The sequence below is a fragment of the Patagioenas fasciata genome, chromosome Z (assembly GCF_037038585.1).
Source record: "Patagioenas fasciata isolate bPatFas1 chromosome Z, bPatFas1.hap1, whole genome shotgun sequence".
In the NCBI taxonomy this organism is placed as follows: domain Eukaryota; kingdom Metazoa; phylum Chordata; class Aves; order Columbiformes; family Columbidae; genus Patagioenas; species Patagioenas fasciata.
In genome coordinates, this window is record NC_092560.1 from 40846756 (window position 1) to 40989449 (window position 142694).

Sequence of the window (142694 nt, forward strand, 5' to 3'; positions counted from 1 at the left end):
TATTGTAACTGTAGACATCAAAAATCCCACTTCTCTAGGACTGGTAGTATTGGTCTGAATATCCTGGCCAAAGGTCAGGCTCCTTCAACTAAGGGTTAGTGTTGTGTAATCACTTGCGATACAAGTCCTAAGTTCACATATCTTCACCCCAGTACTTCAGTTTGAGAGAAGGAGGCAGGTGGTGAACACTCAGTCAATGCACTGACCTTGCACTTGGCCCAGCACAAAAGGTTGATATTTTTTTCAACACTCAATAGTCTCTATCTGTGTAGCTTTTGTTTGCATTGCCTGCTGCTGCTACTCTTCTGTTTCTGGTCTTAGCTTTAGGTGGTAGTTCACCATCTTGTTCCATGTCAGGGTAGCTTTACCTGGACCAGAAGAGCAAGGAACACTTTTATTTGATGCTGTTCGAGAGCCGTAGGAGTCCTACCTGGAGATCCAGGGAAATACAAGCTTGAGAGGCTTCCCTGCATCCCTGGGGGCATGCCTCTGGCCTTGGAGAAGAGTCTTTAGTTATTGGTTTTTATGCTCCTTCGAACAGATGCAGTAGATTATAATTGGATACTGTGCAAGAATCTTTCAGAAGCTGTTTTGTAGAGTAATGCTCTGAAGGTCTTTGCTCAGTATCAACCTTGTACCACATACCTTTTGAAAGCCTCAGGAGTGGGGGCTGTTTAGCATGGCCTTGCCTCTATGCTTTGTAATCATGACCTGTGCTGACAAACCACAGGGTTCAGCAAGGTGCTGAAGGTGTTCTGGACTGGTAGTTTTATTCACAGGAAATGTTCAAAGTGAGTGTGATTTTACCAAGAGCAGTGGGAAACTTATGTCAAAAATATTGACTCAGATTACCCTTTTCCTACACACAGTTGTCTAGATAATATTCTTTTGGTTCCCTCTATCTATAAAATTATTGGCCATAAAACCTGTCAGTTCTAGATCTTTCAGTTCTATACCTTTCAGATACTGGAGGTTGGATTATGAAGGCCATGGTGAGTAAATTATTGCTTATTTAATTAGAAACACAAGTAACTGCTCATTCAAAGCAATGTCCCAGTGTTATTGAAAGGAACATCTAGTTTATTGCATTTGTGATTCAGAAATACTCTATGCAGACTTTTGAGTATTTAGATGTACCAGGACTAACCGTAAGATATTACCAGGCAGCAAGGATCACACTATCAACTTGATCTCAGAGTTGTTGTTCAAGAGGATTTCTTAGCTTTGGAATTTATATAGCAGCATTGATGGGAGAGGTATGTTGTGAATGCCAGGACGCTGCAGGCACCCACAAAGCTTTGTTGCTTTGTGCAGCCTCACCTGGGACCTGCACTCCCATTCTAGCCCTTGCCTATGGTCCACAAACCTTCCTGAGCTCAGCCCAGGCCCCTACCCCTTTGAGAGCCTTTCTGCAGGTAGGTCTGCCTCTGACCCACCCTCCAGTCCTGTTTCTCGTAAGAGCTTCCTCGCAGTCATGCCTGTGCCCTGCCTTGCACCTTCCTGCCCTCACTCACTGACTGGACCTCCCAGGTGAACTCCCTAGACCCACCCTGTCACTGTGCATTTGTCTGATGATCAGCACTGTCAGGTGACCCGTCCCTGTCAGACCCCCTGCTCTGCTCCCCCTACTTGCTGCCAGGGAGGGACACTGCCACGCCTGTGCTGGGGCCACCCTTGGCTGCCATCTCACCTCCTCTTGGTGAGCAGCTGCACTCTTCCTGCTCCCTAACAGGATAGCAGATAATGAAAAGCAATTCCAGAGGTGTTTTTTTTTTAAAAAAAACATTTATTGACAAATGCCACTTTACGTATTGCCTTGAAAAGTCAAATATCAATACTGTATTGCACATAGTTTACAAAATCCCCGATATTTTCTTGTGTTTTTCAGGAAAATAGCACTAGTCCACACTATTATTTTTTTATTAGCTGAGTAGCAACTTCAAGACCAAGAGGTCTGGCTTCTTTGTTTAAGGATAGGATCAGAAGTGTACTTTTAGCAGGCCCCTGGAAAGAAAGAAAAGTAAACTTTAGTCCTTGTGAGAAAATTTGCAAAGAAGTGCTGTAACAGCCTTTTAGCCTTCAGTGAAGCTGTAGCTACAATGTGCCTAGGATACTTCTGAATCACAGTAAAACATTAGAATGGGGGGGTTGCAAAAGTTGCTGTTTGGATTGCTCTGTTTGTTGGCATAGCACTTGTGCAGGCTTTGCTAGTTCCAGCTGACCATAAGTTTCCAGCTTACATGAGCACCTGGACGTGAGCCCACAAACCAGCTCCCCTCCCTCTGCTACAGTAAGCAATATGGAGGGGCAAGGTGCAGGGGTGCCCATACCAATCTCATAATCTTGGATGATGCCAGTACCTGCTCTGTAGTGGAGGACTGACTCACACAACAAGATCAGCTCCCATGCCTCCAGAAAAAAAAGTTCTCACAAAATGAGCTTTAGACATGCGTGTGTGTAACACAACTGATGACTTTAACTGATAGCAGATAGTCAGAACCACTGCTCAGAACCCCTCATCTCTGCTACTCAGACTGCCCAGAAGATAAACCATGGTGGAGCTAAGAAGAATGAGGTCACTCCTTTCTGGAGGCAGCTTCTCCTCCTTTCCTGGAGGACAGTGCACAGAGCTAAGGTAAGGTGCTTTAATCCAGGTGGCCTAAACAAGCATTTTGAAGTGCAGAAACACCAGGTTGTTACACCTGTCTCTACCTATTAGAGTAACAAAGCTGATCTTCCTTTGGTAGTGTGCCAGTTTCAGCTTACGGGATTCCTGTAAGGGCAAACATAAGGCTGCGGAACCAGCCTGTAACAGGCTTTCTGCTTTACATGGACTTCCTTTTGAAGCCATTGTCTTATCAGATATAACATGGAAAAAAAAAAAAAAAAGTTGCTAAAAGAGTGGACTTTGATTTGCTACAGTTCTGTTGCATTTACAGCAAATGCAACTACCTACTCTACAGACTGGCAGTGCAGCCATTTAAGTGGGTTTGCTCATCAGCCCGAAGTACCTGACTGAAGCACGGGCTGGAACTGGCCAGACATACAGATTTCTTCCTGCTTCTGACGCACAATGCGCTGAATGGCTGGAGGGAGGCCACGGGGGTTACGTGAGAAGATCAGAGAGTAGCCATCATCACAAGACCCATCCTCCTTTAGACTGCGGCAAGCATAGGTAATGGCGTAGTTGTCATAGTCAGTGTCAATCACCCAGTAGTTGTCACCTGAAACATCAGAACACTCGTGTTCATCGTGGTGGGCAAAACAGAACAGAGGTGGACCTAGTCATCCCACAGGGAGACACCTCACTTCCGCAAATGACAGGAATAGCTTCCCAAAGGATCTGAAGTTACCTCCCACATCCAGCTTATCTCCACGCCTTGAATTGGAGAACTGGGACAAGCACAGCGCGTCTTGACTACATGTTGGTCTCCATGATGCTCAGTGCTTTTCATTTTTGATTTCTTAGGCTAGAAGTATTAAGAACTAGGACTTTCCATGTTTTCTATTACAAAAAAATGGCTTTATGTTTCTCACACGGGGGGCAGGGCATACAGGTTAAGTTTTGGGCATCCAGATTACATTTCCTATCTGAGAAGCCTCAGCAAAGCTTGTCTCCTGTCTTCCAGCCTTGCTCAACTTGCATTTTGTTGCGGTTAATCTGCCAGTACTCAGTCAATGTATTCCTTTCTTATGCTTTAGCAGGCCAGGTCCTGCCCAACGTCCACAGCTGGAGCCCTGCAGCTATGGGAGACTCAGGCACAAAGTATGGAATTTGCAGGGACCGTAACTGAGGTTCAGCATGAGCAATTTCTGCAAGGGGAACTTGAGTTAACAGCTCCATTTTGTTGAATCCAGCTGTGTCTGCTTGAGAAGAACTGTGCCTGGCTACTGGAGTGCAGATGTGAGTCTGCATGTCACCTCCCTCTAACTATGAGGAGTACAAGAATGACTGATCCTCTGCACCTTTATAATGCCCACTGTGGGGCCAGAAAGTATTGCTTCCCTAGGCTCATCACCCTGCTTGGCTGTGCAAAACCCGTGTATGTGTCCCATTGCCTCTAAGCTGCATCTTCCTTGTTAATATATATGGATATATTTGTTGGGTCTGTGAGGAGTCTCTGGATACTGACCCTTCTATGGAGATAAACGGTACTGCTTCAATAAAGAATCCCCCCAAAAAAGCATGCTTTATCTCCACTGAGAGCAGTCTGAGCTCAACTGTTTTTTCTGGTCATATACCGAAACACACAAATCTGGGCAGCTGTAAGCTACTCTCCAGCACCGCAAGGCTGAAGCTGTTCACTCACCACCACTGGAGAGGTAGCTGGCCAGGCCCTGATAGGTCATGTACATTTTTGCTGGAGTGGTTGGGTCAGGTACTGTATATTGAGCAGCCATGTCAGCACAGATCACCCAGAACCTGCAACAAGATCCATAAGACTGAAGGTAAAACCCTGTGGCATGTGGGCTTCAAATGAATGTCCCTCATTCGGGACTTGGGCGAGAACCAACCTATAGTTCAGCACAACTGCCTCAGGCATGGCCGTGGCCTTTCTTCATACAAAGTCACTGTTTGTCATTAAGTAATGCAAAACTGTGACAGTGGCCCCATCACTGACAGTGCATTGTTGCTGTCTGGTCCCCTCCTCTGCTGTGCAACCATGCTGTGACTGGGGCAGTACCCCGATGCTCCTTCAGGTCAGCAGGCTTTTTACCACCCATTTCTGCGCAAGCAGACAGCCACCGAGCAAAACGATGGACGTAATTTTTTGATTCCCTGCTAGCAGTTTGCGGAGTGAGCTGACCTGCATTTGGGCTCATTTACTGTGTCCCTAGGCAGAGTCAGGGAGTTGTCTCTTCTCTCTCTCACCCTTCCTAGCTCTATTGGCACAGGGACATCTGTTACAACACAGAAATAATTACAGGCATTCTGCTGTCCAAGCTAGTTCAAGGCCTTCACATAGACTGTGGGAACCCTGTGGGTGCCCAGACAGTCTGCCTTTGTTGTCAATTTCTTCTAATGCCCTTCTTTGATTGGTATCTGTTTGCCTTGAATACCAACTACATCTTACCATAGTTTGTCAAGCATTATCTGGATTTATGAAACGCTGGAAGGTTCTTCATTCTCTTGCTTGTACAGGCTGCACTTCTCCTTTACCTTGCCATTACAGAAATAAATTCGTGGCAGCCCTGACACCCTACTTGGTTTTTGAAGAAACCTTTCAGAAATCTTCCCACCCACACTATGTGGCATGCCTGCAAAGCTTCATTTGCTCCATGCCAAAATATCCTGGAGTGCTGTGCTGTTATGACTTACAAGGTTCATAGCCATGTCCTCTATGCTATTATTCATGCAGTTAGATAGTTTTGGTAGCTAATGCACAACAAAACTAGTGCTAGCTTACTGAAAGCCCCAGATTTTCTTTTCTACACCCAGAAAGCTATTTAATTCCTTTAGATGCTTTAATTCCTTATAGTAACGATGACCAACAGGCAAAACTCTTAAGTTTCTTCCATCTATCTGTTCAGACATTGCAAGGGCATCCAAGAGTTAACCACATGTTTTCCTCAGAAGTCTGTCCAACACTGCGTTGAAAGATCTGTGAAAGTAATGCTCATTACACTCCTCCTTCTGAATCTCTCAGTGAAGTGAGAGCTGTCCTGCGCTAGCAGTCCCACAGGCTTCGCTAGTTCCTCTCACATGGTTGCAAGTCATGTACCTAACTGCTCCATCATTCAAGTTTCACTTTATAACTGACATCATGCTGTAGTTTTATGGTGCACCCAGACAAGAGCTAGGGTGAGAAGTAACCCAGGACTTGGAAGTCTCTAACCTCTGCCTCTAATGTATTCCCTTGATTGAGCTTCCGTTTTTGATGAAGAAAACCCAGTCATGTTGTGTACTCAGGACAGATCACCTTCCATATTCCCCTTCTCTAACACCTCATGGCAGCAGCTAGAGCTGAAAGTCAAAAGAGCTCACCCAAAAAGCTTCACTCGGCCTTTGGAAGATGCTGTCATAGTGCCATCTTCCTCCACGGTGTATTCAGCAGAGATGTTGTCCTGAAGGAAAAGGCCTTCTGGATCCTTCTTGGCCAGGGCGTACCATTTCCCTGCATACTAACATGAAAGAATATTAATATCTGGATTAATCACTGTAGCAAGATTAGCACAAAAGCAATTTTGTAAACATAGAGCCCTTCTCACTACCCATTGCCTGGCCTATGAAGGAAGTCTGAGTTTGAGTGTCTACGTAGCACACAAGTCCTGCTACACCATCTGGTGAACCCTTGCCTCTGTGCCAGAAGGAGTGGGTGTAGCAGCTCTGCACTTCTGTGTGCACATACTCTCATCACATGAGACATTCCTATCACAGTGACCTTAACACTGAAAGCTTCTCTCATCCTGAGATGCTGGCTGAAGTCAGGCCAGTTCTTCCCTGTTCCCATTCAGGCCCCTGCTTTTCTGTGGAAGATGCCATCAACAATACTAAATTGTAGCCACAAAGACCTTTTAGCAAGCTGTCTGGAGGCAGCCTTGTGGCTGTGGGGGGGCCACAATGGATCTCTGACAGTGAAAAGGATCTGCCCAGCAAAGCAGAAAGTGATGGCTTTGTACACTGTGAAGAAGAAAGGATGTGTTGGGGAGACTAGCAGCAAGCAGAAGAAGAAAATTCATAGGAAAAAATGGATCCCTGAAAATCCCTGAAAAGCTCTATCTAGTAAAATGAAAAAAATATTTAAATGGGTGAATGACAGACAGGAAGGCCCTCCAAAGTTAACATTGCTAGTAGAAATAATGAGGAAAGCAGAACTTAGCTGTGTTAAATTTAGTTCTTCAGGGAAGCAATGAGATCTCTTTGTCAAGTTCCATGCATAAGCCTGAAACACAATGTGTGATTCCCAAACACAGAAGACTGAGAAAAACATTGACTTTTCGAAACTGGGATATTTCTAAAGCTCTCCTCAGACATGGGTTTGCTTTCAACAAGGACAATCTTGTATAGAGGAAGTCCTGGCCCCACTCCAGCTGCAGCTGGAAGTGATGTTTGCTGAGAGACGATCAAAATAGGTTCTGACACACCTGTCTGGATCTTTCCAACACCAAGATAGCCCTGATTTCCTCCTCAGAGGCAGGCAGATTAAATGCTGTGTTTAAACAAGAGCCAGTCTGTGTTCAGGATAGCTAACTAGATAAATTTTCAGTTTGCTATGACTCCCAAGAATGGCTGGTGGTGGATGCAAATCCCCCAGGGCGTGTGTTTGGGCTTTCTCTCGGATCAGGATCTAAATTATTTCACTCACGGTTCCACTCAAAGTTGAGATCTGTACTGAGCTTCAAGCTAATGGAAGATGACATCTAACAGACTAACATCTCTGACTTTCAAGGCCAGCTTTACCATAATGCTCAGAAGGTTAAACAGTTGTGAGAAAAACAAATTACAAGAACAGTGTCTGAGAGACAACATACAAAAGAAGTTAACTTCTGGTGATTAACCCCTTTAGATTAACACAACTCATAACCTGGAAAAACAGTTTATATATGAAGCTTCTTCACATGTACTGTTGCTGTAACCATAATTACCCTTTTTGGATCAAAATTGTCTTTCACAGCAAAAGACTCCACTGCACAGGTCTGAGCTAGGCTGTATTCAACAGTGGAGAAGACCGAGGCCAAGAAAACATACTGTGTGTATTTCATTCTGTAAGACAAAAGCAAATGTGAAATTTTATTTCATGCAGTAGGTGTGGGTAGCTAGTGCTGTGCCTACAGATACATTCTCCTCATTTTAAAACTAGTTTATTTCCAGGCTGAGTAGGCTATTAAATCCTCCATCAAGAAGCCACCATATTGTGGTGCCTAAATCCAGTCAAAACTGAGCATCAATGGTAATTACTTTGCCAGACTATTTTGCTTCTTGGTAGTAGTATTGTTTTAATTACATTTTTACATTATAGATCAACCCAGACTCTGGATACAGTTGGTAAAAACTGATAAAAATTTGAAATTTTTTTAATTTTTTGTTTTCACGTGAATAATAATGTTCTGATGAGCTCTGGCAAAGCACTGTAGGTTGTAAGGATGTTATTTCATGGTGGTTGTCCACTTTGCTTTCAAAAGCAGCAAAGCTGTGTTCTTCATGGCCAGTTCTCATCATCAAAATAGGCTCTTCCTAACTGCCTACTCTAATGGCAAAATACACCTTGTTATTGTCTGCCATCAGACGATTCTCTCTACAATCATAAGAAATAATATTCAGTGTCTAGAGGCTTGGTCTACCATTGCAGCACAGCCACAAGGTAGCCATGGCTTTATTTGTCTCCTTGAGTATCCCAGCTCGTCTGTTTCCCAACACATTTGTTTCTCACACTTTGGGAAGAGAACACCTGCACGTACATTCTTGCAAAGTATTTGGCTCTGAATACCTCTTCTGGTACCAAGATAAAACACAGTTACCTGAAACCTGCCTGCAGCATCCAAGCTAAGCTACCAACCCAGCACTTCCAAACAACTGGGCAGCTATTCTGTTCTCAGCTGCTGCCCTGCAAGCTGCACTTCCTTGCTGCAAGATGTGCTGATCTGACCCTCCTCTGAAGAAAGACCTACCTGTTGGGGTAGAGGTGTCGGAGATCCCTGAGACAACTCTGCTTCAGTCCTTTGGCTGCAGTCAGCAGGACAGTTTTGTGTCAATTGCCCTCCAGCTGCCTTTAAATAATGAATCCACAAAGGCACTAATTGGTTATTTTTGCTCATGTGCCTGAGTAAAACACTTAATCTTGGATAATCCATTATGTAAAAACAGACTGTAATCCTCACACTGGTGGGTCTGACTGCTATACTAATATGAACACAGCTTTTACATAATGGAAGAAGCTGCATAGAAAGCTAATAAGTCTATTGATGTGATTGTATCACACCTTTATCTCATTGAAGTCTTTCTGCTTCTAACACATGTCAGGAGAATAAGCAGAGAGCATTAACCAGAGAAACTCATGGACTATATGTGCTCGTCTGAATAGGCACGTGTTCGTATTTGATAACTTGCATGAAATAGGTATGTAATTAGCTCTTCCGATATATGCACTATCAAATAAAGCTGATCCTTGCAAGAGTAGAAAGGCGTTATGCATTATCTTCTGGGGAAAAAAAAATATTTTTCCTTTACACTGACATCAAAATCTTCAAGTCCTCACTTCTCCTGTGCACATTCTTCCCAGCTTACCTTATCAACATTTCCAGTTACATAAATACTACAGCTCTCTCCTTCACAAGGTGTTCTTCCTAGAAGCCTTCCATGGGGATGCAATAAAACACAAAAAGATGAGAAGGCAGAAACAGCTAGAAAAAACTTTTTGGTGGCAAACTCTGCCTGCTATTCTTACAATTTCCCCAAGTGCCCAGAGAATTTCCCCAACTGCAAAGGCTGACAATGTACTCTTTCTACCCAGGCTCACCTGACAGACTTAAGACTTCAGAGGCTCATCTAGGAGTTGCCAGCACTTGCAGCTGTTTCTCTCACTGGGCCGGTGGGTGGTGGGAAGCCTTGGGCATACCACTAGGGATGACTCTGTGGTTCCTACAAAGGCCTAGGAATCCCAAACCTCCTGGTACTGATCTAGCAATCTGGACATTCAGAGCAAGGCTAAAGCCTTCTGAACGTGTTGGACTTGCTGCAGAGATCACTCTGGCCCAGGAATTCCTGAAGAAAAGCGTGCAACCTCACTCCATAGCTGGTGTGAACCGTACTGCTTTCCAGACTGCTTGTTTAGTGTTGCCCATTACCTAGAAAAGACAGTTCTTGCTTCCTGCCAGAGAAAGCTTTTGGCCTCTGTGCAGCTCACACTTACACTTTAGAGGGAGGCAATAATACTTTGCATGCTCAGAGGGACTGAGCATATCCTGTGCATGCCATCTGCATCGCTTCAAAGGCAACCTGGGCAAGTTCAAAGGGGAATGACCTGTTGGTAACTGTGACAGGAAGGTGAGAGCACCTGTTCTAGGCCAGGGCTGACCAGGATCAAGCACCACAGCATGTCCCCTTCTTCCTGATGGAGGGGCTGCGTGCAGCCTCCATGCCCTCCTCAGCCATGGTGGGGCCACACCATCACAACCTGTGCTCTTGGCTCTTTATAAGTGTTTGTCTTTGGGGCAGGTGAAGCACTTTGTGGCTGGCTTGTGTTATGCACAATGGCCCCTTCTTTTCCCTGGATATTTTGGCTGGCTTTATCCAGGGACACCAAGACCTGGAGGTGTGGTGAGATGGCACACACCCAGCTGCTGCAACGAGGTGCCAGCTGCTTCATGTCCTGGGCAATGTGGATCTACCTTGTCTTTTCTGTCCTTCCTGGATCCCTTGCACACACTGTGCAGCCTACTTTCATCTCCACTGGCACAGTCTCCTTTTACTCCCATCTTCTTCACCAGCAGTATTTACTTCATTTAGAAGTGAAAGTAAAATCAACAGAAAGCCCATTCTTTAAAAAGCATGGCTACTTAAAGAATGACATAAAAAGTAACTCCTGAAAGTGCTTTTTGAGGACTAGATGCCCATGAGATCTTCAAAAGACTTTCCCCAATGCTAAATCTAAGTGCAGAAGTGCACTCTTCCACCCTGACACAGAGATTTAAGAATGAACTGTAGTGTTTTCTGTAAACCAGAAGGGTTTTGAAAAACTTATAACTTCATCTGTTTCCAACAAAAAAGATTAGTTTATATCTGCGTGAGACATAGGTGACACTCAAAGCCATGCTTAGGTGACTACCTAATTCCCCAGGGATTAGAGGCATGTTAATAATAGCTAATCGCAGCACAAGATTTTGCTTGGTGACCATAACATCTGTCACTGAATTATCTGCTGTTCGGTACAAGAAGAAAACAAAATCAAACTAACCTTCATTTTTGCAGTAATATGTTAGTTTGTGCTGGGTGTAGAAAAAAAAAAGGAGGCATCAGAACATTGAAACATATTCCTGGGCCCTTTGAATTTGATGTAATATGAAACATCTTATAGAAACTAAGGTGCACTGCAGGGTCTGGTTGTCAAATAAGATATCCAAGGGCCTATTCCATACCTGCTCATCAAAACTTCCTGGTTTTTAATAGGTGACCTGACCATATAGAACATGTATTCAGTGTCAGCACAAGAGTAACTGGTAGTTTTAATGTCCTGCCGTAAAACAGGTATGCACACGAGATGATTAGTCTTATCTCTGCCCTATCCTATGGAATACAGAAGAAGCAGTTTTGGCTTTCCTACCCTCTAGCATCCCCCCTCCTTCTGCCTTATTAGTGGAATAAGCATAGGGTAAACTACTCTGGGAATTACTGCAATTGCACTCCTGGCTCAGATTTAGCAACGTGTGCTAGCTCAGCAGCTGATAGCACAGTATGAGATCTCTAAATAGCCTTCTGCATCAGGCATTAAGTTCCCTGCTGTCCAGCAGGCAATCAAGCTGTGGACTTGTTTACCAGGGTGCTGGAAAACATGTAGACACATCTTCAGTTGCCCTTGACAGCTATTGTGGTGGTTATCACACCTTAAGTCGGGAGGATTTCCTCTCTAGCTTTAGATCTAATTTGTGCTGCTGAGGACACAGGACTTCCTTCTGGCTTGTCACACGCATGTGACTGCATTGCCAGGTCTGCCAAAGACTGAGAGGACAGTGACAGTCTGCTCTACTCCCTCACCAGGGTAGGAGACAGAAGAAATAAGGCTTTCCCATAGTGGTGCACCACATGAAGACCATTGGCTAAGAGGTTCTCAGTTTCTGTGACTTCTGCTCAGAAATGCTGATATTTCCCACTGAAGAGAGTGATGCAATAAAGATGAAGAGAAAATAATTTGAAGTTCATTCCTCTGTATTTCAAGGGTAAGGTTCTCAGGCGTGTTGCATCATTATACAAAAAACCATCATAAATCACTGCCTTATGACTTTTAAGGCACCATTCAAATACCTCACAGCTTTAAATAGCATAAACTGAAAGGCACCCTTCCCTTCTGCAGTATGATAGTGTCATTCTTGCTAAACATACTGACTGACAATGGGTAGAGTAGAGGCTCGCATGCTCCCATGCACACATCTCAGACACAGACAGACACACATCCCTCCTAGTTTGCAAATGAAAACAGGAGGCTGCTCAAAGCATGGAGGAGTCAAGGAGCCTCAGCTCTGCCATGATGAGTAGCCAGCCCTGGAGCAATGGTTTTTTCTGGGCCATTGTCAAGGGTTTGCCAACAAAACCAAGTTACAGCCCCTCTCCCAAACCCTTCAGCATCCTGCTGACTTGGCTGCACAGGGTGAATACGGAGCTGGCTAAAATCTCTTCTGAAGTGAGATTTTAACATACAAGGATCCAATGGTCAAAGAGACAGATTGGTTTTGTGCCATGCTTCTGCACAACTGTGTGGACGATGGTTGCAGCTTGATCAGTGAGCTACTGGATTTCACTCTCCAAGCCATGACAGTTTCTCTAATGGCCTGTTGCTACTCTGTACCAAAAAAAAAAACATCCAGGCCTGAGGCAACCTCATGGAAAAGAAAGCCTTTTTTACCATCACATGAAGAGTTGGGCATTTTGATTGTTTTTTTTTTTTTTTCCTGGTATTCGTTACTAGGCAAACTGGTGACATGCCTATATACATATCTAGTACTTACTACTACTGAACTGGTCCATTTGCAGACATTGGCAGGTTTATTCATTTTACTTGCAACATTCATTTAAAGATACAGTATTTGTATTTTCATGTCAACCTGCCAGCTCCTGGAGGGTAGAAATCAACCTTTTGGCACAGGAAGCCTGGAGAATGTGCGAGCAGGGTGGCATTTGCAAACATGAGGGGAGTTCAGCTGTCTGAAGCTGGAAGACAATTGTGGGATATTTCCATGGCCTGACATTATTCTTCTCCTGGGGAAAGGCAGGATGAAGGGGACTGTTCCCTTGAGGAAGCCAATATCCCCTACCACATATTGCAGTGTGGCAACAGACTGGAGTTTCTTAATTCCCTGGTGTTATTCCCATGATGCCTTCCAAACAGAAGAGGCACAAAGGATATGTGAGTATCCCTGAAGGTGTAAATCAGGCATGTAGTATTCTAAGTCTGCTGTTTTTCTGTTCATGCAGCAGAAGCAGCTTAACACCAAAAGTGCAGAAATAAATCTATAGGCTTTAACTTGTTGCAAAGCATGATGTAACAGCAGAACATATGTCCCAAATAACATATTGCAGACAGTAAGTGCTCCTTCCAGATTATTGCTTCAGATTGATCCAGCGGAATATTTACAGCTCCTTACATAGCATGCACCTCAAGGTGCTTTACAAAAGTGATACTGCTGGCACAGAGCTTGAGTAGTCGTGGATAAGCCAGGATGTCCATGCCAGCCCTGATGATGGATTTAAAAGCTAAAACCAGTAGCACAAATTACCAAAGCCAGGGGAATCTGTATGTGCACGCAGCCAAAGGCCACTAGCGAGGCATCTGGCCTTAGTGAGCATTAGAGGACAGAGTTTCCATCTGCAACAGAAGGCAGAAAGAGACTAAGGAGGGAAGGTTTAGGTCAGAGCACATCTCTGCACTCCAAGGAGAGGGCAGTTGTGAATATGAGGCTGATTAATGAGTCACAAAGCTAGAGAAGAAGCCAAAGACTTTCACATACTTCTATCTCTGCTTCTTCAGTTGGAGGAACGGACGGTCTTCGTGATATTGCTTTGGAAAAGGGAGAAGAACTGTAAGGTTTTTTTGAAGCTATCAAAGATTATTTTTTATATATATAGAAAGGATTTTATTTGGTTGATTTATGCTTTAAACAGATAGTCTTCTCTGAAGCTGCAAGGTCTGAGATAGGGCAAATCTTCCATAGATAGGAAACCTTACAGTTTTCAACATGGCATGCTTCTTGTCAGTTGAGGGGTCTTAAAGGTCAAAGCAATTTGTTTTACAGATGGTTCAAGAGGTTCCAGTCAACTCTCAGGGTCCCAAAGTGTTACTGCCTCTGTAAACTTGCAACTGGAATACACTTGACACAAAGATCAAGTTTATATCCACTTCAGACTGAGCAACAAGCTGGAAACACTGAAAATTGCAGTGCTGCCTCAAAGTTACTAATGCCCATTAAAAATACTATAACTGCACCAGACTTTGCTGCAGTAAATGAACATAAAGTGTCCCTCTACCCACAAGGAGAGAATGACAAAGAGACAAGATGCAGTGTGCCCAAACACCATCAAACCTCTGCAGGACTTTTTGCAGTTCTGTGCCTGCAGCCTCACCACAGGCAGCTAGGGCCACTCCTGTTGTGACCAGTAAAACATCTGTGTGACCAGCCCTGCTACTGGTCTCTGGAATATGACTACTTACTTCCTCTTTGCTGCAGCACTGTATCTGCCAGTGTTGCATCACTCTTTACACTGTTCTGCTATGTGCACTGAGGCTACACAGTCTCTCTCACCTTCTTCTCATGATTTCTTGACTTGACCTCTTCTTACCCATGGTGGCTGCACTCAGTCCCATAGTTGTGGTTCCCCAGTTGTTCATAGTAATCTGTCCTTTGAGTTAACGTCACTTTATGTGATTGCATACCTATGTCCAGCACTATCAGTTAATTCTGGTAAGGCCTATCACTAAGCTACCTCCATCTTCGTTATCATGCCGTAAACCTCTTTCTAAATTTACCTGTACACATATCTCTCTGAGCATCTTCCCAGCCTGATTTAGTTGTCCTGGAGCAGTTGTGTTGAGAATCACTCAGCATCACCTCTTCCTATGTGAGTAGCCAAAAGCAAATTCTGAAGTACACCCCCTAGGACCTTTTCAGCTTTGATTTGCCCCTACCCAACAGCCCTCCTGGCTTGCAGAAATGCCTCTGTCTCCTAGATCTTCCCTAATGAGAGGCTCAAGGATTTTCCTCATTAACCAATTCCAGAAGCATGTATGGTCATTTTCTTTTGACTTTTGCCCCATGGCCCTCCTGGCTCATCACCGCTCTTTTCAATCACTGTACTTTCCATAGTCCCCATATTCCATCCTAAATTTCAGTCCTTGATTCTTTCCACAGCTTCTCATGGGCTCAATAGCCCTTTTCTCCTTCCTCCTTACTTTATCATCTCTTCTACTTTTTTTTCTTTACTCTCGAAGTTAAGTCAGTTTCTCCATTCCATTTCTTTTCTGCTAAACAATCATATTCTCCGCCTTCCCCATCCCTCCCTGCATTGTGGCTGTGTTTTCCACAAATCACTTCACTTATCTGGGATGCTGCCCTCTTGTTCTGCTGACATATGCAACCCTTTTCTTAGAGCCCCTTCATCATTCTCCTCTGACACTGTGTGAGCAAATCTACCACTGGGTAGATCTGAGCACCAACATCATATTATTCGTGTTCCTTCTTAAAGCTTATTGTGTCCAATCATTGTGTTTCCCCTAATTCCATGCCCAGAATATTTGACAAAGATGGTTGCAAAAGGAGTGCACCTGCTAGGGTTTGGGAAGAATTTAATTATCTTTTTTGTTCTTCAGCTTGACAGGGCATTTGACCTGATATGAAGTAATCTTCATATTCAAGGTTCAGTGATTTGTCCTAAGAGCTTTGGATACAAACTGAAACATTTTAAACTGATGTAGTCTTATTGCAGAAATTGCCATTGGTACTCTGTTGTAATATTTTTTTCTTAACTGAGCCATCTCTCCATAAAATTAAGAGGAGGAGAATCTGTGCATGTTTAAAATGTATAGGAGGATAAAGGCAAGAAGACACAACATCATGCCAGGTATGGTAGACTTACTCAAGGCTCAGGTACATTTCCAGTCTTCTGGCCTGGCAAAGGTACATTTTATCATAGATGTCACTCAAAAAACAACAGCCAGACTTGCCAAATCCTAAACTTTCTTAGCTTAAACTCTCTAGCTCACAGGTGTCAAACATCCAGCCTGTGGGTCAGATCTGGCCCACCACCTTGTTTTATCCAGCCCAGCACTTTATTTCCATGCGGAGCCAGTGCAAAGCTCCTTGTCCCCAGGCTCCTGCATGCACTGGTCACCGTGCAGCGTGTATGGCACACCTTGTGCTGCAAGAGCAGAATGGCAGGAGCTGCAGCCGTAGCTACAGGAGAGCGGTGAGCCTCCCTAAGAAGAGTAATAGGTGAGACTAATGTGGGACACCAGTAACTGCCGTGGGGCACTGAAAGACAAAGAGAGACAAGAATTACACGGGGAGGGGAGCGGTAGTGGGCGGGGAGCGCTTAAAGGTTTACTCTCAACTGGGCAGACATTCCATTTAATTTTGTAATAAATTAGCCATATACATGACCTTTAGCAATGACATGTTATTTCTAAAAAGTACCTGTAAAAAGATATTTTGTAACCGGCAGCCAGAGTCTCACTCACGGATTCTAGACTGTTTTCCATGGATGTGGCCAGCTCTGCCAGGTGGGAAAGGGGGTTTGGAGCAAAGGTGAGCCAGTGTGAGAGGGTCTGACTATTATTTAACCTGGTCCTAAAAGACATCTTGGTCTTTTACTTAGGTGGCACACCATACCATCTTTGGTGGAACAATTTGAATCCCAAAATGTCCAGTAATAGAAAGATTGATGCAGAAGGAAGGCAATTTAATGACAGATGGGAAAGCAGATACATGTTTGTGTTTCAAGGAGAAAAACCAGTATATCTTTTGTGTTATGAGACAGTGTTGGTGATAAAGGAGTATGATGCACATAACCAATGACAAACACAAGGTCCATGGGCCGAATCCTAAAATTTCATTTGTCACTTTGAAGGCAACTGCAAGACTGATGTGACCCTTGGTGAAAATGAGTTTGACACCCCTGGTCTAGCTTCTTACACACTACCATTCCCTTGAGTGAAGTATGATCCAGTATAGCAGGTACTCTTACACCTCCTCTTAACACTAGACAGTTATTGAAAAATATAATAATACTAAAATACTGATATTTATTTTAAAAGTTGGTGAGATTCTACATTTAGGGAGACAGGATTTTCCAGAAATCAAATAAACCAAAACAATTAACTGGAACTAGCCTCATGTTAAACTGATGAGGTACTTTATGTGTCTTATCAATTTACAGAGCTTGAAAGCATTTTGGCAAGCCAACTCAGCATGCCTATTGATTTTTGCTTATGCAGAACACACTACTATCTAAAACAAAACTTTGTATTTACGTGTGTCCATAGCACCACCTCCTTTCTGTGAGAAGCATTCAGATTCAAATATCTTGTTTTCTGCAATTCACCAATGCAATACTTACATTGGTATGCTAATTTTAAAGTAATTCTCCAGAAGAATTAATAAGGAGAGGGCTGATGTTCCTTGGTCATGACAAGATGGAGCCAACATTCTGGCCAAAATAAAATCAAAATTTTCTGAGAGTTGTCCACGTATTAATTTAAATTCTAAAGCACATTGCTCACCCTTTGCAATTGAACTGCCACCTGCACTTTCCCCTGTCCACAGTAGTGCATGGGATTTATACTTCATTACAAACATTTAAGGATCCTGGTAAAATTCAGATATCACCTATCCAGCCAGCAAGAAAACAGAGCTCTAGCATAACCAGTTACTGCTCACACTGCATTTTCTGTGGACCTAGGATTGTCACTAAGCAGTGTTCCTGTGCTCCAATGCTGTATTTCTGTGTAACAGCCATATTTTATTAAAACAAGTATGAAGCTCCAGTTGTTCTTGCAACCATGCCCCAGCTGACACATGTCCCATTGCTGCCATACTGCACCTCTGTTGGGCTCCTGCCAGCCACAGGCAGGACCCAATGCTTGCCCAGGCTGGGCTGTGGGAGGTTCCTGGTATCTATTCCTCCAGCCCCTGTGGTCTATCTGAAGGCCAGCCCTTCTCTCCGCTCCCCAAATTTGGTACCATTCCCACACTTGGCTGAGTGCCCTCTGTCTCTCATTTGGCTCCAACCACCTTGCCCAGGGTGCCTGGAGGGAGGCTACAGCCATTTCCCACCTCAGGTGGCTCCATTAGCTGGAGTGCAGGTGGGAATGGGGCCTCAGCTGTCCCTGGAATGGGGGTTAAGAGCCCATGTAGCCGGGTCATGCTGTAGTGACATCTAAAGGTCCCTGGTCAGCTGCAGAGGGGAAGGAAAAGCCAGGGGAGGGTGCTCAGCAAGAACCCTCATATTTTGCATGCTAGCCCTCCATGCAGCAAGAGACAATCTGTGTATGGATGGAGGAGCAGACCAGACTTAGGGGACAGTGGAAGATCCCAGCCCAGGAGGTGATGAGAGACACAACTCTGATTCTCGCTGGGCTGCTGTGCCTCCAGGCAGGAAAGCTTATTCTTGGGTACAAGCAGGTGGCATGAGAATATTACTTGGTAAATCAGATAAGCTGCAATCTCGTTATGCTAGCAGATGAGTGGGCCAGAAAGATTTGAGTGTAGCTGTCAATACAACATCCTGTAAGGATAAAGTCTAATCAAAGTAGTCACTTGTAGCTCACCTCTGCACAGCCTATTAGTTAGGAAGAAAATATTGTTCCCACATAGGAGAGGCAAATCATTTCAGATGTAACATCTCCAACCTTTTCAGCGTTGCAAGTAGTATCTGCACCATCTGCTTCGGACCCAGTTCCATGAATGACTATAACAGTACTACTTCTCTTTGGCCGTGCATTTTGCACCACATCAGCTGTATGACTTCACTTCACAATTGGAGTTTTTAATAGTGTCCATGCAAGGACTGGGGAGAGAATGTGATACGAGTTGTAGGAAGTATGGAATTTTGTTCCCAGAAACTCCAGCTCATTTTCCCAGCCACTAACAAAGCCTTCAGGGCAGCTTACGCATGTAAGGTTTCAATTTGAAATACTATTAAAAGGGCAGCCATCAACACCCAAGGGGTCTTATGCAAACTCTGCAATTAGGTTTAAAGCTCTTAGAACCAAATGTGTGCAATCATATATGCTCAGATATTATTATACTGTCTGACAATGTAGCGCAAGTTTCCTGAAACAGCAGCCTCGTTCCCCTCCAAAATCCTCCATTGTCTGCTTAAGTCCAATCAAACAACACTATCTTGTTGCAAGCTGAGACTGTATCCACCTCAATTATCAGTGCTATGCAAACAATGGCTTTAATGGTGCCAACTAAGTTTCCCTGAAGGCCTAGAAAATACATCACACTTTAAATTCTGAGTACATCAGCCCACCACCTTTCTCCAAGGGGTCTGCTCTGGCACTCCTAGCTCCCTTTGCACAGATGATTTCCACCCACCATTCCTATGTGGTTTACTTTGCACTGCAGTTTTACAGCCCTGGCTCGGCTTAACCAATATTGCCTCAATTTCTCTACTTCTGCAGCTATAAACTTCAGTACCTTAGAGCCTTTATTCTTTCCCCTTGTCAAGGGAAAATCTTGTTAAGTTTCAAATCCTACATGCAGAGGAAAGAACTGAGCTTGGCTCTTTCATATTTTGATCCTGGAGTGTTTTGGACACTACTTGTTTTTCTTACAATATTTAAAAAAAACCACATTTGTCTTGAACTCAGCAGAACATTTCATATTGAAGTGTGAATATCCGGGAGGTCTGGATTCAAAAGAGTGCCAGCTTTTGATACAATACGAATAGTTCACCCATTTGCAATTTTTGAGCTCCCAAATCACGACCCAGAACTGCCTACAATGATTTGCATACCCTTTAATACAGACACCAGCTTATACATAGAGGGTAGTAAAGCCATACCATCTAGAAAACACCATATGTCATCGAGCCCAAAGGACCTTCTCTTCAGACACAGGGCATCCTGAGTATATCCTTTGACTGTATACCTCTGTGCTATGATATCCATTTCATAAACAGCCTGATTCCTGTTTTCTTCATTAATTAATCATCAATTAAATTAGTCCCATCTGGCAGGTTTACACTACTGCAAGTGAAGTTTTTCCTGATGTCTAAGCAACAGTTCCCCCACATACAACTGTCCTGAGAGGCTGCAGACTGTGGGAGGATTAAGATTAGCAAGAACACACAATTTACAAAATGGCCTGTTTTGCCCAGTTTTGAACTCGCATTTCATGGTCTCACTCAAACTGTCTCCCACCTTCAAGTCCTCAGCTAGTTCTTTCCCTTGTCTCCAGTCAAAACCAAAGAAAATTTCCTCTTACTGTTTCTGCCATCATCTATACCCAGAAAACTGCTGCAACATGCAAGATCTTGCTGAACAGCCTGCAGCCTCAAGTGTTGCTATCCCTACAGATATCAGGAAATTAAAATTGCCCACTGCCAAATCCTGTGCTTGGGACAGTCCTGCTTGTTGCTCACAAAAAGGCTTCATCCATCCCCATTCTGGAGACCTGGAGCAGACCCCCACCATGCTAGTGCTGTGCTGGTCCTTATACCTCTGTTTGAAGGCAGATGTTGGAGGCACCACTGGCACACATTGCCTCCTCCAAGTCTTCTTGAACAATATTTTAATATCCTGTCTAAGAGAATTACCAGATCACATCTCTGTCATGCTAGTAGAAAGGCATCTAAAACATTCAGTCAGTTGACTCAACAACTTTCCTACTGCACCTCCAGTGATGTGGGAACTGAAAGAGGGAATGGGAAAAAATTGAATTATAAATAAAAAATCTATATATCTTTGTCTCAGTTTCCACTGTTTTACTTGCAATCTTCTTTCTCTCTTAACTCACTTCCCCTATGTTCCCATGCCTTTGTGTGAAGGCATTCTCTCCTTTTTCAGGGGTGGACACAGATGGATCAGCAGATTTCTGTTCTGTCCTCCCTGATGATGGAGACCATCCCTACCTGTCCTCCTCTTCAGCTCCAGACCCACCTGCATAAACATTTCTAACACTACCACCACAGATCCTTTTCTTGTCACCCTCCTTTCAGGCAATCACATTCACATTTGCACTGGTTTGCACCGCTGCTGGCAGTACCAATGCACTCAGGGACAGGCAACCTTGGACCTTTACTCCTTTGAGCAGGCGAGCCTTGGTTACCTTTCAGCAATACAGTGGGTGGAACTTACCCCTGTTCCCTACTGCTGAAAATGTTTGTGCATTGTTTAATTCCTCTGAAATGTAGTGGCCTCTGACATTTTGCCTCCCAGCATGATGCTGATCCTTACCTGCTGTTTGCCCAGCATAGTGGCTCCATTGATGTGAAACAATTTCTGTCACTCACAGCTATAATTTCCACCCTTTCTCCACTGATAGACATGAGGGAATTTTTTTTATACCTTCCTAGATTTTTTTTTCTTTTGTCTGCAGGGCTTCCCACAATTCCACAAAGTGTTTCAACCCAGCTACCCCAACCCAAAGCTCCTCAGACTCCCTCCTAAAGTATGCTACCAGGAGGCATGCTTTCTGGTCCTGGTTCTTACCAGTGAGAAGAAAAGGCCACAAACCTCACAAATTCCATTCAAATCCTGGACTAAATCGTTCAGGGTTGGTGCTTCCATTTGAGAAAAGCTCCTACAGCAGCAGATAAAGAATGATGCAACAGTAAAGGGAGCCCTGAAAAAGTAGTATTACCTCACTATTTTTGTGCTCTTTTGTGAAGGATGCACTTCCTGCTACTGTAGGAAGCTGGGAGAGCAGAGATAATAAGATGCTCACCTTGTTAGCCAAGGATTAGGCCCAAGCAGTATATATTTAATTAGACTTTAAAGAGCTTATTTCAATGTTCAGAGACACAGTTTTCCCTGTGGCTGCTGCCTCAATATAATTGTTCCAGTAAGAAGGGAGTTTTCAGATATTGTGAGTACTCAGTTTTTATTTGCATTTAGATTAAGAGGAAGAAAGTGGACTCAAAGCTCTTGTACAGGTCATCTAATCTGGTTGAGAAGATCTGTCCTCCCACAGACTCACCTTGGGCACTATAAAGGAATACCTCTTCTGGATGACAAGTTCTCTCTGCAGTGTTACCTCAACCTTGATAATTCTAGAAGCAACACCTTCTACCACAGAAATTTAGGAACTACATTAGAAACTTGAGTGCTGTTTGCATAGACCACATCTTTAGACTACTACCTACCACAAGATCCAGGGCATTCACAATGAGCATTAGTGAAGATGATGTGGAGAAGTTTCTTGATGACAACCCTGCTTTTGCCAAGCAGTACTTTGAGAAGAAACTAAGAACAGAGTCCTGGGATAGCAATGAGAGTGAAATCCTTTTTGAGTTGATCCAAGACATGCAAGAAAGCATCAACATGGAGAAAGTTGTTTTCAAGACCTTGAGAAGAATCAGGTCCCTTATTCACGCTGACCGTTGTAGTCTTTTCATGTACAGGCAGAGAAATGGCACACCTGAACTGGCAACAAGGCTTTTCAACATCCAAGAGGGAAGCACCCTGGAGGAATGCCTGGTGTCCCCAGACTCTGAGATTGTCTATCCATTGGACATAGGCATTGTGGGCTACGTTGCACAAACCAAGAAAACCATGAACATCAAGGATGTCACTGAGGTAGGTGTGCCATTTATTCATTCGCTTGCTAGAAGAGAGACTAACAAAAGGGTCAAGAGGTAGCAGAGCACCTCTGTGCTTGGTCAAACCTCTTGCAATGTAAAGGCTGAGTATTGGAAACAGAAATGCCAGTAGAAAGCCTGTAAGTTGCTTCCAGTTTCATTTATGGAGTGAGGTGAAGCTAAGCACGTTATTACACTAGGTGTTAATGCCTGCAAAAAAGTGTACTGTCACATCTTGCCTGTCTAATTAAAAAAAAAAAAAATAAAAATCACATGTAGTCCATCAGAGAAGAGAGTGAGGTACAGCCAATTCTGCACTGAAGGCACATAGAATTTTCCACACATATTTGTATTCCATGAGTAATTGGCAAAGAGAGAGAAATACTTTACAGTGCATCTAGAAAGGGTTTTCCTCACCAAATGACATTTGCTGTCTGATGAAGCTTTGGCCATGGGCATTCAGAGGCATTTTTATTAACTAGACAGAGTGGACCTCAGAGTAGGTGAGTTAACTGTAACCTTTGTGTGGGTGATCTTCATCAGAAAGAGCAAGAGACAAACTTTGACCAAAAAAGTTCTTTCAACAAATCCTGCACACTGTAATACCAAGAGGGATCCAAGGAATTTTAATGTTTTTATTTTATGCCTTCATGACAATATTTGCCCCCTCCATACTCCTGGGTTGAATCATGTAAACCTGAATGGCAGAAATAACAATCCGCTTGTTCTAATCACAGGTATAAAACTAAAATCCATGTGACCCAAATACGACATTTGGGATTACTCCATCTATTGTTTGCTAGTTACAAAGATACCATCTGTTTATCCGTCTATTTGTTGCTCCATATGAATATATCCAAATGCCTCAGCAAAAACTTCCTTGTCCTCCAGAGAACATACTGAAGCACAGCCTTTTTTTTTTTTTTTGAGGGCGGTGTGAGTGAAGGTACAGAAAAAGCATCAGCACGGGACTTTAACATTTTAAAGCTCTCTGGCTTCAGGTATGTCTCCAAGAACATGGAAGGATTTCAGTGCTGTGAGACAAGTGCTGCACTCCAACTCTAGCGCTTTCAGACACTGCCATAAGGCAATTCCTTTGAAGGAGACCCAGAGACTAAATGCTTTGTCTACCTCAACTGGCAGGGAAAGCCAGCAGTGTAGGAGGTATGGGGAGAAGGTGCATTAGGGAGTGATTACTCTTTCTGGTGCAGCCCTCTGAATATGATCAGAGCTCTGAGGTTTTGTCTAACCCAACTAGAAGGACTTGTATCTAACGAGTTATTCAGCTGAGCAGGAAGAAGATCTTGGGTCAGCAAGAGCACCCCTGCACTCCCAATTGGCAGGTGATAATGGTGTCTAATAAGGCCCTATGCAGGTGAGGTGATGGGCTGTAGGCTTTCACCACACTACCCTTTTGCTACTTTGTTTTCTTTTTGAGAGGGAAGAACAGTAACATTCACATAAGGAACAGCTGGATGAGTTCCCATTGTGTTGCCCTTACAGCATGACCGAGCACTGTCTCAGTCATTTGAATGGCAATTCCCTCATGGGTGACTCCCTGGACAGTTCAGTCCATAGCGGTGCCACCTGCACATTGCAAAATGTTCCTGTGGCAGAAGGGAGTGGGTCACTCTCAGAGGCAGGGAGGAAGTGCCCAGAACCACATGTTGTGGGTATCAGCTTCATCCTCTGTTGAGATACCTTCCCTACAATCTACCACTCCATGCACAAAGGCCTAGCGACATGGCAGGGAATGCCTGGAAGAACACTTTCAGGAGAAACGAGGGGTAGATGTCTTCATGGAGGCTGCAAGCCAACAGCAGCTTCAGGACCTAGGCAAAAGCAGTGACTGTACCAGACAGCAGTGGTTTATCAACTGTGGCTATGCAGCGCTGCATCATAACCGGCTGTACCCACTTCACAGTGCTAAAGAGAAGTCAAAGACAAGGATGGAGGAGGTGCTATGAAGGATGTCAGTGATCTAAGAATGACTAGTGGAGAGTCCCCTTCTGACAGAGTTTGTCATGTTAAAGCTTATGATTTGCAAGATATTTGCAAAATGTGAAAAAGTACATGTGTCACAGTCAGAAGCCACAGCCAGTTCTCTTGATACTAGCTGTATCACCTGTACGTTGTCCGATTTTCTGCTAATTTGTTTCTCTTCCTCAATAATTTTTTAAGTGAAACATTTCTTCAGCTTACTTCAAGAAGTTGTGTTTTAACTTGGTTTTAAGACTATAGACACTGTGAAAAGAGTGCTTAATTTGTAAATTCTTGTTGAACAGTGTGCCCAGTTCAGTCCATTTGTTGATGAGCTCACCGACTACACTACAAAAAGCATCCTCGCAACACCCATCTTGAATGGCAAAGATTTAGTTGCGGTCATTTTGGCTATTAATAAACTGAATGGTCCATACTTCACCAGCTCTGATGAAACAGTAAGTGGTCAGTAGCTCAGTTTCTATCAAGCAGTTGTTACTTTTGCATGTAACTGACTCTTCTACACGAGGGATGTCTGCTTTAGTGAAGCTTCACCAGTGCCAATTTCCCTACAGGGACCCAAAAAAGCCATATTATCAGAATGCTTACCACAGAAATCTTTCATGGAAGTTGCAGTGGGATAAGCCTCTTCTCACACCAGTGCAAAGCAAAGAATTTATTGGGGGGAATTACCATGGCATTGCTAAAGGGGTGTTATGAAATCCAGTGTAGACAAGGCTGCTACTGCATTCAATTCAATCTCAATCTCATTTTTTTGCCTTTTCAGCTTTTTCTGAAGTACCTGAATTTTGCCTCCTTGAACTTGAAGATTTATCACTTGAGTTATCTTCACAATTGTGAGACTCGAAGAGGCCAGGTAAGAGTGAAAATGCAGATCAAATGAGTGCTTTCAGGTGTAACTGATCTACTTCAGAGATTTGTGCCTGAAGAGCAGAAAGAAAAATGTGCCCTCATCTGCTTTCAGATACTGCTCTTTCTCCAGAGTCTTTCATTAGTCTCTCTCCCTGTTGCTGTTGGCAAAATTGCAGGAGATGATGAGTAGCACCAGTTTCAGCAGGACTAAGTTCCAGATGTTTTGTTGAACTGAGGCTATGAAACACTCTTGGGGCATTTAACCACTTCAGCCAAGATACTTCTCGAAACAATTAAGAATGAGGTATTTTTGAATGTGGTGTTTGTTTTTTTTTTTCTTTTTTCTTTAGCTGCTTATTAAAAAGTGTTGTAGAATTTCTTCTTAGTGCCAGTAAAATGATTCTTATGTGCCTGTTGTATAGGCCTCCTCCACTAGAAATGAACATAGATGAGGGTTTTAGGGTATTCTGAATCGAAACAGTTCAGCCACCATTTTTTATCATGACTTGGGTTATGAATGGACTCTGAAGTTTGTTGGGTTGGATGTGACTCCATGCAATCACATTCTGCAGCAGACAACTGTTCATCATTGAAGACGACAAACAATTGTGTCTATGTTTTATGGCAGCCATGCCCTTGTCTCCAGTGGGGGCCCCATGGAGGATAAATACCTGTTTTGGAAAAACGGATGCAGAACGAAAGTTTACTTTAGAGGCTATGAGACAGCACTTACTAATTCATTATCTCATATGCTTCATCTAATTTTTTCAGTAATCAAAAACATGAGTGATGGCAGGTGATCCAGCCATCTAGCCATGATGAGTAATTCAACTAAAGCAGAACTAGCAAATGTTTATTCCTGTTGAGGGTTTAGCAGTAGGACTGAGGGAGGTAAGGAAGAGGCTAGAAAACAAAGTGGAGACCTAAGACGTGGAAAGCCTAATGTCTCCTGCAGGGTGCTCTAGTCTGGAGCTGAACCCAGGATCCCTGTGTTCATATATCACTGCTACGTCAGCAGGTTCTACCAAAAGGGAGGAAGGCAAGAACGAGATGCAAAACACACTGCTAGTTCTATCAATAGTTCAGCTGGCCATCCAGATCTAAAGATCTGTGCAAGAGTTAAGATGGCTCATTGTGGCAGACTTAAAATGACACAAATCACATTCTCAAAGGTGGTCTAGGATTTTAATATTGCAAATCCCAACAGCAGAGGCTGGGGGATACTGCAAGTAAAATGGTTTATGCAAAGACAGTTCAGTCTGCTTGTGCTCAGATACTGTGTCTTAGTACAAGACCATATAACACATTTTGTCCAACTTCTTTACATCATTCCATGAAGTCCTCCTCACTGGATTGTGGCTTTCAGCATTACTTATCGCATATTGTAAAGTGTCAAAAAGAAATCTTTGCTCGTTTTCTTCTAATGGTTTGTATGACAATGCCACTATCCTGCCTGAGGGATGGTCAGAGGCTGGTGACATTGAATACCTCAGACTTCATAGCAGTGGCAGAATGGTCCCAATTTACAGATTAGAAACAGAGACTGATGTATTGTAAACAGAGCTCAGTATTGTAAAAACTATCTACTAGGGCTCAGTGAAGAGGTGAGACACATTTTCCTGATTGTGGCCATGTGACAATATTTCTTATTCAAAGCACAGCTCCAGTCAGCTTCAGTTTGCAGCTGTCAGAGCTTCTAAAGCATTTCTCCTTGTGTCTCCTGAGCTCAGAAAGCAAAGCACAGATATGCACACATGCGCTAGCTAAGCTAGGTAATTGCATAGATGGCTTCCTTGTCTTCCATGTCAGAGAAAATTAAGTTCTTTGTTAGGCTTACAAAGATCCTCCTTTTGCCACCAGAAATACTTGCCTAATTTGCTACATAACCTCCATTTTTACAAATGAAAGCACCTCATAGCAACAGCTTTCCTAAGGGTACATCTGTGGGGCATGAGATGGGGAAAAGGATCATAGGCTGGTGTGCACACAAAGCATCTGTGCAAAGGCCTTGAGGAAAGTGTGAATTTGTATATTTATAATTCCAGCCCTGGAATTTGTGACACTTTTGGTGTTAACACTTTTTGGATTCAAGATTTTACTTCTGCATCTAAGATGTAAGTGGGGCCATCTCTTTATCTGGCACTACTACTTTTTTGTGGTATATTTGTAAGACTGAACTTTTACATAGCACTCCATGATGACATGACTCTTCCTCAGAGTGCATATTTCCATAGTAATCCCAGTGTGAATAAGCAATACTTTCACATTTTGCAGTACAGGTTGTTATTGCACTTTTCAGGAACTGTAACATGAAACCCCAGTTGTTTCCTTGTTACTTCAAACACATTTAGGAAGCCCAGCGGTGAAGGAGAGCCTGTGCTTACATTCGGATTTTATCCTGCAGGTGCTGTTGTGGTCAGCTAATAAGGTTTTTGAGGAACTGACAGACATTGAGAGGCAGTTCCACAAGGCTTTTTACACAGTGAGAGCATATTTGAACTGTGACCGGTATTCAGTAGGTCTCCTGGACATGACGAAGCAAAAGGTGAGTGTTACATGTATGTTGTATGTCTTTCTGTGTTGCTGCTGTCCACTGAGAGGTGATGTGTGAAGATATGTTTTACCACGGCAGCGAAAGTACAAGCTAGCTTTGCTTTGGGTGGCATTTTTTTAAATTCTGTTGTGCAGATGAAGAGCTTAGGATAAAGAAAAGAGAGGAAAAGGGAATAGCTTATCACTGGAATGGGACTGCCAAAGGAGCCAGATGCTGGGAGGACAAAGGGCAAACATGTCTGACCGTGGCGATCCTGGTCAAAATCTGCCACATAACAACAGCCTCACAAAGTCTGTAGATATCGGAAGTATAGTGAGATACCTGTGGAAAGCCCCCAGCAACAAAGTAGCACCCTTTCCTAAGCACTCATCCATGTGCACGTTATCCAGGCTTTTAGGTGAAATTTTGCTTCATTAAAATAAGCTCACAGAGCTAAGTCTGATTTGTTCTGATTGTCTGCACCTTTGGCAAGCTTTATGTGGGAGTTACACAGCATCCTTGTAATAGGAGCCCTAATTTGTTCCATAATCAGGCTGACTTAGGCTACACTGAGCTTTGTTCTGCAGCACACTGCCAGAGCCTTCACAGCATGCTGTCTTGTTAAGAGGTGTATTAAAAGATCCTTAGTGTGACAGAGACACTTTGATCAGCATTATAGTGTAGCCTGAGAAAAACAAACAAACCAAATCCTTCTCTTTAGCAAGATAGCAAGTAGTAGATCAGCCCTATGGTCACACTCTGGAAAATGAAGAACACATAAAACGTTGTCATAGCCATTTGTACTGTGAATACAGCCTGTGCTGTTCACTGAATGAAGCAGCATCCCGTGTATACGCAGTGTATGACTATATACAGACATATAATGCACCTGACACTTCCTGATTTATACATAGCATTCTGCTGCCTAGAATTGAACTGGTCTTATTATTTCATGCTTTGTTTAACATAGTACCAAAACCAGCATGGTAGAGCAGTGGGTGCTTTGAGACTGAAGGTAGTATGAATTTTTCTACTGTAAAAATACTTTTTTCATTTTAAAACCAGGAATTTTTTGACCTGTGGCCAGTTCTGCTGGGAGAAGTTCCCCCCTACTCAGGACCTCGCACCCCAGATGGTAGGGTATGTGAAAACCAGATTTCTTAAGTTCTTTCCTGTCTGGTTGTATTGCCTCACCACCAATTTTAACATTGCTCTTCTATTTTTTTGTAGGAAATAGTATTCTACAAGGTCATTGATTATATATTACATGGAAAAGAAGACATTAAAGTCATCCCGTAAGTGTCCAGTTTTTGTATGGTAGGTACCGACACAGAGTGTAGCCAAAACCAAGGTTTCTCATGACTTAAAGACATTAAGGAGGAGATATGCAAAGGCCTCGTAGAAGACTGAGTAAAGAAGCAGAAAGTAAGTTGGTGCTTTGACTCACATTTCTGTGGGACTAAGATTTCCTTCAGGGCATTGGGATCCTGGCTTGCAAGTCAAGCTCGAGAAGTCACTGCAACCAGTGATTCTTTTTCGATGCAGAAGTGAACTGCCTCAACTGCCTGCAGCTTTGCCACTTTCTCTGCCAAGCTGGAGCATCACTCATCCTTGATGCTTTCCCTGTGGCAGCGGATGAGCCCATCCAGGCTGCCCTTGTATTGAGGCACCTTCTGTCCCAGCCCTGCCATTCACCCCTTTGCTACCCTCCTGGCCTCTCATGATCACTTCTACTCCCCTGCCTGTCTCTCAGCTTCCTTGCTTCTATCTTATCCTCTGGTCACTGACCCCATCTCAAGATACCTCTGTTCCTCCTCTCTTGACACTACACTGAGACTCCATCCTTCTGAAAACTACCATTTCTTCATGACACTGAATTTTTCAGAGGAGTCTTAGGCACCTTGGACAAATCTGACATGAGGAGTTTTGCCCAGTTCCGGTCACACTGCTTTGTATTGGTGTAAATGCCACAAGAAAGGCTTCAATTTCTTAGGTGCTCCCACAAATGCCTTTTTCTTTAAGTGTCTCCAGACAAAAATATTTTATAAGTTATTCTATATTGAAACCTTGAAGGAAAAGTATTATGAGAATTTTTTTTGCTTGGGTCCTTTGAAGTAACAGAACTGTGTAGTAACTGAAGGTAAAACCTGTAGATGTGAATTGTGCAATCAGCTGGATACATTTTAGCTCTGTGACCATTCTTCAGTAAATGTAAATGCATATGCTTAATTTCTCTAATGTGTTTTTCTTTCATACAGAAATCCTACCCCAGATCACTGGGCACTAGTTACTGGACTGCCAACCTATGTGGCTGAAAGTGGATTTGTAAGTATGTAGGCTTCATCAAGGCTTTCTGAGATGAAGTCATACTAACCCTCCTTTCTCATCAATTTTTTTTAAAATTATTATTATTTTTATTTTTTTAATTTAATCTTCTAATTGCCCACATTGTAAAACGTGTTTTGTGTGATCCTCTAGATTTGCAACATTATGAATGCTGCTGCAGATGAGATGTTTAACTTTCAGGTACTGTAAAAACTTCCAGCCCCATCAAGGATGCTACTTTCTTTGCAGAAATGTAATTTAGAATCAATATTAGGCATATAAGTATTTCTTTAGCCTGTAGTCTTGATGTCAAATGGGAGTGCTGATGTATTTAGAAATAACATTAAGTACATGGTGTCTGTCTGCTTGCTATTGCTTCAAGGAAGGTCCTCTAGACGAATCAGGATGGACTGTCAAAAATGTTCTCTCCATGCCAATAGTCAACAAAAAGGAAGAAATTGTTGGTGTTGTCACGTTTTATAATAGAAAAGATGGTAAACCATTTGACGAACAGGACGAGACCCTCATGGAGGTACAGTTCCCTGCTACTGCTGGAAGTAGTTAAATATGGTTGAGAGAGGTCACTATTGTTCATTGTACACCTGCAAATCACCCCCCAGTGTTTTGCAGCTAAGTTTCTTTGTTGCTTACAGAGGTGTTACGCATCAACTTGAAAGTTTTGAAAGCAACTGCATTAAATACTGGATTTTTTCAGTCCTGGAAATCCAGATGTGTCTTTGTCACTTCAGCATTGTTGGATTGGACACCTAGCCGTGAGCAGCTACGATGTACTAACATGGCCATTCTGACCCGTGATCACATACATGACAGCCAGCTTACACTGGCTGGGCAGCTGCCTTGAGAAATTACGTAGGAATTGTCTGTGTAGCTAAGATACAAAGAGTGCCCAGCTATTGAATCTGCCAACAGCAGCTGTAATTAAAGACCTTGCTGCTTAGAAATGCTCCTCTGATGGTTACAATTCAATATAGGCATTCTGCTCTTGGCATCTGTTATCAATCAGAATGTTTCTTGAAATAGACTTTTCTTATAAATTGAAAATACTGAAGAAGAAAAAAAAACCACAAAAAACAGAACAAAAACAAACACAAGCCCCAAACAAAAACAACAAAAACACAAACAAACAACAACAACAACCACAAAATGAATCAGTTTGAATTGGCCACTGGACAGGAAACACATTGAGAACAAACTCAGGTGTAAAGATATGTGAAAGATCATGAGACCACCTTGCCATCCCTTGCTATGAGTGTTCCTGACCTGCTTTCTCCATTGTGACAACAGCCTTTCCACAGGTATGGAGACACTTGCAACACCACAAAAAAAGCTTTCTGTATGCTGAACTGGACAGCACTGAACCTCCACAGCATGGGTAATCTGGAGGCCTAAGCAGATTCACCAGCTGATGAGCTGCTCTGATGAGGAGCAAGTAGAGCTTGGGAGCAAACACATGGTTGCTCATTGCTAGACTTGTGGCCAAACTGGAACTTGTGATTCTCTAAAAGTATATCGTGCAATGTTATATTTCTGTGTCTTTGAGAAACAGATGTTTTGTTTATTTTACCATTTCCTTCCCTTCCTCTCACCAAGTCCTTGACACAGTTCCTGGGTTGGTCTGTACTCAACACAGACACGTATGATAAGATGAACAAGCTGGAGAACCGGAAGGACATTGCTCAGGATATGGTGCTCTACCATGTGAAATGTGACAAGGATGAAATCCAGGAAATTCTGGTAATGCCTAGCAACATGCAGTACAACCCCAAGTGCACTGGCCTGACCTGTGACTTACGGCACAGACACAGGTCTCCTATTCCACAGAAATGCTTCCAACCACCGTGGCATGGAGGCAGCACCCAGGGCCCCAGGTACTGCACAATGGCAGAACAAGTCTTTGTTTTGACTCTGTGGTCTGCCCTCCACTTTGGCACTCCACCATGCTGTGCCCTTTCTAATTCCCTCAGAAAAAACAGCCCTGGAGATAGGTTCACACAGGTGCTATTCATTGCAGGGCTGTAGCAGGGAAAGAGGATCTGATTTATTCCCCAAAACCTTCTCAGTGCAGAGGATGTGAAGTTTGAGCTGGGACACTGGCTCAAGGGGGTTGTTTGCAAGTGAGAGAAACATGAACGAAAATCAGGGAGAGGGAAAACATTTTTACCAGGAAGAATGGGTTGAAAGGCCAGAAACAGAAGTAATGCCTAGGAAGAAAGCAGAATTTGCATATGGCAGCTGCTCTAGATTGCCCCAAAGCTACACAGTGCAAAGTCCAGTGAGGCTTGGTCATCAGTTTAACACATTCATGATCTTTGCAGCCAACACGAGAAAAGCTGGGGAAGGAGCCAAGTGAGTGTGAGGAAGAGGAGCTGGCAAGCATCCTGGTAAGAGCAATGTACTGCTGGAATTGACAGCTATGGCAAACATATATTGCCTGAGTGGTTGCAGGGAAGAGTTCCCTGTGTTGGCGCTCTGGTACACATCAACAGGGCACCTGGTGAAGGGTGAAGGCAAAGCGTATTCTGTGCCCTTCTACTGTGGAGTTTGAGACTATTATTATCAGGTGGCAGCAAATGCATTCCCCAGCTCCCGGGGAGTACCTACTCTCTGCCACTTTATCTCAAGGGGTTGAAAGTCCATCTGGAAACACATCAGCCACCTTGACTTGTCACACATTTTATTCTCTGGAATAAATATGGAGACCTGTAAGTCTTCCCTTGTACGAGCTGTCAAGTTTGGAGTATACAAACTATAGGAAATCAACAAGAAAAGTTCTTGAAAGAAAACAAGTAATATTACTTCCCCTTGACCAGAAATGTCCTCTGTCTTCCCCCACTAATGGGGTTTTCTTGAAAAACTGCATTCCAAACTATTTATGTGTTATATTATAAAAGGAAAAGAGCCCAGCAGCATCAGACTGACACATTTTCATTAAGCAAAACCCACTTGAGGTGTTTCTAATTGTGGCATAAGTAACACAGCAACAAACCAACCCACCTCTCTTACAGAAAGAAGAACTCCCAGGACCCACCAAGTTTGAAATCTATGAATTCAGGTTCTCTGATTTTGACTGCACTGAGCTAGACCTGGTGAAGTGTGGCATTCAGATGTACTACGAGCTCGGCGTGGTGAAGAAGTTCCAGATCCCACAGGAGGTAGGAGCTGGAAATGCCCAGGGACTACTATCATGGATGGCCAGTGGATTCACCATGTGGCAGAGATCCCTGTGTGTGCCCTGCACAGCTCAGAGGGTGGCAAGAGGTCTGGGTTCACAGGGAGTTTCAGCAAGAGAGATGTGTATCCGGAACCCCTCATCCCACTGAAGACAGAGAACCCCCTCTCAAACCCCCTAGTTGCCACATGTGGGTTTGGAGCATGAAGCTGGCCTCTTCTGCTCTGCACTGTCTGCTACAGGTGTGGGTTTGCTATTGGGTTTACTTAGATGGGCTCTACACCATGCAAAAAAATTGCTTGCTCTTCCTGTGTCTAATGCCACTCACAACTGTAGTGTGAAAACAGTTTCCAGGTGCAACACAGTGTAGTGCATACTTGTATGCATGTTTCGTTTGCTATAGTATGTACTCTATAGCTTTCAGCCAACATACACTGAAACCCACACAGACAGGTGTCTCTGCTTTTCTTCCCTCCGCAAACATGATCGCAGCTTCATTTGGTGCAGTTGGTACCAACTTCCTCACTGCTGGTGACAGGATTGGTGTGTCCTGTGGGAACAAGGACTCCACAGCCCCCTGATGTGCAAGTTCATGGCTTTTGCCACAGTTCAAGCCCTTGTAGGGCTTGTGAAACTGACATTTAAGGAGCTCTGCTGCTCTCCAAGTGATTTTTCACAACATCATGTGAACTTTATTTCCATCTAGTGCGATCTGGAGGTAACTGCAGGAAGAGTTTTCACCCTGAAAAGGCAGGCTGGGAAGTAGAAGGAAAGTGGGGGACTCTGAATGGGAATTACTTCTGTACATCTTAGTTGTAGCATGCCAGTAAGTATTCAAAATATCTACTCTGGAACAACTGACCCCTGATGGAGGTGTAAAAAGCAGCCACTACGAGCCGCTGAGGTTTAAAAAAATGCATACTCACCCATGATTAATTTGCCCTCTGAGAAAATCTACATAGCTACAAGAGATAGTACATGTAGAGAACTAGAATGCAGATGGAAAAAAAATTGTTTGTCACTTATGTCCTATATTGTCATTTATGTCCTATATTGTAATTGTTTAGGTGATATAAACACCACTTACCTCTTCATATATGGAACCACATCTCCTTACGAGTGGTATGAGTATTAGTAAATCGCAAGACATAGGAGGGACAAATCTTATGAGTGACCACATATAGGAACACAAAAATGAAATAAATTAACAAACAGTAGGATGAAATCTCTTTTCCTCTACACATTGCTGTTTCTTGTTTCTCCTACAGGTATCTCTGTGGGTTTTTTTGGTTGGTTGGTTGATTTTGAGGTTTTTTGTGTTTTGTGTGTGTGTGTTTTTTAAAGGAAAGAGAAAGGGATTAGAAAGCAGAGAACTATATTTTAGTGTCCCTTTTAGCTCTCCACTAGGCTTTACTTCAACAATTGTGCCAGGAAGGCTGATTGTAATACAGCTTCTGATTCCTTTCAAAGGCCAGCTCTGGAGAACTGCTCTGAACTTACTCTATGACTTCTGTGCATGGTCTCCATCGCAAGAGCAAAATGCAGGTGCTTCATCACACGAACTAACATCCTCTTCACCAATTTGCAGGTTCTGGTAAGGTTTGTGTACTCTATCAGCAAAGGCTACCGCAAGATAACTTACCACAACTGGCGTCATGGCTTCAACGTTGCACAGACCATGTTCACGCTCCTGATGGTAAGGTAACACCAATCTAGCTAATTCTATGGCACAGCTTTATTTACAGAAGGTCTTCGGCTGTGCCCTGGAGGTATGCAGGGCTCCCTTGGAATCCTAGTGTAGGATAAGAGTTTGTGACTCCCAGCACAGTTCCCTGCTAAAGTGAGCTCTCCATTTGCCTTAAGTGACAGTCCTTGCATTACACTTAAAGCCACGTCCAATACTGCCCAATGAATAGAGTACTTCAACTCTTATTGGTACAGATGTGTATGGTGTTGAATAGCTTTCAGATTAAATCCTTCTGCAGGGTGTGGGAGAGTAACTGCAGGACTTCCCTTACTCTAGTAGCTTCTGACAGAAAGAGCCAGACTGAAGCTGGGATGGAGACAACCTCATACTTTCCATTTCCAGGCAGAACAGGCACAGGTTTAAGTCTATCACCAGTGTGAATGTGGCAAGCGCCGTTTCTCCCAGGCTCTTGGGGCAACAGGTGCCCTAAGAAGAGAAAACAGGTGTCAGACTGCTGCTCCACACCAGGGATGGACCAGCACCAGGATCCAGTGCAGACAGTATGGCCCACACAGCTGGCAGAAGAATTACACCTACCCCTGGACAATGCTTTGGGCAATTCAGCTTCAAGAACCCATTGCCCAGAAAGATGCAGAGCCCCTTCAAGTCGTATTTTGTGGCAGTGACTGGAGGGGTACCTATGAGGACCCAGGTGTCCCTAGAGCACGAAGCTGCTATAGCAGCAGGTAACCAAGATCGCAGGTGGGCATTGAGCCCATATGTATGACAAGCATGCCCATTTGAGTGTGAAACATTTCATTTCTAGCCGCTTCCACATTTTAACCTAAGTGTATTGTGTATTGCATTCCGCTTCACAAGTATTTTCAGTTCTGGACCATTTCAATTAGGGGATTCCCATCACAGAGCAGTCACAGCTTTTCCTGTAAGGGACACTAACAGATGACATGCAAATTCTCATCCTCCAGACTGGTAAACTGAAGCGATACTACACAGATCTCGAAGCCCTTGCAATGGTAACTGCTGCTTTGTGCCATGATATTGACCACAGGGGAACCAACAACCTTTACCAAATGAAGTAAGCACTCTCTACCACTTCAGTTACTGTTGCTTTCATGTGGAGTGGGATCAGGCTGTGATCACACCAAACTCCAGTGCGGTTCTGTTTTATACAGAGGGGTAACAACCTTCTTTTGCAAATAACTTTGCTTTTCAGCTTGCTGCAGCACTTGGGTTTAGGCTTTGGCCAGTGGGGAAACTGAAATTTTGCAGTGCTCTCTGGGCATTTTTACTTCTCAGCAATCCTCCTTTGGTTAATGCAATGCTCTGCATTACCTTTACTGGCTTGAACAAATGCAGCATAGGTATTTAGTAGCCTGAGCTCCCTGGGCATAATAAGCCTACTTTTTGCTGGAAGTATCTATGGAGAAAGCACCAGGCATGGCACTACCCTCAGAAACAAAGCAAGAGGGTGCTGCTCTCAGTAGGTAGTTACTAGCTACAGAAAAACAGTTGCATTATTTCATCAACCAGTCAAGCCTCTGTTGTACACTGAAAGCACTGTCATAATCAGAGCTCTTCTGCAATGCTTGCTGGCTACACTGTCTTACTGTTTACTGGAGCTTTGGAAAAATGTAAGTGAAGCCGGCTAATGTTTTGGATATGAGAGGGTCTTGCTTTTCAGCTAGGAAAGTGTCAAAGGACTGCTGTTTTTTTCTGTTCCTATTACTATATATCAACAAGTAGTTATTGAGGAATTAAACAAGCTTACTATGCTAAGTAATAACAGTCTGGTCATAAACAACATTTTGGGTGAAATTTGTAGTTGGAAGATTGTTTTGTAGTGTCTAAATAGTTATAAGCAGTGTCATAAAAGTCTTTTACTAGACTAAAGTCATTAGCTATGAAAATATTACTCTTAAGCCTTTTAAAATGAGTTGAACTTGTGTGTGACAAAATTAAATATAAAATGTGGCATATCTTTTATTTTTAATAGCTGCACTAACATCTTTAATTTTTCCTTTATGCAACCAGATCTCAAAATCCTTTAGCTAAACTTCATGGATCCTCTATTTTAGAGAGACATCACCTGGAATTTGGAAAATTCTTGCTCTCTGAAGAGGTTGGTAATGAACTATAATGTAAGAACATGAGTAGTTTATGTTCAGGGAAGTTTTTCAGTGACAACAGAGCTGTCAGCTTAGCACAGGACCTTTCTCTGATTTGGATAGCTGAGGAACTGCAGCTGCCTCACTCCCCAAGGACTCTATTTTCACCTCAGACCAAAACGCATAGGCTTCCTAAATGCATTACTTTGTTTCTTCAGAAGCCGTATCATTATCCCTATAGGAATATTCTAAATATAGGATTGTCCTCCTATAGCCACTATGACAGGGCCAAGGCTGACACAGTTCCCCTGCTATCTTTTCATTTCAGGCAAATTCACATGGGGGACAGGAGTAGGATTTGAACATAGGTTGTGTAACAAGCTTCAGGACACTGACCCTGTTCAGTGAACAAAAAAACGAGACTCAACACCAACATGCAGTGAAAGGGGCTCACAATCCTACCACCTTAGAGGAGGAAGCTGAAGCTATTAAAAAATTAGAAAGTGAGCACATTTGAGGAAGGGAGATGGCCAGTAACGCACAACACCACAGTGACTGTATTTTGCAGCTCCCTTTCCTTTGCTTTTCAGTCACTGAATATATGTCAGAACCTCAACCGCAGACAGCATGAGCACATGATTCACCTGATGGAAATTGCCATTATAGCAACAGATCTGGCACTCTACTTCAAGTAAGTAAATCACATACACTGTGTGTGAAGGGCAGAAACCAGCCAATATTTTACAAAGGCAAAATGTGTTGCCCTGCTCTGTGGCAACTCCTTCATGTATCAATCCTCCTCACAACTGCTGCCTCTGAGAGGCTGTCTTCAATACTGACATTAGAGCTGCTGGGGAGAATTCATTCAAAACAGTTTTGAGCTTTTACCGATTTGATCATGTGCACAAGTTTTTAACCCTCTATTTCCAACAAGGCAACTGCTTTATGATTTCCTAATGGAAAGAGATGTCTGGTTGTTTTGCCTTTGTTTTTTTGTTACTTAATATAGCACTTCAGCAGTAAAAATACTCATAAATTATTAATGGCCTGGCCAGGGCTACATTGACTTCCCTGGGAGAGCAGCACAACCCAAAAAACAACTGGTCTATCTTAGATGAATATCCAGTTCATAGTCTCTTTCACATTCAAAAGCCAAAAAAGCCAAACATCTTGGAGCAGCATGCACTGATGTCCTAGGACACAAGGCTTGAATTCAACAGCATATGACTTCCTAATCAGCAAGGAGGTCTCAAAACATGCTTTCAAAATTACAGTGCTGAGACCAGAGACTGCTTCTGTGTTTTGCATACAAGAATACTTATGCAAAATACAGAGTCAGCAAGAGAGGAATATGAGGGAAGGTGCAATACCCAGTCCTCCTACTCTGTAGGCTGCCTATATTGGAGCAGATAGCACCACTTCCTTACTAGGAACAAGGCACCCTTTACCCTCCTTGGTACATGATGTGCAAGCAAGGGTCCGGTTGAGATCAGACCCAGGCAAAATGATACAGACAAGACATGTATGCAAGTCACTTTGTGGATCTGGCCTAAATGTCTTCCCTGCTAGCATTGAAATTGCAATTTTTTCCAGATTTCATGCTACTCAAAACATTGGTGTGTTGTGTATAAACCCCTTCCCAGAATTTGCTACATATATTTAGGTGTATAAATAAGGTTAACAAGGTCAAATGAAGCATATAAAGCCAGGTAGCTTTAGAAATACTCCAGTCAGCTCTAGGTTTCTGTAGTTTGCTGAACATTCGGGGGAAAAGCCTTCTTGTGCTGTCAACAAAAGTGTAAGCATTTCTCAGCTGACAGAATTTGTGGAAGTTCATACTTTCAGGTTCCTGCTTGTGTCCCACCATTAAACTTATTTTTAAGTAATTTACAATAGTTTTCTCTACTTAAGAGAAGCAGGTGATGCTGCTTGGTTGTTTTGTTGGGGGCTTCCCTGAGGACCTAAATGCAAGGCCACCAAACACTGGAAACCCTTCTGGAAGGGCTACAAATATCAGAATCAGCCATCTGTTTTTAACATATTTGTTTATTTGGTTTGGATTTTGGAACTTTTTTACTTTTCTTTTTCTTTTTTTCCTTCTTCTCAAAGAAAGAGAACAATGTTTCAAAAGATCGTTGATGAGTCCAAGACATATGATAGCATAACAGCCTGGACTGAATACCTGTCTCTGGAGACAACAAAGAAAGAGGTTGTCATGTGAGTAATCGGCTCCGGAAAGGCCAGTCATGAAGTCACTTGATGAGAGCTCCAGAACCTGCCTTGCTCTGCACTTACTGCAAAATCAGCACATGATATATTACTGTCCACTCAAATCTGATCTTCCAAAGAAACAGTGAAAAAACAGGGAGAAAAGCTTAACGTGGTTGCTCATCCAGATAAGTGGTTTTGAAGTGTCCTTTTGGTCATATACACCTTATGAGATGCAGGATCCTTTCTGGCCATATACTCCTACCAGACCACCCTATAGCACGCACAAGCGGTGACAGGCTGCAATGGCAAATCTACAGAAATTCATTAGTTCTTCACAGTGGCAATCAATCTAAGTTGCACAATGCTGTTGTTGTGTCCAGACAGATACTTTGGGGGATGCTTTGCACTGGCAATGAAGTGTACCCACTACCTCACTGCACTCTGCACTGCTACATCTCCATGAGAGAACCAAAGATATTACTCTGAGGTCAAGAAGTTCACCCCAGCAATGACTAAAGCAACAAACATCCTAGTGCCAGAAGCAAGAGATTCCCAAGTATAAACCCATTTTGATCAAAAGAGCAATCCTTGATGAGTGTCCCAGTCAGAGCCAAGGCTAGTACAGCAACCCATCTTTCTTTACCTATCACTTCAGCAGGGACCAGGGGATACCTGACACACTATTTGGGGTATAAGCAGCCTGAACCTGCAGGAGGTAGGGTGCAACCTGTAGAGAAGAAACTAATTTCTTTCCTATTTTTAGGGCCACGATGATGACTGCCTGTGATTTGTCAGCAATCACAAAGCCTTGGGAAGTCCAGAGTAAGGTCAGGTGGTTGATATACTGTTTAGACTTCTCTAGCTTATACTTCAAAGCAATGCAATTTTCTAAGTTGCCTAGAAGCTGAACCAAAGTCTCCTACCAAAACTACCAAAATGACATTAGAATAACTATAGTGTTGATGGATAAACCAATCTTTAAGACCGTCATTGTGAATTCTGTAGAAAATTCATATTTACCAAAAAAGAAAAACCACAAGTATTTGACTTCTTGGGTTACAGTGAGGTTTTTTTGCTTGTGACATATGGGGGGTTTTTTTGTTTGTTTGGTTGTTTTTTTACAATACCTGCTGTTTGCTCAGTTGTTTGATTTCCTTTTAGGAGTTCTTTCCTGAATGGTACTTTAGCAATTGCTGAGTAAGAAACATTAGAATTTAGAACCCTGGAATTGCTTAAGTTGAAGGGACCTTCAAGATCATCAAGTCCAAACATTACCTAGCACCACCAATTCCACCAATAAAGCATGTCTCTGAGCGCCACATCTGCATGTCTTTTAAAGAACTCCGTGGATGGTGGCTCAACCACTTCCCTGAGCTGTCTGTTCCAATGCCTGACAGCTCTTTTAGTGAAGAAATTTTTCCTAATATCCAATTTAAACCTCCCCTGCCACAACTTGAGGCTGTATTCTTTCATCCTGTTGCTGGACTTGTGAAAAGATACAGACACTCACCTCACTAAAACCTCCTTCAGGTGCTTGTAGAGAGCAATAAGGTCTCCCCTGAGCCTCCATTTCTCCAGGCTAAACATCCTTCATTCTGTCAGAAGTTCCTCACAGGTCTTGTGCTCCAGACCTTTCACCACCTTTGTTGCTCTTTTTTGGGTATACTCCAGCACCTCAATGACTTTCCTGCAGTGAGGGCTGCAAAACTGAACGCAGTATTCGAAGTGTGGCCTCATCACTGCTGAGTAAAGTCAGATTTCCCCAGTGAAGAGTAATCCTGTCCAAGCCATGAGCAGCCAGTTTCTCCAGGAGAAAGCTAGAGGATTTAAATGAGGATGAAAGAAATAAAACCCACTTCCTGTTCAGCATGGAGAAAGAACAACTGAGATAATCATAGTAGGCAGCTGTAACAGTGACCAAGAGGCAAATCCTCAAGGGGGACATATTGGAAATGTTTCTTAATAGAAAAGCATTAGACTAATGAGCTCCAGTGCAATAATGTTGTTGTGCTGTGACTATATGGGTGCAATCCCCTTGCCAGTGCTGCCCTACCCAGGAGAAAGGCTGGGTCTGGGCTTGGACATGGAGCAACAGTGGGGCTAGAAGTGTGATCTGCTTTATGGTGGAAACCTGAAGCACACCAAGGTATAAAGTTAACTTTTCCTTGTTGTTTGTTTGTTTAACTTTTTTTTTTTTTTCCTAAGGTCAGTGGTAACTTTTGTTTTTCCCTCCTTGACAACGTAGGTAGCTCTCCTGGTAGCAGCCGAGTTCTGGGAGCAAGGGGACTTAGAAATAAGCGTCCTTCAGCAGCAACCTATTGTAAGTACTGTATGAGAGCCAGACAGTTCAGTTCAGACAGCAAGTCTTAGTAGAGACTTACTACAAGCACTGCTACTCTCAGAGTACTGTGAGTCTTCCTGAAGTCACCATGCCTGCCAAAATCCATTGGAAAAGCGGGTATTAAGGTAGGGAAGAATCTCTGTGACAGAGCCTCTTGTTCACCTCGCCATATAGTTAGAGAGTCCCAGTGGAGACTTTATGCTGGTTTCTTAACAGGAAAAAAAAAAAACAAAAAAAAAGAAGACAGAGAAAAAGAAAAAAAAAAGAAAATAAAAACCCAACACATATATCATAGAGGAAAGCAGGATTTCCAATAAAGATAAAAACTACAAAGAAACAGACAAAAAAAAAATCTACAAATTTCGTAGAGCCCAGAAATTATTTCTGGCAAATGGAAGAGTGTTAAAGCAGTGTTTCTTAACACATTTTTTTTCTGCTATAATAACAAATACTTAAATTTGGCAATGAAAGAGCCAAGAGTCATTCCTTGATGCTGCCTCCTGCTGTGTGGTTTGTGTTTTCTGTAAGTAGAATTTCGTACACCCCCTCTACACACAGAGGCATCACAAATATTCAGTTATGATTTAAAGAGTTGGAAACCTTTTCAGCACTTTATAACATGAACCTCTCAGGTGTCTGGTTGAGACCCTCAAGGAAAAAACCAAGGGAAAAACTCAAGGAAAAAGGAAAAACCAAGGAAAAAACTCAAGGAAAAAACTTCTCCCCATAGACGTTGAAAGAGCTGTCTAAAATTCTTGCTAAAACAGCAAAGGAAATGAACTCACTTCACTCCCCTGCAGTGGACGAAGAGGGCTGTGATGGACAGCCTTTGTGGATGGCGTGGTAGAACTGCAAGTTTGACACAACAAGGCAGTTTGGGGGAGAAAATGGAAGTGTGTTTTTCAATGAAACGTTCTGATAAATCATTATGAACTTGTGTCCTCCTACAGCCCATGATGGACCGGAGGAAAGCTGCTGAACTTCCAAAGCTTCAAGTGGGCTTCATTGACTTTGTGTGCACATTTGTGTATAAGGTGAGAAAAGCGCACCCTTGCATGCCCAATCTTTCTCAACAGGGGTTCAAATGCCGAGTGAGTGAGTCCTGGTGCAGCAACACCACTCATGGGAAGAGGGACAGGTAGAGGACACAACAGTCACCCCTCTTCAGGGAACATGGTCCCTCTTTGTCCTGTTAATGTTTTTCCTGCATGAGCCAGCCTGGGAGGTGAGGTGTTGGGTTGTGCCCGGGGGTGTGATGGACAAGACTGCCTCTGTGCTGCATTGCACTGATGGGCATGTTTTGGTTAGGAATTTTCCCGTTTCCATGAGGAAATTCAGCCTATGCTTGATGGACTGTTGAACAACAGAAATGAGTGGAAGACTCGTGCTGATGAGTATGATGCAAAAATGAAAGCTCTGGAGGAAGAGAAGAAAAAACAGGAAGAGAAGATGGCTGCAAAGAAAGGTCAGAAAAAATACTTAATTTTTCATTCCTGATTTGGAAATCTACTTATGTGATATTCTGCCAGATCTGCAGCAAGCTTTGCTGACATGGTAGTCAGATGTCCAGACCAACTCTCCTCAATCTTGCTCCACTGTCAAGGTTGAACACACCTTGTCTTCAAATCTGACACCAGGACAGGCTGTCAAAAAGGCCACTTGCTCAAATGCCCAGGAGCTACTGTTTGAGGAACTAGTAAGACTATATTCAATATGAGTGTCCATGCAGCTAGGGACAACAGAAAGTCCTTCATAGTACATGTATGTCCCTAGAAAAGAGCAGGGAAACATCCTTTATGCACACTCCTGGGGAAAATACTTGAGTAATTACATTTCATCCCATTTCTAACCCAGATTAGGTACCATGTAGAAGCAAGCAGAGGTACCAACAGTACCTAGTAGTAATTGGTTTTGGTCAAATGCATTTTTCTTCTTCTGTGGAAGTGCCTGGGTGGCACTGAAATCCATAAGTTGCAGTGGGTGTTGGTGAAAGCTTTTTTGGTAGCCTAAGGTGGAAGCAGAATGTTCTACCAGCCTCCACTCCAGACACTGCATCCAAAGTCTTCTTTTGTTCCAACCTGGACCAAACTCCCAGCAGCCCATGGAGTGGACATACCTTGAATGACACAGTTTAGAAATTATTAGAGCTGTCTAGACATCTCATATCTATTTAATTCATAGTAATGAACTTAAAAATATCAAAAGTAAATTCTTATCTGTGATTTGGAAAATTTATGAAGAACTGTTGCCTGCCTAGATAATCAATATTTAAGTGAGGAAGGTTTCCACCAACTCAAAAGCACTCTTTCCAAGCAGCCTTATGTGTATGATGACTTTGCACAGCAAACAGCTCTAGACATAGGTACTATAAGTATGACCTTCATTGATCACTGGATAACTTTAAAGTGCTAAAAAACATCTGTAGTGACTGAGAAGGGCATTTATGACTGTACCTCTAATTCTGTGTTGTTGTGGTTTTTTATATGGCAGATGGGTTCACCTGTAATGGAGGAACAGCTCCAGCTTCCAAAACCTGTAGCATACTTTAGACCTACTATCAACGTAATATATACCAACCAAAATGAGAATGCCCATGCTTTTTTGTTTGTTTGGTTGGTTGGTTTTGGTTTTGTTTTTGTTTTTTTAAGAAAGAAAAAAAAAGAAAATAATAAGAATAATAATGGCATACAAATACATTCCTGATTTTACTGTTGTTCTACTTTGATTAGGCTTATGACCAACCAGGGAAGGGCTAGATCTTGTTTGCCTTAACTGCATCTCTTCTGAATGGTAAGGACGCAGTTCTGTCCTGCCTCTTGTCCTATTTAACATATCTGATATCAGACAGCATATGACAAGTCAGAACAACATTTGACTCAATAAATGAGGTTGCAAGATGATGGAAGAATGTTCCTCCTGCACTGAAACACTTCTTACCACAAAGCTGATGAGGCCAGCTGAATTCATATCCTGCTCCATACAATCCCATGTGATTGACAGTGCATGCAACCATAGCCCACAGAGTAAGAAAACTGAAGAAGAGAAAAATTTATCATATCTTAAGACTATATCTGTTAGGGTATCGGAAAGAAATCTATGAGTAAGAGTAAAGCATGACCACAGTAAACCTTTGAACTGCTCTAAGAAGAGATAATTCCATGTAATACAAGAAACACTGAGATAATAGTTCTGCACTTACTTCAAGAATTTGGGTAGATTCCTGCTCTAAAGCATGGAGCCATTTCTGAAACACCCAGTAGCTGCCGTTTTCATGAGCCAGAACCACACAGTGTGCTAACCAAGGCTTTGTTCTGTGATTGTGGTTGTAAGAAGACTGTGTTATCATTACCCATTACAGTTCCAGTTGCAGTTACCCAAGCAACCTGAATTGTGGCATCGCCTAAATTTGTTCTGTTTTGCCTCATAATGCCAGTATTATTTAATGCAGTCCTCTTCTGATCAGTACCAACCCTCCTTCCTTTCCTCCTCTTGTTCTAAGATGTCTGATTTTTAGAATCTTCTCCAGACTCTGAAAGACTGATAACTTGTACTCTTTTGTTTCAGATAAAAGTTAGTTCTAATGCTTATTCATGCAACCATATTAGACCATTCAATTACACTCTTGCAGCAGTTGAGACACCCTTCTCTGCTCCTCTCTATCTCTTTTTTATAAGTGTTTGGACATCTGTTTTGCTGGGGATTTTCTTCTTCTATTACTCCTGCTACCTTCAGTGCTTTTACCCTTCACTATCTTATTTTGTGTTACAAAAATACTGCAAATAAAAGGAAAAGTAGAGCCATGTAGTACCTGGTGATCTGTGTCTTAGTGTAGTAAACAAGATCTAATCCTCTATCACTATCCAGCAATTCTGAGTAGCAAGCCGTCTTTCACAAAAATACAGAAGCCTGTCCATTTGCATGAAAGCTAAATATGCCACTAGTATTGACTTCATACTGTATGTCTCAGTTTTGCTAGGTACCATGTAGAAGGCTTTCATCATACAGCATATGAAGTCAAACAAGACTTCTTTTTTTTTTTAGTGGGAAAAATGCCAGGACGTTACCATGTTGCAGAGCCACTGTACACTTAAATGCTAAGCAAAGCTCATTATGTCCCCAAACATTTCCCGGGAAATAAATCCAGGAGGCTAATATTCCTGACCCCTGTGCCCAACGCAAGGTGCTGGCAGTGTCTCAGGGTGATCCAGCAGGACTTCTCACAGAAGCAGCACAGGTTCTTGCCCAGCACACCCTGCAAGGATGGCAGGGCTCTGCGTGGCTGTGCCCCATCGCACCTGGGAGCACAGGTCACTCCACACGGCACCGGGGCAACCATCCTGCCAGGTATTTCTGAGGGGGACCATGCACACATGCACATGGGTGTCCATGAACACACAGGGTGGGGTGCCAGTGGAGGAGGCTGTTACTCAAGGGTGGCACATTTCCATGGGAGCAAGAGGGTCTCTGAGGCTCTCTTCTGTAATGGTGGTGCTGAGGCAACCTGGGAGCCCCACTACAGTGAGGAGCTCATGTGTGTATGCCCCAGGAAGCTGTGCCCCACTGGTGAGGCCAGGTAAGCCTCTCCCCTGTCTCCCTCACCAGTTCCTGCCTCCCTCTCCTGTCACTTTCCTGTCTACTTGTGTCATTTCAGGCACCCCAGACAGAGCACATAGCTCTGCTTCCCATTGCCGCTTTGTTGGACCGTTCCTGTAGATCAGTGGTCATGTGTCCTATCTGCTCTGCAGATGACTGCCTCTCATGTCACTGTGGGAAGCTGTATGCAGCAATCAGAGAGCAGTAAGAGAAACAGCAAGCCAAGACCTTTCATTTTCCTTTTATTTTCTCCTTGGACTATGTCTGTTTCTGATGGCATACAATCTGTGGGTAAAACTTTTTCCCTGCAGCTTAATCTCAGGGGGTGAAGACTTCTTGCCCGTCTTCCACACAAAAGTTGCATTCCTGCTGGACAGCTATCAGTGAATTCTCTTTTGAGGAGAAAGACCTGTGACAGGGGGCAGAAATGATGCTCACAGGTCCATAGGCAAGTGTTATGCCTGTGCTGGTGGAGCTGAGAGGAGGTGCAGTGTGGCGTGAAAGGACTGGCAAGACCACACAGCTGCAGTCTGCGGTTATCCATCAGTAAAGTGTAGGGTATTAATTGTCATTCATCCAGGACAAACAGAGACTAGTCCCAGTGGTTCACCTCCCATGCCAGTCCATACAAAACATTAATGGCACAGTGCTACTTCCTGGAGAGGGGCACCTGGTGGGAGGAAACCCTTGCCTCCCCACACCTGGCAAGACATTATGATGAGGTGCTTCATTTTCTACTCTAGTTCTTTTCTCGTCTAACACAAAGGTCATGTCTAACCACAGCATGTACAGCCCTGAGCTCCAAGCACCTTGCCCTTCCCTTCTGCCCCTCACTGTGGTTCTCACTGCCCGTGCCTCACACATACTGAGTGTCTGAGAGGAACACTGACTTTCTCATACTGTGCAGACCAGGTGATTGATTTGGGGGGTTTCTTCGTTTGTTTTCTTTGAGTTTTGTTGTTGTTGTAGTTTTTTCAAAGTGGTTCCATCTAACATAGCCATTTTGCTAAAAGGTTGGGACTCCTGTCCTTTCTGGTCAGCTTACTAACAGATGTTTCTGTATCTTGTTGCACCATTACAACCACACCACTTCCAATGTGCTTCCCACATGTGCTTGCCAGTTAGATGCAGGTGAAACACAGCATGGTTCCTACCTGCAGTGCTCCCCCTTGGCATCTAGGAGATGGCTGCCTGAATCTATTGGATATGGAGAAGGGAAGGGCCAAAAAACAGATTTTTCCAACATTTTCCCAGGCCTGGGAGAAAAACGATGACATTGCAACATAATTCCAGGAGAGGTCTCCTGACTGATCAACTCCCTATTGAGTGCTATACAATATTTTATCTCTGCTTCTGGCTTATTCGCCAAGCAAGTGTTTTCACCTGTGGCTTGATGGAGCTCTGAAGTCCAGCAGGAGACAAGAGGGGGCCCATTGTGTGTCTCACTGAAGAAGGTAGTGGATACAGACCTCCATTCTTGGTTTTGAAAGCAGAAGGTGGGGAGGTAGGGAAATTAATATCCCTGTATAACTGGGAAGAGAGGTTTCTCACAGAGTAGCTCAGAGGCAGAGAGTTAATTTTCCATGTATGCAGGAGCGACTTGCCTTAAAAGGGAGCTGCCGAGAGATTTTCAGTGCTGTGGCATCACCTGGTGTCCCAGATGGAAGGGATAGGACAAGCTGACATGAGGCATAACCTCTTTGCTTTACTACCAAAAAAGAGCACGTGGATACCCTTCAGCTGTTCCCTCTGCTGGAGCCTAATCTGCTGCTGATGACTTGTGAGCAGAAATGCCTGACCTGGCATTGCTAGAGGTATGGAAGCACTTGTGAGGTCTCTGCTGCTGGCAGAGCTGTGAGGGTGGCAGATCCTGCAGAGACGGAAGGAAAAACTGCCAGCAAGGGTGGAGACCACAGTCCGTTCTTCAGCCACCTCTTGCATATCTGGGATCTCATAGAAAAGACCCCTGTCTTTTCCCAGCTGGCCATAGTCTGACTCCAGCTAAGTCACAGTATCACAGTATCACAGTATCACAGTATCACAGTATCACAGTATGTTTGGGATTGGAAGGGACCTCGAAAGATCATGTAGTCCAATCCCCCTGCTGGAGCAGGAACGCCCAGGTGAGGTCGCACAGGAATGTGTCCAGGTAGGCTTTGAATGTCTCCAGGAAACAGGACTCCACAACCTCCCTGGGCAGCCTCTTGTGTTCCAGCTTGATCCTATTACTCCTTGTCCTTTCATTGTTTGCCACTGAGAAGAGCCTGGCTCCATTTTCATGGTACTCACCCTTTATATATTTATAAACATTAACAAGGTCACCCCTCAGTCTCTTCCAAACTAGAGACCCAGCTCCCTCAGCCTTTCTTCATAAGGGAGGTGCTCCACTCCCTTAATCATCTTTGTTGCCCTACGCTGGACCCTCTCCAGCAGTTCCCTGTCCTTCTTGAACTGAGAGGCCCAGAACTGGACACAATATTCCAGATGGGGTCTCACCAGGGCGGAGTAGAGGGGAAGGAGGACCTCTCTCGATCTACTGACCACCCCCCTTGTAATACACCCAAGGATGCCATTGGCCTTCCTGCCCACAAGGGCACAGTGCTGGCTCATGGTCATCCTGTTGTCCACCAGGACCCCCAGGTCCCTTTCTCCTACACTGCTCTATAATATGTAATTTCCCAACCTATACTGGAACCTGGGGTTGTTCCTGCCCAGATGCAGGACTCTACACTTTCCCTTGTTAAATTTCATCAGGTTATTCCCTGCCCAACTCTCCAGCCTGTCCAGGTCCCGCTGGATGGCAGCACAGCCTTCTGGCGTGTCAGCCACTCCTCCCAGCTCGGTGTCATCAGCAAACTTGCTGTTAGTACACTCAATTCCCTCGTCTAAATCGTTAATGAATATATTGAATAATATTGGCCCCAGTACTGACCCCTGATGCACTCCACTAGATACTGGCCTCCAACTGGACTCCGCACCATTGACCACCACTCTCTGGCTTCTCTCTTTAAGCCAGTTTGCAACCCACCTCACTACTCTATTGTTTAGACCACACCTCCTCAATTTAGCTGTGAGGATGCTGTGAGGGACTGTGTCAAAGGCTTTACTGAAGTCAAGGTAGACCACATCCACCGCTCTGCCATCATCCGTCCATCTCATTACCTTCTCATAAGTCTGGGAAGTGCTGCTCTCCTCTCAGGGAGGCAGGACAGGAACAACTCAACCTCCACTTGGCTCTTCAAAGGAAGAGACAGTGATGGACACCACAGGTGGGGTATGGATCCCAGCTCCATCCTCCAGGCAGATGGGATGCATGTTTTGGCACTCAGCAGAGTGGCTTTATTGGTGTGGTAGCTCCACATTCTGTGTAAGAAGACCTCTGTGAGAGCTCAGAGAATACTGAGTCCTAGTAAGATTCTATTGCTATCTGAGCCAACTGTGGCTTGCATAATCTATTACAAATACTTGCAAGAGAAAAAACCATTTTTTTCTCTCTACCTTTTCCTCTGTCCTTCCACAAAACCTTCAGATGTGGTATAGGGAAGACTGGAAAAAACATTCACTAGAGAGAAACTCCCTCTCAGGCATCAGCAGAGCACTGAGGAGTCAGACAAACCTAGTTCTAGCAGAAGAAAAGGTGGCTGCAGTGTTTTCCAGACTACAGAGCAAACATGGGGGATCATTCTCAAACCTTTTGTGAGGAATGTCATTTTCTTCTTGCTTCCTTCCTCTTAATTTCATTCTCAGACAACTGGTCTCAGGTTGACTTTCTGCTTTAGTTTTCACCTTTTTCTAATATAAAGTTGCCTTTCAACAGAACTATCTGTCTCCTCACTTTACATTTGTGCCCTGCCACTTGGGCCAGATGCCCTGTCTTTCCTGCTTTCTCCTCTACAGCTTTCAACAAGTTGTAGTTGCTGTTACTTGCTGTTGGGTGTTGCAGTAGCCTCAGACTCAAATAATACAGCTCTTTCTCTAATCATCCCAAAACCCATTGCCAAACACAACTTTCATCAAGTCTGTCAACAAGTACTTGGCTTGGTGTGCAGTCATGTGGCCAAGAATTGTCCTCACTTATTCCTCAGTTACAGCAGATGCTTATAAAAAGCTTATTTAACACATCCACCCCATTTTTCCCTTATCTCTAGCAGTCCAGAAAATAATTTATGTCCATTCTTTCTGCAGCAGTCTTTAGATGTATCTGCAGTCCACTTTCACATCCCTCCTTTCCTGTAGAGGCCATTCCATCAGCTTTCACAGGATTGCAGGGGCTAAAGACTGGGACTGCACTCCCTCAACTGCAAGCAGCCTGATCATGCACTACTGAGGAAAACACCATTCAGCAGTACTACCTGACCACATAATCACTCTTAGTCTGTCGCTGGTGTGTAAACAAACTCTTTCACACCTTTTGATACCTGCTTCCAAAACTGCCTGTGCACACATTTGGGTGGATTAGCTTTTCTTTCCATGGGCTTGCCTCTCTCTTCCATGTGTTTTATCAAGGAAAATATGAAGCCTTTGATCCAAACACCTGTATGAATCTTATTCATAGCATATGTGTATGAAATGGACTAAGCAAACCTGTCACAGAATCAAAGAAAAAAATTATCTCTGGACTCTTGTTAAAAGCCTGACTGCCCACACTGTCATAATTTTCTCTGTAGTTGCTGCAACCCATGTCTGCTGTGTCCAGTTCTTTTGCTGTGCACCTCTGAGTATGAGGCTTTTTCCCAGAATCTCACTCACAATTAGTTCAATCCTTGATCTTCTCTTTAAAAAAACAAACAAACAAAACTTACTCATCCATTTCAGTCCTTTTGCATATTAACTTTCCTAAGTGATGCTGTAAGATGTACTAGAGCTCACAGGTACCTTAGACTTGTGGCAAATAGTGTTGAACCTACTACAGCTCTTTATCATTGTTTTTTTTTTTTGACTCCAACATGATAAGCATCTATTGCCTGACCAGAATGGGGTGGCAGAAGAGTAATTTAGTCACTGTGGCATGGCTGTAATGAGGCTTGTGGCACCTTCCCACATACATGGGAATTCATCCCAATATAAGGGGTGTTAAAAGGACAGCTTCCCTGCCTGGCCCTGCAGCCATGTTTTGAGGACTGTGTGAAAAGAGTAGCATTTGTAGTTCATCCTGTGCTGGAGATTCTAGGATCCTAATCTCTGCAGATCTGACAGACATCCTTGGCTGCAAAGGAAGAGCCCATCCCCTTCACGCTTAGAGCCTAGGCCAGCCCACCATTTATCAGCTAGGTTACAAAGGAGCCGTGGGCCCCAAATGCAGGACAACTGCCAGGGGAAGAAGGGTAACAAAGGCACAATGCCAAAGGCAATGGGAGAGTTCGGGCTGAGTCATTTGTGGTCCTAGAGCTAGGCCAGACAGCAAAACTCCAGGTAGCTAGTGCTGCAGAAACCCCTGTATATTGCAGCTGCATTGTGTTCTCTATGAAGAGAGGCCTCTTACCTCACTGCATGGGCTGAGACCCTGCTCTATGAAATGCACTGCATTTGCACACCAAGGACAGGCTCAACTCTGTGGGGAGCAGTCCCACTGCCTGTGGGGTGGGGACTAAATCAGTGCTGGAATAAACAGACACGAGGGTGGAACTAAAACGAAAGGAGGGATGAAATTCCATACCTCTCTAGCACATACCACACTTTAACAAGGTGGGACAGCAGGAGGAGGTGAAAGTGAGTGCATTCACCCTCTGGAGAGCAGCAGGTCACAGCTGTTCTAGCAACAGGGTTCAGCTCCAGCAACATAAAGATAAAAGCAGTACCTACCTCTATGGCCAGCCCTTAGCAGAACAGCAGTAAAGATATTTCAGCCTGAAGTAAATAAGCATCCTGGTATAATCACATTTTGCTCAAGTACTGAATCCCAGCTCAGTCCCAAGTGTTGAATTTCAGTGGTTTTTCAGTAGCATTTACTTCATATAACCACTGTTTCACAGTTTACAGTCTAACACCACAGACATGGGATGAAAAATGGTGCTTTAAAACCAAACAAACTAGTTTTCTGGCAATTCAAATCTAATTTACAGCTCCTGAAAATAGGAGGCTTTTGGAAGAATATTGGCTTTTAAGTATGGAAGAAATGGTGTTATCCTGAGAAGCTGGGATATGATGCATTATTTCCATTTTACAGATATAGAATTTTAAACTAATTGGCAGCCTAGATCTTTACTTTCATCAGCATCACCTAATCATTTAAATACCATGAAATACATATTTAAGCAAAGAAACAACTAAAAACACAATGACAACATGTAGCTGATTTTCCTGCTCCCCTTTCTTCTTGAAAATATCCCATCTTAACCCCTTGTGCTGGTTTGGGTGAAACTAGGTTCATGTTCTTCATGCAGTTATGAACAATTCTTTGTTGCAGCTAGCATAGTTGTCTGAATTTATTTTGAGAAGAAGATAACACCCTAGGAGAGAATGTTTTTCTTCAAGTAACTTTCCAGTGACTTTGAGTTGGAATAAAAATAATGTAAGAACTTACTGTTATCTTGCCTGTTGTCTGGGACCCAAGGTCTTACTGGGCTTTCTATCTAGAGGTGTGAGGCATCAAGGAAGGGGGCTGTCGAGGGTTAAGATTGTGGGGTGACAATCAAACCCTGGCAGATGTACTGTTAACCTCCTCTTCCCCCCACTTCCTCCTTTTGCCCCTCCCTCTCCCCCCTTCCCACTCAGGACAGGCGATCGAGAGGGAAAGAAGGACAGAGAGAAGAGATCTGGAAAAATTAAAGATGTTTTACTAATGCTACTAATAAGAATAGAGAAAATAATACAAAATCTACAAAACCAATCTTGAAAGTCTCAGTAACTGCAGAGCCAGCACCCAAAGTCCTGGATTGGACTCTGCAGCCAACCGGAGCTGGATTCAGTCTCTCACTAGGCCTCAGTTCTCAGGGACAACCAGCAAGGTCCTCTCCTAATGTCGGCCATAAGCAGAAGGGAAGGAAAAAGGGACGAGATCCTCGTGATCTCCCACTTTTATATGCAGTATTCACGTAAACGGCATGTTATACACCATTGGACAGTCTCTCGGTCACCGGTTTCTCGTTGCCCCTCTCGCGAGATGTCCATCCGTACTTATCAATAAGTTTGCATTCCATTGCTAGGTTTACCAAAACATGTATCTGGTTCTCCAGGAAAATGCAGCTAATATGAAGGCTTTAGCTGACAGGCAAAATTCACTAAAAGAGAAACTTGTTTCTTAACAAAACCAGGACATTCCACCCCTTATAATATGACATTCACTGAATACTTAAACCTTATCAATACAATCTAATTAATCACTACTACTATATATATATATATGCATATGTACATATATACACAGGAGTAATTAATCTTAATCAGTGGACCATCCTTTGAAAAGTTCATTAAGTTCATTTTGCCACAACAGTCTCCCAGAGCAGGAAAAATGGTACAAGTGCATCTCATGACCACTGTTTGTGGGTTAAAGACATCAACTTCAAAGAAATTGTCAGGCGCCACTCAAAGAAGCTAGCTCTGGTTTCGTCATCACTGTCTTGATCTGAAATACACTTATTAAACACTGTTAGTATGGCAATTGACATCATGCAGTTCAGTATTGCATATTTTCACCTAAAATCAAATCCCCTTGTGGTACACACCGAACTTCTCCATCCTTAAGCATCACCCACCAGGTGCTGCCAGGTCCCTGGGCAAAAACAATCCCACGAATGGGCTTGCCTTTGCCTGAGGCAGGAGTAACACAGACTGCCTTTCCTAACATATTTTTCATGTGTACTACAGGGACTTTATCTCCTTCTACAGTCCGTAGAATTTCTGATTGAGCAGGCACGGCTCGATTGGTTGATCCCCTAGCGTTGACCAACCAAGTGGCTTTTGCTAAACGTGAATCCCAGTTTTTAAAGGTTCCACCACCGAGTGCCTTTAGTGTAGTTTTAACAAACCATTGTACCTTTCAATTTTCCCAGAGGCTGGTGCATGATATGGAATATGATATACCCACTCAATACCATGTTCTTTGGCCCAATTGTCTATAATACTGTTTTTGAAATGAGTACCATTGTCAGATCCAATTCTTTCTGGCGTACCATGCCGCCAAAGGACTTGCTTTTCAAGGCCCAAGATAGTATTTCAGGCTGTAGCATGAGGTACGGCATATGTTTCCAACCATCCAGTGGTTGCTTCCACCATTGTAAGTACATAACGCTTACCTTGACGTGTCTGTGGAAGTGTAATATAATCAATCTGCCAAGCTTCTCCATACTTATACTTTAACCATCGCCCCCCATACCATACAGGCTTTAACCGTTTTGCTTGTTTGATTTTGGTGCAAGTTTCACATTCATGAATAACCTGTGAAATAGCGTCCATAGCTAAATCCACCCCTCAATCGCGAGCCCATTTATATGTTGCATCTCTACCTTGATGCCCTGAAGCATCATGGGCCCACCGAACTAGGAAAAGTTCACCTTTATGTTGCCAGTCCAAGTCCACCTCAGCTACTTTAATCTTAGCAGCTTGATCTGCTTGTTGGTTGTTTAGATGTTCCTCAGTGGCTCGACTTTTAGGGACATGAGCATCTACATGATGAACTTTCACAGGCAGGCTCTCTAGCTGAGCAGCAATGTCTTGCCACAGTGTGGCAGCCCAAATAGGTTTACCTCTGCGCTGCCAGTTGCTTTTCTTCCATTGCTGTAGCCACCCCCCCAAGACATTTGCTACCATCCATGAGTCAGTATAGAGATAGAGTATTGGCCACTTCTCTCGTTCAGCAATGTCCAAAGCCAGCTGGATGGCTTTCACTTCTGCAAACTGACTAGATTCACCTTGTCCTTCAGTGGCTTCTGTAACTTGCCGTGTGGGACTCCACACAGCAGCTTTCCGCCTTCGATGTTTTCCTACAAGACGACAGGATCTATCTGTGAACAGTGCATACTGCTTATCAGTCTCTGAAAAGGTATTATATGGTGGTGCTTCTTCAGCACGTTTTACTTCCTCCTCATCTGGAGACATCCCAAAGTCTTTGCTTTCTGGCCAGTCTGTAATCACTTCCAAGATCCCTGGGCGATTGGGACTTCCAATTTGAGCTCGTTATGTGATCAGTGCAATCCATTTACTCCATGTAACTTCGGTTGCATGATGTGGAGAGGGAACCGTCCCTTTGAACATCCAGCTCAGCACCAGCAGTCGAGGTGCTAGGAGGAGTTGTGCTTCAGTACCGATCACTTCTGAAGCAGCTCGAACTCCTTCATACGCTGCTAGTATCTGTTTTTCAGTTGGAGTATAGTTGGCCTCAGATCCTTTGTATCCTCGACTCCAAAAACCTAAGGGTCAAGCTCGGGTTTCTTCTGGTGCTTTCTGCCAGCGCTCCAGGTAAGTCCATTATCTCCAGCTGCGGTGTAGAGCACATTTTTAACATCTAGTCCAGCCCGAACTGGTCCAAGGGCCACCGCATGAGTTATCTCATGCTTAATTTGTTCGAAGGCTTGTCGTTGTTCAGGGCCCCACTCAAATTGGTTCTTTTTACGAGTCACTCGATAGAGAGGGCTCACAATCTGGCTGTAGTCACGAATATGCATTCTCCAAAAACCTACAACGCCCAAGAAAGTCTGTGTCTCCTTTTTATTAGTAGGTGGAGACATTGCTGCAATTTTGTTGATCACATCCATTGGGATCTGACAACAGCCATCTTGCCATTTTATTCCTAAAAACTGGATCTCTCGTGCAGGTCCCTTGACCTTGCTTCGTTTTATGGCAAAACCAGCATCCAAAAGAATCTGAATTATTCTCTCACCTTTCTCAAAGACTTCTTTTGCTGTGTTGCCCCATACAATGATGTCATCAATATATTGCAAGTGTTCTGGAGCTTTACCTTGCTCCAGTGTGGTCTGGATCAGCTCATGGCAGATGGTAGGACTGTGTTTCCACTCCCGGGGCAAGCGATTCCATGTGTACTGGATGCCCCTCCAGGTGAAAGCAAACTGTGGCCTGCACTCTGCTGCTACAGGAATAGAGAAAAATGCATTAGCAATGTCAATTGTAGCATACCACTTGGCTGCCTTTGACTCCAGTTCAAATTGCAGTTCTAGCATGTCAGGCACAGCAGCACTCAGTGGTGGTGTAACTTCATTCAGGCCACGATAGTCCACAGTTAGTCTCCACTCGTCACTAGACTTACGCACTGGCCAGATTGGGCTGTTAAAAGGCGAGCGAGTCTTACTGATCACACCCTGGCTTTCCAACTGATGGATCAACTTCTGGATAGGAATCAAAGAGTCTCAATTGGTGCGATATTGTTGGCGATGCACCGTTGTGGTAGCAATTGGCACCTGCTGATCATCAACCATCAGCAGTCTTACAACAGAAGGGTCATCTGAAAGACCAGGCAAATCAGACAGCTGTTCAATTTTCTCAGTGTCCACAGCTGCTATACCAAATGCCCACCTATACCCTTTTGGGTCCTTAAAATACCCTCTCCTGAGGTAGTCTATGCCAAGGATGCACGGAGCATCTGGACCAGTCACAATGGGATGCTTTTGCCAGTTTTTTCCAGTTAGGCTCATTTCAGCCTCTACAACAGTCAGTTCCTGGGATCCCTCAGCCACTCCAACAATACTGATGGATTGCGTTCCTTTATACTTAGAAGGAATTATTTTGCACTGAGCACCAGTGTCCATTAAAGCTTTGTACTCCTGAGGTTGTGTTGTACCAGGCCATCGTATTTGTACAGTCCAATAAACCTTTATCCCTTTCCTCCACCTGGTTGGAGGCAGGGCACCTCTAATTCCTGTTTTGCACAGTCTCTGGGTGTGAATTAGAGGTTCCTTCAAGAGCATCAGAATCTCTTCTGCTCCTTTTGTAAACTGGAGCAGCCACCTTCCTAGGAGTTTTTCCTTTTATCTCACGTACTCGTTCCTGAAGTTCTGAGGTCGGTCTTCCATGCCACTTTTTCATGTTTTCTCCCTGCTCATGTAGGAAGAACCACAGTGAACCTCTTTTTGTGGGCGGCCTCTGTCCTCTCTCTCGAGATTGGAAACGCCTTCTCCTAATAGCTGAAACATAGGTTCGTACAGGTCGTGAATGGTACGAGTCTTCTCTGAGCTCTTTGATTTCTTGCAGCAGCTTTTCAAACCGATCACCAGATTTTTCACACAGTTTCTCCACAGCAGAGACACAAGCCCGTAGAGAAACAGCAAGGCTGTCCTCAAAGTTCCGGAGCTGCTCAATCACTTCATTTATTTCTAGCTGACCAGACCATTCCTGCCAATGACTTAGCATATGCAGGTGGTGCACTTTGTACAAATCTGTGCCACAGAGGTCGTGTACAATTGATTCTGTCTGAGTCTGTCCCCTCTTGGTTGTCTGATCTGAAACAGATGATCTCTTGCACAGCTAGTTCTCTCAGGAACTGGATGCCTCTCTCCATAGTATTCCATTTCCCTAACTTGGATATACAATCTTCCTTGTAGGGAAATCTGACTTTCATAGCTGCGAGGAGTCAGGTCCAGAGAGTAGTGGCATTAGACTCTCTTGAAATTGCCCTATCAATGGTGGAATCTTTTGACAGAGATCCCAGCTGCCTGGCTTCACCACCTTCCAATTCGATTGTTTCTGCCCCATTGTCCCAGCATCGGAGCAGCCAGGTTAAAATATTCTCGCCTTCATGACGACTAAAGTCTTTTCGCAGGTCTCTCAGCTCACCTGGAGAAAAGGACCAGTGGTGGTCAATTCACCTCCTCCCTGTCCTGATGGTGCCCCTTGGGTTGATGTTGGTCCTGTGCCATCATCTGCTGCTCAAGTAGTCTTTCTAGTGACTTCCTTACAACCGGCAACTGATGCTGATATAGGTTCACCATCATTTGATTCATTTCCAGAGTCTGAATGACTGTCACAGTGATTGCTGTGGTTACAGCAGCAACAGTGACCAGTGTGTGAAGATGAGGGGGCTGCCTTGTTAGCCTTTGAGGCTGGAGAGGTAATGTTCTCTGCAGCGACCTTGGCAGAGGAGCTCTGCGGAGGAGCTGTAGCTTCAGCCTATGAAGCTGCGGTTGAGGGGGCAGTGGCTGCAGCAGCAGCTTTGGCTGTTTTGCCTTTTCTCAAGCAGCTAGGAGTGCTTTTTGCTAAAGCTTCCGAAGACGCACTGCAAATCTCAGGACTAAAAAGAGACTCAAACCTCCTATTGAACCTCATTTCTCTTAACAGTAACACAAACTGACGCACATTCAGCAAAACAGATAACACCATCACAGTTCTATCAAAGCTCCAAGGATATTCAAAGTTCTCTAAAACATCTGCGAACTGTCCTAGTGAAAAAAGGAAAGTGTGGTTAGTCAGCCTTTCTAAAGATTAATTTGACCAATTAGCAAACAGAGTCATTCTCCTCTTTAATCTCTCCTGGAGGTTTTTCAAGGTAAACCAGAAGCGAGTAGAAATTCATTAGTGAATGAAATATAATGAAATAAACCGGTGCCAAACCACACAATATCATCATCATGACCGCTGCCCAGTTTCTTGTTGTTATATAATGAATACTTCGATTCAGAAAGAAACATCAACACAGATATGGAATCAGTGAGCACAATGTAGAAAATAACTGATACAACTTTTACCATAACATCTTTGAATCAATGTAATTCACTTTGCCTTAATACCACTAAATAATATCCGAAGCAAACAGACATGCGAGTATCACAACTCTATGAGTTAGCACTGTGCCAAGAAAATTGAAAGGTACGTCAGAGAGGTAGAAAAGCCAAAAATCTCCAAATTTACCCCTTTCTCTCGCCCCATGTTGGGCGCCAATTATCTGTGGAGGGTTAAGATTGCGGGGTGACAATCAAACCCTGGCAGATGTATTGTTAACCTCCTCTTCCTCCTCACTTCCCCCTTCTGCCCCTCCCTCTCCCCCCTTCCCACTCAGAACAGGTGATCGGGAGGGAAAGAAGGACAGAGAGAAGAGAGCTGGAAAAATTAAAGATGTTTTACTAATGCTACTAATAAGAATAGAGAAAATAATACAAAATCTACAAAACCAATCTTGAAAGTCTCAGTAACTGCAGAGCCAGCACCCAAAGTCCTGGATTGGACTCTGCAGCCAACCGGAGCTGGATTCAGTCTCTCACTAGGCCTCAGTTCTCAGGGACAACCAGCAAGGTCCTCTCCTAATGTCGGCCATAAGCAGAAGGGAAGGAAAAAGGGATGAGATCCTCATGATCTCCCACTTTTATATGCAGTATTCATGTAAATGGAATGTTATACACCGTTGGTCAGTCCCTCGGTCATCAGTTTTCTCGTTGCCCCTCTCGCGAGATGTCCATCCATACTTATCAATAAGTTTGCATTCCATTGCTAGGTTTACCAAAACATGTATCTGGTTCTCCAGGAAAATGCAGCTAATATGAAGGCTTTAGCTGACAGGCAAAATTCACTAAAAGAGAAACTTGTTTCTTAACAAAACCAGGACAGGGGCATAGATGGGGCAGGCCTTAACTGACATCCAGGCTGGTCAATGAGAATATTCCCTGCCTTTAGTGTCGTGCTTCATAGAGAGAGTCAGGTTTTCTGGTAGGGGAGACCCATTCTAGTTCTGATTCATTTTGATTGTGATCCATCCAGGAGTTCCCTTAGTTTAGCCTTTTGCCACTCTACTCTTTTGCAGTTGGTCTCTGGGCCTTCTCTGCCTTTTTGTTCTCTCTCCCCAGCATTTGCTGTTCAGGACCAGGGTGCTCTCTTCCCAGGACTGTCTGCTCTGCACATGTGAAGTTTGTGAGGCATTATTTTTTCTTTTATATTCCATCTTCATTTTATATATATTAGTAGTAGTGGCATATTAGTATTTGGTTATTTTATTAAACTCTGTTTATCTCAATCCACAAGTTTCTCCCTTCCCTTTCAATTCTCTACTGTTTGGGGCAAAGAGACCTACCAGATCTTGTGGTTTTGATTGTTAACTGAGATTAAATCATTACATTCTTTTTCCCTGCAGTTTTTAGATATGTTACACTTAGAATTTAAACCCTGTTTCATTAGATTTGATGTCTCTGTACTCCACATGACTGCTTTATTAGTTGAGAATGTGCACTAGAATTTAAGGATTTATTTATTCTAAAACATAATCTAGAAGGGTCTATATATTTACTAAAATTAGTTGTTTAATAAAATATATGAGAACGTTTCCTGGATGACTGTTACCATTTACAAAGATTAGGTTAGTGTCACCCCAAAGTCAGTTTTAGGTGGACAACAGGTTCCAAAACAGACTTTATTCTAGCCCAGAAAGTGCAGCCAATAAACCAACTAGAAACAGGGTTTATAGAATTAGTTAGCACTCTGACAACATAAAATACAGGTTCAGATATCTGTTGAGAATAATGAGGATCCACAGTGTGCATGTACGCACTCAAAAGAAACAAAACCAGAGCTCCAGGGTACCCACAAGCAATAATCACTCACCTGGGTTAGTCAAGGACTCATTCAAGGATATATCCAGTAATTAACCACTCACCACAGGAGGTGAGGCGCTCTGAATCCCGCGAAATCTCCTTAGATGGCACCCCACTCTAAAGGGAGGGCTCCAGTTCACAGACATGCTGCTCTGAGAAGACCACTCCCACAGGGGGAACCCCGTTTTATAGTCTGGTCAGATCTGGCTGTGGACATTACAATATGGTCCAGAAGCTCTGCATCTATCCTGAGCACCTCCTCTGCTAACGACCCTGTCAATTGACCAAGGGTCCCACCCCTCCTGCCTCACCAGCTGGTGGAGGTAAAGTCACTCCACCCCAGGTGGGGTGACTATCAACACCTTGGTATCACTCTTGGTGTGTACATGGGGACAGGCACAGTGGAGCACAAAGCTGCTAAAAGAGCCATCAACGGCCCCATTGAAAGCTCTAGATCTCAGGGGGATGTGCAACTGCCACAGTTGGTGCAAAAGCAGTTGCAGTTTTGGACTGCGAATTTTAAATCATTATAGCTACGCTCAAAAACATCTTTATTAATCAAAATAGGAACCATTACAATCAATGTATTTTTTACCTATGAGAAGTTTGTTTATTCCTGTAGCATAAAAATCTGTGCTTCAGAATTTGACAAACTCTTGGAAAGCACTTTCTGCTGCAAAAAGTTGTCAAGATGCTGGAAGAAGTGGGAGTTGGTTGGCAAGAGGTCAGGTGAATATGGCAGATGAGGCAAAACCTCATAGTCCAATTTGTTCCACTTTTGAAGTGTTGGCTGTGTAATGTGCGGTCAGTTGTTGTGGAAAAGAATTGGGCCCTTTCGATTGACCAAAGCCAGCTGCAGGCGTTGCAGTTTTTAAGTGTATCTCATCGATTTGCTGAGCATCCTTGTCAGATATTATGATTTAGCTGGGATTCAGAAAGCTGTAGTGGATCAGACCAGCAGCAGAGCACCAGTGACCATGAGCTTTTTTTGGTGCTAGTTTGGCTTTGGGAAGTGCTTTGGAGGTTCTTCTCAGTTCAACCACTGAGCTGATTGTCACTGGTTGTCACTTAAAATCTACTTTTCATTGCATGTCACAATCCGATCAAGAAACGGTTCGTCATTGTTGCGTAGAACACACTAAGATGACGCTTCAAAATGATGCTTTGATTTTTTGGTCAGCTCATGAGGTACCCACTTATAAAACGTTTTCACCTTTCCAATTTGCTTCAAATACCAAACAACTGTGTAACGGTCAACGTTGAGTTCTTTGGCAGCTTCTAATGTAATTGTAAAAGGATCAGCTTCCATGATTGCTCTCAGTTGGTCATTGTATTTAATAAATCAGTTCACAGAGCCAGTGCCATGTCAGCCTCCCCACATGTATTAACTCGTACATATCTGCTGATCACAAATATTACCTATGAGTAATAGGTGTAGCAGTTGCTTGTTGGAGGACTACAACTGGGTGACTCAACCACAGCAACGGCCAGCTTGTGAGAAATGCTTCCTGTCACAGTCTGTAAATCTGTAAGTCTGCTGTTGTTCTGTGCAATTCACTAAAAAAAAATTAACTAACAAACAAAAAACAACAAAACCCCAAAACCAACAACAAACACACAGAAAAACACAAAACAAAAAACCAAAACCGAACAACTGAAGTGTTGTAAGTACTTTATTGATAGAAGAGCATGCAGAGTCCACAAACCACTGAACTGTTCAGAGCTAACCATTTATTTTCATGTGTGAAAAGTGAGATCCAATCTTCTGTTCATTTCAATATGGACTCTTCGCTTGCTAGAAGGGAAGTAAAAACAAACATAGGATTACTAGTCACTCCCATGCAGTACTAAAATATGCAAAGCATTAGTGAGATCAAAGACAACCTTTAAATATGGCATTTCTTTCCAGCCAGTTTTTATGATTCCTGCTTCTGCTTATTCAGTGGAAGTTATTTCATTGCTTTGGGGTAAAGGCACTTTTTTCACTTACTCACTAGTAAATGATAGTTTTCTGAACTGACAATTCAAATAAGCCCAGAAAAAGCAGTCATTACTGATGGATAACTGGATGCATCTGTAAATAGCAATCTTCAAAACTGCATTGCACTGAAGTTTTTACAATTTATTTTCTAACTGGAAGACCACACCAAAACCACTATTGGGAAAGCAGACTGGTCACTTCTAAATAGATTAAACATTCTAAAGAAATAATCAGAGAACTCCATTATTCATTAGAGTAGCTACAACCTAGTACAGCCTCTATCTCTGTTTCAGCTAAACCTGAAAACATGTAAAAGACCTATTTGTTTAGTCCATGACCATCAGAGCCTACATACTTAAGCTGGTGCAACAGCCACACAAAACAGCTTTATCTCTAAGAGGCAATGCGATTAACCAACTTGCATATTTGGTTTTATATACACATAATTCATTTACTTTTACAGAGTTCTGTTAACTTCAGTCTTGTTTAGGACAATGCAAATGTCACTATTTCCCAGGGAAATAGTCACTAAGTGTGTAGCTGCACCAAGAAGAGCTTGAGTTACTAATCCATTTTCTTCAAGCTCCACTTAACTGTAAATCTACCTAAAAAAAACCAACCAAACTTGTTGAGTTCAAGCTAGAGAACATACTCCTCTCTATGGTGGGGAGAGGAGTCCTATGTTAGAAATGCACAGCAGACCCAAGAAATAATTCCAAGGACATGTTGCAGCAGGAACACTATATGGTGGAATAAGAAAAAAACAGCAGTACTACTCTCAGTTGATCACCTTCAGTACATGCTCTTCACGTGAGATATACAACAAATGAAGCTGATCTCTAACTCTACGCTAGTGATACCACTTAAAGTTTGAGCTGCTATTACAAGCAGTCACCTATGACTTCTGGTTTAGAACATCAGTCACACTTGTGAGATTTTTGTATTGCATGGAGAAAAAGGATCACAGGTTTGCTGCATCCAGCTGAATAAAGGACATTTGAGTACAGTTAACATACAGTTCCAGTTATTCCTGACAGAATAACCAGCAGCTTTTAACAATTCATTTTCTCAGAGGAAATGCAGCCACTTAACAAGCCCTTTTTGGCTGCAAAAGTGTAAGGAGCCATTGAAGGAGAAATGTTGTTTTCTCAACTGGGGATCTGAGGTCTGACCCCAGCAGGTGGGGACTGAGGGACATGTGGCTATCAGATCTTGAATGTAAAACAAAGTCCATTTGCATTAATTTCGGACTGCAAACCAATTCCTACAACTAAAATTAAGCTAGGGGGAAGGTTAGCCGAAGAGCCAAGAGACCATACTTTAAATTGAAATAAATATTAAAGGGGGTGTGTGTTAGAATTAATGAGGTAGGTAAACCAAGACAAGGTATCTGGGAAGCGTCAGGTTGTCTGTAAACCCTGCACTACTCAACTAATGCGGAACAGGGGCGGGAATTCACAGCCGGGATTTGGGGGATTTATAAGCAGCAGCCTTTTGCCCCTTTCTGTCTGCTTACCATTAGATAGGACACCCGGTTTTGCAAAATCGTTAATAAAATACACTTTGCTGAGAGATTCTGCCTGAGCCTATTATACTGGCAAGATAATAATTTCCTACAAAAGAGTTTTGAACTTTTCCTCTACTGATGCTTACACTTCGAAAAGCTTGCCAAACAGCAGCACTGCTTACCCTTCTCAGAACCCTAACCACTGCTCCATGGATCCACATGGGTCTGCAGCCCACTGCCTGTAAGTCTAAATTTCTCTTAAAAACGCTCCAGTAGAACAGCAGTTCACCTGCAAAGACAGTGGTGCTTTGGCATGGAATGCACAAATTAAATCGAGGGACTACCTTCTGCAAGTTCTTTTGCAATCCGCTCAAGTTCTTCACGTTTCTTTTTCTCTTCAGCCTCTATTCTTCTCTCTTCTGCAGCAACAGGCTTTAGGTAGTCTGTCATTAACATATTTGCTTTAGAAAACAATTTCTAGAACCCAGCACAGAGCTCTGTACTTACTAGCACACTCAAAAAAAAAAACAAAAACAAAACACAACAACCCACCAAACCAAACACCCACAAACAAACGAAAAAGCAAACAAACCCTACCACACCATCCAACAAAAATTTCGCTGGCCCAAAGGCACAGTTCATACGAATCTGTGTCTTTACACCGCTACGAGCCCGCCTCCGCAGGCCAGTTCAGTAACGGCTCCGCAGCTGCCGCAGCGGCGGATGAAGGGAAATGGCGGCTGGGCCCGCAGCTGCGCGCCCCGCACGGGCCGCCTCAAGGTGCCCTTGCGAGCCGCGCAGGGGAGGGGAGAGGCCGCCCGGGGCGCCACACTCACCGTATCGCTTCTTGCCGTAGATCATCCCCACCAGCAGGGCCGAGTACCGGGTGAACTGTGGGAGGCAGAGACAAGGACGCGTCCTTCGCTCGGCTCACACACACCGCCAGGCCCGTCTCGGCGCGTCGCCTCCCGTCCGCCCCAGCCCGACGAGGCCACCGGCCGCACCCCGCCCCAGAGCGCAGCGGGACGCCCGCACGGCACCGGGAGAGCCACCCGCCGCCTTTACCTTAATGAGTGGAGAGACCTGCACCGGCGGGATCATCCTGACGGCGACGGAGCAGCGGCCAGAAATGAAGCTCAGCCCGCGGCGGGGCGGAAAGGTCCGCCCAGAGAAGGCGGTGCTGCCGGAAACACGGCACCGTGTCAGAGCCGCTGGTTGGGGGGGGATAGATGTTTCGCGAAACGTTGTGACCATCCAGCGCCCGATGTGTCTGGTCACATATGAGCGAAGAGCTGTCACGTTGCAAGATGGACCGTGCTCACTTCCCCGTGGCGGAAAATAGAGGAACCGTCCCCGCGGCCCGTCGCTCGGCCGCCACGGGAAGGAGCGGAAGAGACTTTTCCTCTTCTGAGAAACGCCCCGCAGGTTGCGGGAGCGACACTGGGAGCCCGCAGGGTCGGCGTCCTCTCCCTCCTGCCGGAACTCCGAGCTCCCTGCGAGGAGCGGAGAGGCGCCTCAGCCCCTCGGAGTGCGCCTGCGCCGACACGGGGAACAGCAGGCCTGGGCGGAGGCGATACCGCTTGCGCCTGCGGGCGTGCAGTCCCCTGGGGATCCGCTGCCTCCCGGGGCTCTGGTCTCGGAAAAACTGCGTTAACAGCGTTCTACATGTTTGATCCAGAGGGCAAATCCACATTACCAAGGACTACGGAGTATATACCTTTGTGTTTGATTCTTGAACCTTAACAAAATCATGTTACGTGCCAGGCAACTAAGAAATCTGGATTATGTGCCATATTCTCTCATAGAAGAATCTGGATCTTAGCTGACTGCTCATTAGTGCCATCATTTTAAAGTCCTTGTCAAAAATTAAACATACGCAGTGAAAGGGTAAATATATGATTATTAAACTTCCTGGAAGCTAATTGCCTGTCTTCTTTTTTGCTCATCAAGTCACAGCTGAAATTGCTTCACCGAAAAAGGTCTGAAATGCTTTTCTCTTTAGGGAGCTTGTTGGGAGATTTTCAGTATTCCATTCACTCGTAGTATAACATAAATTTTTAAAATTATTGATGTAAATATTGTATGTCCCATATCAGTAAGACCTGAAAGCACTTTCATGTATGGAATGTATGTAACGTATCAGGAATTTTTTGTTTGTTTTGATTTTGTTTTTACATTTCCTTCTTTGCTTTCAGTAGCAAGAACGCTTGAGAGCATTTGGAGCATTACGAATGAGAGGTCACTGTAGGGTGGATATAATTGTAATTCCAAATGCCAGTATCAGTTGTTAATGCCATAGTAATTCACCGCAAAGCTTGATGCAAAGTCAGTAGCAAACCAGTGAAGTTACTAGTGGCACAGTGATTGCCTATTCAGCCACTTTTGTCCAATCCATATCCAGATGAGAGTTTTAAAATCCTTAAATACCCAACAGTGGCATGATTTTAATTAAGTATCATAAATAAATAAATAAAAGAAACAATAAAAATAAATGAAATAAACACAAAGCCGCAGCAGCCATATAACTAGTAGTCTTCATGGTGATCTGTGAGGAGAACACAGGCTGACTTGGAGACTGGCACCTGCAGAACTAGAAACTCAGTCTGGCATTTCTCTAGATGCTAATATATCAGTTTTAAACCCAAAACGTTCAAGTTAGCTCATATATTGGCCAGAAGTGTTTTTCAACTTACTGCTACAAAGAAAAAAGTTGGAAAATGTGATGGTCCTGAATTACTGCATCACTTATTTTTAACTACAGCTAACTTTAGTCAGCCACCTAACTAGCCTTTTCTGTGTACCACCAGCCTTAAATGTCTTCTGATGGCCCAGGTTAACAAATTCATTGCTGACTTGAGTTGTCACTTACATGAATGCAGATGCTAAATACAAATTACTTTTTAAAAAGGCAGTTCCATATGTTAAAAATTCCACTCCTAAAATAGGGTAAAAAAAGAAAAGCATGTTTTATATCTTTCTAAAAAAAAATCAGTTCTACAGAAGGACTCTGTCAGTAACAGCAGATTCTGCTCGTGAACCAATGCCTTTACAAATTAACACTAAGTCATTTTGTGAGATTTTGCTGTGCAGAAATGCTTTAGTGAGTTACTGATTGAGCTTGATTTATTCAAAGCAACAAAATGCTCCATTTTTTAGTGATTTTGAGCAATTAATTGAATGACATCCCTGTGCTGGATGTTGAAACAGAAAGCACTAAAGCTTTGAGGAAAAATCATTACTGCTCTTTGTTTCTTTTGATGATAGAACAAATGTTCTGTTTTTCCCCTAATGATGCAGCAGGCAACTTGGACAACAAGTCACAATACTGCACCATCACACAGGGAGAAGAAGAGGAAGAGTAAATAGCACTATGTAGTTACCTGCAATAAAATCTCAAATTACAAGCATTGAAAGGTATCTGTGTGTTTTCTTCTCACCACAAAAACATTTGTCTTTCTGCCCCATTCAACAGTAGCAACCAAATAGGTCACAGTTACCTGACACTGTCCTGAGTCACCCTACAGGTTTCTGAAAACTGCAAACCAAGTTCCTATAGTGAATTTAAGCTTTGCTCACTACTGTCAAGTACCCTTACACTGAAAAATCAAACTGAGCAAGTCCAAAATTCCTGGCGACTGACTTTATTTTACTGAAAAAAACAATCACAAGAGCTGCTCTTGTTTTATCAGATGCCAAACAACAACTTTGACTATGTCTGCTCTAAACTTACATGGAAGTTGGAGTCATCGTAAGAAACAACTTCCTGGTAAGTAGTAAGAGAATTACTTGCACTGATTCAATTGTTTTCATAAAATATGGGAAAAAAGTCATAAACCATTTACAATGTTTATAGTGTTTAAACATAGATCCTGTCTCTGCAAAGAACTCCTGCTATGACTGTTGACTCTTTTAAAGTGAATTAAGAGCTCTATACACTCGTCATTATCCTGGAGGCTCCAAACGAACTTTGATCCTCCAGCATTCTTTAGCAGAATTTTTCAGCTAGCACAATTTGTTATGGAAAGCAGAGACGACAGTGCTGGCAGTGGGTGTTACCATTTTTTAATGTCTTGAATAGGTTAATCTAGAATTTATCCTTTAACAAGGCCAAACAGTCTGAACAAACAAAACAGACATCATTATGGAATCACAGTTGTGAACTGAGGACAACAGACTTCTCAAATACCCTACCATGCATTACCACATTTTGTTCGACCTGACCTATTCAGTTTGGGAGACAGTTGTTCCTGACTGGCAGTACTAGTACCACAAGCAAAAAAATTGTCACTAGAAGGGAAGTTTTACCACAATATTTTACTGCAATTTTACCAGTACCACAGGCAAAAAAATTGTCACTAGAAGGGAAGTTTTACCACAATATTTTACTGCAATTTTACTTCTTTCTTTCAGGAGATTTTATTTAGTTAAAACTACTATTCTGGCAAAGGGGGCCAGCAGCCTCCTGGACTTAAGAAGAATACCACTGGCAAGTCAAAGGAAGTGATTGGTGAGAGCACATCCAGCATGCTATGTCCAGCTCTCCTCTCTCCATTACAGGAGAGACATGGACATTCTAGGTCAAACCCACTGAAGGGCAATGGAGACAATGCAGGCGCTGGAGCATCTCTTGTACAAATTTTTTTTTTTTTTTTCTTTTTTTTTTCTTTCCCAGTCTAGGGGTGATTGGACATTGAAACAGGTTGATCTGTTGAGTGGCTGTGGTGTCTCCATCTGGGTAGATGCTTAAAGTCTGACTGGGCACAGACCTTAGCAACCAGCTCTAGCCAATCCTATTTTCAACAGGAGGTTTGGACTAGACAGTCTACAGAGATCCCTTCCAACCTCATCCATTCTGTGATTCTGAGATCATTATAATAATTTTGTTTCACTTTAATTTTTCTAGGGATAAACACCTGTGGTCATTACTAATTTTGTAAAGAACAGCTGGTTACAATTAGATTTGGGAATCTACTTGAGAAACACAGTTCATATTAATGCCTTGTTCTGAAATGCAGTTTGTTTCTCCAGACCTTACTAAACCAATCAGAATTACCCTAAATCAATTCTGATTTTTCAAAACTTCAGGTCAAGTTTGTCCTCAAGTTTAGGTTCTGATTTATTAATAAATTTGGACTGAATAACAGTATCTTGACTACAAGCAAAAGAAGAATCGTTCTTTCTGCAGAACAAATTACTCACTGGCAAGTGGGGGAAAAAAAAAAAAAAAAAGGAAAAACGTATTAGTTAGCCAATACAGCTCCTTGTAGTACTTATACATTGCAAGTCACCACTCTTCAAAGCATCCCTGTAAACACTGGAATGAAACTCTTCGGTCAGATTCAGTTTCAGGTCTCATTTTTTTCAAGTACCAACAGAAGTAAAATCAATGTTTCTTTACTTCACATTAAAAGCTTTTGGGTGTTTCACACAAAATCACAGAATGGTTGAGGTTGAAAGGGACCTTGATGATTTTGAAGGAAAAAAAATAAAAAGAATGTTCAATATAATTTTAATTGTAGAGATGAGATTTCAATTTCACCTGCAGAGCAGAAATAAAGTACTACATCTTTGTTTTTTCACTGATTGAAATCTATTACAAATACACATATTCACTGCTTATTATGTGCCTGCTGCACATTAGAAGCAAAACCGTATAGAACCAAAAGTGCTTTTGTTAAATATCAGAAACACCCTGTAATACAACACAATGCAGAATCCTACTGCAAGTCAACCAGGTATAAAACCCCTTTCATAACAAGTGTGTATGAAATACTAACGATTACATATTGGTGCCAAGGTGCTTAAAACCAAAAGCACAAGTGCTTTCACAACTGATCTCAACTGAAATAAGATATTTGAATTTGCTTTCACTAGCAAGTACTCCAGGCATAGTTTGCCACCGGTTTGTTTTGTTTGGTTGTTTTTTTGTTTGTTTAAGCGGAACAACAAAATCCCTCAAATGCCTTCAAATATGGCATTAAGTTACCAGGCACTATGACAGTTCAAGATACAAACTAATGGCTCTGCCAAAAAAAGAAACGTAAAGGCTTCCAGGGCAGCCAGAGGCCAGACATCTTTGCCCAGTCCTTCTGTACAGCTCTCTGCAGGGTAATGTTTGATAAGAATAAAGCTTATCAAACTGTGCGTAAGCGTAAAAAAATTCAACATGCCATGGGCTGGAACTTCTACATGCTTAGTTACTTTTGCTGTCTTGCTGAGGCTCACATATCTCTACTTAGGGAAAAACTCAACTCCCTTACTTGATAGGAAACTCTTATATTGGCAGGAAAGTCTTATGTTCTCTCTGAATATGACATCATGTCATCGGAATAAAAGAAGGATGTTTCTTTCAACAGGCACAAAAATAGACACCAAAAGCCTAAGAAATCCAAACCTTTCATTTTAGATGAGCAGCTGCTTCAGAACTGAAAACAAATTTACCTCTAGTCCATAGGTCTTTGAGTCTCTTCCCTGGAAGATACCAAAGCTAGTTCAAACCTTGGATACATAGCCACATGAATCCTCATTTGTTAAGTACACATATTTTTTTAAATCAACAGATAGGTTTGAAGAACTTGTGTTCACAGAGCCTGGAAGACTGCATACAAGTCACAGTTACAGCTCCCACCTAACTCATGCTCACAGCCAGTCAAACACAAGTTGTTTTCAAAATGCTATCACAAGTTTCTGACTCTGCAGAAGAGACACTGTAACCATTAAAAAAAAAAAAGGGAGAACAGCAACCTGTATGCACAAAGGTTCTGTCATGATGCACCATTCAGAGGTCTCCCATGTCTTCCAAGTCTCACCAGCTTCTATACCTGTGTTGGGCTGCTGTAATGACTGCTGTATTTCAGAAAAAAAAAAGCATTTTTCTGGGCATCTGTTTGTGCACTTCTTAATTGATCACTCCTGCAGCTACATGTCAAGCAGCATTTTTTTTATCCCAAAGACTAACTCTAAACGAAGCAGAACACTTTTTTTTTTTTGTATCCCTTACTTACCCAATTTTTTCAATTACAGGTTTTGAAGACTCTCAAGCATGACCAGCCAAAACTTAAATATGCCCCAGTTATAGACAATACAAACTTTGTTTTAGGTCAATATAATCCAGAAATGAAGATAATGTGAGTTAGGAAAACTGAAGTTAATGCTATAACTTCACATGCACTGCGTGGAAATTTAGGACAGTGTTTACGTAGGAGATAAACATGCCTCCTCTTCTTCTAACAATACAACCTTCCGTCTGGAGAGAGACATCATGGACCTTATGACAGTTAAAGAAATTCTAACAAAAATGCGTAAGGCAAGAAAAGCAAATGGGATTACAATCTGCATAAGATGGAAAATTGCTGTGCTAAATTCACTTAATAAGCACGTTAGAAAGAAGGCCCCAAGGCTTACACAAGGGTAGAGAGCTAGCTTTGCAAACATGAAGGCATGCTCTTTGCCACCGTATCTAGCAAAAGGATGCAAAGTTTCCCTTTCACAGAGGAGGGCTGTAGTCCATATTGCAAACTGAAATATGCTGGCAAAGAAAGTGATAACACAGCTGACCTGAATGGCTTCTATTTCATTGTGAGATTTTTCCGCAAATTCACTGGTCAGCTGGTAAGCTAGCGGAAGCCCACCAATGAAAGCCAATGAAAGTATATTAAGGAGCCCCATTAATCGTGTAGCTTTTGTTACATAAAGAAAAAGTGAGTGATGGACAAACCACAGGAGACCAATTGTTACAAATGAGCCAAAGTAGGCAAGATAGTTTGGTCCATATTCACGTAAAGCTTCAAGAAGGCTGCCATGGAACCTCTCCTCAACTTCTCTAGGATCAGGGACGTTGTCTTCACTGTAGAGAGAAAACTCACTTTATTTTGAATATTGCTGTTATAAAAACATACCTGGAGCAACACTGAACTATGTTGCTTTACTGTGAGCAAGTAGGGAACAGGCGTCCAGTTAGTAGTTCTCTAATTTGTAACTTAAAAACAGCATTTCAAATAACAGCTCTGCAAATAAATTAGATCCGAAAAAAAATCTGAAAGTAAGTTGACATTCCTTTACATTAATGTAATAAGGTTGCCCCAGTGACTAATCAGCCTTTTATCTGAAAACTAAGCAAAAAGGAAGCTTTGTTCTTCAAGTCTCCCATCCAATAAACATTAAATAGACTGATGATCACTTCTGCTGAAACGTGGGCATGTATCTTTCCAGAAAATCATACTGTAAAGCAACTGCTGCAGGTTTTATAAGGCAACTTTTGGTTAATTTTATTTCCTCAAATATTACATATAGATAAAAGTTAATATCATATTTAACAATATGATGTGTAAGAGGCAACAGAAAGCCTTACCATATATCCAAAATCAGCAGGGTTGCTACAATAGCATAGACTCCATCACTGAATGCTTCTACCCGTTCCTTACTCAGAGGCTCGCTGAGGTAAAAAGTGAAGGTTTCTAAGCTCTGGTGTTCCTCCTCTTCATCTCTCTGACCTGGAAGCAAATCCAGATGTTTACTAACGAAAGACAAAATCAGGAAGTATAAAGCAAGGTAGTTAAACAACCTAATGTGACCTCCTTTTCTCCCCACCTGCCAAAACCATTAAGGAAGAAAGAAGGGTGCCATTCATTCACACAGGTCAGTCACTCCACTTTTTTCAGCAGCTGTACCTCCCCCCTGAAGTTCATGTTGCTTTCCGGACAAGTGCTTCAGGGACAAAAAAGCCCTGTCCTTTAAACTACATGGCAGACCATTTCCACCAAGTGCATAATGACTCAAAGCTATAATTGAACAAATAATTTGAGCTAAACAAATCTGATGCTATATCTCAGGAAGCCCTAATACCTGCATATCCTCTAAGACAGAGAATTTATACTGTGTGGGAGAAAAAACTCAGTGGAGCACAGGGCTGCACTGGGACATCAAATGGTCTGCTTTAAAATAAATCCAGTCTTAGCCAAAAGGTGGGGTTCTGGACCTCATATAGGAAAAGTCAAACACATCCCTAAAGACTGAAATCTGAACTGCCAGCCAAGGTACACCACTTCAGGAGTATAGGTTGGAACAAAGAAAATGGTACAGCTTCTAGAAGAAATAAGGAGAGGAAATGAATGAAAAGTAACTGTAATCACAACTCAGACCATAGAGCAGTAATTTAAGTCAGCCATTTGACAAGGTGAGACATACATAGACATGGCCTGACTGCAAACTCCAGTGCCCCTGTCACAGTAGGCACAGGCAATGTTTGTATGTGTTTATTCTCTGGCTTCGAGAGCTGGAAAGCTGCCAGGCAGAAAGGGATCTGGGGGTACTGATTGACAGCCAGCTGAATGAGCCAGCAGTGTGCCCAGGTGGCCAAAAAGGCCAACAGCATCCTGTCTTGTATCAGAAATAGTGTGGCCAGCAGGACTAGAGAAGTGATTGTGCCACTCTACTCGGCTCTGGTGAGGCCCGACCTTGAATACTGTGTTCAGTTTTGGGCCCCTCATCATAAGAACGACATTGAGGTGCTGGAGAGTGCAGAGGAGGGTGACGAAGCTGGTGAGGAGCCTGGAGCACAAATCTGATGAGAAGCAGTTGCGGGAACTGGGGCTGTTTAGCCTGGAGAAAAGGAGGAGACCTTATGGCTGTCTACAACTACCTGAAAGGAGGTTGTAGCATGGAGGGTGTTGGTCTCTTCTCCCGAGTAGCAAGTGATAGGACAAGAAGAAATGGCATCAAGTTGCACCAGGGGAGGTTCAGACTGGATATTAGGAAAAAATTATGCACAGAGGGGGTTGTCAGGCACTGGAACAGACTGCTTAAGGAAGTGATTGAGTCCCCATCCCTGGAGGTCTTTAAAAGGTGTTTAGATGAGGTTCTCAGGGTTTAGTGCTAGAATTAGGTTATGGTTGGACTCAATGATCCTAAGGATCTCTTCCAATTGAAGTGATTCTGTGATTTCAGAGTATTTCTGTGTATTATTACTGCCACATGGGGAAGTCAGAAGTATGTTTACATTTGCAGTGTACACATACGGAATTGTACGAGGCTCAACAGCAGCACAAAAGTGTTATTCTTCTGACTCACCTCAGGAGTGCCAATTCCAAAGACATGATCAGCTCAGTGGTTTTGTGGTCAGTTTATATTGCTCTCAAAGAGGGATGCTCCACCTTTTGGCTGAGTAGGTTGCACAATACCACCTTCTCCTTTATTTTGCTACTGGCAACCTCCTACTCAACAGAGTTTAAGAGCAGCTCTGGCTATTGGCATGGTTGTGCATGTGTTAGTGCTGACACAAGGTGGGCAGAAAGAACAGAAGCATGAGGGAAGGAAGCATGGATTTACATTGACTTAAACCTTTAAACCACAGCAGTTAATGAGATGTTGCAACCTAAACAGTTAATTACCCTGAAAAAGTTTGAATTATAGGTGCTCCGCCTGCCAGTTTGAAAATGTGGGACCATACAGTATTAGTGGGAAGAAAGTGATACAGGCACAGAGTTTCCTTCCTATCTTTTTCAATCTCGGTGCTCCCTTTTTTAGGAAGGAGAACGGATAGGTGTCCTGCAGCTATTCTTCATGTACTTGTATGTGCATGCACATGTATATTCAGGACAAACCAGAGAGGTTCTGCACTCAGAAATCATATTTGAATTCACATGTCAAGGCAAACCAGGGAGTGACGGATAAACTGCTTGGAAGCACAGCAATAAACACCCAAATCACTATGTTCCAAGACTGAAAGTAGAACTGAGATTACTTTATTTCAGGCTATCTGGAGAACATGTTGACAACATAATAACAGATCTGAACATACTCCTGCAAATATTGTTACTCACCAACAATTTTGGTTTTACACCATGCAGCGAATCGAGTGAGATGTGGAAAAATTATTACAAGCCCAAGAAGTACGTAAGACTATGGAGAGGAAAATGAACACAGTTTAAATTTAGTTATCAAAATATAAATTACCTTCCAAGCTTAATATTATATTACATTACATTATATTAATAATATCAACATTAATATTAATATTAATGATTAATATTAACATTAATATTAATATTACTACTCTCAATCTTTAGGTGTAATCACATTGAGAAAATAAATCTTGATTTCACAGAAAAGACTGGCCTGAAATGGACACGCACCTCCTGAATATCACATGTGCAACCTAACACTGATTTCTGATACCTAATTCAGTACCAATTATGAAGCAAGCTAAAACAAGAGAGGAAATAATTCTGCTAACAAAAATGCAGTAATGATTTACTTGGAAGTTAGAGAACTATCCCACATGATCCTTATGGGTGCCTTCCAGCTTGAGATATTCTATGATTCTACTACTTGTGTCCCAAAGAAATCTTGCTGGGTCGTAAGTGGTTCATAGGTTTTGCATAGGTCTAAGCACAAGAGCAGCTTGGAGACTGATTTCACTGTTTTTTGATATTAAAAGAAAATACACTAGTGAACAAGGTAAGGGACTAGAGGGAAGTAAGGGTGCAAGAGAAAAACATATTTTCAATTAAAATTAGGCCTTTTCACATTTGGAATCAACTGTCCCTTTCTATCAACAGCAACCTGATTCCTGTCAAATTTGGGGGTTGTTTAAACACTGGTAATTCCCATCGAAACTCTCTCAAAATTCAGTTAAAACCACCTTTTCCTAAACAACAAGATAAAGGAAAGGAAGCTCAGGATAAATCCAAAAACTAGATTTCAGTTCTAAGTGGGAATTCTGAGAAAGACAAAAGCTATTTAATAAGGATGGCAGAGAAGAAGGCTGTGTAAGAACAGGCCTTAGCTAAAAATAGCTGTTTTGAGGTGCAGGCTGGCTAACTGGTCTGCTTATGCTATTTGCTCTTACACACCGAATTAGTGCAGCAAATATCTTCACTTGCAAGTTTGTGCAATGTGATGTTTATTTCATGTAACCTTCCACGTTATCTCACCTACTTATGATAAGAAACATGCTACATTACAGTTTAGAAGACCTGCTTCTAATTAAGAAAAGCATTAAAAAAAATCAGGTGTAGAAAGTAAAGCAAATATTGTAGCAGAGTATTATTTCAAAACTACCCAAACTCATGGATCAAATTACGGATTGTATCTGTGAACTGAACACCTTCAATGCAAAACAGCATCCATGATTACAACATCACAGAACTGGGAAAATCTGCAAGTTTAACATGGACATGTCCTAAGTACAACTAGTATAAACTGCTGAATCAAAGTCTTTGGTTAACTGGGAAAACTTACCAAAGGAATAAAGAAAAAGGAAAAGATGGCTGCTAAAAAGCATAAAAGTGGTCCTCTCAGGATAATCTTTAAGATACGTCGTTTATAGAAATTCTGATTTTCAGACACCTGTATCTGTTGATTCAGTAAGTGTGGGTGATAGAATCCATACACTACTATCACAGCCTACAAGGAGAAGAACATTACTGAAGTTATTACAAACAAGTATATGCAGCATTTCAAATAAAACCAGGTAAACTATAAATCAACAAATTCCAACACACTTTCAACCTTATTATTTGTTCTAACATGGAGGGCTTGTCTTAGAAACACTGAGATTTCACGGTACACTCCATGTCAAGATTTTAGTCTCCTCTGCAGAGCCTGTCACGACCATGGACCTTATATAAAGAAGAATGAAGACCTCCACAATACGGGAACGAAAGTGACAAGGCACTGCACCAGTAGAAAACCAGTGTAATTGGACTGAGACTGAAAGCCCATGTTCACTCAGCTATTGCTGCATGGTTCAGTAAGAATCTCAGCATGAAAAGTCAACTGCTATTTCCCCAAGGCACTTTTAATGAGCGGGAAATTAATTACTAGTCTGTGGACTTTGAGATCAGCTGATTTAGTTGCAGAACTCAGTTTCAAAGGACAGTGGCAATGCAAATTTTCATCTTACATACAGATACTATATTATCACAACAAACACAAATTTGAAAAAGAATGCTATACAAACAAAAAAGACATTTAGTAATTTATATGCATAGTTAAGAAATCTAATTTTAGTTCTACCCAAGAAAATCTATTTAAAAGTGAAAAGGTAAATGGATAGCTCTAATACCTGTATAAGGCCAACGACAACAGCACAGACACTGAACAGGAAAATGCCAAAAGGTACCTCTGGAAAGGAGGCCATTAAGGAAAACTAGAAAAAAAATGCAATGAGATCAAAGATTGAATTAAGATGCAATGTAGGAGTAACAGTAGAGAAACAGAAGCACTCTTCATTCAATACTGAAAGTCAAAAACCTTATTAATACTTTGCATTTCAACATAATTCCACTAAATGCAATTTCTAGTCACAAACATGCAGGCATCTAAACCAAAGGCATCTGGAGAAATGGCTCTGTTCTGATGTTGATACTGCAAAATCTTAACCTCTCTGACACTATGTCTCCATAGTAGCTACAGACTGTCTTCACAGAATCACAGAATGTTAGGGATTGCAAGGGACCTCAAAAGATCATCTAGTTGAATCCCCCTGCTGGAGCAGGAACACCTAGATGAGGTTACACAGGAATGTGTCCAGGCAGGTTTTGAATGTCTCCAGAGAAGGAGACTTCACAATCTCCCTGGGCATCCTGTTCCAGTGTTGTGTTACTCTTACTGAGAAGAAGTTTCTTCTCATATTTAAGTGGAACCTCCTGTGTTCCAGTTTGTACCCACTGCCCCTTGTCCTATCATTGGTTGTCACCAAGAAGAGCCTGGCTCCATCCTCATGACACTCACCCTTTACATATTTATAAACATTAATGAGGTCACCCCTCAGTCTCCTCTTCTCCAAGCTAAAGAGACCCAGCTCCCTCAGCCTTTCCTTGTAAGGGAGATTCTCCACTCCCTTAATCATCTTTGTTGCCCTGCGCTGGACTCTCTCCAGCAGTTCCCTGTCCTTCTTGAACTGAGGGGCCCAGAGCTGGACACAATATTCCAGATGCGGTCTCACCAGGGCAGAGTAGAGGGGGTGGAGAACCTCTCTCTAGCTACTGACCACACCCCTTCTAATACACCCCAGGATGCCATTGGCCTTCCTGGCCACAAGGGCACAGTGCTGGCTCATGGTCATCCTGCTGTCAACCAGGACCCGCAGGTCCCTTTCCCCTACACTGCTCTCCAACAGGTCCTTCCCCAGTTCACACTGGAACCTGGGGTTGTTCCCGCCCAGATGCAAGACTCTACACTTGCCCTTGTTATACTTCATGAAATTTTTCCATGCCCAAGTCTTCAGCCCGTCCAGGTCTCGCTGGATGGCAGCACAGCCTTCTGGCATGTCAGCCACTCTTCTCTGATGTCATTAGCAAACTTGTTGACAGTGCCTTCTATTCCCTCATCCAAGTCATTGATGAATATATTGAGTAGCACTGGTCCCAGTACCGACCCTTGAGGGACTCCACTAGATACAGGCCTCCAGTTAGACTCTGTCCCATGGACCACAACTCTCTGGCTTCTTTCCTTCAGCCAGGTCCCAGTCCACCTCACTTCCTGATCAACCAGTCCACACTTCCTCAGCCTAACTGTGAGGATGCTGTGGGGGACTGTGTCAAATGCTTTACAGAAATCAAGATAGACCACATCCACTGCTTTACCATCATCTATCCACCTGGTTATGTATTCATAAAAGGCTATGAGGTTGGTCAAGCATGACTTCCCCTTGGTGAAGCCATGTTGACTGCCCCTAATGGCCCTCTTATCGTTGATATGCCTTGACATGGCATCAAGTTGTTCCATCACCTTTCCAGCGATGGAGGTGAGGCTGACTGGTCTATAGTTACCTGCATCCTCCTTCTTGCTCTTTTTGAAGACTGGAGTGACATTTACTTTCCTCCAGTCCTCAGGCACCTCTCCGATTTCCCACGACTTAGCAAAGATGATGGAGAGTGACCTAGCAACGACTTCAGCCAGCTCCCTCAGCACCTGTGGGTGCATGCCATCTGGACCCATGGATTTATGGATGTCCAGATTGCCTAACTGCTCCCTAACCCAGTCCTCATCAACCAAGGCAAACTCCTTCATCGTCCTGACTTCCTCTAGGGCCTCAGGGGTATGGGGCTCCTCATGACAGCCTCCAGCACTGTAGACAGAGGCTTGTAGCTTAGCATAAAGTTTAGCAGTGTTTTCAGTAGACAAGATGTTCTTAGCTGTAAAAATTCTTGATATTAGGAGACCTTTTTCAATCTTTTAATTTCTCTACCTCCATGACTCCCTGCTGTATTAGTTTCTGCAGCATCATTGGTGGGGAAAAACAGGGAGTAGTATTAGGGTAACACTGACAAATTATTTCAGCTTCAAAGCAAAGAAGTATGTGCTCTTGCTGATATTGTTTTACTGACCACAGCCTTATTATGTAACACAGATATATCCACAATGAAACAGGGGCCTGTCATATAAATCTGTTTTGCATATACCATAAAAGTCAAGATGCATTTTAAGCAAGTGCTTTGTTCTGCTAATATGGTGTTCGCTTGCAAATATGCTTTCAAAGGTCCAAAGGTCATCTGATCAGAAATTGTGCAGAACATTAAATTTGCAGAACATCAAATTTGCAGATTTAATAAAAATGAATTATTTGCTGCAAGAATCAACCTTGCTGAGTAAGACAAAAGTGATACCAAGAATTCTGTCTAGATTACAAAAGGAAAATGTTCTGTCATCTAAAGAGGAGTTTGAAATGCAGCTTTAGTTCCCTTACAAAATGCAAAATTCTCACCAGGCAACTTCAACATTTTTCAATACAGCTACTTTAAAAAAATATATATTTTATTATTTATTTTAAAAATAAGTTATTGGAAACTATGACTTTCAATTTCTGTCATTTTTCTTCTATAATACTAATTTTCTACCAGGTCTATAATATTGGGTAATTGAAAGTTATAAAGTGCCCTCCACAATTTTTTTAAAAGTAAGCCTTAACTATTACAGTGGATTCAGCACTTATACCATAATATTTATACTACAATATTAATAACACTTTCCTGGGTATCTGAATACTTCAGTAAAGTATTTCCAAATAAATAAAGAAAAAACTCTATAATTTAAACATACATAAAACTTTAGAAAAGCACTTACTGTGTAGGGCAAGAATGTTATGATCATCATACAAGCCTAAAAAAGAAAAAAAGTACCAAAACACCAGGTAAAATACAAAGCAAGCAATTCCCTCATTAAAGATGTGTCTAGAGGATGCAACAAAAACAAATTAAATGCTTGTGCTGTGTCATTGAAAAAAAATACATTTCGGAAGTTGCTAAGCTTTGATTGTAACAAATGGCTAGTTCTGTACACATCTTCCATGTTTGCTATTCAAACTCCACAGGCTTATTTTAGAAAACACTACAGTTTTGTTACCAACACCATGAGTTTTGCTGTGGTTCTTAACCTGAAGTAACAATGCCAAAAGTATGACACCTTCTATAGAGGTGCTCCTGATTTGTCAAAACCATTGATCTCTGATCACAAATATTTCATATATAAAAAAGGCCAAATCTAAAAAATAAAACAAACAAAAAGACCTCAAGCACAAAGAAATGCATCGCTGTGAAAACTTCAGAATCAATTTCTGAGCAACTTAAACAGCAAAATGACTGAAAACTTAACTGTAATTCAAACCTACCGCTTAAGATTTTTTGCCACAAAAGATAGTGTTACATTTTATTAAGCCTGGAAGACAGGTACTTCAGCTGGACACTGAGGAACAGAGTCAAAAGCTTTTGCCATAGGTGCCTTTTCTATTCCCTCATGAACTTCAGACTAAGCTGTTGCAGCTTTTAGCTGGCTTTTAGCTTATAGGAAAACATGTGGAAGTTAAAAGCAAATTAATTATCAATCAGCCACTTTGGCAAGGAGGAATTCAAGTTCTTTTTATCTTCCTGACTTAGAAATTTGGCAGTTAAGCTATTTAAGTTAAAAACCTTTCAATATGTACATACCGACTTAAAAAAATAAAATTACCTCTACTTGCTAGTTAAACATCCAGCCTGTCTGACAAGGCTTACCAGGTTTAGAAGAGCAAGGACATCATCTATAAGCTCTATCACCTGAAACAACCTGCCAAGGCAAAGCAAGATATCATGAAGTCAGCTCCCAAAACATGCTTTACAGCACTGTATACAAATTGTACTTTTATGATACTATAGGGCAACCTGATTTCTTTTGCTCCAGAGTTTATACAAGTAGTCCAGGTGCTGTCAAAACTCATTAGCTCAAACATGAAAATAATGTGTTAGAAAAATCTGAAAACCAAGATACAAACAATCAAGTTCAATCATGGAGCAGTTATTCATAGAATCATAGAATGGTTTGGGTTGGAAGGACCTTAAAGATAATCTAGTTCCAACTCTGCTGCCATGGGCAGGAACACTTTCCACTAGACCAGGTTGCTCAGAGCCCCATCTAGCCTGCCCTTGAACACTTCCAGGGATGGGGCACCCACAACTTCTCTGGGTAGCCTGTTCCAGTGCCTCACCACTCTCATAGTGAAGAATTTCTTCCTTATATCTAATCTAAATCTACTTTCGGTTGTAAGCCAGTAACACTCATCCTATCACTACCTGCCCTTGTTAAAACTCCCTCTCCAGCTTTCATGTAAGTCTCCTACAACACCTACAAGGTTTCCCCAAAACCCTCCCTTTCTCAGGCTGAACAACTGCAAGTTTCTCAGCCTGTCTTCATAGGGGAGGTGCTACAGCACTCTGATCATCTTTGTGGCCCTCCTCTGGAACTTCATTTCTATTTGAAGGACAAGTGGCATATGATGTGGCAAGTTCGCTTTTCTTTTTCTCCTGCTACTCTATCCTTTCTCTATACCTGAAATTATATATTTACTTTGAAGTAAATTTCACTGTTGTGAACAGCCAATTCATCTGTGAAGAAGTGATCCAGATGTCAGTTCTGACCCACTGACTCACATACCAAAAATGTAACAAGGCAGTGAGCTACAAATGGTATTATTGCTTGGAAAATGGATGATATGGGGATGATTTGGGAGCAGGATTTGATGATGATTCTCTGTAGGACTTTCCACTTCGCTATAGGATGACATGTAGCCAACTCACAAGGCAGGCTACCGGTTTGTTTTCTCCCACAGCAGTTTTGTCCCAGAACAGCTCTGTCTTTTGCCATCTGACACACCCAGGACAGGACAACCAGCAGTCTGCTAGTGAGCTGCACAAGGCTTAGGAGCCACAGGACAGCTATCATTAGCTATCACAGAATCACCTATTTACTTAAACACAGGCAAGGCCTAGAACTAACTGGAGACTGACAGCCTATGCTGTCAGTCCACTTAAGGAAAGAATATAGTCCACTTGTAAATTTCTAAAATTCAAACAAAAACTGTCCTAATTCCAGTATGATGCCTGCATGTCAATTTCTTTTCAACTACCAAGACATGGGCAGATGGCAGTGTCCAAAGCTCTATAAAATGCAGCACCTGCAACATTACAGTTGATTTTGTGAGAAGCACTGCTGAGGACTTCAGTAAGTTTTAGGCCACCTGTGGTATATCAGTTCCTCTATTTGTGTAGTACACAAGTTACAAAGTCATGCTTTTTCAGCACAGTTAGAGGTTTAATCCCATTTAGAATATGAAGTAAAACAAAGAGTAACTCTAATTTAAAATACAGAGAATATTTTCTCTATATCACTGTGTCAGTGGCGTAAGAGTACAGTTAGTTATTCACTGCTTAGGGTAACATTTCTTGACAATGAATTTTTATATTATCCAGGCAATTCAGAAACCTATCAGCAAGACAGAAATGTATCAGGCACATCGTTACCTCCTGTCCTTTTAAACAATAGTTTTTGTTTAACTCTGGAGTTAAACACTCTGTTCCTACCTTACATGAGCTGCCCATGCCACTGTGACTATTAAGAAGGTCATCAAGTAGACTGAAATTTTTGCTAGAAGAAGTTGCTGAACACTTTCACCTAGTTTCTGAAACAGAAAGTGATACCCAGAGACAGGAAAGTTAAATGTTACATTGTGAAATTACTAGCAGTATCTGCAAATAAGGAAGGACTTGCAGTCCATTTCTCTGAAAATGTCTGCCAGGAATGCTTTTCTCCTCCAGCAATCTTTTTACTGTCATGCAAAGAAACTGGTTTATTAAAGACTTGTAAGTATGCTGAAATGCACAGTTAGTGGCAAACAATGTACCAAAATATCTCTTCAACCTGTAGAAGGGCTTCCCAGTGCTCAGTTCAACTAGTGATTCATTTATGCACTCTCCCATCACTGTTACTGTGAAAATGGATTTTAGAGGAGGGCTGGCCACAAAACACCTCTTTTATTTTCTTAGCATTGACTTCTGGAGTAGAAGCATTGCACACATTCTCATGTGATGATTGTCAACAATGAGGAAGGGGAGGGCTTAACCACAGCAACTTCTGCATGTACCACCACAATGTCTTAAATAGATTCATGTGGCATATCTGAGTTTCCTAAAATACATGAGACAAAATATTTGCATCTATGTCTGTTTTTAAGAGCAGAAAAATAAATTGTGATTTAAAAATTCTCTACGCTTTCTCAAATGATTAATTTATGCTGCTTGATATTCCTGTTTCTTTCACACTTCTGTAGTCTTCTTTTGCCACTTTTGCTTATTCTCATTGCATTTATTACTAACCTGATCTTAAAACCAGCATTCAGCTTGCAGTATGTAAGCAGCTTCTTGAAGTGATAATCTATTACCAAAAAGAGCACATGCTTTCTGAAAGACGTTTTGGTTAGATCGTCAATTCATCTTTCATGCAGAAGTAACCAGATAAAATCTATGGCCTACGTGTACAGTTCATGCAGGTTTCACTATCAGAAGTTGTGCAAATTACACAGACCTTCAGTATTCAAATTTTCACCCCAAGCTCAATGGTTCCTCCCCCTACGGGAAGTTTCTCTTGGCTTTAATGCTACTTAATGGTTTAGGCTTTTTGAAAGTCTGGAACTTGAAGTGGGGTTCTGAATTAGGATGTTGCACGTACTCGCAAAAACAAGAGAAACAACAAAGTAAAACACATACAATACCTGATCAGGATGTATTTTTGTGTGAGCCACGGGCAAAATCTGAAACGACAAAAAGTTATTAGTTCCTAACATTATTTTCCTTATTGAGAAATTTATTAAAATCCAAAAAAGCTTCAGGTGGCCGCAAATATTCCTGGTTCACACAGCTACTAACAGCCTGCAGTTCTGAAAGGCGGCACTCTTCGGCCGAAGGACACCGCATTACCTGGCCCCCACGACTGGGCACCGCTGCCCGCGGTTGGCCCGCCGCGCTCGCAGGCACACGAGTCCCCGGTTCGGGGATCGACGCCGGTATTTCGCGGCAGCGCTGCAGGAACAGGGCTGGTGGTAAGAGGCGGACACGGCTCCTCGGAAGCAGCGGGCGCAGACCGGAGAGCCCTGGACAGGCTGCAGCTGCTCAGGGCTTTCCCCCTCACCCGCCCAGCTGCGGGTGCCGAGCCTGACAGCCCTGAGTCCCGCTACCTCGCCGCCGGTGCCTCTTCCACGGCGCAGCCAGGTTGAGCAGGCCCCACGCCGCCCCTGGGCTGGGCGCTCACCATCACCGTAGCGATGATGGAGAGCAGCGCGTCGCTGTAGGCCAATAGCCGGTGCGACGTCTGCCTGCTGCTCCCCAACTCCAGCTCCAGCCCCCGATTGCACACTGACACCGGCTCGGGTTCCACCTGCCCGCCGCAGGGGCCTGGGCCCGCAGCTCGCAGAGCCGACATGGCCCCGCTGCGCTCCGCCCCCGGCGCCGGCGGGAGAGGCCGCTGAGTGGGGCGGGGCTCGCTCTCGCACGGCCCTAGGTGAGGCGCGAGCGGCGGCTCCCCGTGAGGGAGGTTTAACGGGGGACCCGTGCGGGGAAGTGGGGAGCTGCTTCCAGGGGAGCTCGTGCTTCTGTTGGAAATAGGGAAATACATATAAATTAAAAGCGATTTTCTGTACATCTGGGGATGTCTGTGTTGGCGTTTTGAAATCTTGAAGTTGATGGCTGGTACAGGTGACATGGGCAGGTGGTTTCTGGGGAAGAAGCAGTGTTATAAATGATGTGTTAATATGTTACCTGCCACCAAAGCTCTTTGCAGCTAGTGTATATACACCAAAGATTACACTTACCAGAGGCTGTTGTGTTTGGAGATTCTTAGTTTGTTTATAAATCATGTTTTAAAATCCACATCTGAATTCCCAAGTATCTTCCCCACCCATTTCCCTCTGGGTTTTTGGTTTGGTTTGATTTGGCTTTTACAAGCAGAATCAGCCTTGTTCCATCACTTAAAACCATTTGGTGGTTGTTTTAGGTGCTGCCTTCTGTCTTTTGGAGCTGTGAACTGGAGGATTTTGGTTTATGTTCAGGTTTTTATTCTGTTGGCAGGTTTAGTTCATGCCATAATGATAGTCTACTTGGGATATGTAGGGCTTAGTTTCCAGTCAAGTTGTGCTCTAACTGAAGTGAACTGTTGCAAAAGGGGTTTATTGCAGAGAAATAAAGAGGGGTTTATTTCAGAGCCTTCTTTTTTGAAGTCTTGTGCTGTAACTGAAGGATAGTCAGGGTCTTCAAAGGAAGCATAGCTGAATTTGTGGTAGGTTTTTGCTGGCAGTATCTTTGTCAGCATAAACTTTGTATTTTCATTTTCTAGAAAAGCTGTTCAGTAAATAATGGATTTCATAAGAGAAATCCAGAAAAGAAGCCAAGAATTCAAATATCATGTGAAGACCTCAAATTGCAGAGAGCAAAACCACACTCTGATGGGGTGAAAATGTTGTAGGTTTGCACAAATTCCTGTCTGAAGATATGTGGAGAATGCAGTTTAATTCATAAACAATTAGCTCAGCATACTGACTGGAGTTAGATATCCAAGTTGTTCTAGACCAAAAAACATCATGATACCGCATTCTTGTAATACAGGATGCTGCCTCCAATAGATGGTAACTTATTTTCCCCAGGTCCTGTATAAGCTGAAGCTAGGAGTACAGAGGCCAGATCAGAAATATGCAGCTGAGTATGTACTACAAATTGGAATGAATTTGTAATAGACTTTGGAGGAGGAAGAGTCCAGCAGATAGGCTGTAACTGCTATGGAAATCTCTGAAACTCGTAACTAGGCATTGGAAATAATAGTGTATGATCTAGTCAATAGTTGGAAGAACATGTGGAAATTACTTAGCTGTGCCCCAGGCTTTGCTCAAGAGAGGTGTTTCTACATCTGGTGGAAGTCAGACCTTAAACCAACTAGGGTCTGCAAGGAAGTGGGTGGATACTCTATGGATGCCTATATGCCAGAACTGATCAGGCTAAGAGTGTGATAAGCCTGAAACTTTTGAGTTGTCTTCCTGGAAAGAAGAATGTGAGAAAAGCTGGAAATCTTGGCTGCACTCAGAAGTAAGAAGAGGCTTGAGGAAAAAAATTAAAATCTGGGAGGCCTCACCTGGAAAAAAAACAGCTTTCGGCTGAAATATTGAATCTGTGTGCCAAATATAAGCAGAATATGCATGGACTTCAGCTGGGACAGGTACAGTTCTGTGGCTCCAACAAGAACTTTATTGTGAGGTCCTGAGTTGCAGAGCAATATTGAAAGTTCAGCTGCAGAAGTGATTCCATGTTTAAAATCTCTTCTGGTTCATCTCTCCATTTTCCATAGCAGCTTTCTGGTGGCACTGATGGTGTTTTTTACGCTTGGTCAAGAAACTTCAGCAAAAGAGACAAAGGAAAAACATGACTATTACAGAAGCAATTCATAGTTCCTCAACAAACTGACCAGTGATAAATGTATCTTGGCTGGGACAGCTGCCTTCTAAAACACAACCTCACTGTCACAGGCAATGGAACACTTTTGTTGCAGGGAATTTGACTTAATTGGTTGCCAGGTAACAAACTTTTAATTACTGATCCTAGTATTAAAAACTAAAGACTACAAAAGATCACTTAGGGCAAACACTCCAGCTTCCCTCTGGACACCTCTCTTCCCCACTTCTGGGCCTCAATCCCTTGGGTGAGGCATTGGGGAACAGAGATTTGGCTCAGTGTGCTGTGATTGCTTTTCTTTTGCACCTCCATGTTTCTGTCTTCACTCCTCTGGCATGGGCTCCTCCATCATCTGCAGATGCCTTGAAGGAGTAACTGCCCTGTGTCTTCTTTTGTACATCTGCACTTGTGTGGGTGTGTCTCTGCTCTAGTCCTGCTCGGACAACTTCTCTTGAGCCTCCTTTTTCTCTAGTATCCTCCTACCTTCACATCTCTCCTGTCCAGGTACCTCTTCCCTCTGCACTGGTGTCTCTTGCCCCCATTTTTTTGGCTTCTCACTTACAAAGGTTGACCATTCTTTGTATTTTTTTTTTTTTCCTTTTACACTCAAGGCTAGAGTTGGAGTATACGTATACCCTACAACATAAAACATGCTAAGGAGCATATGTTGAATGAGAATAGTGCATAAGACACAATGTAAAGCAGATTTTTAGAATGCAACATAATGTGAATTCATGATGGAGGAGACTGAAATTCTTCATTTTGAAAGATTTTATACAGTTTGTACGAAGTGTTGTATGGAACATGTAACTTGAGCTCAAAGCCTATCTATTGTACAGAACTGAAATACCTCCAGGCACACAAACTTTTGTATGACTTGTTTAATTTTGTTTTATATCATAACAAATTCTGAAGCTAAAGAAAGGCAATAAAATAGATGAGTTAACGGATTTCATAGGATACTTCTGATAATCATTAACTGTGGTTTAAAGTCTTTGTCTTTATTGCTCTCCCCTCACATGCATTTAAGCAATCATTGACATCTGAGAACCGATGTTTTTTTGGTGTTATGTGCTAAAAAATTTTGTTCTAAGGATAGATTCAAAACAAACAAACAGAAAAGGCAAAACCGAAAGGGGTGCAGACAGTCTATTTCCTCTAACCTCGTTACCTCTTCATGTATCACTCTGTAGGGTGGTAGTTTTCACTGAGAGTGAGTGGCGTGTTGCGGCACACTGGATGCTACTTGAGTTACCATAGGTAGGCAATGCTTTCTCCAGTCATTCTTGCAGCTGAAATACAATATTACTTTATTTTTTCTGAGGGTTGCCTTGGACTCATTTGTCTAAAAGCTTTGCCTTCATTAATTATTTTATTACCTCAGATATATATTTATACTCAGAAGTGTCCTGAAATGAGGACATGCTGCTTCCTAGCAGTGAAGACTTGTTTGCAAAATGGACACACATTTCTTTTAAGATATTTGCTGGTGGCCTGGCAGGTGGTACCAAAAAGTTGGCAAAAAGACTCTTTAATACTGTTTTGAAAGTGTTAAAAAGCAGGCACTTTATTAAGCAAGCTGGCTGCATGGAGGATCACTCCTCTAATCAAGCACATGCATGATTCACACTTCCTGGTTTTTATTACACACACCAATTACGTATTCATTGCTTTCTACTGCTTAGTTCACACATTAAACATAGATTTAATCACACCTTTTGTTGGAAGTAATTTTTTGGTAGTTGAAGGTCTTCATTGGGGGTTTGTAGTGGCCTCCGGTGGTCGTCGCAGCCTGGCACCCATTGGATTACAAGGGTCTGCTCCTTGACCTGGTTTCTTCATCATGTGTGTTGTTTTGTGCTACAACACAACAAAAGTCACACAGTATGAGGTAAACTGTGGTGTTTCATGAATGTATTCAATTGTTTGCCCTGCAGAGTGATGCTGGACTGACTGGTAGGAAGATCATTTTTGATACCTGGAGAGCCCATGGTAGACGTACATTCTCTGGAAAAGATCCCTCCAAAGTTGATCATTCTGCAACATATGCAGCTCACTGGATCACAAAATCTCTAGTGAAAGCTGGTGTCTGTAGAAGAGTATTAATCCAGGTAAGGGCATTCATGAAAGTAATATACCATAACAGAAATTCTGTCTTATGTGTCATCATCCCCTCAAGGGACTTGAGCACATGACCTATGGGGAGAGGCTGAGGGAGCTGGGGTTGTTCAGTCTGGAGAAGAGAAGGCTTAGAGGTGACCTCGTCTCTCTCTATAACTACCTGAAGGGAAGTTATAGCCAGGTGGGAACTAGTCTCTTCTCCCTGGCAGTTAGCAATAGGACCAGGGGACATGGGCTTAAACTCTGCCAGGGGAAGTTTAGGCTGGATATTAGGAAGAAGTTCTTTGCGAAGAGAGTGATCAGGCATTGGAATGGCCTGCCCAGGGAGGTGGTGGACTCACCGTCCCTGGAGGTTTTTAAACTGAGATTGGACATGGCTCTTAGTGCCATGATCTAGTAAATGGGCTGAAGTTGGACCAAGGGTTGGACTTGATGATCTCTGAGGTCTTTTCCAACCTAGCCAATTCTGTGATTCTGTGATAATACCATCACAGCCCTGCTTCGGTTGCATTTTTAAGAAGCCCTATGAGGGAAACCAAAGACACAGGCCAGGACTATCCTGAAATAAGGACTGTTCTCAGTAGTATTCTTTATCCAACTCTGTTGCCATCCCTGGTATAGGTACTTCTTTGCATCATCCTTGCTTTTACTTCCAGTAACTCTGTTGATCCTGTGCATGCACATGCTTGGCCAGCATTCCAACCTGGGCTGCACAGCACGTTACAGACAGTTATGTTACTGGTGTCTAGATGGGGCTGTGCAACCTACTGTACTATATGGTCATGTTGTAATTTAAACCACTTTAAGATGTATTTGAAATTACCTTAAAGTTACCATGAGTTCTCTACTGTATGTTTCTGCTGTACCACTATGGTGTGAGGTGTGGCTAAAAGCAAAATGCAATTGTTTTTTAACAGTTTAAAACACAAACAACTTTCATCAGTCTTATATGCTCAGAAGAAATGTGATTCCTTCCTTGTGCGTGAATTTTTGGGACTACTAAGTCTAAGAAGTTGAAAGAGGAGTTTTCTTGATCCCTAGACAGTTTCATCATTAAACACGAACCAAGTGCATATGCTAATTAATTGAGGTTTGTCTAGGCAGTTTGCAATACTATTTTATACACATACGTATTCTGAGTAGCTGCTGTATAATAACTTTAACTCAGTACAACAAATTACTGGTAAAAAGTTGCAGTGATCTGGCTGATGTTTTGCTGCAAAGGTGCCTTTAAAACCTTTTACTTCGTCTGTGGACCAGAGGAGAGGACCACTGGATGTGGTTATCATCGATGACATAGTATGTAGACATTCCAATAAGAAATAAGGTCCCTTGCTTTAGATGTTGTGCATGTGTTAGATAGCTGATTAAACTGAAAGTTTGGAGTTAGTCAAGGAAAGGTGAGATTGGGAATAAGCCAAGCACAAAGAGTGATGGTTAGCAATTTGTTGATAACCTGTTGGGTTTTTTTGTTTGTTTGTTTTATTTTGTTTTTTCTTTTTCTCTTTCTTTTTCTCTTTCTTTTTCTTTTTCTTTGGAGACAGAAGACAAACTTCTGATTTCTTGTTATGCACATTTTGAGTGGCCTTTTTGAGCACATACATAAGTGTCTTAATTCTTGAGTTAGGTGGGGATGTTGTTATTCTAGTAATTCTCAGAGACTCTCCCTAAAGACCTTAGCCTGACTCTAGACAAAGCAAGATTGATTTTGTTCACAGCAAACTATGGAGATGTCACATATTAGCAATCAAGGTAAAATGGGAGGAGAGAGGAGGATGGGGGAGCAAAAAAGCAAACGGCCTGTGAAGTCATAGAAGGCTGGATTAAAGATTAACAAAAGGAAAAAAAAAATTAATAAGTGGAGATGCCAAAGTGTTTTCAGACCTTGCCAGCCTCCACTGAGTCTGACAATTGAGCTGGCTCTGCTGTGGGTATTGTTTCCATGCTAACCTAGCCTGATATAGAATTGTGAACTTATTGGTTAATGAAAAACAGACTTCGCATGATCTCAAAATTAGCTAAGGGGAAGACAGTTTCTAACAAAAAACTATTATTAGTTACTGACAAGTTTATAGATAGAATTGAGCCACTGGGCTACTACTTCTTGAAATCTGTAAAAAGCAGACACAATGAGAAAGACCAGTGAAAAACACAGAATGGTTTGTGTTGCTCAGTGGCATTCAAACAAAACATATTTTCCTCCAAATACACCATGATGGAAGAAAAGGAAGCATATGTTTGCCTATACTGCAGAAGAACTTTATTTTGGAAAGAGACTGGATGTTAAAAGCAAACACTTTTCAGGAGAACCCATCAGTTCTGTGCTATGCAGTGCTGTGGTGAAAAGAAGCTAATGTGATTCTTAGATGATGTAAAGGAGCTATAGATCTCCTCTGTACCCCTTTGAATGAAGTGAAATTACAGGGAATGCTTCCTGAGTTACTTTCTTAACTTTTGAAATCTGTGTTTTAAAAAGATCATAGAACTGCATGAAGTTCCAGGAGTGCATGGAAATAACTCACTCTGAGAAAACAAGTCTGTGAGCGGAACATGGAGCTTTTTCTCATCTTGTCCTAGATAATATTTTTTTCTGCTTCAGAAACAAACAAACACAAAACCAAACAAACAGAAATATTTGTACATCTCAGAGTCTCCTGCCTCAAAGGCATGAAATCCTTGCATCTAGGTGAGGCTGAATGGCACAGAATGGCAGTCCGTGAGGATTATTAGAAAGTATCTCTTTTGCTTTTAAGAAATACCACTTAGGTCTGATATTTGATCAGACCGAGTGTTCTCTGAGGAAGACAGATAATTTTCTAACATAAAAGACAAACAACAAAAACGTATCTCCTAGCTTTCTTTATGCAGAAAAGGTGTGTGTAAAATCTTCCCCTATTCATCTCTTAAGCAAAAGACTGTGTTTGGGTTGTATGCATGTGTTCTACAGCTATTGGAGATGTATTTAGTCTCACTTCTAAGATGTACTTTTGAAACAGATTTTCAGCTGTGCTGAACCCAGTAAACCCTATCTAGAGCCATGTAGACATTACTATATTTGCCATTTTCCTAGCTATATTTCAATTAAACTCTATACAGAGAAATGCAATGTAGAATGCTAATTTATTACTATTTAATTTATTCAATTCCTAAGGAGCTGAAAGCAATTACTGGAATGGAAATTCAAGTGTATATGCTTACTACATGCTAGTAGACAGAATGAACTTTTCAGGTAATAATTCCCTGGTTTATAGCTCTGCCCTGCCTTGACCTTACGATACAAAAGGAAATCCCTTCTTTACCACCTTCCTCACACCAGAGTTTTGGCCAGAATGATTCTTGGCTCACTCTGGGTGAGGATGCAGGAGGACGAGGACTGGATGAGAGTTAAAACAGGAAGGCTGAAACAGAACTTTTTCATAAGGAGCTCAAACAGCCTTCAGTAGTACAAGGGGACTGTGAGAATTGGGATGCAAATTAGTAACAGATGGCACAACCTTATTTTCCTCTGCTTCTCAACAAAGATGATGCCAGCATATAGATGGATCAGCCCCACCGCATTTATGAACTAAAAGAAAAAAAAATTCATTGACCTCTCAAGCTGCATAAATAATACGAACACATCACTCCTTTTGGCCAAGTACTGTTAAAAACTGGAGTTTTTTACCACACTTTTGTCTCAGCAATAAATAAAAAGTTCAGCCTCGCTAATGGCGAGCCTTCTAGAGAACTGCACACATTTCAAACTGCATCTTACTTAGTGGTCTGCTTGAGCTCTCCAGCATAGTCCTGGATATTTAAAAAGACAAGGTCAGTAAATTATTACCCAGGCATTCTTTTAAACTTTTTGCCCAGAAAAGCTGCATCTGTATCAAGGCCCTCCTAGCATACCTGCAGTAGTTAAGGGTGCCCAATCCATCTTGATTTTTTCAAATGTAACGTTCCTGCTTCTTGTGCTACATTTTTTCTTATACTTCCTTCATATGTAACAGATAGTTACTGCTCCTGCAACATTTCTTGGTACAAACTCCACTGTATGCTGTGGCTGTCCTATTTAAGCAGTATCAAGCAACCAGAGAATTGTACAAATCTTTAGGCTGAGCTTTTAGTAACAGACCTTACAATTGGTGCCTATGTGCGTACCATTTTTTAATTGAAATTTTGAATTATGTGTGCCAAGATCCTTTCTCAACACTCAAATCTCTCTTTCATGAGTAATAAACCTGCAAACCTTTAAATATAATCAGTTTTCACTGCAGGTTTTTTATTTGCTAGTTTTTATACATGAAGAATGCATGCATTGATAAAGAATCAAGATTTTCAGACAGTAGCTTTAAGGGCACTTCAAGTAGGCATAAGCTGCTGCTAAAAGAAATAAATAGTCCTGCTGATTTGTCATGCTTGGCTGTTTTTCCAGCCTTTGGAACATCTCTTCTGTACTGAGGTACATGTGGGGCTTAGCAGTGAAACAGTCAGGAAACTGGCCATGTTAAGGCTGATTAGCTAAAACCAATCAACCAACAAACCAGCCATCTGACTTTGATGTTTTAAACTTTTTTTTTTTTAAATAAGAGATATAAAAACATGGGACTACTGTACAAATCTGCTGACGAATCAGACCACACTTCCTGAATGGTAAAGGCAGGCATCTGGGGGTTCTAGCTGATGCCAAGTTGAACATGAGCCAACAGTGTGCCCTGTCAGCCAAGAGGGCCACCCGTGTCCTGAGTGCATCAAGCACAGCATTGCCAGCCGGGCGAGAGAGGTGATTGTCCCACTCTGCTCTTCACTGGTGCGGCCTCACCTGGAGCACTGTGTGCAGTTCTGGGCACCACAGGATAAAAAGGATATAAAGCTACTGGAGAGAGTCCAGAAAAGGGATACAAAGTTGGCTGAAGGGTTTAGAAGGGAAGCTGTATGAGAAGCAGATGAAGTCACTTGGTTTGTTCAGCCTAGAGGAGACTGAGGGGAGACGTAATCATGGTCTACAGCCTCCTCACAAGCGGAGGAGGAGGGGCAGGCACTGACCTCTTCTCCCTGGCAACCAATGACAGAACCAGACAGAATGGCAGGAAGATGTGCCAGGGGAGATTTAGGTTGGACATTAGGAAAAGGTTCTTCACCCAGAGGGTGGTGGAGCACTGGAACAGGCTCCCCAGGGAGGTGTCATGGCCTCAAGCCTGACAGTATTCAAGAGGAGACCAGACAACACCTTCAGACACACGGTGTGAATTTTGGGGTTGTCCTATGCAGGAACAGGAGTTGGACTTGATGATACTTGTGGGTCCCTTCCACCTTGAGACATTCTATGATTCTATGATTACAGGACAGTGAGGGAAACACAAGTTGCCATACCCCTGTAATTTACACAATAGCATGAAGAGCATCAGGTTTGTAGCTTATGGAAGCTGATTGAGAAATATGACTTAAAATATTTAACTACTTGTGTGGGAGAATGTAAGCATGGCTACCTGAAACCTTATGGAATTTGGGAATGTTTGGGATCATCTCAAAACGATGGCTGCTGGCAGGAAGCAGACTGCAAATACAAAGAGACATGATTTTTTGAAGGAGTGTCCTGACTAGCAGTATTCTTTCTGAGACAAAGCGTTTTGAGCTTTTGGGGATCTGCTGTCACAGGCCATACAGCCTTATGCAGGAGATACGCCTTACCAGTTAGTGATCTGCCAGTGCAAACAGAGAGGTCAGCCTTACACCTAAACATGCAGCTAATGTTCTGTGCACATTATAACAATTACCAATATTTATGTCTCCGCCATGCAGGGGCACACTGAAAAGGCAACACCACTGCGTTCTTCTGTGCATTCAGGTGCAGGCAGTGGAGATGGAGACAGGGCATTGGAGGGAAAAGAGGAGGAGGAAGATCCCGATGAAATAAATAACTTACGCTTTTTCTATAGATAAGCAACGTTTAATCCAATTCCTTAATTGTATTCTTTAAACATGTGTTCATTAGAGCATAAGCAAAACAGCGCTGGGTGCGTGGGGGATTCACTCCGCCCAACACGCACACTTTTAACAATAAGAAGTGTGCTTAAATACAGTAAGATATTACATATTCATAATGACCCCAGGAATGTCTATACATATTCATGAAGTGAGTCTCAGATAACCATTTCCATAGCCCCTCCTTGATCCTCCCCTGTTGCGCCTGCGCAGTGTCACTTGGTGAATTTGAGGAAGGGTCTTTAGGGGTCTTTGGATGAAGGCTGCTTCAGCTTCGTCACAGTGGACTTTTTACCTTTGGCTCATTATGAGGAACTGGTTGGAACCCAAGCTACCAAACCGACTGAAACCGGACTGGCGCCCCCTTTTTGCTGTAAAACTTGGCTATCTTGTCTCCTCAAGGCTGCAGCTGGTGCTGTAAAACTTTTTATCTCGGCATTTAATGAAGTCTTGCTTTTTTTAGTACAATTGGTTACATACGGCTCTAAACTAGATATTAATTATGCGGTTTAAAATGTTAGCTTGTTAGTAGGCCCTTATTATATAGTTGCTTAACCCTTAAAACACTAGTTCCCTCTATCAATATAACTTCCTAAACAAGTTTCATAATTTTTTACATAGAACTTAACCACCTTTTTCGCTTTTCCAAATTCAGAGTCCGTGCCTCATTTGGTTATATCTGTAAACATTAAACATCTTGGCACGAATCACAACTGCATTTTTCACACCGAGGACAAATGAACAGTGAAAGGATTACAGCAATACTCTGTGGGAGAAATGGTCGCAACACCGGAGTGTCATCTGCCCAGGACTGAGTTATTGACTCGCTGAACCTGCTGGTTACCGCCAAGTTACTAAGTAATCGCAGTGGGGAGAAAAAACCCTGCTGCGTAGCGAATAGTGTCCCTTCTTCCTGCCCGGCTCTCACCCCCAAGCACGGCCCAGCAGCCCGGCTCGCTCCCTCGTGGCGCCCCTCCTTCTCCGCTGTGCCTCCCGGCGCCTCCCAGTCTTCCCCGGGCCTTCGGCTCCAGCAACTCCGCATCGCGGCGGTGACACGTGGAGCGCTCGGGCCCCACCGCCTGCTCTCACCTCGCCACCCCAGCGAAACGCCGCCTGCCAAGCGAGAAGGTGAGCTCCGCCCCTCCGCCAGGCTGCCAGGGGCGGGACTTCCTTCCCGGCGGGGCGTGGCAGTCCGTCAGGCGCCCCGGCTGTCTGCGACGGCGGGCGGAGGGGTGGGCTGGGAGGAGGTGGCACCGTGAGGTCATAAATGACGCAGCACTCCCGGAAGCAGGCCGGAGCGAAAGATGGCTGAATAGGCGTCCGGTTGTCGCTGTGGTCGGTAGCTTGGAGGAGCCACCCCGCCCCTCCCGCCGTGCTCCGTTCCCTGGTTTCCCCGCCGCCGTGGCCACCGCTCCCTCTCCCCCGCCGGACAGTGCCTGCTGGAGATATGTCGCTCTTCCAGTCTGCCCTGGATTTCCTGGCGGGCCCCGGCTCCCTGGGGGCCACCAGCCGCGACCAGAACGATTTCGTGGGGCAGACGGTGGAGATGGGCGATATGAAGCTGCGCATCAAGCGAGTCATCGCGGAGGGTAAGAACGAGCAGCGGTGACAGACAGGCCGCGCCCGGGTTGGGCCGTGCGGGGAGGGGCGGACTCCGCCACTGCGGGGCTGAGCTTGTCGTGCTCCGGCCCCTCTGTCCCGTCTGCTCTTTCCTGGCCGGTAGGGCTTCCTGCTCGGCAGGCCTGCGGCGGCGACAGTCGGACCGGGGCCGGGCCGGTGTTTACTTGCTACGTGGGCAGCCGACCTCCCCGAAAGGCTTGTTGCATGAATTAGGGGACATGGATGCACTGAGTTGATGTAAGTGCCACGGAAGGTGTTTTGCGAGGACCAGGTATGGGAGCAATACATGCTGCCTTTAGCCCACTGTAACGATATCCATTTTGAGGCAGTATGTTGCGTGGCAACTCCTTCACTTGCTTCATGATTTAAAATACTTGCACCATGTAACGGAACTCTCAAAGGAGATTATAATCTATGTAGGACCTCAGGGAAATGTTGGATTGCATATATATGTATATAGGTTTTTTTTTAAATGTCAATCTATAATATCGTGTCCAAGGTACAAGTTTGTTTGTGCTACTTTGGGTTGTTTGGAAGACTGTGAAATGCAGGAAAGAGATATTAATCTTCAAACACAAAAGTCGGGTGGCTGATCTCATTCTGCGTATGTGCTTTGCTGAAATACAGGAATTAGATGGGCAGTTTTCAGTTTCAGTGAATTTTTGAGTAGGCATATTGGCACACTACTTGATAGTCTGTTTTGAAATAGATGCAGTGTCTGGCATGTGCAAGCTACTTAGAAGTTAGCAGCAACTTGGATCTTGTGTTCAGAGGAATTACTTTATTTTTTCAAGTACAAGAGACATTGGAAGCATGTCTCAAAACATTAAAATGTGAATTTGTCCATAGTAATGCAGCTAAATAATTCATTAACTTTGTACAGGTCCTTGATGTTATTTAGGTTAAACATCCCAAGGCTCTATTCAGAGCTCCTTTCCATTATGGAAGTTATTTTCTGTAGTTGATTCTTGTAATTATTTTGTATTTAAGTGGCTTTATAAATAGATTTATTAATTTATTTTTTCCTGAGTAGTTTTTTTTTTTGTTGAAACCTTAGTGACCATCATGGAAGGAGAAGTTTGATTCCTCAAGATCAGCTACTTTAGTTAAACTTACAAAATTCGCTTGTGTAAAATGACAGGACATTGGTCTTCATCACTGTCTTCTTAAGGGGGAATAAGTTGTAACTATAATGCTTAAGCATTCTTGGCATGTGATCTCAGACAAAACCTGGCAGTTTTTTAGGTATTAAATTGCATTTAAAACAGTGCTAAATATTGAGTCCTATTTTACCTTCAGCCTTTACTTACAACTTCCTTAGATGCAGTCGGAGTTGTGAGTGAAATGTAAGCACTCAGTGTGATGTGACTGTGAGGTGAACGCTAAATGGACTGACTGATGCTGCTGATAGGAGTGACCACAGCAGTGCCCAGACAACACCAAGGGAAAGGAAGGGCAGGAAGCTGCATTTGAGATGTGTCTGCTGTTTCGTTCTTGGTTCAGAAGCAAGCGTTTCATACTTTGGCTGAAGTCTACTGTTTCCCATGATCTGACACAGGGTTTTTAAAATGTCAGGGGGAAGATGCTGTGTTAGATGTTTTAAAGCAAATGGATGCTTTAAGTCTAGTGTTCTTGAGAATTTATCAGTAACTGCTGCTTTTGTGTTGCACATTTGCCTCAGTGTTACAGTTTTATTTCTTGTTTTTTCTTCTATATTTCACTGACTGAAATTGGGCCTAACTGCTCGCTTTTGCTAGAAAGTAAGACTTTCTAGCTAATGTAGCTGAGCTAAAACAACCCTTAGAGTATATTTAGTATAAATATAGTTTATATATATGTTGCTTTATCCATGCGAGCCACGGAACCTGACACACCAATATGATGTTCACAGAGTTTGCTTTATTGTCAGACCGGGCTGGCTTTATAGCAAAGCTGCCCTGTCCACGCGCCTTACAACAATGTGATTGGTTGTAACTCGTGTCATACAATAACATGATAGGCTGCATGTACTGTCCACGCGCTCTGCACGCATGTGTCCGGCGATTGCTCACTCATTATTACCTTCTAATGGTGCTCCTTTAGTTTCTTTTGTCTCTGGCTTCACCTCTCAGCCAGGCTGGGGACAACCCCATCCCCCTGGGGCGGGGGAGGGCTCTGCCACTACATCTCCCCCTCTTTTATTTAATATTAACAATACGCCGTATCATGCTTTAAATACAGTGTGAAATACAGGGTAAGAACATGAAGGCTAATACAATTACAATTAACAAGAACAAACCTGTTTTCAATATTCCTTTTAACCAAACAAGGCATTCACCCCAAAAAACCCAATATCTTCTGTTATTTTCTTGTTCTGCAAATCTTCCATCTTTTTAACTTTTAAGTTCAAACAACACATACAATCAAACTCTTCATAACTGTGAACATGTCCAATAACCAAAAATTAATTGCTGCTCTGTTTTACAAAGTGGTATTCTCAACATTGGCTACATTTGTTGCTTAAAGCGATAACATGTCTGAGGTTAAGGGTTGTCATCACTGCAATCGGTTTCTTCTCTGTTAGCTAGCCAAGGTCTCACCCACTTTGCTGGGATCCATGAATTTTTGTGGTTACCTGTAGAAACACAAGCATATCCCCTTCCCCAGATTATTAGTGACGTAGGACCTTCCCATTGTTGTGTTGTCGGATTAAACACACTAACCTTAGGCACATTTTTGGAAAAATCTTTGACATTTTTGATATGGTGCATAACAACTGGTTCCATTTCAGTTTCACTTTTAGGATTAAGCCAGTTCAGCACATACAATGCCTTCATCAATACCTCTTCTGGGCTCACACCAATTCCCCCTTGTTTTTTCAAAACAGACAAAAGATTTTTTAATGTACGGTGTGCACGCTCAATAATTGCTTGGCCAGTAGAATTATAAGGGATTCCAAACAGGTGTTGTACCTTCCACTGGGTGAGGAAGGCTGCAAGTCTGTCAGAGTGGTATGCAGGACCATTATCTGTTTTGATTTGTGTAGGGACACCCATGACAGCAAAAGCTTGTAGTAAATGACGTTTGCATTTGCTGAGGTCAAGGCTGTAGCCCACAGCAGTCCTGAACAGGTATCTATGGAGACATGAATGTACTTTTGTCTGCCAAATGGTGCAAATTCAGTAATATCAGTTTGCCATAACTGACCTGGCTGCAAGCCCCGAGGATTTACTCCGTTTTATTGGAGAGGTGCTATGCGGGCACAATCAGGACAAGCTGCAATAATGGCTCGAGCTTGTTCCTTTGTAATTGTAAACTGCTTTCGGAGTGCTGCTGAGGATTGATGAAAGAATTCGTGAGCTTGTCTGGCTTGTTCAAAAGGGGATATATCTGCTACTGCCACAAGTTTGTCTATAATGCTGTTTCCCTCTACTAGACCACCTGTTATGTTAGTATGGCTTTTTATATGCATGGTAAATACTGGTGCTGTCCTATAATCTAATACGTTCCACAAATCTAACAATGCTTCAAACAACAAGGAATTGGAAACTCGCTGCAAAAGTGCTCTATGTATTCTTTGTACAATTCCCACAACATAAAGAGAATCTGTTACCAGATTAACTGGAGAGTTATGCCATTTTTGCAATGCTGCTAAGCATATTGAGGGCAGTTTCTTTTAATATGTCCTGTCTGTCCGCAAGTAAAATATGCTAGGCCACAAGAAGAAGGGCTTCGGCCTTTCATTGCAGGCTTAAGTGCTGCAGCCAAGGCTGCAGCGTGGACTTGAGCATGTAGTTTTGCTTTTTCTACCTCCTGTTGCATAATCGGTACCTGTGTCCAAGCTTCCACCATCTCTGCTAAAGAAGCAGTTTTTCCCAAACCGGCTAATATCTGTTGGCATTGGGTGTTTGCATTCATCATAGCCAAATCTTTCCCCACAGCAGCTTTTGCCTCTGGAGTCACGTTAGGAGAGGCATCTATCACTTCTTTTTAAACAATCCACAAATGTCAGATATGGTTCCCCAGGATCCCACTCTATTGTAGAATAGGGTGGCACAGGGTTACCTCTATTTGGCAATTCTTTCACTGCCGCCGAGGCAAGCCCTTGCGTTTGCTGCAAAATCCTTGAATGAAGTGCTGCCTGAGTAGCACCATCCGCATATTGCCCACGACCCAGTAACTGGTCCATGCTAGCTAACCGCAACGGATCATCAGCTGGTAAACGAACATTTTCTAATACTGCCAATTCCACTTTCCCCTGCCACTTGTCCAAGAACAGCAAATACCCCGTTGGAGGAAGCAATAACTCCATCAATGCCCTAATATCTGTTTGAGTTAGTACTTGCCCCTTGAAAAATGAATTGATTAGCTGCATCACATACTTATTATCCATACCATATTGCATAACTGCACTTTGCAATTGCTTAACCGTTTTCCAATCAAAAGGCGACCGCTGCCTTTGTCCTCTATTATCTATGTGCACTGGCGTTGCTGTAATACTACCAGGTAACATGATCCCTTCAATAGTTGCATCTCTGATTACTCCTTGCCAACGTTGCCCTGCATTATAAGAATGATCTTGAGGAATATCTCTACCCTGACGCACAGGGGCAGCACCCAAATTATCATTATTATCACTGCTATACAATTCCCTTGTGTTTCCCTGTGGATCAGTAAGTCGACGCATATTTGCAAACCGATCTGCTAACCCAGTCTCCAGCCCTTTTCCATATCGCCTTTTCCATATCGCGCTCTCAAATATTCATCTGCTTCTCTTACAGACCACATCCCATCTTCAACACATTGTCTAGCCCCTTTTTGTATTCACTCCCTTTTAATACGGAGCTCCTCGGGAGTGAGGTCTAATTCCGCCCCCTCCCTTTCCTGTTTTCCCCGTTTTTCACATTCCCTGCCAATTGCCTCCAGCCCGTCCTTAATTGTATCTGACACCTTTTTATATGCTATTGTATGGGGATATAGTGGAAGATTTGGCGAGGAGGTTAGTTAAATGTAAATACGCTCAAGTGACTTGCACCTGTCTGTAGAAAAAGCACACACATCACACTAATTGTCTTACTGACCTTGTGTGCTTGATGAGTAGAAGCTCTGTGTTAGATAACACAGGCCTGGGAGAAACTCTGGGCACCTTATCACTGTGTCTGAGATTCCTGCTTTGTTGTGAGAAAGAGCGGGAGGCTGCGCCTGCCTGAAGCCTTGAAATACAGGCGAGTTCAGCAGGCCCAGCGATCTTCCAGCAGGGCTGAACTGACCAGCGCCTGTGTCCCCGTTTGTGTCACCTCTGCCTGGGAGCTTAGGTGTGGCTTCGGAGATCCCCCAGTAGAGAGGTAAATAAAATAAAACTTGCTCTTTGCAAATGCATCCGTGGCCTCTGGCTCTTCTTGCGATGTGCCTGCGTATGTGCACACAGCTATTAACCGCGAAGTTTTACTGTTACCGCCATCTAGTCGTTTCATAGCTTCTAGAACTCCTTGCATCTGGCTCTCCTGCCGTCTCAGTAAGTCCTTCAGGCTCTGCACGTGGCTCTCCTCCTGGAAGTCAGGGCGATTCTGTGGTGCTCCGTCCTGGTGTTCCATCGGGTCCTCCGGCAAAGGCACGTTGGCTGGATTAACTTGTCCTGGCTTGTTGAAACTTGCCGGTTGCTGCCATTCGTCGTTGGAGCCAGGCAATGGCTCAACGGGTGCAGAGGGTATAATTTGCTCTCCGCCCCAGAACTCCAGATCTGATACGGGACATACCAGCGGTGTTGATTCTTCGGAGTCCTCGGAGGGTGGGCAGCTCTCGGCGGGCGGCTCCGAGGGGACGGCACACAGCTCTGGCTCCTCTGAGACTTCCTGCATCAGCTGCCTGATCTCCCGCCAGGGTCCGTCGAGATCGCAAGCCTCGCGGTTTCCCCGTGTAACCGCTTCCCATAGCTTGGTCCCTATGTCTTCCCATGTACCGGGAGAAAAAAATTCGTCCGTCGAGCGGACACACCCCTTACGCAGGGCTAATCGGAGCAGACGCTTTAACGCGTCTTTTTCAAAATGCCTTCCTGTTCGTGCAGCCAGCTGCAGAATACTTTTCACTATTATTTTTTCTTCCACGGATGCCGTGTTTCCCATGCCACCTGCTTCCTCGTAGGCCTACTTTCCGCTATGATTGAGCGCTGGGCTGGTGTCGCCCCCAGGTGGCGTCCTCGCGTCTTCACTTCCTGCGATCTTGCTTCGATACGAAGTATCACGTCGGGGTCACCAAAGTGTTGCTTTATCCATGCAAGCCACGGAACCTGACACACCAATATGATGTTCACAGAGTTTGCTTTATTGTCGGACGGGGCTGGCTTTATAGCAAAGCTGCCCTGTCCACGCGCCTTACAACAATGTGATTGGTTGTAACTCGTGTCATACAATAACATGATAGGCTGCATGTACTGTCCACGCGCTCTGCACGCATGTGTCCGGCGATTGCTCACTCATTATTACCTTCTAATGGTGCTCCTTTAGTTTCTTTTGTCTCTGGCTTCACCTCTCAGCCAGGCTGGCGACAACCCCATCCCCCTGGGGCGGGGGGGCTCTGCCACTACATATATAAAATGTAGAAGTCCAAGTTTCTTCTGCCATCTTCAGTCTTGAATTTATCTGTAGCATATCATTTATTTTGTTGCCAAAATTGAGCTCTCAACCTGTATTTGACACTTTCTGACACATGCTTGCATACCTTTGACTTATAAGCATTCATTTCTGTGCTTACAGATACACAATCTCTCTCTCTTCTAAATAAGTCCTTTCATGCCAAATTCCCTACTAGAAAGTCAAGTGCTGCTTTCTGAGTTTAGATTTCAAATCCATGGTGAGTTTTGCTTGTTCCGACAATGCAGGGAGATAGCCTTTTCTGTAAGATCATACGGTCTGCTTTGGTTTTAGTTGGTGTGAAGAGAGTGTGGATTAACATTACACAGTATCATATGGCAGCGTAAGTTCAGTTGTTCTCTCGCCTTCCAACTCTTCAATTCTGTAGCATGCTGCCCATCTGTGTTGATGCAAATAAGCATTTGGCTATGCTCTATGCTGAGATACTAGCTGCATAGTTCACTTGGATGTGTTTCCCCATTCATTTTGCAGAGGTAACATGCCAGGGATAGTACAGGGCTGGCTGAAAATGTGATGCAGGAAGTAGAGAGCAACCCAGAGGGAGGTGGGCTGATGATGATCTCTATCACTGATATTACCTCCATATGCGTGAACAGGCCAAGTTTGTCACAGGATGGACTGAGTGCTCATAGAATATGGTCTCCTGTATTATCTACTTGGGCATTTCAGTAGCTCACTGCAGTTAAGAAATTTTAGAGGATGTGGGTTGGGGCCTTTACGTGTAGTCTCTACTTGGCCTTTGTAAGATGGTGGCTTCAGATGTCATGGTTCTTTTGAGTTCTCAACTTAAGTGCATAGACTGCCACACAATTTTAATTAAGGAAAATACTAATTAGGTATGCAATCAATTATTAAATATTAGGAAATGTAGTTATCTCGTAGTCTTTCATGACGGAGGGCACTCTCCTGTAAAGCCATAAGGCTTGCCAGTCCAAGTATTCTGTACTTGTGTGTATCACAGCATGGGTGTCTGCTCTCACAAGGGTGTCTATGTACATGTAGTCCAGCTACATGTGATGAGAGTTCTCCAAATACTTAATAACATGTTTGTTTTTTATAGGATTAGGTGAAGGTAGCTTCAACTGTAGACTCTCTCAGATTCCTTGCTGTTCATGTGAACAGTATGTGCATTTTTATGTTGACTTTTTTCTTCTTCAGTTGACATCCTCGAGTGTTCTTCCCCTTTGTTCAGGAATGTCAGGATTCCTGACCAGTCTGTACCAGGTACTTGAGAGACTGAGATAGTCCTTACTGATTCAATGATTGATGTAGCCTGCATGTTTGACCTTGAGGGACAGTGAGGAAAGCAAGTCACCACAACAGGCTTAACAGTAATCTTTAGAAATTTGTTTCCTCTCCTGAAAGGTGACATATTTGCACAGACAGACAATCTTGCAAATTTGTTTTTCAGATGCTTAGATGCTGCTAGCTTTCCTATTTGCCTGTGTTGGGTAAATAATCTCTTCTGATAGACCTTGTGCTTGTTTACCTGCTTAATGGTGGCACTTAAAAATTATGAACAAGTAAATATGGGAAATTTCTTGCTCTCTACCTATGCATTAGAAGGAATGAAGGAATAGGACCTGGTCACTGGGCTGTCAGTGTATTCATTGAGAGGCTGGTGATGCCAAAGATGGTCAGTGAATTACAGAAACTCATTCCTCAGTTCTGCCTAATAATGCTACTCCAATGAGAGGGTAAACTTGATAAGAGAATAGCATGTCTAGTGACATACATCGTCAGGTTCCAAAATTACAAAGAAAGTTGAATTTTTTGAGAATTGTAAATGTTACAGTTGTAACAGCTTTGGTAGCTAGCTGATTAAAGAGAGAAGCCTCTTTGCTTTGTGTTAAATGAATATTTAATAAAATATTTCTACCTATTATAGCACAAATGAAAGACAGGATGATGGCTGGATAGCTAAATGAAATTTATAAAACTGCTTATGTGCTTAAAAATTATGTAGTCTTTAAATAATATTCTTCCTTGAATGTTTTTATTGAGCCTTTTTTGTAAATGCAGATAACTGTTTCTTCTACTCCGTCAATGCAACAGCTATAGCAGTTCGTAAATTATTTCATCTGTTTGATAAAATAAAAATTGAGTATATAAAAATAGAGAACCTCTATTCTAGAGATTCTTCTCTGAAAATAGGCAGCTTATCCATTTTTATGGTCATCTGTGGAGCAAAACCTGATACTTTTCAATCTCTTACAAGGTTGAAAGGATAAAGGAAATCTTCTGCAAGTTTTATGTTATGTGTTTGGTTAGGTTAGGTAATGTTTTTTTAAGGGTTTTTGGAGGGTTAAAAATCAGTAGACAAATCCTAGGGGTTCCTGTTGCCACTCTGTGCATAATGTAATGTCCCTACAAATACTCCACTGCCAGTAAGTAAGATTTTATTTACTACTTGACTACTGTTGTTGCGTTTTATATGTTGAATAGTAGATATGAAGTGATCAATGTGTCCTGGTTTAGCTTTATTAAATTTTCTAGAACAGGGATCACAATGGCAGAAAAATAGTAATTAAAAATTTTTGAATAATTGTCTCCTGGTAATTTTTAAGTGAGCTAAACCAGTGAAAATATTGCTCTGTTAGTCCCTTCAAGTACTTTTTATGAAACACTTTGTATTTGAGTTACTCTGTTTCTTGATATCCATGCTGAAGATAATTGGATCAGGAAAATCACTTTGTCATACCTGCTGTTTAAATTTAGAGTTTTCATCTTTCTTAACAACTAATTCAACTGTAGACTGATTGCCTTTTGAATATGCTATGTTTTTTGCTTTAATTCTTGAATATATAGTTAACTGTTCTATGATGTACAGACTAAGGATTTGATTTTACATGAAATGGGGCAGTGGTATCCTGGTTCAACTTAGGGTATTTATATAAAACAACTTAGGGTTTTGTCAGTGGAAGGCAGTGATAGCATGAAATGAGCAACACTTGTCCTTCAGAGCTTATTGAGAAATGTGTTGACTGTTCATGTATGCTAATTGTAATGCGTTTGAAAGGTGTTACTGCTTGAGCCAGGTACTCTTTGGCCTGACAAATATGCAGCAAAAACTGAGAATAAATGTGATGTTCTCCTGCAGAAGAGTTGGAGAGTTGTTAGCATCAATTGAACAGTCAAACAAAGATGGAAATTTCACTATTTGTGTTTATACCCTAATGAGCAGATGATTGTGGGGCTGCTTGCTGGATCTTCAGATGCCAGTTGTATCTCATGAAACACATTGACTTCGTAGTGCTGATTTATCTATGGGATAGGTGAAAGAAGATCCAAAAAATGACTTTTCAGACAGTGCAGTGGTACTAGACAAAGCAGTGGAACTTCTGTGCCATTTCAGCATCACTTCCTTCGGACAAATTGCAAGTTTGTAATACACTCAGAGTTCACTTAGCCTTAGTTTTTCTTCTAGGTAAGGGGTTTTCCTTCTTACTACATTGTTTTACTTGTCCTGCAATTTAGAAAGAACCACTTTGAGAGTAGACATGGATTTTTCCTCCTCCTGTGGAGGTTGGGACTCTGGCTTTCAATTTCTGCACCATCAAGTCTTTAAGGCTTTTTGGCATAAGTTAATGTAAATACTAGTCCTTTATTTGTCCTTAATAGAGAGTTTTCCTCTCAATACAACAATGTTTTGCAAATAAGACAAAAATGGATCTTCCATGTGATGTGTCACTTTGTCCAGTTGTGGTGCAATTTGAAGGAAGCTCCATGTTGCTAGAGTCGATTTTCTGTATGCTGAAAAAAAGCCAGTGAAAATCAGGATTGAGATATATGGAAGGAAATGCCCTGAAATCTCAAAATATATGTATCTGGGTTACAAAAAGAAATATTACTTCTGGGTCCTCTTTGCTTAACTATCCATATACACTTCACAACTCTCCAATGCTTTTGTTCTTGTTTTGCATAGAAGATGAACAATTGAGAATAAACCAGGTGTATGGTTGTGTCAAAAGCAGGGAGCAAGTAAGTTCTGTAGCACACATTTAACAACCATTTCTCATGTGTATTCATTTCTTATGCTTCCTTTGAGCAACAAGCACGAGCAGAAGAAAAAGAGCACAGAAGAGGAGAAACATGATGACAAAAAATGTGTGTTATTCAAAATGCTGGATCTGAGTCTAAAGCTTTCACTATGAAAAAAGAATCATTCCTTAGTCAGAAAGGTAGCAATAGACCACAGACTTTTTTTTGTATTTTGAAAAGCTGTCAGGAATCAAATCTATGCAGATGACTTGTTATTAGTTGCATTCTGATGAAGTAAAACTTGTGTCTGTCATTAAAGTATCAAAATTGCTGCTTTAGCCTTCAAGGCTTCTTCAATATTTTGAGTGTAAACAGGCAGTATTACAGTTTACCAAGCTTATAGGTACAATTTTGTGGTCTCTGCAACTCCTGGATTCACAATATGGTGGTAAGGTAATTAAATGCTATTTTTGGATGGGTATAATTTATAAAACTCTTGGCAGCAGAGGTACAGTGAACACTTAATGGTTGAATTTATGCAAGCGTTGTTAGCTTGATTTGCTGACAGGTGTTTAGAGTTATTATGAAAGGAGGAGGGCTCACATCAAGTCAAAGAGAAGTTGCAACAGCCTGTGGTGTAAATTATGAACTGAAAGTTACTCTGCAAACCGTGTGTGCGGGAAACTTTTTGGAAGTGGAGAAAAAAATATTACAATATCCAAAGAAGAACCAAAGCACTCTGATGTGGAAGCTTTCCAGTTCACATTCCCTTTACTGTAGAAGTAGAGAAGTTTTCCAACATGAAGCAGAACAGTGCTGTTTTTTTTAAAGCTGGTATTTCTCAGGTGTAGCAGTTCTTGCTTGCAAGGGACTTCTGGAAGTTCGAAGATGTTCTGCCTCTCCATTTCTCAAGATTATGGGAAAAAGTCCAGATCTTTGAGTTAGAACCATACTTCATTTTTTAAGCACTTTTGTTTTGTTACTGGGACTTTGCAATTGACACCAACGCATGACTGAATTTCTTCAGAAGTATGCTTATCAATCAATGCTTGAAACAATGACAGAGCATCCTTTCTGTTTTGATTAAGGGTGTTGCTTGCACTGTGGACAAAAAGCATCCGTCTGCTTTCAGGTAAAATGTACTATAATTGTACTCCAGACTAGAATTATGGTGTTTCAATCAAGTTATAATTGAAACATAAGATACTCAAAATTGTTTTGTAAACAAATTTGGTCAGTATTTGGGAAGGAAGTGAACAAGTCATATAAAAAAGTTACAGGCAGGGAGTTAATTGCACCGCTCCTCTCTCATGATGAGTTAAATGTGTAATGAAACAATGCGTTACAGAAACAATCAGTTTTGTATTTTTGTTCATGTCCCTGTTCTGTTGCTTCACTAGCTGACAAGTAGGAATAATGTAGTTTCACTGAAATGGTTTGAAAAAAAAGAGTGAAGAAAGAGAAAGAGCTTGTTGGACTAGTTGAAATAGTTGGGAAAGTATTCAAAATAGTTATATTTTGGAATGCCTGTATGTAGGTCTGTGCACTTTTGTAGAGGTATTAGCAAGATGTGTGCTTGAAATGCAGAGTAGACTTGCCACATTCCAGCCCTGGTAGGACCCTTGACAGTGTACACAGCTGAGATGAGCTTGCAGAATAAGTATTCTGTAGTCTGGGATGCCTTAGTCACTGTTTTGCTCTTGACTAACTTCCAGAAAAATAACTGAAAAGCAATTTTGTGTACTAGGAATTTGTGCTGACCTGAAACCCCTCATTTTGTGAAGTGAAGCATATACCTTCAAGATGCAGCTTGCAGGACTATTAGAATAAAATCAAAGAAATATTTTATTAAGTTGAATATAAAGATTTTCTTTTGTAGGACCAACATGTGTCTGTCATCTTTTGTGTTCTCATTGATACTTTAGCTTTTCTGTGGTGCACACTGTCTTTTGTGTGTATTCCCTGCACCTGGGATTGTGGTTTTGCTGATTTTGTGTATAATTCACTTTTATGTACCAAAAGTAAAGACAATATCCATCAGCCTGTCACTTGTTTGTTTCATGTTGTGGATGCTACTGGAAAAGTAACAAGATGTGTGGGCAGTACCATTCAGGAGTCTTGATGGCAATGTGATGGTCAGTTGCTATGTACTCTTGAAAGTACTTATGGAAAAGACTCGTATTTGTTTGAATTACACAAAGAAAATACTGTGTTCACTTCAGCCTCGTGTTTATATTCCTCATCCACGGAGGAAGTATTGTGTACTGTGACTGTACTGATTTCGATCTGGCACCTTTTTAAGAAAGTGCCTTGTCAACTTGTTTCTTGTCTGTGATGGCTCATTCCTTAATTATCCTATTCTCTTAGCCATCTTGACCAGTAAAATTTTGTAGTTCACTGACATCTGTATTTATTCTCCAAATAATTGCTACGGAGAACATTGCTATGTAGCTCAATGAAAACAGAATTTATATTAAAGGAGTAGAAAGATAAGTTGTTGAAGTTTGTTACTTTGACTGTTACTCTACTAGACATACTCTGCAATAGATGGAGAGCATATATGCAACCACACTGTTGGTGTAACCACAAGAGTAATGTTCCCAGAAGAAGCTGAAGTAATACTAGGATTTTTTTAATTGAGTAGAACTGCACAAATATGTTCTTTTAATACAGTTAGATTAACATAATTAACAACTGAGGAAACTTAGCTGACCTGTGACTTAGTTTTAGAGTGGTTTTGTATTGTAGAAATTTGCACAGTGTTCTTGAGCAAATTGGTAGTGTTTGGTGAAACAGTTATTCTGACAAAGGAGTTTGAAGGAGAATGTCATGTGGAATGACAAATTGAGATTTAGTAACAGAATCACCCTTATTGGGAGTGTGCTTTGATGCTCAAAAATGCTTTCTGCTTATAGTATGAAGCCTGAAGCATGGCAGTTATCCTGAAAGTATGAAGAGGTGTATACTTAACATTTTACCCCCTTGGTTGTTGCTATTTTCATAGGAAACCTAACAGAAATAGTTTAATTTTTAAAATTAGGTAATATTTGCTGTATTGAATCTTAGTTTTGTAAGGACCTGCATTAAAAAAAAATTAAAAAATTGTTTCATATGAAACCTGCATATGCAGACTAACAAAATGCAGTAGCAAAGTAGCAGAGTCAGTGTGCTTCTGGCTTGTGTAAAAGGAAGAGAATGTTTCAGCTCTTGTATGTAGGCTATCCATACTCTTGGTAGGCCACTGAAAAAATATATTCTTCTTGAATGTCATCTTACATTCAGAAAACATCTAAATTCATGTATTAATAATAGCTCTGTTAGACAACAAGGAATGGTTTACCTGAATGTTGAAATAAAAACTGACTTAATGTGCTTTCTTGTAGGTGGTTTTGCTTTTGTCTATGAAGCTCAAGATCTTGGAAGTGGCAAAGATTATGCTTTAAAGGTAAAATGAATTTACTTCTCTACAGGTTTACAAAGTCTGTCTTTTTACTTTAGCTTGACAGTTAATCCTTGATGTATGCCATTGAGCAAGTCATTTGGAAAAATCCAGAATGATAAAGTGGTGTTTGTAGTACACTGTACCTGTATTGAAGATGCTATTCCTGTTATGACCTTGCACTTCAGATACAAAAGATGGGAGTTGCTCTGTTAGGTACTACTGCGCTTTGTCTTAATTCATGACCCTACCCCAAGCATTTTGTTGCATGGGTAAAAAGAATCTTTCCTAGTTACCTCCTAGTTACCTGAGGTAGAGCACAGGAATATTTAACTCCTTAGAAGTAGATTTAGCCTATAGGTTAGCCTGGCTTTGTACTTCCAGCGTAAGTTTAATCAGTATTAAAAATAATGCTCTGTACTTTGACTCACTGATCAACATTCAACCTTGTCCTTTTCAGAGGCACTCCTCTGGATTCTTGTTTTGTGCAGGCTTGTAACAATCCTGTAAGAGCAGAAAAACTCAAGTAGTGTGGAAAGGACAATAAAGTGAAGTCATTTTCTTTGTCATATTTTGCTAAAAAGTAATTGTCACTATGTTCACCACAAAATGGCTTCATTTTTGAAGTAGGGGTGACTTATCAGTATGAAGACATCTATTTTAGAGAGGAAGTGAAAAGGGTATTAGTATGAGAGGTGGGAGAGGTAAGATGGCATTACACTGCCAGTAATTACTTGGTCTGTGTTTTTTTTCTTGTCATACTACGTTCTAATGTAAAAAAACATGTGACCATAGTCATATGATATGTGTGTTCAAAATATTATCTACAAGTAACTCCATTTAAAAATAACAGATAAAAGGTGAACTATTACTGTACTTCCTCTGTTTTGTAAAACTGGCATTTTTGTAGGAAATGCTCAAATTGTTTCTAGTCACATGTTGACTCCAAATCCAAGTGATACTGGAGATAGTAATACTTGATTTTGCTGCTCATTACTCAGGTACCATTGGTAGAGTTGGGCTACATATTTTGGAGAAGTTTTGGTTGAAGTAGATTGAAGGTTGTTCCTGAAGATTTGAGGTAGAAGACAGATCTGTCCTTGTCAGTGCACAGTGCTGTAGTGAAGAGACTTCAGTGTTTTATACAACAGAGTACTGTCAGAGCAGTTACTTTTTCTAATGTCAAAGGTTATAACTGCTCACTTATCAATAACCCTGAACAGTACAGGTAGCTGGAAAACAGGGTGTTATATTTATGGCAGTATGTCCAAGTGTACAATAAGCCTGCTTCGTTTACTGTCTCATTGAGTTCATTAGGTTTTTGACAGTAGCTTATCCTTTGTGTTATGGAAAAAAAAAAGCACTGTTTTAATGACTGTATCTCTCAATTGTTCTGTTCTCTGATAGCGATTGTTGTCTAATGAAGAAGAAAAGAACAAAGCCATCATTCAAGAAGTTTGTTTTATGGTATCCTTTTTCGTAACAAATTTTAATGTGTTGATTTAATTGCCTGATACGGGAGGCTGCTTTACAGATTTTCTTTCCTTGCCATACTTTGCTTAAGAAGAAACTGAAAGTTTGAGAAGGTCTGGTTTCCTGGTTTGTCAGGAATCTGGCATCAACACCCAGCAAGTTCAGTTCTTCAAAAATTGCAGGAATTTAATGTGTGCAGATAACTCTTGAAGCCAGTGTAGACTTTGTCATGTACTTTGTCTAGCAAGAAGTGAAATTCTTATTTGGGCTTTGTCGCAGTCCTGTGACTGTGGTCAAGAGGATGAGGAGACCTTTTGACTGTTCAAATGATACTTAGATCTTAAGTAGACTTCCATCACATGCACTGTATTTATTGTCTTTTCAACTACTCAAAACTTTGCTTTTACTCTCAATGTTTCTTAATTTCTACCTCAGATGTGTCTGGCTTTAAAAAGTAACACTGAATATCAGGGTAGGAATTTCAGTAGAATGTATGGATCAGAAACAAGCAGATATTTCTGTGGTGGTGCTGTCCTTTTCATCCTCAATGATGTTAAATGGTAGGGCATAGTTTAATCTCAGTGTTTATAAAGGCTTGGCATTAGAAAATGCAGTATTTGCTTCCCAACATCTGCTGTGAGACCATTAGTTTGTTTCAAGACTCAGTGAACAGGTGTGGTATGCTGCTGTTTTGTTTTCCACTCTTGAGTATTCAGCTTCATTTTGAGTATTCAGCTTCAATTTGGGCAAAACCAGTGATCTTAAATTACTCAAATATTTATTTTTATGATTACTGAAATGCTTGACAAAACCTAACACTAAACACTGTTCCAGAGAAGTAAAAAGGATGGGCTACCATAGCACTACACATTTTTTTAGCTACTCTGACCATGTCTTGCCAGGATTAAAGAACTGAGTGTTCTTTGGATGTTTTTTCACAGCTCGGACTCATTGAAGTACATGTACCAAGGTTAACTGTTGCTAACTTAACAATGTATAACCATGAAATGAAATTAATTCCTGCAGCTCTGAATAAAAAGTTATGAAGAGGTGCAAAAGACATAAAATAGTACTTGGGTTTCATTCTAATTTGTTGGATCCATCTTGCCCTTTTTAATAGCTTTGCTGTACCTTTGTCTTCTTTCTTTTCAGGCTTGGTGAATGCCTCTTGTAAATACTGTGTGTTTGTCTCATAGGCATGAGTCTCAGTATTTGACTAAAGTGATGCACATCAGAGACAAAACAAATGGGCATAATGCAATGTAACTTCCACTGGCAGGAACTGAGATCACTTACATTTTACTGCCCTTTACATAGCTCTGAAGTGATACCTTGAATTTTTGAATTGGAAGTAACATGCGACAAAGGTTTTTAGTATGAAGAATTATTACTAATGGTGACTGGATAAGTTCCTTGATCTTTTAGAGCTTCTATTTGTTTTGAACTTTGTTTGAATTACTTTAAGTTGAAACATGGCATACTTAATACTTGCTTTGGAAAGACAGGTGTTGATACAATAGCTCTTTCTTGATCAGCAAGCTGGAGAAGCAGATGATAATTAAAAGATCTCTCTGGTACTTGTGCTAAGACCTTGCAGTCATGGTTAAATGACAAAGAACTAGGCCTGTTATAAAGTCCGGTTTCCTCAGAGCCTTAATCACAAGGGTGTTTTTGTTTTATTTTTACTTTTTATTACATTACCTTTAGTTGCTTCCCTTGAAGTCTTCTTTTTTTTCAGCTAAGGCATGGATTTCCCTGTTCAGCTTAATATTTTAATTGCAGCTGTAATGCTTTGTATGGTTTTAAGCTAACATTTCAAATGAGATGTCTGAACTGCTGTATACAATATTATCAATAAACTTTGCGGTTGTCTTCCTTGAACATGTTACATCCAGAAAAAACTTTCAGGCCATCCCAACATTGTCCAGTTCTGCTCTGCTGCATCTATAGGAAAAGAAGAATCAGACACAGGACAGGGAGAGTTTCTTCTGCTTACAGAGCTGTGTAGAGGTAAACCTTTTCCCAGTAGTGCATGTGGCCTCTGACAGCTTTTTTGCACAGTTTGCCTCTTAAAGATAACACAGTTCGGTGGAGCTTGAGTTCAGCATAATCTTTTCTAAGGATAATGTTCTTTGAGACTACAGTTCAAGTGTATCTTAAATACGGGATAATCATGTGTTTGAGAATAGTCAGAGGACTCAAGACTGTAAATCTTCCTTAATGACAAGAATGTTTGTCTATTCATGCCATGCTTTAATAATTTGTGGTGTTCTGTGTGTGCTTATGTCAATTTCTCTGATTTTCTGCAGGACAGCTGGTGGAATTCTTAAAGAAAGTAGAATCCAAAGGACCTGTCTCCTGTGACACAGTATTGAAGATATTTTATCAGACCTGCAGGGCAGTGCAGCATATGCATAAACAGAAGCCTCCTATTATCCATAGAGATTTAAAGGTGCCTTACGATGTTTAAATAAAGGCTTAATTTTTAAACAGCAAAGAAGCCTGTCAGGCTGAATCAGTGTTAAGACTGTTGATCAAGTACAGCAGACATTTTTGAGGCTAGTGCGTACGTGCATTGCCTTGCCAAGACTGCTGGATGTCAGTGAAGCTCATCATTGAAATACTTGGGTCTCCAAATGTCTTTTTCTTATATGTAGTTAGGACTACTTGTACTCTATCTGAACATGCTGACAGAAAGGAAGTATATCATGGTTCGCTTATTAAGTTAGTGTTGAAGGTGTTTGCTTTTCATAAAATAATGAGTTGTAAGTTGCAGTTTTGGGGTGAGCAGGTTTTCTAAATAGAATAGATAAAGCTTTAAAGGACAAAAAAGGTAGTGTTGGATTTTCTGTGAAGCATTAAGTAGCCTTTGAGGAAGTGTAGAAGGCTGTTAGTTTAAGAACTAATAATTTGCATTGGATTTAGGACTTGCTTTCGATTTGGAATTTAAAATTTGGTAGGCATAATTCATAGATTTTGCTCCTGAATTTTTCATTATGCTAACCTTTACCAAGATGCTATAGGGTTATTCTGTGAAAAGTGTTGTTCACTTAGAAACTTTCAAGATTCAAAAGGGCTTGAACTGTGCTTGAATTTCATATTTTGAAGGTAGGGGTTCGCCTTTATGCTATGCCTTAGATGAAGGAGCCTCAATAATCAGTGAGATTCTGCTGTACTATAAATACATTTGAACCTAGTGGATGTAGGTAGTCTTCATACATGTAAACAAAATCAGGGAGGGAAGATTTTTGGTCTTGAAACTGTCTGAATTTCACATACCTGTCTGTTTCCAGCTTGATATGATATCAGCTGAATATTTAAAAAAATAAAAGGGAAAACGTGTTCCTCAAGTAAGCGTGTACTTGATTACTTTGGGGAAAGGGAAGTGAAACCACAATTTAAAAGTAAATATTTGCTAAATGCTTTCAACACTGTTGGAAGCTTTGTTAGGCAGTAGTATAGCACCTTAATATAAAACTAGTTCTGATGATGGAGCATTCCTTTTTTTTTTCTCAGTATTATTGAGCAGGCCTCTAGGTCGTGACAAAGAAATTTGATTCAGGCTATGACAGAACTTTCTTTGTGTTACTTCCTAGAATAAAGTCTTTTATTATTCACTGAAATTTCTATGCACCAGCCCCTAGAAAAGATGTATCTCTTCTCTGAAAAAGGGGTAAAATATTTACAAATAAATATACAATTTTTTATATAGCCAGCTCCATAGAAGTTAAGCTAATACTGTGATTCAAAGTCTGCTTTACTTGTCAAGTAACGTAAGTTCCCAGCAGAGATAAAACATGGAAAAAAGGCAGGGATTTCATTTCATGTTGGTTTCATGTTACAGGACCTGCAACACAAGATGATAGTTGTGCTGCAATAGGCAGAGACCTTACTGCAATCAAAAGCTGAATAGGCTGTACTGTCCTTTCCAGAGGGCTGAACTTAGGTCAGCAGCATGAAAAACTATTTTGAACCAACCTCACTAGCAACCTGAGATGCTAGTGTAGCCCTTGGTAGATGTAGTAGCATGGAATGCTAACAACGTTTTGTCAGTTATTTTGGTGAAAAGTATAAGGATTTGTGAACATCTCCAGTGCAACTTAAAACCAAATTCACCTTTGTAGTGGTGGCTGTTTCTGTCCTCCTGTGGTTTCCTTCTCTTACTTGTCAGTATAGTGCATTCTTTGTTCCTGAACCCCTTTGGACAAAGTTTGCACTTACAGTGTGTGTACACAGCACTGTGAGAACCCAGATAGTTACTGAGTTGTAAAAATTGTATGCTGGTTAGAGTGCAATTTATCAGTGCTTCTCTGCTATAATAATTGTCTGGATTTGATCTTTTCAGGATTTGCCACGCAGCTCACAGCTAGTTTGCATGGCATGTATCATGATTCAGTTAAAACCTGAATAATCAGCTGGAATGTTCTACATCATTAGCAATATTTACCAAAGCACAAAAATCAGAATGTAGGTACACAGAAGCTTCATTTCTGGTCTTACTGTGACCATCTTAGAGTATAAATTTAATCTGATGTTGAATGCACACCTTTCTTGTTGTCCATGGAGACAAACAAAGGATATCCAACAGAGAAGGGAGTTCAGGTTGCTCATTGAGATCAATATTCTGACCACATCATTAACAGAGCTTGTATCTTCCTGCAGGGTAGTCAAAATCAATTTGGTGGAAGAAGCATGTGTAAGGAGGCTAGTAGGGTGTTCTAAAGACTGAGGTTTTGCAGAAGGGAGTCTAAAGGTGATGTGATTTCAAAGGGAAGGGGAAGATGAACCTAGTTATCTGAAGTATGGTGTTGTGATCTTAATAATATGCCTCTTTTACACCTTGTCTCTCTCTATGAAGTCAGGAAAAATTTTCAGCCCTTTGTGGTTATGACCCCCACAATATGTCTGCCCAATACGTACTTTTATGTTCCTCATAAGTTTCTTTTCTGTTTCACTTAGCAATCCAGGAAGGTTGGATTGTAGAAAAATGGAAGCATGATGATGAACTATTCAGGCAGCATGTGGCCCTCAAATAGCTGGTTTCTGTCTCTGCACTGGATCATGACTTTGAGTGTCCCCCAGCAGCCTGCTTCTTCACTGCACTAAAGCTAGTAGTGTTTACTTTTATGCCTAAAAACATTTGGATCCCAAGATACGGTTTTTGCGGGTGGTCCTCTGAAAAGCTGTTGCCTCTTAGGCACTAATGAATTATGGCTTTTTTTGCCATGGTTTATTTCCTGCTGTCTTGAATGTTTCCTGCTCATGTTTTTGTTTTTAAAAATTGGTTGTATTGCTGCCATACAGTACTGTCTGAAATCTTTGTGCTCCTGTAAACAACATTCTGGAATAAAGTCAGTAATTTTATATGTATGCACAAGTGAATAGATATTTAAAAGCATGTGTGCTAGTGTACAGGAAAAAGGTATCTTTAATTTGTTGTTCTGCTTCTTTTTGAAGGTGGAAAACTTGCTTATTAGCAACCAAGGGACAATAAAGCTCTGTGACTTCGGTAGTGCTACAACTGTAGCTTACTATCCTGACTACAACTGGTCTGCACAGAAGAGAGCACTGGTTGAAGAAGAGGTGAGACTATTTTAATGTGATTAACTTTAACACTGGATTCATTTAACTGTTACTGTTAATCTGATGTTGATTCATGGAACTTCTAAGGCAACTAAAGATAGTTTCAGCTGTAGTGTTGTTCCTAAAGCTTTGCTTTTGTGTTTGCATTGCCAGGGTTCAAACACTGTCTGCAATGACAATCATAGCTTTTGTTCTGTAGCTGCATATACAAACAGTGCTTCAACTTGAGCAGTGTCCATTCTGAAATCTGGTGTGAAAATAGAAGTGATTACTAGAGCTTCTAATTGCATTCTTAACAGGAAGTAAATTGGTTATGCCAAAGTGATTTCCACCTTCTCATCTTATTTTTCTCAGTTGAATCACATATGAAGATGTGACAAATTTACTCAGCAGAATTTGAATAGGCAGTGTTGCGGTGCCTCTAGAACTACAGTGACTGTGTCAAGTATGCAGTGTGGTTTTTCGAAGTGCCTTTGTTCTTAGTTTAGAGTTGAGTGTAATGATGGTAAATCTAATGCAATACATCAACTGGATTCAGACTTTTAACTGTGGATATCAAGTGGCACTTAATTCACGTGTGAGTTCTGATATAATAAGTGTCTGTAAACTGCCCCTGTTTCATAATCCAGTATACTTGGAGAGCAATCCATTGATTTTTCTGGAGAAGGAAAAATAATATTGTACCACTGTCTTGTACAGTCTATACAAAAAGATTGTAGAAGAGGTCTTTTCAGAGATCCTTGTGAACATAGCTTAACTCTTTGGACATGTCTGCACTGTTATTAAGTATGATGAGGAAGAGAGGAATACACACTGGACCATGAAATCACTTTTTGGCTTATTGGTGATTTTCTGTATGTGTGCCCATATCCCTTTTTGCCTCATGCAGAACAGGTTATTTTACTTCATGTGCTCTGCAGTTTGGAAGGACTATTGAATATCACAATGCTATTTATTTTACTATTGCTGTTTTTATTTGTCATATCAAACCTGTTGTGAGGACTACAGGATTCAGTTGATAGTTTCTACCTTGACAAGTATTTCTGAAATTTATTTTCAAAATGAGAATGCAGTCCATTCTACATGGAGAACTGTTTCCTTGGTTGAAAGCTGTTAGTGCTTATTATTCAAGTTTCTGCTTCAAGAAGTTCTCTGTTCTGCAGATCACAAGGAATACAACACCAATGTACAGGACACCAGAAATGATTGACTTGTATTCAAATTTTCCAATTGGTGAAAAACAGGACATTTGGGTAAGAAATTTTTCTCTTGCTGCATTATAGCTGCTCATGTCATAGTGAAACTGATTTTGCAGTCTTCGTGTTAATTTGTTGGTAAATAAGTAAAAGCACCAAAATAAATGTAAGATGGTCTTATGGCAAAATAAACATGAGTACTGTGAACTATGTATTTAAATACTAAAAGATTGAGAAGGACTATTTGAGGTTTTCTCAAAGATGTAGCTTGACTTGCACTGTGAGAAGCAATGCTGAACTTCTTTGACATGCAGTAGAACTGTTGCATAGTTGGAACTTGCCACCATAGAGCCAGAATACTTAGTCCTTAATTCAAATTATTGCCTTTAATGCTCTGCAATGCATGTAATCCTGGGACAACCTATGGCTGAGTTCAAAATTATTATATCTAGGTATTGCATCTAGATCAAATACTAGCAAATGGCCAGGATGTGAATGATGTAGAGATCATTCTTGCTTTCTATAGAAAGAATGATAAACTGTTAATAATCACTAAAAATCTGTAGTCAGAATTAAATGGAAATATTAAATCCTCAGTTGTACTGTTTTCAGTTGTGTAATACTGTAATAGTACTGAGGTACTGCCTGGTGACTTTACACTTAGGGTCTTAGTTTATTGGATGTTTTTTACGGAGTCAAATGCCAAACTGTTCAGCTGTTACCTGTATTGGCAGTGTGTCAAATGACAAATTGAGGAAATGTAATGCTGGTGCTTTGAAAGTTTTTATTTGGAATCTCAAAACTTCATTCAGTTTCATACATTAGATACAAGATATTGTGGAAAATGTTATTCAGCTTCTACAACTGTTGGCAGGTTTCTTCTGGCATATGAAGTAACACCAAGAAAATACAAATACTTTTTTTTTTCTTTGACCATTTGGTCACTTCACATTTGTTAAAAACTGGTAGTCTGATCCAAGATTACATCCAGTTAAATAAAAAGCTGGAAATGATTTTAACAAAAGCCTCACTCAAAAGGGCAGTTGCAGTTATTTTTTTTGTTTAGAATAGCTTTGTATTTGTTAATATTAACATGGTGGTTGTCTGCTGCTGTGTCTTCCGAAGATCTGTTCCATTGACCATGCCTTTGTTGCAACATGTTGTTCTGTGTGTTTTCCTTTATACTGTGGGTACAGTGAAAATGTGAAGTATTTGACCATAGAATATGGTGCTTTCTCAGGAAGCCATAACTGATCTTGTAGTTTGTGGTTAGGACAAACAAAACAGTTTTCTGAAGAAAGCAGGTAGGGTGAGTAACACTGTGTGCTTGTCAAGAATGTGAGCTTAAAAGCATACAGGAGAGAGCAATGTCTTAGAACAGCAACATACAGGAAAAATTAGTTATTAACCACATAGCCTCCTCAATGGGAGTGTGATTTGATATTGGTTGTCAGATCAGAGGTCCTTAGGCCTGGCCAGTTGCTTTCTGTACATTTCCTGCCTAGTCTAGAGGTGTTCAGAAAACAATCACTGAACCCAAATGCCTCTAGTTCCTTTTTTTTTTTTTTTGAATTAATTGGATTTCCTGAACTGAAATTCAACTGAATTCCACTCAAGTAACAGGCTTTACCTTGCCATAAAGATTTTTCTTCATTTAAATTATGTTTTGGCTTGGAAGGCCCTTTGTACAGTCTCTCTTACGTATTTCTGAAAAAGCAAAAGAGTGGTTTTCAGAATATATTTAAGAAGCAAAATTTCAAACTTGGGTTCCTTACCAATATCTGGTTAAAAATTCTTCTAGTTAGTGCAAGACATCTTGCAGATTTTAATTCTGCATGAGCTGAATGATCTCTTTAGATTTCATGTAGTTTAATTCTCTTCAGAAAGTACTTTGGTACATTACCTGTGTGTTATCCTGCAGCTATACTGTAGAACTTCTCATCATTTTAAGTGTGCTGCTTATTACCTGAAGCTCGTGAGTGGAAAAATAACAGTATTTTGGTTTGTTTCAAACAATCCCCCTCCAAACCCCAGGCACTACCATAAAACCCCAAAAGCTTCACTGTCCCCTTGAAGAAGGGTCAAATTATCTGCTGGTAGAAGCACAGCAGCAGGTCAGAAATCTGTTCTTGGTTACTTTTGGTCATGTTTTTATGCTGCTTTTTACCTGCTAGCATGTGAGTGCTCAGACTGACCCAGGCAACTGCTGTAGATGGACTGTCTGCAGCCTTAAGACAGCATCTTCAACAAATAGGCTCTTTTGTTATGCATATCCATATCGTGGGTAGTGTTGGCTTTGAAGAATTGCCTTGCTGCAACTGGAATTGCCTTTTAGTCAAATTGAATGACATTTGGTGTTTGAAATATTCAAAATATATCACCGTTACAATCCTAAGCTACAGATAAAGGAAGGAATTCTTTAGCAATTAAAGCACAGATCAAATCTAAGTGGTCTCTTCATTTCCTGTATGTTCAGCTGATTGCATTTGTGCTTTTCTACCCTGCGTGGCTCTGGATGAGGTCTTCTGATGTGCATAGTGTCTCAGACTGTGCAAGGTGTAATTTCATTCCTCCAACTAAATTATGATCTCCCTTCTTTGTAAACAGGCATTTCTGTGGCAGAGTAAGTGGTATTTCCTGCAGTCCCCCAGTGTATTAAATGTGGACTATGTGATGCTTCAGTCTGTATGTTATGGAGAGCTTTTTATCAGACTGACAAAAATTTGCTTGCTATACAATAATACAGAATTGATATATGCAGCTGATTTCTGGCCCTGGATTGAGAGGCTCAGTAAGTGTTTTTGAGTAATTAAATTTCAAACCTTTGAGTTTAATAATGTTCAAATTTTTGAAACTGTTCTTGGAATAAATTGACAAGCAAGGACAGTTGCAGACGATAGACACAGAGGACTGCAGACAGTGAGTAGATTTCTTAGATAATGTCTTCTCTGACTTGTTCTATTTGTGAGGATCATAAAAGCTTAAGCAACTAAGCCGAGGTTCAGGAGAAACTTTGAGGACGAATTTTCCAGTCTGTTGTGCAAACATTTGCTTGGAGTGATTGGATGCTCTATTATCAAACTCTTATAGGCCAGATAGAATATTATTCTATTGCAATAGTATAACTCTGCTGGTATATTTTGTATGCTAGCTTATATTAAAATATTTGTCTAGATCAGCTTAATTTACTCAAGTAACAGCTGAAATTATCATAACTAATCTATAACACCGGTACTATTAAGATATTAATATTCAAAACTGACTTCTGGCTTTGGTGATGATTCCCTTGTCAGGTTGAGCAGGTCTCATCTTTGGACACATGGAGGGACTTGAAAGTTCCCAGGATATGATAGTCCTGGTTTTGTAATTTTTGAGGCTTGAATGAACCTGTCTGAAAAATATCTTAAATTTTATTAGAAGCGTGGAATAGCTGTCTAATTGAAGGAAAAAAGGGGCAGTCATTTTGGGCTTATTTTCCTCAAATCTTTATCAAAACAAGCATTTTAGCAATAATGTTGTGTCCCTCAAGAGTAATTTAAACAAGCTGATTAACACTTAAATGCTTACCTAGCTGGTGCGTTGCATAACAGAATGTATCTGAGTTAGATAGCCTTTTGTATAAATTGTGTTCCCACAAATAAAATGATACTTCTTGAAGCACATGATGAAGGTGTGAAAGAAACTCCTGAAGCATTTTGTAAGAAAAACCCTGTTCTTGAACATGTTCAGTGTCACAAGACTATACTGTGAAGTTAATAAAATGGATTTATTGAAATGATTTTTAAAAAGACAGTAATAGGAGAATCCTTGAACCTGAAAAATTCCATGAAAGGGAATAAACCCCACAAGCCTATTTAGTAGCAGTATTACTGTTTGGAGCTCTCTAATTGACATGCCAAACAAGTGTTTTGCTAAGTGTTCTGTCCTCTGAAACATCGGGACTAATTGTTTCTCAAGTAGTGTGAAGCTGATCTCTAAAACACTGGGAATATACAGAGTTCCATGAGTCAGTAGTTGAGTGACACCTGTGATTTGTAAGCAGTGTTAGGAAGCTTAATTTAATAGTCTGAAATCCTGCTTTAAATATCATTGCTTGAATTAAAGACAGCGTAAGTGAGAAAAAACAGCCAATGGGTTCATGGATCAGAAAATTTGTATTTATATTTTTTCTTCATTCTGTGTTAAGTTTCATCCAAAGAAGGTGGGTTCTGCAGAGCTCTTATTGTCTATGGCTGTGGGGACCTTACAGCTTCCTGTAGGACAATGATGCTGTCTGTTACAGGATACAAGATAAGGTGCAGAGGTACAGGATAAGGTATTTTGTTATCCTTTGGTCAATATCCTTGTACAAAGTTGCAGCACTCCTTTGCTGAGTGGTGGAGGAGGAAGAGGACAGAATTGTGCCATGATCTGGCCAATCCTGTCTGTGGCTGCATCAAAAGGAGCGTGACCAGCAGTGATTCTGCCCCTCTGCTCTGGTGAGACCCCACCTGCAGTACTCTGTCCAGCTCGAGTTGTCAGCACAGGAAAGACATGAGCTTATTGGAGAGGGTACAGAGGACACCACAAAAATGATCAGAGGGCTGGAACACCTATGAGGAAAGGCTGAGAGAGTTGGGGTTCTTCAGTCTGGAGAAGACAAGGCTCCAGATAGACCTTATTGTGGCCTTTCAATACTTAAAAGGGGCCTATAAAAAAAATGAGGACAGACTTTTTAGCAGGGCCTGTTACAATAGGATAAGAGGTAATGGTTTGTAAGTAGAAGATGGGAGATTCAGACTAGATTTTTTACAATACGGGTGGTAAAACACTGGCACAGGTTGCTGGGAGAGGTGGTAGATGCCCTGTCCCTAGAGACATTCCAGGCCAGGCTGGATGGGTCTTTGAGCAACCTCATCTAGCTGAAGATGTGCCTGCTCATTGCGAGGAGGTTGGACTAGCTGATCACTGAAGGTCCCTTCCAGCCCAAACTGTTTCATGATTCTGTGATCTGCTCATGTCCCTGTCTGGGGCTGCAGCTGTCAAAGACAGGAGAACCACCAACTGAAGCAGCCACTCTCTGCCATGGGCAGGCCCTGTCTCCCTGCCTGCTGTTCTCCCAGCCTCACACAAAGGTTGCCCATTCTGTGCCTCTCTGGCCAGGGAACACCCATCCCTTACTAAAAATGCTGGCCACCACCAGACTTCTGCCCACTGACATGGCCACTCCATCACTTGTGCTAGTTGTAGGAGTTCAGTCCCAGGATATCCATTGAAAAAGGGCACAGAGCTCCCTCTGCCCATGGCTTTGGGGAGCTTTCAGCTCCCTGTAATACCACCATAGGGTAGGGCTTGATGTTATCTGTCCTGTAGACTGCTGGCAGCTTTCCAGCTTAGTGTCACAGGAGGAAGAGGACAGGAGTGTGCTGTGGTTTGGTTGTTTCCTTATCTGGATGTCCAGATATAGTACAAAGCAGCCACCTTCCATCAGCATGGGCAGCTCTTGCCTCTGTGCCCTCTCCTCCCTGCCCTTGCTCACCTGGCTACTCACTCACCAGCCTGGGCTGGTGTTGTCACCAGCTGCCAGTACCAATGTTCTACCTGCTGTGACACCACCATGAACATGTGTAGTGTTTGCTGGGTGAAAAACTGGCTGGGTGGTTGGACCCAAAGAGTTTTGAGTGGAGTTAAATGCAGATGGTGGCTGGCCACAAGCGCTGTTCCCCAGGGCTCAGTATTGGGGCCAGTCCTGTTTAATATCTTTATCAATGATTTGGATGAGGGGACTGGGTGCACCCTCAGTCATTTTGCAGACAACACCAAGTTGGACAGGAGTGTTGATCTGCCTGAAGGTAAGAAGGCTCTGCAGAGCTGGATCAATGGGTTGATGCCAATTGTATGGCATTCAACAAGGCCAAATGCTGGGTCCTGCACTTGGGTCACAACAACCCCATGCAGCACTACAGGCCTTGGGGAAGAGTGGCTGGAAAGCTACCTGGCTGAGAAGGACCTGGGGGTGTTGGTCGACAGCTGGCTGAACATGAGCCAGCAGTGTGCCCAGGTGACCAAAAAGGCCACCAGCATCCTGGCTTGTACCAGAAATAGTGTGGTCAGCAGGACTAGGGAACTGATGGTCCCCCCGTACTCAGCACTGGTGAGGCTGCACCTTGAATCATGTGTTCAGTTTTGGGCAATGAAGCTGGCAAAGGGTCAGAAGCACAAGTCTTATGAAGAGCAGTTGAGGGAACTGGGGCTGTTTAACCTGGAGAAACAGAGGCTGAGGGGAGACCTTATTGCTTGGTGTAACTACCTGAAAGGAGGTTGTAGCATGGAGGTGTTGGTCTCTTTTCCCACATAGGAAGTGATAGGACTAGAGGAAATGGTGTAAGTTGCACCAGATGAGGTTTAGATTGGGTGTTAGGAACAATTTCTTAATGGAAAGGGTTGTGATGCAGTGGAACAGGCTGCCCAGGGAAGTGGTTGAGTCGCTGTCCATAGAGGTCTTCAAAAATGTGTAGATCTAGAGTTTAGGGTTGTGGTTTAACTGCGGACTTGGCAGTGGTAAGCTTACAGTTAGACTTGATGATCATAAGACTTTTTCAAGCCTAAATGATTCCATGAATCTACAAAATATTTCTGCGTTTATCTCTGTGTAGGCTCTGGGCTGTATCCTGTACTTGCTGTGCTTTAGGCAACATCCATTTGAAGATGGAGCTAAACTTCGCATAGTCAATGGAAAATATGTCATCCCACAAAATGACACCCGCTACTCTGTGTTTCATGATCTCATTCGTAAGTTTACAATGTTATTTAATTTGGTGTCTTTATGGGTATATGTTATTATTGAAAGTATTGTATTACTGATAGTTAAATGTTACTGACATGTGGTGGTGAAAAAGATTAACTGTGACAACTTATTTTATTGAAAATTTTAATCCATTATCAAGAAACTTGGAAATTTTAAATGACACTTTTTTTAGTGTAGTTTTCTGTCATGCTTAGGATACGAGTTAGTCCATGGGAACAACTGGTGTTTTGATTTTATTTCTTTGAATTTGGTTTAGAATTTCTACTTTCTTTAAATTTCAAGTATTAATAGATTACTGAAAACAATGTCAGAAATGTCTCCCACTCCAATATAAAGTTATTTCTGCCGTTATTAACTAACTCATCCTAAAGTATATTCTTTGAAATATTCTTAACCCTAAATGGTATTTTTTCATGGATACTTGTTATGGCAATGAGCTTTGGATACAGATTTAGCAGTTCATCCATTCTGTTAGCATTTGATTGCTTGTTGCACTGGAGTGCACTGAAGAGATTATTCATCTCTGCTGGGAGAAAAGCTCTGAAGGGTTTCTGTTATATTGTTTGAATCTCCTTTTTCAGATTCCATGTTGAAGGTGAACCCAGAGGAGAGATTGTCAATCGCTGAAGTTGTGAATCAACTGCAGGAGATTGCAGCCGCTAGGAATGCAAATCCTAAATCTCCCATCACAGAGGTAAATGTGTCTCATAGGGAGTATAATTGATTTTTTTTTTTTTTTTTTTTCTTCTTTCTCTCTTCTCTTATCCAGAGAGTGTGAGTTTAGTACCAGATGTCAGAACAGGTCCCCTGCTCCTTAGTCTTCTGAGAATTTCATGCTAACTTGTTTTGAAATTCAATTGAATTGATCTCTGTCACTTGTAGGGTCGTTGAAAATATGTGTTTTAAAGCAGAGAGCTTGTGCGACATTGAAGGAAACTGGTTGTAGTTCTTCCTGCTGGTTTAAAAAACTTCTCTTGATGTGGGGTCATTCTTTAGTATGCAAGTGCTGTTTGACACGCTACATTTCATCATAATTAATTTGCACAGAAAAATCTACTATATGAAGGCTCAGCCTACAATAACTTGAAATCCACTTAGGCATCTTCGATTTGAGAGTTAATTTGGACAATACTGCAAATGAATCAATTTGTGCATCTTAACTTTCTGACTTTCTTCTGAGGTTCAGCTTACTTGTTCTCACCAAATAAAGGTAACGTGCAAAGTGTAATAAGTTGGCTGAATGGTCTAGAAAATACTTACAGTGAATATTGATCTCCTCAGCTCCTGGAACAAAATGGAGGCTATGGAAACAATACTCTGCATCGGACATCTGTGACCTCTGTTTCACAGAGCTCCAAGCCTGCAGGACAGCTCAACAGTATGTGTAATGCAGGTAAGTGCAGAAACAGATGACATCTTAGTGTAAAAACAATTTCGTATCTTCTATGTGAAAATTAAAAAAAATGAGGGTTTTAGACATTTTGGGGAAGTACTAGCTACTTTGCATTTATATCACTGTTTCTAACCTTGTATTTTTTTTGTGAGGTTTGGTTTTATATAGATAAATGCAAATGAATTTCTCAAGTTCATCGCTGGGCAAGATAAAATTCTGTTTCCTATGTAAAGTAGTTGAAACTAAATTGCATTATTGATCTGTAGAGTTGGGAGAGTTGAAATAAGTGAACTGAAACTTTTATAAAAGTGGTGGATACAGTAACCAATAATATTCTTAGGAACGAGAGCTGTAGAGAAAGTAGTATTGAGGGTATGACAAACTAATAAAAATGGCTTATTTTAAAACCAAAACTATCTGATTTCCATGAAGCAACAATATTTTGTCTTGTGTAAAGAGGAGAATTTAAGAGGAGTTTAAATTTAAACTGTTCAAAATCCTCTCAGAAGTGCTGTATCTTAACTGAAACCTTGTTGCTTTGTGGCAGAAGTTACTGAAATCAGTGTATTTCCTGAGTTTGTGCACAATTGTGTTTGCTTTCTAAGAACTACTTAACATCAGCTATCTTACAACTTGAAGATAGCAGCTATTGTGTGGCTTTTCGTTTAACTTCATGCTAAAATGGGCTTGTTGGTGTCTAATGATTGAGGTAGTCCAATAAAGAAATGCAAAAGCAATTGCAGGGATTTTAACTGTGGACCACAGTAGTTCGTTAATGCTGAGGAGACACTGAGCTGATATTTTAGCCTGCAAAAAGCCTGTGTGAGAAGAAATACTTCCCTAAGCATCTGGGGTCTACCTCTCCCCCTTCCTCTGTCCCCCTGTAAAAAGACTTCTGAACCCCCATGATAATCTGAGGTGCATCTGACAAACTGATTGTAGTCTAAAGCTATTTAGTTTTGTCACTTCCAAAACACTCGTGTCCAACAGCCTAAAACGGAAAAACCAGCAGCCTAAACTCAATTTATTTGCTATTCAGTCATTACTTTAAGAAATGGCCATAGCTTGTACTCTCTTGATCCCAGCTACTTGTTGGAGGATTGTTCAGGGAAGACTTCAGGAGATAGTTGTACCATAGAACATCAGTGGTGAGGAGAAGGAGTTGTGGCTCCATCTGAGGAAAAACAGTAGTTGGACTAGAAGTACTAAACTGAGTCAACCAAAACTTGTCTCCAAAATGACACAATTAAAAGCTGACCTAGCCTTTCTGTAAAAATAGATATTCTAGAGTTCATTCAGTTGAAAATACTTGGACCTTAAGAAAATGAGAAGCTTCATAGGCTTATTTGCATCTGAATTTCTTATTAAAAGGCATTTTCTGCACGTATTTTATAATAACATTTGAACATAGAACATTTCAAATAATTTAGAAGATATCAAAGGAATATTTCATACTGTATTCAATTTCCTTCCAGCTTGGTATTTCTTGGTTGATATTACTTATGCTGAATTGCCAATGAGACAAAGGATATTAATGGTCCAGGGAAACTTTTTAAATTGGGAAATATTAATTGGAGTAACGTTATCTGTATATCATTTTCTGTGGAAGAATCCAGCTTCCTAATAGAATTATAATCAAAACACTGTCTGGCCATTTGTTTTGTGCAAAAATGAATACTGTTTCTTGTATACAGTCATATTAATAGGGATGTTGTGCTTGAAAAGTAAATTTATTATGGCAGCTGATTCTGAAACCCTGCATTAAAATGTATCTCCTGGCGGTGCTTAATTAGATTTGCTAATAGTAAACTGCACTTTGAGAAGGATACTAAAGAAGACAGTATTTTGCTGTACTGACAATATGAAATAAATGCTTTTCTTTGAGAAATTTTTTACCTTGTTTTCTTTCAAATGCAAACAGTCAATTAAACGGTGTGTTAAGCAATTCACTACTACCTACTCACTGCAGGAAGTACTGTTTTTTGAAGTGGTCCTTGTTAAGGAGGACTTTAGAAGTATGAACCTTACAGCAAGGCATAGCCTGTATGTGCATTCACTTCCAGCTTTGTAGGCAATTTACTTTAGTATGGAGCCCATTCCACGATATGACTTAAAGTAAAATTATTTTTATTCAACTACTCTAGGCCTGACCGTTGCGGAATGTGACCAGACTTATGGAGGGTTCTTTGGTATTCTGAGGGGTGGAACAGAGCGATTTTTCACTAATATTAAGGATACATCTTCTAAAGTTATCCAGTCTGTGGCCAAGTGAGTAAAAAATAAAAAAATGTGCTGGTAAGAGTTCTAAATGAAGGGTCAGGAGCTTATTCCAGAAATTATTAAATTCAGCATACTTTTCCAAGCATAAGCTCTAACAGCTGGTAGCTAGCCCTGAGATTTTATGAATTATATTTACACAAAAGTTACATTAGCAATTATATACTAGAGGTGAGAATGTTGGGGGCAAAAGCCTGTCCACAAGTACTACTTTGCCTGCTGTATTTAGATACTGAAAGCCTGGGAGAAATGAGCGAGGTGGAGAGATATGGAATAGGACTGTCGTGGTTCAGAATGAATTAATTGAATTAGTGGATAGGATCTCCATGAATAAGAGGGGAAAAAAGATGGAGTGGTGAAAGGTACAAATAAATGTAATGGAGGTGAGAAGAAAAACTACAGGGAAATAGCATATGAGCTCTTCTGTCCAGTTCAGTTTTCAGGTGGAATCTATGCTCTCAAGACAAAGTAAAGGGAGCTGCACTGTTCGCCTCCTTTGCCCTGTGTTATATGGAAGAATACTCTGCTGTTTCAATGTATATGTCCTCAGATACCTAGTGGGTGATTATTTTTTTCTAATAGGATTTTTCAGTCTCATTCTAAGTGTTTCTAGTACTTCTATCTGATTGATATTAATCTATTTGTATGAATCGTACATTTAAAAATAGTAATAACTTTTTATGCAGTGTAAAAGCGTTTTGTTAGTTCTAGGGAGAGCAAGTAAGTCACTACTGAACACTATGACGGAACTTTAGCCTTGTATGGAAGACTGAACCTTGTCCCTCACTGTAGGGTTTGTGGCCCTTTAATTTTCACACTGTGCTCTGGCTTCTGAAATCTATTGCTTGCAACATGTTTTTCTGTCACTGAGTGTAACTTGTGTGTAGTGTTACTCTGACATGTTTGTAATGATCAGGTAAGTTAGATCTGTCGCTCTTGCACCTCTGTAGCCACTTCAAGTGCATTTTTAGCTGTTTGCTCTTCGTCTGTTTCAACTTCCTATGTGTGGCTTAGAAAGGCCAGGTCCTCTATTTTTTTAAAGGTTGTAAAAGCTATGCAGCTTTGGTTTGTTTTTAAGCTTTCTACAGAAGCAATTGACTTAGTGGCATCAAACTTTTCACCCTGAGGAAACCACACTGACTCAAGAGAAAATGAGGACATGTACAAGGGGAATGAGCTATTGCATATTGAAAAGCAGTGACTTGTTAGCAGCTTAGCAGAACTGTACGAATTTCATGTACAAAGTAACATGAAGAGCTACAACCTTTAGGCAACTGCTTTCTGGTTTATTTTGCATGTGCTGCCTTGCAGGCCTCTGTTCTTAATCTCCTTTTACCTGCTGCTTTCTGTGGAACTGATCTTCTTTTCCTCTTCAGTCCTACTTCTGTTCTTTTTGTGGTATCTTGTTAAATGAAATTTTCTGTATAGTAAAGCATGGAAATATTCTGCAGATTCTTTACCTTTGACAGCTCTACTATTTATAAACTTGAAGGTTATTTTCTTGTCTTAAATTCTGCCAGTTTTGCTTAGATTTAGGTCTTGCAGTAGAGAAATTACTGTTCTTCCTCTGTGACAGATAACATGTAAATTCTCTACCTTTGACAAAGTTACAAGCCCTACTTTCACATATCTGTTTTCCTGTATTAGATCTTACTCCGTTACTGTATTTTGGTTGTCTACTACATGCTTCTGAAGTATTCCTGCACTTCATTTTCTTGTACTCTAGTCTTCACATAACTTTCTGGATTGTTTTGCCCCCATCAGTCAGTTAGGCTTGAAGAGGTTTCCTCTTCCTGCTCTTCCAAGTGGTCTCTTCCTTAAAGGCCACTTTTTAAAGGAACTTTAATTACTTTTTAAAAAACTAATCTTGTGCCATTTTCCCTTCTCCTAGTGGTGGATTAGGACTTTCTAAAATTGATATTTTTTTAATATGGAATGACTTATGGTGTGCCTGCATCTTATTTTTATTTCTCTTGCCTATAAGGTGTGTGTGGCTTTTTGCTTTGTTTGATTTCTTCGGTTCCATAAGTGTAATGTGCAAGCAAGGAATAAAAGAATAACTGTACATCCAGCTGCAGCTGCAGAGCTCATCTGGCAGTTTCTGAAGTATAGGACAGTGAGTATTTGCTGTCTGAAAAAGATGCTGTTCAGTTTACATGCTCTTCTGTACAGTTGTTTGTTTGGATTATAGTGACTGCCCAAAATTAATCTTGTATCTGTTCGTTCTTAAGAGTTTTTGTGCTACTGCTGAATTGGTAGTTAGTGTTCTGTGGCCAAACTAAAGGCTTGACACTTTAGTTAGAATTTCTTTTCTAAAAAAACAAACAAACAAAACAATGGTCAATAAGATAGAGATAGAACTTGAGGCTCTTGAGTCCTGCATAGAGCCCTATGGCAGGTTTATTTATGCCTTAAATTTACATGGAACATAAGGAACTGTTCGAATCCTCTTAAACTGCTTCAAACCTTATCTGGCATGACTGTTTGTGGTAGTGTTTGAGCCTCTGTCAGGAATGCAGGTGCTGCTGGAGACATTTTAGGGCTTGTCTTGTGGAACTTATTAAATATTAGTCAAGTAAAACTCTTCAATTTTACATCTTATTTGTATTAATTATAGAAAGTCATATATGGATGTTTACTAGAACTGAGTAGCTGGTGAATGTAGTTGTTTTACCTGGTTTTGGTTTGCAGCTCTTAATGGGTGGGAATATTGTGATATCAAAGTTAGATAAATGAGCCACAGACCTTTTCCAGCTAATGGGGGATACAGCACTTCTATGCGCTGTGATGGATTGACAGAGAATTGTCAGACAGTGTATGTTAAATCCCAAGGTTCATAATGAGATAATTCCCTCACAGATGTTTTGGACTGAGCTGATTGAATAAGGGTTTATATTTAGGTAACTTGTGTACATCACCTCTTGTTGACAAAGTATGTGAGACTGTTGATATTTGTTTAAGCTCTGCACTAAGATAAATATTGGTTTTGTGGAGGACTCTGTCTTCATATAACTGCCTTTTTGTTTTCTTCTGTTATCTAAGTGAATTTGGTCATTGGTTTGTAGAGTGAAAGAAAAGGAGGTAATGCATCCTGTATATAAATATGCTAGTGAGAACCAGTTTCTTCAATACTTATTTTCCAGATAATACTTAATCAATATGGAAAGAGAAACTCTTTCCTCTTCCAATTTGTCAATATTCTTTACTTGCCCTTTGTTCTGTAATTTTCATTCCTTGATAAGTCTATCATGTGTATTTTGGATTTTAACTGTATGTAACAGCTCACTGAAATGGCAAAACATGAGTTAATGTGGTGAATACTTAATGTTGTGCGCCACCTAAGGTAGTCTCAGGATCTTTAGCATTTAACGTTCTCTGAGCTGCTGAGACTCCCACCGCTGGGCTTGTGCATTCTGAAACTATTCTTTAACCAAGCTGTAGTGCTACTGCTTGGTTTACATGTGCTATGGAATGTACCTGTTTCCGTCATGGTCGTTCTTTTGCCTTTACAAATTTGTGTTGTGGCTACAGCTGATGCCATCATGGATGTGAGAATACCTCTTCTACTGTTGCATCCTCGACTGCCTTTCCAGAACGCTTCAACCAACATGAGACATTCTGGACAAACCAAAATGCCTCTTGTCATGTATTTTCTTCAGCAGAATTATGCACTCCTCATATTGGAGTCTGTCATCTCATTAGGTAGGCTCTCTCCTTCCTACTTACCTTTGCTTTTCTGATTTCTGGAGTAATTGCCTTTATCTGCAGACAGACTTCTTTCTCCATGAATCCAAACTACAATAGTAGAATTACTGTTTTGTAGGTTTTTTTCTTCTTAACTTAAATGTTGGTCTCTTGTTTATTCTAATAAGTGATGATGTCTGAAAACTAAAACACATGTCACAGGCTACTCGGAACAGGACAGTGAATGAGGGCCATCTTGATTGTCCCCCAGGACACCTCGCTTGCAGGTGTCACAATCTCTGTTGCAGATTCAGGTCAGACAGAAGTAGTTTGTAGCTACATGAGGGAGAACACAGAACAAGAGGTTTAGCTCTCTCTCAAACTGGCCTAAGAGAAAGTAGTAGGGTGTATACACAGATACAGCAGAGCAGTGTCTGCATAGAAGGGAACTTTGTTCCAGCAGATGTGCCTGTGTGTGTGTGGTAACTCAATCTGCAGCCGTGCAGCCTCAGCATATCTCTGTTTGGCTCATCTCTCTCTTGCTTGTGATGTCACCGTGCCCTTGAGCAGCTTTTACGCTTGAGTTCTGGCATCCATGCAGGTTACAGATACCTTGCCAAAAAACATGTAGTAATGTTTTAAGTATCCAGTTTTCATTGGTCTTGAAAGCAGCATGCAAAACTTCAGGATCATAGAATTACTTTGCTTGGAAAAGACACTCAACATCAGCAAGTCTTGTTTTGCCTTGTTAGAACAGTCTCTTCAAGAGATTATGATCTAGTAATCTAGGAAACAATTAACTGCATTTTATTGTTAGCTTTCTTTGCTTCTAAGGTAATTTCATTCCTGGTTTGATGCTGCATTAATGTTTTATTTTGTGGATTTTTGTGTTGTACTAGATGGTTCTGCTTCACAAAACTGAATTAATCATTCAACTAAGTGGGAACAGATTGCAAATTTCAGTGCTGCATTTCCTTCTGGCTTTTAAAAATAAACTGCAAAAATGGTGGTGTTTGGCTAATGAATAGATATTTTTCCTATACTTGTGAGTGTAGAGATGTCTGGAGGATAACAGATTAGTGTTAGAGCATTACTTAACTGAAGATAATGGTTTATGTGCTCACATTGTAACTGTGCTGGTGATTCTGTCATTCTTTATTCTTTCACATCTTCAGGTGCTAGTAACAAAAGGTAACTATGGACTGTTGTAGAATTTAGTGCTGTATGCCAAGTAGTTGATTTTTGTGAATGTAATTATTTTGAACTTAATTTGTTGGAATGATCTTTTATTTAATATTAGTTATGGTCTTTAAGTACAGGTCTTTTCTGGCAAGATTGATGATGCCACCCATTTACTTAATTAGATGTTAAAAACCTTTAACTAAAACTTCTGCTTTTGCTTAGATGTTTATTCTGCAAAATGAGAATTCATATCTTATTTGCTACATATGCCATTGGAGTTCTCACTAAAATGCCTTGAAGTAGTCTGGTATCATCAGAAAAGTGGCTGACTGTAGGTATCATAACATACTTCCCTGTTTAGCTTAGAGCCTAAAGCACACTGAATTTTCCACATGGAGCACAAGCCAGAATCCCTCCTTACAGTCTGTCGCTTACATGTTCTACTCTTATCACCTTCTAGCAACATTAATCTGTAAGTCAAATTTCTGCTGTTAACAACATGAAAGGAAAGACTTTATTCTTAATATTTAGTTACAGGGTTATATCTTGAAATGTGTAGGAATGCTTACCAGTGTAAAGAATAACCATCTTTTTCACCTTCCTGCTATTTAAAGCAATCTCAGTTACCAGTCTCATTTACATAAGAGTACCTTGTGTTCAAGTCTTACTACTGAAATAGCTCAAAAAAACTTCAGAATGAAGTTCAAGAAATAGTAATTCAAGTACAAGGTCATACCTTTTAAGGAGAGTTGTATTGATTTTGCAGTTTTGCAGCTACATTTTAAGACAGCACAAACATTCTGAAGCTTTTTTAGTTGTAACAGGCATACCAGATTTTTCCTTTGAAACAGCAAACTCAAATTGGTTGTGCTCTGTTAACATGCTAAGCCACACTTTTTCAGCAATGTGTGTTGAGATCCATGCTCATAATAATGTTGCATTTTAATTTAGACAAATGTAAATAGCAAAGCTAAATTGGGGGGTGTTGCTAGTAAGAAGTCAACATCTTAAAGAGCTCTCACAGGAATGGGTGTGAGGAGGGTCTTGTCTTTGCTCTTAACAGTTCTGTGCTTCTGTTTCAAGTTTCTGCTTAACCTCAGTGTTACAGCATTGACGAGAGAATGGTTCCTTGTTCTCAGGATATCATATTAGGTGGTTCTTTATCTTGATATCAAAAAAGTTGGTATCATTATAATGTTCTATGAGTTTTCTTGCTTGAAGCTGGTGAGTGTAAGCAACAAAAAACATTTAACGCAATCATATAGACTATGCTCATCACTGATCTTAGTAAGAAATTGTGATTAGATCTGAATGTTTCTGCCTAAACTGATTTGGCTCCAACAGTATTACCACTTGAGCTACATGATGAGGTTATGTCCTTCCAAAAGTGTGAATAATTTTGAAATGGTGTTTACTTGCCCATTTTGACTTCCTTATGCAAGATTTTGAGGCTGAGTTTTTTTAGTGCTTTGTGTAATGAGACTCTTGAACTTCCTTGTGGCGATTTCCATTTCTCTTGAGACCTTTGATCACTGTCATTGTTGGGACACTGATTATGTCATTCCACATAAAAACTGTTTAATGTCCTTAGTTTCAGAACTGTTTTTCTTGCCTTATCTAAAACCTTCCTCCCAAACCTAATAAATTCAGTAATCTTTTATTTAATCCCTCCAACCCCCTTCATGTTTACTAGCAAGCAGTGAGGAAGCAAAGCATAATGTTCTCTCCTGACATTTCAATATTTGAGTGCAGTATCCTAGGTCTGCTCTTTCAAGCAGTGTCTTGAAACTTCATAGTGATAGAAGAGTATTGCTTGAATAGTGCCCCTGCATTCTGTAAACATGCATCATAGTGTTGTGATGATACTTTGATATTCTAGAGATAACATGTGACTGACTTAAGTTAGAGATGTCTAAACCACATTCTGTAGATGAGTTTTATTCTTATTTTGCCAATTAGGAGTTCAGGCCTATGTGATAATATATTCAAGGTTGCTGACCTGCACTGTTGCTTCTTCTGTTTTTCCCAAGCTTTTTCATGCTCCTACATAGCAGATACTCTAGAAACAAAGAAAACCAGTGGTCTTACAATAGTAAATTTATTGGTATGATGAGAGTGATTAGATAGAGATGAAGGGAATGGACCTAAATTTAAAAAAAAAAAAAGTAAAAAATAATTTAAAAAAATCCCTGGGAGATTATTTTTTTAAAAAGACTGCTCTTTAGAACTGTGTACAACTATATAAGAGAGAGATGAGTAATGATTGATGCCTTGCTCACTATGGGTGTTTTGGAAGTGAATTTTTTGAGGAATAATTTAAATGAGGAATGGAGGTACCCTCTGTTCATTTGGAATCCAGAAATAGGGCAGCACAGCCATCTGGGTCAGATAGTAATGTTCCAGAGTTATACTACTTCAAATGTAGTGTTTCAACAATTTGTCGTTGTTTTAAGCAGCATGATGCATTATTGCAACATCTTTAATGGAGGACATCCTTATTTGGCTTACAAACTGATACCTACAATGAACATTTATCAGTAAGAGAAGGGGCTAGAGGAATGAGTTAAACATTGAAGGCATCTATACAAAATCCCCAGAGATGTTTTTGTTGTGACTAATGTAAATGAGTAACTGTTCAAATACAGTGTTTATTCTGAAAATTCTACTCTGAAAACAAAGTGTGAGGTAACAGGCCTCAGATGGAAGAAATGAAACATTATTCATGGTGGTGTGTGTAGTCTGAGACACCTGGGTTTCAGACTTATGGCTTGAATGGTTCTGTTTCCCAGTATTAACTTCAATGTGTTCTGTTTCAGTTATGCAAAAGGAGACTTGGATATATCATACATCACTTCCAGAATTGCTGGTAGGATAACTATAGCTGTCTTAAGAATAATTTCTGATTGTTCTTAATATGTGGAAAAAGTGAATATTTCACCTGGTGTTGCTTGTTCTGTCTTCAGTGATGTCCTTTCCAGCTGAAGGTGTAGAGTCTGCCATCAAAAATAACATAGAAGATGTGCGGTTATGTCTGGACTCTAAACATCCTGGCCACTATGCTGTGTACAATCTCTCTCCAAGAACATACAGACCTTCAAGATTCCACAATAGGGTGTGTATAGCTTTTGTGTTTTTCTATACAAGGTCCTTCAACAATATCTTGATTATACCTTCAGCTTTTTAGTGTGAAATATGTTTAAGTATGCTACATAATCAAAAAGATGTCAGAAGTATAGGTTTATGCGTAATGTCAATGAGTAAGCTATAATCTGCTAGTCTTTGCTTTCAATCCAAGCTTAAGTGACTAAAGAGTAATCTTTAACCCTACTGACTAAATTCTTTGTTTCCTAGGCTAGTTGTATCTTAAACATATACAAGTACCTTACATATTTCAGATTCAAATGGTGAATACTTAAGATAATGAAAAATCTTACTAAAATTTCAACCTCTCCTACATTCAGAGATTTTCCTTTATCAAAGGTAGTATTCCTTTGACTGATTTATACAACTTGTTTACTGGATTTTCTTCTTAACCCACTACATACCATTTGACTCCCATATGGCTCAGCACTAGCTGACTACTTGTTGGTATTGCCTGAAATATTGCTATAGCTTAGCTGAGTATCTGTTAGCCATTCTGGCTAGTTCTCTGGTACTAAAATGAAGACATTTGCCTAATTCAGTAGCAAGATAATGAGGACAGCTTGTTAGGTGCTGAGATATTTAACTTTAATATCTGCTTCTAAATACACCTCAACTTTCCTTTAAGTAGCTCAACAGCAGAGACCGTTACTGTGTTGTGAGTTGTCTAGTACTGGCCAAATTAGACCTCAGCTAAACAGTCTCTAGTAATCGTGCCTCTTCCCCACAATACTGACTGCCCAGAGGCCTTTTGGGCCTTATCCTGCAGAGCTGTCCTTTGCATTACTTCAGTTATTCAAGTTCCCTTAAACTGTCAGGTTGAGGTATGTTTAATGTATTCTATCTGGTGCTTGCTTCCTTCATTTTTTTCCTCGTAAACTTGTAGACAAGACGAAGTATTTTCACACGTGGAAAAATACCCAAACACTTATAACCTTTTTTGCGTGTAGGCAATCAACTTCTTTATCTGCATTAGGTTCAACATGAGGTTCAGGTAGAGGCTGTTCAGTATGGAAGGCAAAGTTTAATTGTGCAGGAAACCTCCTGCATGATTATTTGCAGCAGGTGCCTCAAAGCAAGTTCTACAGCAATGCTTCTTAGCACTAGATTGCAGGAAAGTCTACTGAGGCAGCCACAGTGAAGTGATTTATTCCTCTTCCTACAGAGCTATCAATCTCTTTTTATGGAATGATAAATTCTTTGACTGGGAAGTTGTTTACACTGGGGATGGATTTTTGGTTATGCAAGTCTGAGGTGCCTATACACTGATACTTCTGATGTATTGGTACTGTGAACAGTAATATGAGCACAGCTATATCTGGCAGTGATCTGGAACTCTTCTGGTCTACATTTATCCTTTTGACATTCATATAGTATTATGATCTTTGTTGCTGGGAAGTAATTGTAGATCATAACTTGTCAAAACATTGTAGGTTCCTGCCCACTTCATTGGCTGAGAGTAGGAAGTTTCTACAAACATTGTCTTCTGTTTAAAAACAAGAAAGGCAGCTATTTTACTTGGAAAACAAACTCTTTAAATATATTGGGGAAATTTTCCCTGTCCATCTTTGAAATCCAGATGCACAATGGGCAATACTGACTGAATTCATTATTCAGTGCTAGCTGAGAGCACCTATATGGGAAGCTGAGGAAGCTTAGCTTTTCTTTAGTGCCTGCAGAAGATTATTATGGCAAGCTTAAACTTGATCAAGTGAGAACAGCTTCTGAAATTCTTAATTCTGACACTTTGCTTGGTAGGTATTTATGAAATTAAATATTCTCGCTGTATGCTTTCTATATGTAAATTTTACAAATTTCTTTAACCTTGGTTAAGGTAGGTGGTAGTTTTGAAGTCATCTTTGCTAGTTTTGAGTCCTACTTGGAATAGGTTGCTCAGAGAGGTTGTGTACTCTCCATCATTCGTCTAATGATCGGAACATTTTGAGCTTGAAACATAGCCAAACATAAGGTAATGTTGTAGGTTGTACATCTTGTAACAAAAATAGTGTTTGAGCAGAAAGTAAGGAGTACATCAGAAAGGTTAGTTCTTTTTGCTTCTTTGGACACACTTGCTTTTCTATACTGTTTTCTGGTTTGTAGGTATAATATTGCAATATGCCCAGGAAAGTGGAGTCACCATCCCTGGAGGAGTTTAAAAGGTGTTTAGGTGATTTTCATAGGGACGTGGTTTAGTGCTAGAGTTAAGTTAGGTTATGGTTGGACTTGGTGATCCTGAGGATCTCTTCCAACTGAAATGTTTCTATGATTCTTTCACCGCTGTTGTAGTATTTTGAGTCATACCAAAGCCCACATTGAATTCTGTGGTGATCAGAATATAAAGAACTGCTTGCCTTAGTTCACTGGTGACTTTGCAAAGCTTCGCTAACAAAAGAATGTTCAATTTAAATCTCCCACAAAGTGACAATTTCTGAAACTGCCTTCCTTTTTAATTGCACTTCTAGAATACAGTGAAAAACTGCAGGAGACTTTTAATGTCAGACTGTTTCTTTCAGCCTCCTTTCTTGTGCTTGGCACAAAAATGATCTTGTTGAGAATTTATAATAGCCAGTTCAGGTAATTCATCTTGGAGTAACTGTTGAACTCTGTTATGTGGGTGAGAAAACATGTTTGTGATAGCAAAACTTTGTCTTCCGCATTCAGTGATTGTGGTCCTGGCTGAAAAGAAATAAGAAAGGTTTGCTTTTTAGGTTGTTTTCCTGGTCCTGACAGAACATCTGCTTTTAAGTGTTGCAAGTGATCAAGGATCAGGTTTCATATACTGCCTTTTTACTAGGCAGCTGATTTTAGGAATATAGACTCCCAGTGGTGAAGCTGATTATTTGGTAGTGTTCTATAGCACTAATTGCAGAAGAAATATTACTTAGCTGTTGAGGCTCTTTGAATAAAAGACAAAAGCAAACCAAGTCGCTGTTTTTCTTTATTGTTTGTTTGTGATTTTTTTTGGTTTTGTTTTGGTTTTGCTTAAGATGTGGACAAATCAAGTTGAAAGCTTTTTTTTACTTTATTCCTTGCTCTAAGAGAATTTCAGATAATAGTCTGAGTTGTTGATACACTGTAGACAAGACTGGAGGTTTTTTGCACTTAATGCTATAAAATGGTGCTTACAGTGTGTAAGGCTACTTTTCCTGAACATCTTACTTAATTTCTACCTAAAAGTGGCATTGAAGTGTAGAATTGCCTTTTATTTACACTTCTTATGCTATGGAAATGTATGTGACTATGTAATCTCATTTCTCACCTCTGCTGTCTCTTTTATTGCAGGTTTCTGAATGCGGCTGGCCAGCAAGACGAGCACCAAATCTTCAGAATCTTTATAGCATATGCAAGAACATGCATATATGGCTGAAACAAGACCAGAAAAATGTTTGCATTGTGCATTGCCTTGTAAGAAATTTATTTAAGTCTGAAGTGCTTTGCTCAGTCTGGCTTTAAATTGTGAATAAGGATGCTAGTATCCACTCTGTGAATATTACTTTCTTTTACTGTGAGACCTGGAGGCAATTCCATCCTATGCTTTTAGGAAAGTTATTTGCATATATTTTACTCCTTAGGCAAATTAGTAGGGTAATGTAGCCCTTGTTTATTTACATGTAGCAAGGCAGTATATAGAAGGGATTAAGTCAAAGTAGCCTTTGAGAGAAACAATCTGCTCTGCTGTTTCAGTGTTTGCTCTGGTTTTTTGTTCATGTTTTCTGAGTGACAAATAGATGTACACTTCATTTCTGAGTACTGTCTGTTTAGAATTTAACTGGTATCTGCAGAACTGAAAAAACTGACTGAGACTTTGGGTGAAACTTGCCTTTGGTGACAGTGGATTGCTATGTAATTTGCAGTGTTCTCTATGTATCATTAACCTTTATATAACAAAAAACAATAAAACTATTGATAAAGAGCTACCTCATCTCAAACATAAGGGGGAAAAATGAGTTTAAAAAATAGTTACTATGTTCAAGATTTGAAAACATGAGGTTACTGTAACATTTACATAAGAGAATTCTGAGTAAAATTTTGACATTCTTATTTGCCTGCACAGTAAAAAGAGAAACATGACAGTTGTTGCAATGCTTATGATACTGCTGGAAAGCACTCAGAATCACTCCTTTGATATGGTATAGTAGTGTCTGTGAAATATCACTGTCAGTATCTAAAAAAAGGATTTGCTAATTTGGCAAAGTGTACTTCCTTGAAGAGTTTTGGAAGGAAAAAATCAGTTAATCCTAGCTCCTGAAAACCAGTGGGATTTTCAGGTCTGCCTTTGAGGTTAGGAATCTAATTCTGTATTAAAGTAATAGTATCTCGTTATCACATGATTGCTGGTCAAGTAGGTAAGAAGCAGTGTGGTGAATAGCACCAGTTTTTGTAGCAGCTTTCCCTTAACTGTATCCCTTAAGGTACCTTTTCTACAGGGAAACTGGTGTATATATATACAGCTGCATGTCAGATGTGATGTGAAGAGTATATACCAGAACTACTAGAAATGAATGATAGATGCAATATGTGTCTTGGATTCATCTAGCTGGAAGTTTTTGTAGATTCGAAAGGTAGGAAATCTAGGTTGAAAAGAATGCTTTGTCTGGTAGAGATAGAATGTTTAAGTCTGATACAATTTCTTGGATAACAAAACATGAAAGTTGCTTCTTGTAATGGTGAAACTGCCTCTAGATGGCTGGGATTCAGAACCAGATAAGGCTTCCTCATCTTTTCACCTTTACTGAAGAGATTTGCAATAATGCAGTAATTCTCAATTTTTTTACATTGCAATTTGAGTGATCCAGTTGAGAAACAGCAGTTGAAAACAAGGTTTAAAGGGCAGCTCCCTGCTTCAGTTACAGTTAAGCCTTTCTGGACTGGGTTCTGTTGTTAACTGACATCCTGTTTTGTTGATATCACAAGGCTGTAGCATGTATGCCAGCGGCTGCAGTAACTCCAGACATCTGCAGTCATGCTTTGCTGTGTGTAATTATTTAGTCATGCAGTGATGGTCATGCTTCAAAAATTGCACAGTTTTAAGAAGATCTAAGTGCAAGATCATCTTGGTGGAACTTAAAGGCAAAGAGACTTGCAACTGGGCATGCTGCAACTCCTTACATGTGCTTACGTCTTCCCTTGACCTTCCCTTGACCTGTGTTTAAATTAAACAAATTAAGAAAAAGTTATGTTTATTTTATGAAGGTTATTTGTTTTCAAAATGGTTTAGAC

General features: G+C 41.4%; 5 protein-coding genes across 12 annotated transcripts in view; 2 read left to right on the forward strand and 3 right to left on the reverse strand.

The window, feature by feature from the left end:
• Positions 1 to 1778: 1778 nt before the first annotated feature.
• On the reverse strand, positions 1779 to 8701 carry LOC136115361 (purpurin). 2 transcript variants are annotated; one of them, XM_071802443.1, is made up of 6 exons: positions 8611 to 8701; positions 7588 to 7705; positions 5987 to 6123; positions 4311 to 4423; positions 3012 to 3224; positions 1779 to 2004 (listed from the first exon to the last, which is right to left on the reverse strand). In XM_071802443.1, exons 2-6 carry the CDS (start codon positions 7702 to 7704, stop codon positions 1994 to 1996), a joined length of 591 nt encoding a protein of 196 aa, XP_071658544.1. In that variant the 5' UTR covers position 7705; positions 8611 to 8701; the 3' UTR covers positions 1779 to 1993. The 2 variants fall into 2 exon arrangements, with proteins under 2 accessions (XP_071658544.1, XP_065717502.1); XM_065861430.2 differs by lacking the exon at positions 1779 to 2004 and having other exon boundaries at positions 2998 to 3224.
• A 12976-nt stretch (positions 8702 to 21677) lies between these two features.
• PDE6B (phosphodiesterase 6B) lies at positions 21678 to 45504 on the forward strand. Its single transcript, XM_065861081.2, has 22 exons — positions 21678 to 22445; positions 24733 to 24885; positions 25215 to 25304; positions 27705 to 27845; positions 28899 to 28973; positions 29064 to 29128; positions 30092 to 30158; positions 30312 to 30359; positions 30541 to 30690; positions 31770 to 31913; positions 32495 to 32560; positions 33185 to 33331; positions 34937 to 35044; positions 36022 to 36131; positions 37088 to 37175; positions 37752 to 37852; positions 39271 to 39378; positions 40136 to 40199; positions 41618 to 41692; positions 42664 to 42747; positions 43022 to 43178; positions 44204 to 45504. The coding sequence occupies exons 1-22, from the start codon at positions 22035 to 22037 to the stop codon at positions 44260 to 44262; spliced, it is 2511 nt and encodes an 836-aa protein (XP_065717153.1). The 5' UTR covers positions 21678 to 22034; the 3' UTR covers positions 44263 to 45504.
• A 16922-nt stretch (positions 45505 to 62426) lies between these two features.
• Positions 62427 to 65759, reverse strand: ATP5ME (ATP synthase membrane subunit e). Its single transcript, XM_065861789.2, has 4 exons — positions 65325 to 65759; positions 65096 to 65150; positions 64604 to 64702; positions 62427 to 62566 (listed from the first exon to the last, which is right to left on the reverse strand). The coding sequence occupies exons 1-4, from the start codon at positions 65511 to 65513 to the stop codon at positions 62541 to 62543; spliced, it is 369 nt and encodes a 122-aa protein (XP_065717861.1). The 5' UTR covers positions 65514 to 65759; the 3' UTR covers positions 62427 to 62540.
• A 2125-nt stretch (positions 65760 to 67884) lies between these two features.
• Positions 67885 to 85034, reverse strand: TMEM175 (transmembrane protein 175). Of its 6 annotated transcripts, none has more exons than XM_065861761.2 (10): positions 84819 to 85034; positions 84283 to 84321; positions 83096 to 83193; positions 81254 to 81305; positions 80328 to 80363; positions 77326 to 77409; positions 76500 to 76664; positions 75080 to 75158; positions 72610 to 72751; positions 67885 to 72105 (listed from the first exon to the last, which is right to left on the reverse strand). In XM_065861761.2, the coding sequence occupies exons 1-10, from the start codon at positions 84987 to 84989 to the stop codon at positions 71454 to 71456; spliced, it is 1518 nt and encodes a 505-aa protein (XP_065717833.1). In that variant the 5' UTR covers positions 84990 to 85034; the 3' UTR covers positions 67885 to 71453. The 6 variants fall into 6 exon arrangements, with proteins under 6 accessions (XP_065717833.1, XP_071657843.1, XP_071657842.1 ...); XM_071801742.1 differs by lacking the exon at positions 84819 to 85034 and adding an exon at positions 84745 to 84767; XM_071801741.1 differs by lacking the exon at positions 84819 to 85034 and adding an exon at positions 84488 to 84737.
• An 11316-nt stretch (positions 85035 to 96350) lies between these two features.
• GAK (cyclin G associated kinase) overlaps positions 96351 to 142694 on the forward strand; it is an 82255-nt gene continuing 35911 nt past the window's right edge. Inside the window, exons 1-14 of one of the 2 annotated variants that reach the window (XR_011736697.1) lie at positions 96351 to 96678; positions 110703 to 110764; positions 112166 to 112225; positions 114127 to 114241; positions 114541 to 114683; positions 117689 to 117814; positions 118978 to 119067; positions 125646 to 125781; positions 126379 to 126491; positions 127079 to 127190; positions 129335 to 129458; positions 137150 to 137199; positions 137297 to 137445; positions 140757 to 140879. Coding sequence is in view for 1 of the 2 variants with exons in the window: in XM_065860549.2 (XP_065716621.1) it covers positions 96537 to 96678; positions 110703 to 110764; positions 112166 to 112225; positions 114127 to 114241; positions 114541 to 114683; positions 117689 to 117814; positions 118978 to 119067; positions 125646 to 125781; positions 126379 to 126491; positions 127079 to 127190; positions 129335 to 129458; positions 137150 to 137199; positions 137297 to 137445; positions 140757 to 140879 (1545 nt within the window). In the remaining variant the exon portion in view is untranslated. The remainder of the gene's footprint in view (positions 96679 to 110702; positions 110765 to 112165; positions 112226 to 114126; positions 114242 to 114540; positions 114684 to 117688; positions 117815 to 118977; positions 119068 to 125645; positions 125782 to 126378; positions 126492 to 127078; positions 127191 to 129334; positions 129459 to 137149; positions 137200 to 137296; positions 137446 to 140756; positions 140880 to 142694) is intronic. The other variant, XM_065860549.2, reaches the window with a different exon arrangement.

Excerpts from the sequence above, each read along its gene's own strand:
- LOC136115361 (XM_065861430.2), bottom strand. The coding sequence starts at position 7,704 with ATGAAATACACACAGTATGTTTTCTTGGCCTCGGTCTTCTCCACTGTT. Across the intron at positions 6,124-7,587 it reads ACAATTTTGATCCAAAAAGG|TATGCAGGGAAATGGTACGC; the intron begins GTAATTATGGTT and ends CTTTCATGTTAG. Across the intron at positions 4,424-5,986 it reads GGCCGAGTGAAGCTTTTTGG|GTTCTGGGTGATCTGTGCTG; the intron begins GTGAGCTCTTTT and ends ATCTTGTTGCAG.
- ATP5ME (XM_065861789.2), bottom strand. The coding sequence starts at position 65,513 with ATGGTCACAACGTTTCGCGAAACATCTATCCCCCCCCAACCAGCGGCT. Across the intron at positions 65,151-65,324 it reads AGGTCTCTCCACTCATTAAG|TTCACCCGGTACTCGGCCCT; the intron begins GTAAAGGCGGCG and ends TGCCTCCCACAG. Across the intron at positions 64,703-65,095 it reads CTACGGCAAGAAGCGATACG|ACTACCTAAAGCCTGTTGCT; the intron begins GTGAGTGTGGCG and ends TGTTAATGACAG.
- PDE6B (XM_065861081.2), top strand. The coding sequence starts at position 22,035 with ATGAGCATTAGTGAAGATGATGTGGAGAAGTTTCTTGATGACAACCCT. Across the intron at positions 24,886-25,214 it reads TCACCAGCTCTGATGAAACA|CTTTTTCTGAAGTACCTGAA; the intron begins GTAAGTGGTCAG and ends TTGCCTTTTCAG. Across the intron at positions 29,129-30,091 it reads GAAGACATTAAAGTCATCCC|AAATCCTACCCCAGATCACT; the intron begins GTAAGTGTCCAG and ends TCTTTCATACAG.
- TMEM175 (XM_065861761.2), bottom strand. The coding sequence starts at position 84,989 with ATGTCGGCTCTGCGAGCTGCGGGCCCAGGCCCCTGCGGCGGGCAGGTG. Across the intron at positions 84,322-84,818 it reads CCATCATCGCTACGGTGATG|ATTTTGCCCGTGGCTCACAC; the intron begins GTGAGCGCCCAG and ends TTGTCGTTTCAG. Across the intron at positions 76,665-77,325 it reads TTGTCGTTGGCCTTATACAG|GCTGTGATAGTAGTGTATGG; the intron begins GTATTAGAGCTA and ends TTCTCCTTGTAG.